At 50.2% G+C, this 144,179-nt stretch overlaps 1 protein-coding gene and 1 pseudogene across 1 annotated transcript; one reads left to right on the top strand and one right to left on the bottom strand.

Annotated features, from left to right (window-relative positions):
* Nucleotides 1-4,894: 4,894 nt before the first annotated feature.
* On the bottom strand, nucleotides 4,895-82,479 carry SNTG2 (syntrophin gamma 2). Its single transcript, XM_088837793.1, has 18 exons — nucleotides 82,415-82,479; nucleotides 81,667-81,799; nucleotides 80,901-81,038; nucleotides 73,269-73,325; nucleotides 73,128-73,185; nucleotides 63,099-63,142; nucleotides 62,945-62,986; nucleotides 59,413-59,500; nucleotides 57,282-57,373; nucleotides 43,666-43,793; nucleotides 33,489-33,618; nucleotides 31,271-31,309; nucleotides 23,130-23,246; nucleotides 15,810-15,881; nucleotides 11,736-11,921; nucleotides 9,014-9,106; nucleotides 8,320-8,430; nucleotides 4,895-5,319 (listed from the first exon to the last, which is right to left on the bottom strand). The coding sequence occupies exons 1-18, from the start codon at nucleotides 82,477-82,479 to the stop codon at nucleotides 5,188-5,190; spliced, it is 1,725 nt and encodes a 574-aa protein (XP_088693919.1). The 3' UTR covers nucleotides 4,895-5,187.
* Nucleotides 82,480-96,872: 14,393 nt separating this feature from the next.
* LOC148777516 (cytochrome c oxidase assembly factor 1 homolog pseudogene) lies at nucleotides 96,873-97,378 on the top strand (annotated as a pseudogene).
* Nucleotides 97,379-144,179: the final 46,801 nt, after the last annotated feature.

Genomic DNA, 144,179 nt, shown 5'->3' on the forward strand with positions numbered 1-144,179 from the left:
TAAAATTTCTGGGAGTAATTACTAGGAATAAAATAAATCTATTTCCTATAACACATCTTGGTTAAAAAAAAAAAGAATACAGGGAATTTAGCCTTTAGAAAAGAGGTAAATAAAATTCCTAAATGCATATAGGGTTTCCTACAACTTTCTTTTTCTTGCTTATAAACCGATTTCAGAATTGCAGAGCTGTTAAGACAAAGCAGAAGATTCCTCATCAAATATTTCTCTTTTCCTAACCTCTGGCTTTCTGTTGATATTTTCAGGCCACAGGCTTTGTGAAACCAGGTAGAGCCCAGAGTGCGCTGGGGGCCAACTGTAGACCCTCCTAGCCGCACCTGCCGGCAGCGCTTCTGCCCTGAGATCACAGGAAACCTAGCATCGTCCGCCCAGAGTCTCTCCTCCAGCTAGCTCCAGATGAGCCCTAAGCCCAAACCACCACCTCCCTCAGACCACTTTGCAGGTCTCAGTGACAGATTTCTCCCAGAAAAAAGCAAGATACAAAGTCTCGAGGCCTGACCTTCTCTGCTCAGCCTGGAGCCAGGCCTGCAGGGCAGGCGACCCCTGGACACGGCCGGCCGCCCGCCTATAAAGCAGCTCTGGGTTCTGCCTCCCGCCCACGTCACTGAGCTGGACGGGCTCCGACCCCGGGGGGCGGCTGGACATTTACCTCTGTGTTGGCAGAGTGCCGCCTGCTGGCGGCTCAGGGAGCAGGCGCGACCTCACCTGGGCCCACTGATGTTGAGCCTCTGGCCACGGAATAAGAAAGAAAGGGAGAGACAGCGTAAGTGTTGGGAAAGAAGGAGCCAAGTCAAAGACGCCCCTGGTAGCCCTGGCACTCCTCCCTCTCCGCGAGGGCTCAGGGAGACACGGGCCAGGAGCCTCTCCTGGACCCCACTGGTGACAGCTGTCAGAGCCTGGGGTGAGGGTGATCCCGGAGGAGACCTGGGACCCTGAGTCCTCAGTGGACGCTGCATGGATGCTCAGAGGGGTCAGCGTGACACAGCCTCGGAGGCTGGCCCTGACGTGGCTGTGTCCTCGCCGTGGCCAGCCGCGTGAGGGGGCAGTGGGTCCTTGAGCTCTCATGACGCTTGCAGAGCCCGGAGTCTGTGCGGTGCCCGCTGGCGGGTGAAGTGTTCCCCTCACTGAGCCCTCGAGGGTTTCTGGCTCACCGGCGGCCCTAAGAGCGCCGAGCTGAGCAAACGCGTCAGGCAGTGATGGAGCCCGTGTCTCCAGCCTTCATGCCTGCCTGGGGCTCTGAGGGTTTGACGGAAGCTCAGCCCAACAGCCCTGCCCTGAGGGGGCGAGGGCCAGACCGAGGTCACCGTCCTCCAGAAAAGAGAGGGAAGAAGGGGCAGCTTTATTCTTTCGAGCACTGAAGTCACTTTAAGGGATGCTGGAGATGTCGGTGGACGTTGAGAGGGTCTTGGGCTTTTCTGGTTTATTAAACATTCCGATGACCTCTTTTACACTGTGTATCAACAGCGCTGATCCTTGAGTTATAAACAAAAACCTACACAGCTTTCCTGACATGCCCCAGTCACTGCTGACAGTCTACAAAAGGGGGCCATTTGGGAGCTCCACGTGGACTTGTGGTGAAGAAACGTGTGTCCACGGCCCCAGGCCCTCCACCGCCAGTTCACACGCGGCCCTTGGACGCGGTCTGTGCCGGGGACCTGCTCTGTCCCCTGCCACGTGTGGGCGCCTCCTGTCCACGGTGACGTGGCTGCCCGCAGGCGTGGTCCTGCCTGGGTCACGGGGGGTCTCGCCCTGACGCCACCCCCAGGCCACGTGGACAGGGCCAGCCCGGACACATCAGTGGTCTCGTCTGGGGTGAGACTGGTGGTCCACGCCTGGGCTCTGGCTGGGAAAGCCCTTGGGCCAACTCCGCCAGTGGGACCCCAGGTGTGGACTCGGCCGGAGGTTGCGTGGCTGGCGGGGCTCACCCTGATACCCACTCTGTGGTGTGGGCTCAAGGGCCCTCTTCCTCCTGCTGTGTTTAGTCTTCCAGCCAACCCTCACCCCCACTCCTGCCCCCGAGGAATCTGGAATTCACCCTGAAAGATGGGCGCTTGGAGCCCTGTTTCTGCAGAGATGGGTCCCCAGTGGAGCCTGGCGGCCAGGTTAGAGGTGGGTGTGGCAGCTGCGTCCTTCCACTGCAGATCCAAGGCCGGGCTGGGGTGGGTGTTCCTGGGGGCCAGCGGAAGGGGTCGTTGGGAGGGTGGAGCAGGGCGGGGGTCAGCTGTGTCCAAGGCCGGGCTGGGGTGGGTGCTCCTGGGGGTCAGTGGCGCGGAGCCTGGGGAGGGTGGGGCGGGGCGGGGGGCAGCTGTGATGTCAGCTTCTCTGGGGAGAGCAGAGTGCATCGTCCACAGAGGTGCCGCTGGTGGGCCTGGGCCCAGCTCCTGGGATCACACAGCCTCTGAGTGCCCACAAGGGTGCCTGGACCAATGCCCTCGACCTTTCAGACGCAGAGGAGGACGCTCTGTCCAGGCCAAGGAGAAAGGCCCAGAAGGGCTCTGTAAGGGTGGCGTTTGCATCACTGCTATTGCTCACAATTTCTGCCACAAGGACATGAGATGAGAAAGTAACTCTCAGTTTAAAATTCTGTTAAAGATAAAAGGAATTTTAAAAAGTTCTCCCTTAGGCTTAGTCATTAGTGACTGACTTGCTGGGACATGAAAAGAGTTGACGTGGAGGGCATATCTGGTTCTCGCCAATGAAAACCCTGAATAAACTCAAACCTGCAATGAAGCATCCTTAGCTTCTCTGCAAGGTGAAGTAAATTTACATTCTCACTCAGGGTGCTGGAGGAGACAGCAAATTGCAACTGTGCAATTCCTCTCAGTCACTGCAAAGTCAAATCACAAGCATTTCTAGATTTTAGGTACAAGCACATGTGTTTTCTATAAGCCAGGAGTTCCCCCCGCCACCCCACCGATCTTTAATAACTTTGCAAAAGGAGTTTTCTGAATGTAGAAGCTTGACAACAGGATGAAGGTTGAATGCTGTAGAAAGGACAGAAATTAGAATCCAGGAGTCCAGGCTAAAAGGGCTCTGTAGCGAAAAGCCCTGCATTCCAGGTTTGTGTTTCCTTGTGGCAAAAATGGGGCCACTTCCCTGGGAAGCATTAATAGTGTCCTGCTTGAGAGAATGTGCAGAAACCCCAGGCTGAGCAAACGTGGACGCATGTTTCCAGGGCCAGGTGCCTGGAGGAAGGGTGGGATGCTGCTCACGTGTAGCTGCGTGCGCCCCCTGGAATGCCCTGACGAGGCCCCGCCTTCCTTCCTATTTTCACATGGGGAAGCCGAGGCTCAGAGATGCCGATGCTCCTGCCAACAGCCGGGCGCCCCACTGGTGCTGGTCTGAACGAGACTGTCACAGGCGGCCGTCTTCTCCCCGGACCCGCCCCGTCCAGTCGGCCGCTGCTCACCCTGAGCCACAGCGGGTGTCCCCATCATCGATGGACCCAGACCCCCTCACATGCTTATCCTCCTGGGCCCCCCCATCCGGCTTCCCAGGCATCCTCATCCTGCATCCCTGTGGTCCTTCCAGCCCCAGGGACACCTCAACGCATGGCCTGGCCTGACCACACGGCATAACGTGGCTGCTCCCACCTCTGTGAGATGTGTTTATGTCAGCACTGTTCTCCGAGTATCACCATCTCATCTGTGAGTGCTGGCCCCTTTTCCGTCTCACGGTGGAGTAACAAGACCACGGTTCCTCGCATCCCTGAGTCAGAGGTGGACTAAGATGCCGTCCCTACTTACCTCTGACTGTTTAACCCATTGTAATGCACATGGATTATTTCATAATGAATAGTGAGTTAAAATGTGCATTCCGTTTAATTCAATTTGATGACAAATACCTGATACTTTGTGTGCTAAAATGTTTGTACATAAAATAAGCTCACAATTTTTGATGTCTTTCGTGATGTAGTTTTGATGATAAAAGTGAATTTTATCAGCCCAGGTGGACAAGAAATTAGTCTTCCCTTTAAAATACGCTGGGCTGGTTTTATCCCAGGGTTTAGCATGTTAGGAGCTTTACACAGTTTCCATTGTGTGTTTCCACCAATCCTCTCTTTCTGACTGACTTCCCTGGGCTTCCAGTGGGTGGCGGTGTCCCCTCTGCCCCGCAGTGGGTCTTCAGGGCAGCCAAACGGCCCGGTGTCCACTTGTCCAAGGTGGCCACAGTGGCGGAAAGGCCTCCTGAGATGGGCGCCCTGTGTGCACGGCCCTGTGTCCAGCAGGGGCTCACTACAGAGAGAAAAAGGCTTTTCCGAGTGAAATCAAGTTGGCTGTCAGCGACCACTGCATCTTTGTATCCTTTTCTTTTTGAAATATTAGTGTGTATATGGGTCTTCCAGGTGGCTCAGCAGTAAAGAATCTGCCTGCAGTGCAAGAAACTGGGCGGGATCCCTGGTCAGGAAGATCCCCTGGAGAAGGAAAGGACAACCCACTCCAGTGCTCTAGCCTGAAGAACCCCAGGGACAGGGGAGCCTGGCGGGCTGCAGTCCACGGGGCTGCAAATAGACTTGACTGAGCACACACACACGTTAGTCCAACCCCAAAGTCCCAATTTACCCTCCCTGCCAGCCTGTCCCCTTTGTGACTGTGAGTGTTTTCCTCGTCTCTGAGTCACTTTCTGTCTGTAACTGAGTTCATCTGATTTAATTTTAAGCCCCACATATAAGCGATGTCATCCGATGTCTGTCTTTCTCTGACTTTGCGCTTAGCATGACCACCCATAGTTGATGTAGGGCACAGGGAACTACATTTGATGTCCTGGGGTAAATTAATGCAATTCGAAGGAAAACTTTCCATTCTCGGGGAAAATAAATGTGGTGAGCTCTTGGCATTTCCTCTCGTATGCGTTCTGAAAATAAAGTGTGGGTTTCAGCCGTGTGGCGTGCAGCGTGAGCTGCTGGTGCCTCCACGCGGTCTGAGGAGCTCAGGTGATGGAGTATATCAACGGGAAGTTGAATTTTCTCAACCATGGCTCTGCCTGAGCGGAGGCTGCATACCCCGTCAGAGTGATCAAGGCTGACTCGTCTTTGGAAACTAGTGACATATTTTATTGGTATCACAACTATAGGATCATTATAAAATCACACAAAGTGGCAATATTGCGCAGGAAATAGTCATTTCTTAAGAAAATAATTTAATTTTCAGCACTCAACAGAAGCTCCACTCAGCTGCTATACATGTATCTTCTGGCGATGCTCTGACTGTCCATGAATGCGGGGTCCACCGAGGCCACCTTGGCAGCCATGAAGGAGTGGATGCAGTGCAGGACCGCCGTCAGATCCTGAAACTCCAGCTCCTGCCAGAAAAGCGCAACGTGCTTACACACTGAGTATCAGAACTGCACAGTACAGAACACTTACAGGCTCTGCGTTCTTAGGACCACTAGCAGCTGCTGCTGCTGCTGCTGCTGCTAAGTCACTTCAGTCGTGTCCGACTCTGTGCGACCCCACAGACGGCAGCCCACCAGGCTCCCCCGTCCCTGGGATTCTCCAGGCAAGAACACTGGAGTGGGTTGCCATTTCCTTCTCCAATGTGTGAAAGTGAAAAGTGAAAGTGAACTCGCTTAGTCGCGTCCGACTCTTCGAGGCCCCATGGACTGCAGCCTACCAGGCTCCTCCGTCCATGGGATTTTCTAGGCAACAGTACTGGAGTGGCTTGCCATTGCCTTCTCCGACTAGCAGCTGACTCAAGCACAGATACTCAAGAAGCAAGAAAGGCTGCTATCAGCACGAAAGTGCGGGCTTTCTGGGGGTTTTGTGCACAGACATCCTGACTGACGGGTTGAATTCCTGATCTCCGGTAACTAACGTGGGCTGGCACTCAGGTCCTCGGTGCAGAACCCTGAGTCCATCTGTGCTGGGTCCTCCGCCCTCCACAAAGCCTGGTGCTCACGGCGGTCCCTGCCTGGATGTCCCACAGCCGGGCTCACCGTGTCACAATTTAGGAGACGGAGTCTGGCTTCACCTGCACGTGTGTGAACACATGTGCACAAATGCGCCCCCTACAGGCGTGCACATACCTGCGTGTGTGTGCGTGTGTGTCTGCTGCTTCTGCGGTCAGGGAGCTCCCAGCAGGCAGCTGGCAGCCGGGCGCACGAGTGTCTGGTTCAGCCCTGCTCTAACCCCGCCGCCCAGGTAGTCTCCTCAGGAATTCATTTATCCTAAGGACCTAGATTTTTATTAAACTCCTTTAACATTTCATTGTGGCTGAAATACTGAGTTTAAATATGATCGCAGCTTGGTCTAATTACCAACTTTGAATGTTTTAACACCTTGATCTTTTCCTTAATTAGGTAAAACGCTCAGGAAGCCAAGCGGGTCTGCACGGAGCTGTCAGACTACAAAGAACGAGGTTCCTGAACTTGAGGAAACAGTCCTTCTCTCACGAGCCTCACTCTCGGGAATGCCGCGTCTCTCACAAGGGTGACACTTTCAATCAGCGTTTGAGTGTGAGCGTCGCCTGCGCGGCCTCCATAAGTCTCCTCTGGAAATCACACTTCTTCACGGCGCCATCCGCATTCCCCTCTCACAGCGCACGCGGCAGATGTTCGTCAGAGACTGTGAGACACTGGAGGGGCTTCTGACGACCAGCGGCCGTCCCGGGCTGTCAGCCTTCCCTGAGTGTAAGCGAATGGCCCGACGCCCGAGGGGGATTCTACAGTCTACCATCATTTAAGAGAAGAGTTTCCACTCAGCTGTAGCAATTCACATTTTTTTGTTGTTCAGTCACTCAGTTGTGTCCAATTCTTTGTGACCCCGTGGACTGAAGCACATCAGGCCTCTCTGTCCATCACCAACTCCCAGAGCTTGCTCAAACTCATGTCCATTGAGTCGGTGATGCCATCCAGCCATCTCATCCTCTGGCGTCCCCTTCTCCTCCTGCCTTCACTCTTTCCCAGCATCAGGGTCTTTTCCAATGAGTCAGTTCAATCAGGTGGCCAAAGTAGTGGAGCTTCAGCTTCAGCATCAGGCTTCCCAATGAATATTCAGGACTGATTTCCTTTAAGATTGACTGGTTTGATCTCCTTGCAGTCTAAGGGACTGTCAAGAGTCTTCTCCAGCACCACAGTTCAAAAGTGTGAATTTTTCAGCGCTTAACCTTCTTTATGGTTCAAATCTCATATCTGTACATGACTACTGGAAAAACCATAGCTTTGACTAGACAGACCATTGTTGACAAAGTGATGTCTTTGCTTTTTAATGTGCTGTCTAGGTTGGTCACAGCTTTTCTTCCAAGGAGCAAGCGTCTTTTAATTTCATAGCTATAGTCACTGTCCACAGTGAATACAAATTGTATCTCAAAGGAAGCCTTAACCACTGTTCTTCCCAAAGAATTCAATGTGGAGATTGAGCAAATCCTCTGAAAATGCCCCAAACAAATACAACTAAAAGTGACACTCACCAGGAATAACCGTGCACGGAACAGTTTCCTAGGTCTTGTTCTCGGGGAACTCAGATCAGGGCACAACCACTTTCTGGTTCTCGTAATATGACGGCTCACATGTCTGGGGTGGAGACAGGCCCGCCAGGGGTCAGGTGCGGGTCTTGCACTCAGGGGCTTCGTGCCCCAGGCGGAGCTGTGCTGCGAGCCGCAGCGTCACCGGGGGCTATGGTGTAAGCACTCCCAAACCGCTGACAACGGGCTGGCAGAGCTCAGAAAACTCCCCGAGTGGCTCCGTGTGGGGAGGTGTGGCAACGTGGGCCAGGTCCGCGCGGCTGGGCGGAGGCAGCAGGGCTTCCCTGCACACCTGCAGCAGGCCTGCGTCCAGCGCCAGAGGCGGTGGGGGAAGCAGGGCGTCCAGCGCCCGGTCAGCGCCAGGCCTCTTCCACCCAGCAGTTGACAGAGCACCCTCAGGGTGGCCAGGGCTGGGTCCCCAGGCCGGGTGATGCTGGGCTCTGACCTGGATGTGGGTGGGTGCACCTCACCTCTCTCCACGTAACTTGTAAGTTATGTCCAGATCCTTTGAATTTACAAAGCAGTGTGTCCTTAATATCACAGACAAGTCATCACAGAATGCAGTCTGTGCAACTCTTCCCTTAAATATTGACTTCTCCTGTATCCATTGATTTCCTGCTAATATTTACTAAGAAACTTGTGCTTTTCAGTGGAATCAAGTAATGGGTTTCAGTGACTACAGTTTTAGGATATTAAGGCCTCTAGCAGGAGACACACCCTGGGTTCCCATGACACCCTGGCTGACCCCGAGGAGGGCTCGCACTTGCGTTCTGGTGATTCCACAGGCCAGGGAAATGGCATGCCCAGCCCTGGACTCCCTGCGCCGTGGACAAGTCCCTACCTTCATCTCGATCTGCTTGGTGTCCAGACCCTGAAAGAGCAGCTTCACCCGAGCTTTCCCGTCATCGGAAGACCCCTTCAGCTGGGAGAACTTAAACCTCCAGAGCACGCGCTGCAAAGGAAGGCGGTCCTGAGCGCTTCAGACACAGGAGCTCGCCCACTCAGTGAGCCCCAGTCGGCGCTGTTAAATGGCCCGCTTAAGTCAGTGCAGAGGCCTGCTCAGTCACCTGTGTCACTGGGCAAACTGCTCTGGAACTTCACTTGGTGCTGGGTCAGATTTGACTATGAATAGGAAAAGCTCAGTGGTGGTAACTTTCTAGGAACCACCCACAGAATTATTATCCACACAGAATCATAAGTGACTGCTAGAACGTATAGACAAGGCAGTGCAAACCCCCCACTTATCATTTAAAGGGTCCACAATGGTCCTTAAAAAGAAGTCCCTGTTATTTGCTGGGTGGACGTTAAGATCACACCGAATTGCTCCTGTACACTGGTGTGGTGTCAGCCCTGCCCGGCTCTGGACCTGTAAGGTGCTGGGACCATGAGCTCTCAGAGAGCGGATCACCACGGAGGAGCCTTGCAGAGGACACAGCCATAAGGGCTGGTGGTGCGCACCCGGGACAGGCGTCACAGCCCTGAAATGGAACACACGCTCCGCCCACCGGCAGCTCCCCTGGCTGCTCCGCACGTACCTTGGTCTTGCTGTGGAAACAGGTGAATCCGAGAGCAAAGTCCACCGTGAAGCACAGAGTGTCTCCTTGCCCGCTGCACAGATACGTTTTGGACTAGAAAAAAGGATTAATTGTGAGAAAACATCTTTTTAAAATGGTGCTTAACATTAATTGGGTGGTTACAATATCCTCTGCAGAAGGAAATGGCAGCCCACTCCAGTATCCTTGCCTGGAAAATCTCAGGGACAGAGGAGCCTGGTGGGAGGCAGTCTGTGGGGTCGCCAAGAGTCAGGCACGACTGAGTGATGGACACTTACACTTACTTACAACATTCTCCCCCATCAGAACCTGCTTGTAGAAAACTGAAGCGCACGGAGGTCCCTGAGACACGGCTCTCACACTGCACCTCCCGCGCTGGTCTGCCGGCAGGTACAGAAGCTGCACCATCAGCAGAGGTGCTGGTCTCAGCAAAGCAGAGCCCGAGGGAGTCCTCCGGAGACACCCTAACCGCAGATCATAGCTCCCCATGATGCCACCCGTCCCCGACACATGAATGAGCGTGCACGCTTTGCTCCTGCAAGCTACCTCGGGACAGGCCAGCCTACAAGAGCGTCCGGAGACATGAGACCCGGCTGCTCTCGGGAGGCGTTCCGAGGGGTCTGACCCAGAACAAGAGCAAAGGACAGAAGCAGCAGACACTGCACCGAGCTCTGCACCTGGGGCTGCGGGAGGGAGGCTGCTGTGAGGGCGGGGCAGCCCGGACGGGTTCGGGGTTTGCCAGGATCAGGCCATCGGTGCACACAGCTCCTAGCAGTGCCGGCTGACTGTGACCACCAGAGGCGTGGTCGGTGCTCCAAGAGCTGCTATTCTGTCCGATTCTCAGCTAAGCGCACGGATCCTGGCACAGCAGTGGTGACACCAGGCGCCCCAGACCCACAAGGAGCTAAGGGTGAGCCCTCCAGCCCCCGGGGGAGGCACGCCTTCCAGTTCTGTTTCAGGAGACAGTTCCCCCCGTTGTGACATTTCCGGGCTACATTTCCTGTGTCCTTACATAACACCTCTGGGGAATCAGGTCAACACCGAGGGATACTTGAGCCAACTTGCTGAGGAGGACGCTCCCTATGAAAGGATGAGGTAAGGTTCCCCAGGCAAGCTTCTGCCCCTGTAGCGAAACGGCTCCTGGAAGACAATGTTACCGGGGGGCCCAGGGCGGGACCCCCTGTGTGAGGGCACCGTGCTGGCCGGGGACATGCTGGCCGGGGACATGCTGACCTGCTCCCTCTGAGGCGGGGCTGATAACTGGGAGGAAGCCAGGGTTGGACCCACCTGCTGACCCTGGGGCATCTCCAGGGAGGCTGGGGGCAGCTGGTGGTTGCCCTGGGGGTGTGGGTGGTGCAGCACCCGTGTGGAAGCGGATTCTGGTGCGGGGACACAGTGGCTGACAAGGGCCATTGTGGGGTCCTCCCCGGAGTCTGTGAGCATGGGCTCAGCTCCCCCACCAGCCCTGGGACCCCAGGCTGAGCAGTCGATCACGAGAGGACTCGGGCCAGCCACCAGAAGGCCAGCCCAAGCACGGCCCCCCAAAGGACCCAGCGTCACCAGCTGGACCAGCCCTGGGCCCCTCACACTCCACGGTTAGCTGCATCAGGATGCAGCCTCACCGCCAGCATCGAGCGAACTCCACACGGGCGGGGCCTGGCAGCGGCGGGGCCAGGGACCAGCCATCCCCAGTGCGCCCACCGCAGGCAGCCCTGTCTGCACGGAGGCACCCATCCTCGCACGTGGGGCCCCGCTGGAGCACACGGCTCCGGTGTCCAGGGGGCTTTGTGCCGCTGGAGCCGCGGGACATCTCCAAGACTGGGAGAAGTAACCAGCCCACCCAAGACACAGACACAGGGAAGCAATGAGGGAGCAAAGCAATGTTTGCCCAGTGACGGAGCAAGACGGTCCCGAGAAGAACTAAGCAAAGTGGAGACACGAAATTCACCGAACAGAGTTCAAGGTGACGACCGGAGCGATGCTGAGAGAACATGGGGAGGAGAACGAACCCAGGGAGAGGGTTAACAGAGTCAGGAAGCATAAAGAAGAGCAAAGAGAACTGAAAGGTTAAAAATGCAGCAGGAGGGGTCAACAGCAGCCTGGATGATACACAGGAGCGGAGCAGGACACTGGAAGACAGAGTAGTGGAAACCATCCCGCTGAATAGAAAAGAAGAATCCTAAAATGAGGACAGTTTAAGAGAGCTCTGGGACAACCTAAGGTGATTATTTTTCACATGATAAGGTCTTAGGAGGCGACTGCTCCATCCACACACACCTCAGTCTGTGTGATTTACCTCCTGAACCGAGGAGGGAGAAACAGCCCAAACACTCGAGCTGGGTCACGCTCCTTGTTGGGTCAGTGAGTCTGAGGAAGGGCCATCAAGTGCTTGAAGAAATGCCAAGCGTCCAGTGCCTTCTAAGTAAGCATGGGTGATGAGCAGGCTCCAGGGACCGAGCCGCGCCCTCAGTGAGGGGCTTCCCTTAGCTGGCATCCAGGCCCTGTTCTCATGCTGAACACTGGAGTGAACGAGATGAAAACGCCCTACCTCACTTCCCTCCATGACCTCCCACGGCGGCTCCCGACACGCTGGACCCGGGGACCTGGGCAGGGTCCGCCCGGCTTCTGCAGACGTGTGATTCCCAGAACGACCACCACACACTGGCTCTGATTCAGGTCGCTCAGAGACAAGCAGGCCTCTTACCCCTGTCCTCTGCACGGCCCAGAAGGTGGCTCTCTGGAAGGACAGCTCCCAGGTGGCCAGCTCGCTGCCCAGCTCCACGCTGAACACGTGGCTCCCACCGTGGCCCACGAGGATGCTGAAGCAGAAGGGTCTGTGGTCTCCGCTGTCAAGGCTGGCTTGCACCCAGCAGTCGTCTGGGAGCCAGAGCTGAAACGGATGGGGGTGATGCCAGTTAGAGGGGGATGGCCCCCAGGACCAGCCTGGGCCGCGCTCCACAGGGGAGCGCCCATGGCAGAAGGCCCCCCGACACCGCTGCGGCGGAGACAAGCCTGTAAGGTGATTTCGTGCACCAGCCGCGTCCTACTCCCCACGCGCTGCAGGCGCCTTTCACCCACATGATCAGCGACCACAGTTTCTGTCGCCACGACTAGCTTGCAGGACAAAGATAAAAGTCACGAAGCGCTGAAGTTTATCCCCAAACCAGCAAACGCTGAATTCAATGAGGCCCCCCAGCTGCGCCCCCAGGCCATGACCTCAGACGGGGCTGCACAGAAAACTACGTGCAGGAGATAGTATATCAGGTCGTGAGCCAAGAAGAGCAAACCGTCGCTCACAGACCTGACTTCCCAGAAACTCTGTCCACAGCTACCGACCTTGAGTGTCAGGACCGACCACCAAGGACAGAAGGAAGGACTCTCAGCAAGTCTTTGTGGGGAAACTGCAGCTGTGCTCTTGCTACACTGGGTGTGGTGTAGGGGCTTGTGCATTTCAGTAGAATAAAAACAGGCTTTGGGGCCAGACAGACAACACTTGGCACCCTCCCGGCCAATTGCCAGCTGTTGACCTTGAGATTTTACTCCTCCCTGAGCCTCCCTCTTGAGCCGCAAGTCCTGGGCTGATTAAGGGATAGCAAGAATGAGGCTGTGGCCCCTGCACCCTCACCACGCGGCTCACGTTCCGTTTACGCCGAGCGCACCGGCCGTCAGGCAGGGTTGAGGGGCACAGACTGAACCTGCGCGTCCAACATGCAGCAAATGGGCTCCTCAGAGCATCAGCGGCGACGCAAGCCAGCACCGCGCTTCCAGCCACCCACCCCGGGGCGCCGCTGCCAGACCCTGAGGAGAGAGGCCAGCACCGCGCTTCCAGCCACCCACCCCGGGGCGCCACTGCCAGACCCTGAGGAGAGAGGCCAGCACCGCGCTTCCAGCCACCCACCCCGGGGCGCCGCTGCCAGACCCTGAGGAGAGAGGCCAGCATCATGCTTCCAGCCACCCACCCCGGGGCGCCGCTGCCAGACCCTGAGGAGAGAGGCCAGCACCGCGCTTCCAGCCACCCACCCCGGGGCGCCGCTGCCAGACCCTGAGGAGAGAGGCCACCGAACGGTCACTCTTTGGAGAACAAAATGCAAAGACTATTTTAAAAATCACCCGACTGGAGAAGGAAAAGGCAACCCACTCCAGTATCCTTGCCTGGGAAATCCCATGGACAGAGGAGCCTGGTGGACTACAGTCCATGGGGTGGCAGAGTCAGACACAGCTTAGTGACTAAACAACAGCAACAACAACTCAGACACACAGGACTCGCAAGGCCCCGGCACCAGGCCTGTAACTTTCGTCTTCCGTCTCCATGGCGCTTTCATTTGTGCCGTGGGAGCTTTATCGTTGGAGCTGGATGCTGCATTTGTGCAAAACCCTTGTTTGGATTGTGTAAATGTGAAAAATACGAAAACAATTGTCAAAAGAAAAATTAATCTGCAATCCCAAGCTGAAGATAATCTGGAAAATTAGTACATTCATCATGCAAAGTGAAATATGTCTGACCGCCTTAAAAAAAATTACCTGGATTTTTCCTGCTTCTATTTATTTTAAAATATATAGCAGCCATATAAGAAATTTAAAAGACAGATAATTCCATTATGACTACCTTTTGTCATCTAATTTGTTTTTATGGCCCCTTCAGGCAATGTCTCCAGACTCAAAATCACTGGTAGCTCAGATGGTAAAGCATCTGCCTGCAATGCGGAAGACCCAGGTTCGATCCCTGGGTTGGGAAGACCCCCTGGCAGAGGAAATGGTATCACACTCCAGTGTTTTTGCCTGTAAATCCCATGGACAGAGGAGCCTGGCCGGCTACAGTCCATGGGGTCGCAAAATAGACACATTGAGCAGGCACACACACACACACACCACATACACAACCACACACACACACACACACCATTCACACCACACACCACACAGACCAGACACACCACACACACATACAAACACACCACACCACACACACACACACACCAGACACACCCAAACCCCAGACACACCAGACACACACACACCACACCAGACACACACACCACACACACCAGACACCCACACCACACACACACCACACACACCCAAACCACATACACACCAGACACACCAGACACACACACACCACACCACACCACACACACCACATACACCAGACACCCACACCACACACACACCACATACACCACACCAGACACACACACCAGACACACCAGACACCCACACCACACACATACACACCACAGACACACACCATACACACCCAAACCACATACACACCAGACACACCAGACACACACACACCACACCACACCACACACACCAGACACACCAGACACCCACACCACACACATACACACCACACACATCACACACGGTTGATTTACAATGCTGTATTAGTTTCCGGTGTACTTTTGTACACACGGGTGTGTGCTCAGTTGCCAAGTCGAGTCCGACTCCATGTGACCTCACGGACGGCGGCGCTCCGGGCTCCCCTGTCCGTCACGGTTCCGGAGTTTGCTCAAGTCCGCGTCTCTGAGCTGTGGGACCGTCTCACCCTTCGCCTCCTCTTCCTCCGTTAGCTGCATTCCCTCCCAGAATCAGGCTCTTTCCCAGTGAGTCAGCCCTTTGCATCAGGTGGCCAAGGTATTGGAGCTTCAGCTTCAGCACCAGTCCTTCCAATGAATATTCAGGGTTGATTTATACATGTATCTATTATTTTTCAGATCATTTTTCCATCTAGGCTGTTACAGAATATGAAGCAGAGTTCCCTGCCCTACACAATGCGTCCCTGTTGGTTATCAGAATGCAAACAGCCCACACTCTCTGCCCCAGAAACCCCACCGCTGTACATTTTTCTTGGTTATATACTTGCACATGTGTAAAATGATTTATTACAGTGTTTGTAATTTCAGAATAGGGAACAAATTAAATATTCCTTGATAAGGGCTTGGGGAAATAAAGTATGATATATTCATGGAATTAAATACTAGTCAGTGGTATTAAGTGAAGTTGCTCAGTCCTGTCTGACCCTTTGCGACCCCATGGACTGTAGCCTGCCACGCTCTTCCATTCACGGGATTTTCCAGGCAAGAGTATGGAGTGGGTTGCCATTTCCTTCTCCAGAGGAGCTTCCCGACACAGGGATCAAACCCGGGTCTCCCACACTGTAGGCAGATGCTTTCTGAATTTAACACTTTTGCTGTAATCATCCTCTTGGCTAACTGCATGTTCAGTTCCTTCATAGCATATGTACTGATTAAACATTTTCTCAATCTTTCTGAAAAAAATACGCTGGATAAAATAGAAGAGGCTCTATAGTTTATTAATGAAGCTCACATATAAAATATGATGGTTTTTGAAGACATTCCAATACCAAATGTGTCTCAGATGTATGCTGTGCTAAGTCGCTTCAGTCATGTCCAGTGCTTTGCGACCCCACGGACGGTAGCCCACCAGACTCCTCTGTCCACAGGATTCTCCAGGTAAGAAGACTGGAGTGGGTTGCCATTTCCTTCTCCACCTTTAAGTGTATGGAAAGCCATACAAACAAGTTGTAAATATAAAAAGGCCAGAATGAAATAATGCAGAGTCTACATAAAACAGACTTGAAAGCACCTCTCTGACTTTCTCTTGTGGGATTTTGATGAACGGCGGTGGGACGAACCTGCGCGCTCATGTCATCTGACTGCTCCGGCAGCGGTAAACCTCTCTCCCTTTTCAACCACAAAGGGACAGCTGTTAACACGGGCACGTCTGGTGTGCAAAGAATGCTTAAACTTACCCTGTGAACTTTAAAGAGAACCTCACAGAGGTGGTAGGTTTTCTCTGCTCGGACCCAATCCAATGTGCTCACCTGAAAGAAGCACAGACAGACACGTGAATCTTCAGCGTTTTCACCCAAAGTAAGGGGGGCAGTGCGCGGTGACGGAGGTGTCCATTACCCCACTGTGGGACTCGCTGGACGAGGTACGCGGACATCAGACGGTCACACTGTACACTCCACACGTACCACACTTTTCTCAACTGTACCTCAATAAAACTGGAAAAAGGGTCTTAAAGTATACATGTAACTAGATAAATGATGCTTTCAGTATGAGAATTTACAACAGAAAGTGAGTCAATGTGTCTTTTCCTTAATTAAACCCTAAACAGGAGCAGGACTGTTGGAAAACCGGACTACACACCGTGGTGGACTCTGACGAGCAACTGTGTGTTCCTGCCCTTGGAGTCTTGGCGTGAGGTTCAATGTTTACAGACATGATTGATTCAAGAACCTGGTGATGGAGGAACTTACCTTTACACGCAGTTGGGCATCACTTTAGGAATTCTTTTTAGATGCTCTCACCTTAAGTAAAGGACCAACTCTGGGTTACATTTAGAGACTCTAGGGCATGCTGGGTTTCCCAGGTGAGCACCTCCTCACTCTGCCACGGGCCTGAGCTGTCTGCTAAGGTCCTGCTCGCTGTGGGTCTGCAGTGGCCACCTGTGGTTGGAGGTGTCTCTTCTATCCAATTTTTCTTGCTGACAGGCAGCCTCCTGTCCCCCGCACCCGGGAAAGACCCCTCTCCACGCCCGGCTCCCGTGATCCTGGCAGGTGCAGGCTCAGCCCCAGTGGCAGTGCCCTCGGATGTCAATCTGGGCACCTCACCCTCTGGGCCACGGTGACTGTTCCAAGGAGAACGCGCTCCTACCAGGGAGGTACCTGAGGCTGAGAAGAGGCTCAGGCTTCCGGGTGGAACCGTTTCTTCCCTGGACTTGAAGAGAAGTGCCTCCGCCCTGGAAGCCGTGTGGGGACCCCGTGGCGACGGTCACTGATGTACCCGCGATGGTCATCAGCTGGGACACTGCCCACTGAGGCAGGACGATGAGAAGGGGGTGGGGCCTGACGCTATTAGCTCACTTTCCTGCAAACCTCACAAAGTCTATTCATCGATCCTCAAAAGCGGGCCTCTTCCTTGCCCTCTGTCTTGACCATGTTCTACTTTATCTGAACACATCTCACCTGAAATGGAATTGAAACTGTAGACGCTCAGATGTAATATCCTGAAACATTTAAGTATTACTGTGGAACACTTATGTACCCATAGAAGTGACACAGAATAATATTCTATACTAGGTACATAGTTGTCTAATACACCTCCAGCTTACACATCTTAATTTATTTCTTTCCAGGTTTTTCAAGTGATATATTTCCCTAATTGACAACCTTAAAGCTACTTCCTATATTTCTTGCATATTCACAGGCAGCTATGTGATGTGTACGTTAATGCTGTTAGATGCTGGAAAACTGGTTTCGTAAGTGCTATTTAACACATTCTAATGGATGTGAGAGTTGGACTGTGAAGAAAGCTGATCACTGAAGAATTGATGCTTTTGAACTGTGGTGCTGGAGAAGACTCTTGAGAGTCCCTTGGACTGCAAGGAGATCCAACCAGTCCATCCTAAAGGAGATCAATCCTGGGTGTTCATTGGAAGGATTGATGCTGACGCTGAAACTCCAATACTTTGGCCACCTCATGTGACGAGTTGACTCACTGGAAAAGAGTCTGATGCTGGGAGGGATTGGGGGCGGGAGGAGAAGGGGACGACAGAGAATGAGATGGCTGGATGGAATCACCGACTCGATGGACATGAGTTTGAGTGAACTCCGGGAGTTGGTGATGGACAGGGAGGCCTGGCGTGCTGTGATTCATGGGGTCGCAAAGAGTCGGACACGACTGAGCGACTGAACTGAACTGAACTGAATGGTGTTTGGAAACATGAGCAGTTAAAACATTATCAGATTCCAATTTGCAAACAGAAGTAAATACCCACTTTAAGGAAGGACAGTCAAGTACACACGAAGGTCAGGAGAATCCAGCTTCTCCAGCATTGATCAGTCCTCGGTCATGACCTGGGCTCACCACCGCCCCAGCTGGCTGCGTCCTGTCGTGGGTACCTGGGCCCAGGGAACCCACGGCCGCCCCCGCCCCAGGCTGCCCCTTCCTTCGAGCCTTTCTCCCCCATTCTCCCCAGCTCCTTCAGTGTCTCCCTTCTCTCGTCTTGGAGGAGCTCAGAAACTGGCCTTGACAACAGGACTTTCTCTTTCATTGTTCCTAGATTATTTGCCACAGAATCTCTGGGCCTTTTAAAACATCACTGCAACATTCTGACACAGTGGTAGACACCAGGCCCCACGCGGGTGGCCAGGCGTTCTTGGCAGCCCAACGCCCCGCGGACAGTGGGGGAGAGGGGTGACCAGACGGCGGCCCGAGAGCACACACCAGGTGCCTGTGGGGCTCTGCTCTCCCAGAGGAATTTATTTGCTGCCCTTCCAACCCCCCACCCTGCCCCGCAACAGAGCGGTTCCTGTCATCCCAGCCCGGAGCAGCCTGGTGACCCCGAGCCCCTCCCGAGGCTGCAGACTGCTTCCAGCCACTCGGGTCACGTCACTGCTCACTGCCTGCAAACAGGTGGAGGTACGCCTGCTGCGTGTTAAGCAGCTCTTGGCCCTGAGCTGCAGTGCCTCCTCCAGGCAGCAGCTCTGCAATCTCGAATGCACTGTGCTGCACAAGCTGCATTTCAGCCTGGGCACAAACGCAGAGCCCACCAGCAGGGCCAGGACGCGGGTAAGACGCTGCGAGTCATCAACAGTCTTCTCACCGGCACGACCTCACTCCTCACGTCAGCACACAGGACAAATAAATATAGCATGACGAGCTTCACATACGGTTGCTTTAGATTTGGGCAAAGCAGAAATCACTCTTGGCAATTTGCCTCTAGCTCCAGGATACAAACACCCAAGGTCAGACAGAACATGTAAATATGTAAGTTTACAGACGTGTAAATATGTAAAATTAATACACGTAAATATGTAAATTTACACACGTGTAAATATGTAAATTTAATACATGTAAATTTAAACACATGTAAATATGTAAATTTACACGCATGTAAATATGTAAACTTAATACATGTAAATATGTAAGTTTACACATGTGTAAATATGTAAATTTACACGTGTGTAGATATGTAAATTCAATACATGTAAATATGTAAATTTACACACATGTAAATATGTAAATTACACACATGTAAATATGTAAATTTACACACGTGTAAATAATATGTAAATTCACACACGTGTAAATAATATGTAAATTTACACGCATGTAAACATTCACTGGCCAAACCCTGTGCACTGCTCTCACAGTGAGAAGCTGCCGAGCACTAAGTGTGAAATTTCACCTGTTAAATGCAAATGCTTTGGAGTTTTGGACACATTTTAAGCACATAAATTAAGCCTCTTGGTGTTCAGCTTGATCCTATGAAGCATTCAGCTAGCATCTACAACTTTCTCATACAACTGAGGAACCGCTGAGCAGAGGGTGGGTGAGGGGTCTGCGTCCCCTCAGGCAGGAAGTGGAAAGATTCCGCATACAGCCCAAAGCTTCCAATCCTCAACTTACAACTTTTCCTTCCCCTAAGGCCCTTTCCTCTGACATTTTGCGGAGTGAATCTTTCTAGTCTTATTACATCTTTCAGCCCCATTTTAAAACATGCTTTTGTTATTTCGGATAGCCTATGAAAAGTATTTAAACATCTCACTGTGAACCAGCACAATGCCGTTACGTAGGAGCAACGTTTAACTTTTGTTTTCTATTCATAAAGTTACTGTTTCTGGTTCTGCAGGTAAGCGGCTGAGGGCGAGCAGTCCTGTGTGACCATCAGCACAGGCCTGGGAGGACGGAAGCGTCACCAGTCTTCTTGGAGCCAGAGAGATGGACCAGCCTGGGCCCAGCGCCGGCCCCAAAACACACGTGCGCTGAGCGCAAGGGGTGGAGAAAAGACTCCACTGATCAAAAGAAAGCAGAGGGGATATCGCTTTCCTACAGAGCACGCGTTACAATAAGGGAGGGATCAGGAACAAAGAAGGTTATTGCATCAGGATTAGTGGTCAGTTCTCAAAGCAGAGGTCACCGTCCTTAACATGGGAGCACCGAACAACAGAGCCTCCGAGCACGTGCGGTGGATGTTCATGTCCGTCACGGGGGTGGAGGGCACACCAGGAAGCAGCCAGGGGCCCTGCCCGCCACGCGTCTCATCCCTGACACTGCAGGAGGTGGTGCGGCTTCGCTGGACGGTGGGCAGGGTCAGCGCAGATCGGGACATGTGGCTCCAAGGGCCAGCCCCCAACTGGATTCACCAAGCCTTACTTTACTGGTGAGCGCCGGGACAGCTGACCTCGGTCCAGAGGCAGCCAGGGCTTGGAGAGAGGACCAGAGTGGCCGCACTGCCCTTTCCACCTTGGGGGTCAGCTGAGTATCTGCACCTCCAAATCCAGAGTCAGGAAGTGGGGGGCGTGTCTGTGAAAAGATGCGGTGTATCCGCTGCTCCCAAACTACCTGTGATGCAGAAGTTTTAAAAATAAAAAAATACTAGAGGGCAAATCGAGCTTTACTTTCAGACATCTAGACAATAATGCATGTTTTCGGTGATAAGCAAGTTTTTCTTTAATAAGCTTTTTCTTGGGGAATAATTTTAGAGGATGAGATGATAAGGTTACAACACTGACTCAACGGACAGGAGTCTGAGCAAACTCTGGGAGGGGCTGAAAGACAGGTGAGCCTGGAGGGCTGCGGTCCCTGGGGCCACAGAGAGTTGGACTTGCTCCAAAAGCCACCTAAGAAAACGGAGGAGCAGACGTAAAAGCTGCTCCCATTTCCTGGGAGGCCGGGGTGGGGTAACCCCACCCCTGGGGTACAGAGAGACGACTCAGCCCCTCGGTCGGGCCCTGCTCAGAGCAGAGTGCTGAGCGGACCTCAAGTTCTGAACACAGTCTTCAGGCGGCAGCAGCAGCTCCAGGCAAACACACCCCAGCAGCTGAGGTCAGCGAGTGATTCGTATGATGTTTGTGCCACGGATCGGTGCCAAGAAAATTTGCCATGGGATTTCAAAATAAACAAGCAAAGCCTGGTGTTAACAGAAACGACACTATCCATCTGGAGATCCTGGAGGACCCTGTGACCCCCGTGTTAGAATTTCTGTCCGTGAAACTGAAGCTGCCACGGGAAGTGGATGAAATCATCTTTCCCCAGAGCAAGCACGGAAATTCGATTAACATTTAGAGCACTTCTCACAACTTAGAATGTTGTGTGTGGGGAAAACTCATACCCTGAGGGTCTTAATTAGCAAAAAAGGAAAAATCATGAGGACTTTCTGGTGTGTGATCTGGGGCATCTAGTCGCTTCTCCCCCCGTTCTGCGGCAGGGGTCCCTCCCTCAGGCAAACTGGGTGCAGGAGGGCTGACCCTGCCGTCCCCTCCCCTCAACTGTCCTGGGCCAGCGGGGGCCCCTCAGCCCAGAGCCCCCGAGTACTGATTCCAGACCTTCCAGCCGTACCCCAGCTTCCTTCTGCGACATCACGGGGCCCTGACCAAGACCATCGGGGTTATCTGTGGTTACCTTATGTTTACTTTCCTAGCAACAATAAAGAACATCACTGCATTTGAGAAAAATTCAGTGATTATGCAAATATGTAGACAACTATCCAGCACTGGTAATTCACAGCCTTGGTTTCTTGAGTCCTGGGGACAGAAAAAAGCTCTGTGGGCAGACAGACCTGGAGGCATCCGTGGTTTAGTACCCCGTGTTCTGCCACTGATAATCAGTTTCAACACACGGACCCCAGTTCTGCACAACGTCAGCACTCAGGAACCTGGAGGGAATCCTCCTCCCTGGACACAACTTCTCTACCAGAAACTGCTGTTCAGTTGCTAAGTCGTGTCCGACGCTTTGCGGCCCCATGGACAGCAGCCCACCAGGCTCACCTGTCTTTCACCATCTAAGAGTTTCCTCAGACTCATGTCCATTGAGTCGGTGACGCTATCTAATCATCTCATCCTCTAAAATTATTCCCCAGTAAAAAGCTTATTAAAGAAAACCTTATCATTGAAAACATGCACTGTTGCCTAGATGTCTGAGAGTAAAGCTTGATTTGCCTTCTATCACTTTTTATTTTTAAACCTTTACTGAGGTGTGGCTGACAGATGTACGTATACAACTGATGAGTCTGAGGAGGAGGGGACGCAGGAGGCCAGCCCCCCGTTCATCATAAACACATCCACCACCCACAGCCGGGGACGACAGCGCTGTGCGGACGGGAGGTGTGAGAATGGTACGGCCACTGCGGAGACGGCATGGGGGCTCCTCAGAGAAACAGAAGCAGAACTACCACTAGACCCGGCGATCCCACTCCTGGATATTTATCCAAAGGAAACAAACTCTGAGTCTCGAGAGCCCTGAGCCCCGTGTAACCCACCATTCACAGCAGCCAGGCCACAGACACGACTCCAGCGTGGATGGAGGGCGGATCCAGAAAACGGGCCGTGGGCAGACAACAGAGAGCATCGGCCCTACAGGGAGGGACACCCTTTGGCTTATTTTTAGTGGCAGAGAAGCAGCAATGCTGTAGGTGACTTGCATCTCAACTTTTCGATCCTGAGTGATTAGGTTTGCTGTTTGCTTGCAGCTCTGATGTGTGGACTCACAGGTGAATCGGCTTTAACATAAACCTGGAGGCAGGGGACACACAGACTGCGTCAGTTTTGAAAAGCGGTGCTGGCGAGGACTGGAAAACAAACTGCAAACTGTAGCACTCAGGACTGAATTTCTGTTGGGGGCCCTATTAAATCAGGCTGTTTATTTTTATAAAACGTGGAGGACATGAGTGAAATGTCTTTCTGTGTTTCGTTATTTGACCTTGAAGTTAGAAATGTCTGACAAGAAGGGTTTTCTCCTGTTTTGTGGCTCCTTCGACCACATAAACGGTGGCCTGAGACCCCCACGCCTCTGCACCCCCACCTCCAAGCCGGCTGCTGTCTTCAGCAGGAAAACACTCTCACATCTCCGTGGCTGCTTGAAAAGAAGGAAACCGTGGCCGGCTGATAAATGAGTTCAGAGTGAGCAGGGCCGGGGTCCACAGCAGAGTCCTTTCCACCAGCGGACGTGGGGCTGGAGGCAGGCCCGCCGCACACCCTCCTGACCACTTCCAAATGCTGGGCCTGACGCTTCTCCAGCGACGGCCTCTTCAGCGTCCCTCCCAGCCCCAAGGGCCCGCTTACCGGAGGAGAGACGAAGATGTAGAGGGATGAGCCCTTCAGCGCCAGGAACCTGGGTCTGAAGGTCTGAGACGAGCTGGCACCTCCCAGTCTCTCGCTGACCCAGCCCATGTGGATGACCTGTGGAGCAAAACCTTCAGAATGAACCGCCAGGCCTTGTTCAGACCACAGGGCCACCGGGTGGAGAGAGCAGACAACACGCCGCCCACCCCCACAGTCCGACGCGGCCACGACCATCCTCCAATCAGGGCACACAACACAAATGTGAGACAGCCAGGTCCAGACTGCTGCCTTGGGCCAGGCTCTGAACGTGAGCTTCTGAGTTGCCTTAGTTTGGGCCAGTGTTGGATGTCTCAGCTATGTCAGAGTTCTGCCTTCCACATATATTTAAAATCATGTGATTTAATCACATTCTATTAGAGATTAGTATTTCTAATCTGTCTCTAAGTTTGCAAAAACAACTAGCATATTTTTCCTTTCTGTAGTAAACATTTCATTAAGACACGTGGGAGAAATGACTGTTTCTTTATAGCTCGACTTTCAACAGTGAACATAACACAACAATATTAGAGTCTAGTGACACACGATGCCAACTGTCACAAGTCAGAATATGATGAAAAAGGTTAATGGAGACAGTCACGCAACTTAAGAATTGAGTGCATGGGTTTAGCAATAAGCTAAGGCAAGACCCGGGGCGTCTTCCCGGGGCGTCTTATCCCACGTCCCTCTACGTCTGCCTTGGACCTCACGCCCTCTGAGGACGAGGCCCACCTTTGTCTGTACCTGCGCCACACCCACGACTGGCAAGGAGGGCTTGTTCCTTAAAATTTCTTGAAAGAAAGCGTGAGTGACTCTTCACTGTCGCTGTGTGTGCGTGCTAAGTCGCCTCAGCCGTGTCCGGCCCTTTGTGACCCCACAGACCACAGCACGCCAGGCTTCCTGTCCTTCACCGTCTGCTGAAGCTTGCTCAAACTCATGTCCATTGAGTCAGTGATGCCATCTAACCAGCATATCCTCTGTCACCCCCTTCTCCAATTATTGCAAATCTTTAAGTCACTAGCAAGCTCAAAAACCTGCTATCTCAAAAACCAGGAATCTGACCCAGATTCTTTTCAAACTACTAATTTAGTAAAGGCTGGTAAGACCAAAAAATAAACACCATTCAGAAGGAAAACGAAGTCACAGAAATAAAACAGCCCTTGGCGGGTCTCTAGCAACATGGAGTTAGGGTCCCTAAGACTCCAGACACACATTTCCTCTGCTGAGGACCCCTAGCAGACCAAGCTTCAGCTCGGATCTCAAAGGGGCAGGGGAGACAAAGTAATTCGTGTACATATGTAAGGGACCTACATATACATAAGGGACCTACACATACATAAGGGACCTACACATATATAAGGGACCTACATCAGTTCAGTTCAGTTCAGTCGCTCAGTCGTGTCTGACTCTCCGCGACCCCATGAATCACAGCACGCCAGGCCTCCCTGTCCATCACCAACTCCCGGAGTACACTCAACCTCATGTCCACAGAGTCGGTGATGCCATCCAGCCATCTCATTCTCCGTCGTCCCCTTCTCCTCCCGCCCCCAACCTTTCCCAGCATCAGAGTCTTTTCCAGTGAGTCAACTCGTCGCATGAGGTGGCCAAAGTATTGCAGTTTCAGCTTTAGCATCAGTCCCTCCAATGAACATCCAGGATTGATCTCCTCTAGAATGGACTGGTTGGATCTCCTTGCAGTATAAGGGACTCTCAAGAGTCTTCTCCAACACCACAGTTCAAAAGCATCGATTCTTCGGCGATCAGCTTTCTTCACAGTCCAACTCTCACATCCATACATGACCACGGGAAAAACCATTGCCTTGACTAGTCGGACCTTGGTTGGCAAAGTAATGTCTCTGCTTTTTAATATACTATCAAGGTTGGTCATAACTTTCCTTCCAAGGAGCAAGCGTCTTTTAATTTCATGGCTGCAATCAGCATCTGCAGTGATTTTGGAGCCCAAAAAAATAAAGTCTGACACTGTTTCCACTGTTTTTCCATCTATTTCCCATGAAGTGATGGGACCAGATGCCATGTAATTCTTTTGCCTGTAGGGAGGAAAAACTCTGTTGGTTTTTCCTTTACTTTTCAATCATATATTCAAATGCTGCCAAGTCTCCAACAATCATCTTTCTCTTCATGAAATACTCAGAGGTGGCGATGTAGGTCCCACAAGAGGTGGATGATACGCTGGAGCCTGATATGGGGGAACTAGCTTACGACAGAGCTGAATACCCAGACATGAAAATACATCAATAGGCAGACAGATAAGACAGCTGTGGATGGGTGGATGGATGGATGACTAGATCCATAGATAGGCGACAGACGGCCAAGCATGGATAGGTAGCTGGATAGATGAGGCGTGGATACAGTCCCTTTTCAGATGGACCACGGGTGAGCAGGAAGCGGAATGTGTAACTTTCAGGCTGACTTGGACAAGCTGGGACTGTTTCCAGCAGAGCAGCAGCAAGCGCTCTTCTCGTGAGGACAGCGTGTTGGGGACGGAGCCCCCCTCTGATTCCCCAAGAGCCGCCCTGTCTCTCTGGAGACATGGGCACCAGCTGTGGGAGCCCCTCCGCTCCAGGCCGGCGGGTGTGACCCCCAGGCTGCGGCAGCCTTTCAGGTTGCTGCTTTTCCTCCCTTGTTTGGTTGATACAGTGCGGGGCGCGTGTCCAACAGGAGTTACACATCGAGGAGCAAACTAGGAGCTCGTCTTCCAGCAAAGACGGTGACGCACACTGTTAATAACCTGACACACCTGTGAACTGGATGTGGAGTTAATGCAGCTCCATGTATAATTTAACTCCGCCTGGATTAATTAGCGAAGAAATAAGTCATCACTGAGCTATTACTGGGAACATTGGCCGCTCTATGACTCTTCCTTAGGTAATGCAGTGAATAAATAATTTTAAGAAAAGCGAATTTTATCTTTTGTATTGTGAACTTTCTAATGACTTATTACATATTCCAAGAAATAAAAATATAATTTTATGAACACCTACCTGATGGTATTAAATTAAGGGTATATAACCATTAAAATAAAGGAGCATATTTTTATCTTTTCTGATTTCATTTTTATAGAAAATTCTTTTTCTTTGTTTTTTCACTTGACTGAGTCAAAATAGTTAAACACCCATCAGGTAATAACTATACAACTAGTCTCTTCCTTTTCACAGAAGCTCGAATACCTTGAGTTATTTAGGCTTCTTTTGGTTTTGCTGATTAAGGTATCCACTGTAAGTGAGGTTTTTCAGAAGAAATTTACTTTGTAAGATAGATTCTTGATATTTGGGCAGGGTGATCATGTGTGCTGGATTTCCTGGGACCATTCTACATTTGCTCCTGTCATCTTACTATTACTTTTAGGTCGGATGACAATTAGTCATTTTATTTGCCAGACATAAAAGTCTAAAATTCTATATTCTATGTCTTTCTTACGATCCTTCCAGGTCTGTTTTCTTGTGTTTTCATGTGTCAATTTCAGTCGTTGTCAAATGTCTTTATTTTTTCATGCTTATTCAAATATTATCTTTACTACCTTCCAAAATCAATGATTAATTGCTAAAAATGAGAAAAAAAAATCTTTCCTTTTTAAAATAGGGTCCAACATCATAAATCTAAACTCCTATCATGCACACAAAATGTTCAGCTTTTGGAGAAATGTGAAACAGTCCTCTACTGAAAACTTGGCATATCAGGGCGGGGTTCAGCTCTCTTTAGCCCTGCACAGTGAGGCTCATCTCTAACGTTTCTTTCTAGATAATCGAATCCAGCCCTTGAGTAAATTCAAAGTTATACAGAAATATTAAGACTTAAAAAAAACACGTTAGATTACCCATTCAGTCAGTTCAGTCGCTCAGTCGTGTCCAACTCTCTGCGACCCCATGAATCACAGCACGCCAGGCCTCCCTGTCCATCACCAACTCCCGGAGTTCACTCAAACTCATGTCCACAGAGTTGGTGATGCCATCCAGCCATCTCATTCTCGGTCATCCCCTTCTCCTCCCGCCCCCAACCCTTCCCAGCATCAGAGTCTTTTCCAGTGAGTCAACTAGTCACATGAGGTGGCCAAAGTATTGCAGTTTCAGCTTTAGCATCAGTCCTTCCAATGAAAACCCAGGATCGATCTCCCTTAGAAAGGACTGGTTGGATCTCCTTGCAGTACAAGGGACTCTCAAGAGTCTTCTCCAACACCACAGTTCAAAAGCATCAATTCTTCGGCGATCAGCTTTCTTCACAGTCCAACTCTCACATCCATACATGACCACGGGAAAAACCATAGCCTTGACTAGACGGACCTTTGTTGGCAAAGTAATGTCTCTGCTTTCTAATATATTATCAAGGTTGATCATAACTTTCCTTCCAAGGAGTAAGCCTCTTTTAATTTCATGGCTGCAATCAGCATCTGCAGTGATTTTGGAGCCCAAAAAAACAAAGTCTGACACTGTTTCCACTGTTTTTCCATCTATTTCCCATGAAGTGATGGGACCAGATGCCATGATCTTTGTTTTCTGAATGTTGAGCTTCAAGCCAACTTTTTCACTCTCCTCTTTTACTTTCATCAAGAGGCTTTTGAGTTCCTCTTCACTTTCTGCCATAAGGGTAGTGTCATCTGCATATCTGAGATTATTGATATTTCTCCCAGCAATCTTGATTCCAGCCTGTGCTTCTTCCAGCCCAGCGTTCCTCATGATGTACTGTGCATATAAGTTAAATAAGCAAGGTGACAATATACAGCCTTGATGCACTCCTTTTCCTATTTGGAACCAGTCTGTTGTTACCCATTACCACTGTCTTATTTCATAGATTAAGAAACTGGGGCTCAGATATTCATTTGTTCCAACTACATCACCAGAGAAGGGATTCAGTTCAGTTCAGTTCAGTCGCTCAGTCGTGTCCGACTCTCCGCGACCCCATGAATCACAGCACGCCAGGCCTCCCTGTCCATCACCAACTCTCGGAGTACACTCAACCTCATGTCCACAGAGTCGGTGATGCTATCCAGCCATCTCATTCTCTGTCGTCCCCTTCTCCTCCCGCCCCCAACCTTTCCCAGCATCAGAGTCTTTTCCAGTGAGTCAACTCGTCGCATGAGGTGGCCAAAGTATTGCAGTTTCAGCTTTAGCATCAGTCCCTCCAATGAACATCCAGGATTGATCTCCTTCAGGATGGACTGGTTGGATCTCCTTGTGGTCCAAGGGACTCTCAAGAGTCTTCTCCAACACCACAGTTCAAAAGCATCAATTCTTCGGCGATCAGCTTTCTTCACAGTCCAACTCTCACATCCATACATGACCACGGGAAAAACCATTGCCTTGACTAGTGGGATCAGAATCCAGGTTTTATTCATATAAGACCACCAAAACTGACATCATACAAACGTGGCTTAATATGTGATAAAATTTCACTAAGATAAAACCATTGCAAAATTACTCCACTGCTCAGGAGGCCATTGAAACCTAACTCATTTCATGTCCCTTGTGCTGGGAGTTTTGCCCCTCAGATGGTTTTAACTTTCCGTGAACCAGTTCATGGCTCTCTCGCGTGATTCACTGAGAAAGAAGAGTTAATTTCTAAGTAAAACAAAACATGTTTTGATTTCTAGATGGGTGCTCTTTTCAACCTTCCAGGCAATCAAGCACAGCCACAAGAACGCAGTGTCCTCAAATACGTCAGGTTCCAGTCCTGCGGAAGCTGCGTGTTCTGAGCGTAATGGGCACTCATGTGCGTGTTTCCAGACCGCCGACCACACGTGACGTGTTTGGAAAGTCCTGGAGAGGATGGCGTCCCTGACAGGACACGGAGCAGCTGGAGGGAGGGGCTCCTGGAGGGCACGCTCTCCGCGGTCCTAAAACCACGTAGGCCCCACGGGGCTCCTGGACACAAAAGCCCTTCCATGTCCCCCATCTCTCACTTGTGGGGAATAGGCTTCATTCAGCCTCGGGGACCTTCCCTGAGTTCCAAAGGGCAGGTCGCAGCAGTTGCTAATCAGGGACGGGACAGGATGTGGAGACACGGGAGAGGCGGTGGAGAACCAGAAGGGCATCCTTGGGGGAGGGTCCTGCCATACCCTTAGAGGACACACAGAGTGGTATTGTGAGCTCTTCTGAAGAACGAAAGCCCCACCAGATGGAAGATGTTAACTACCTGATGAAGCCCTCTGCATTCCAGAGAGAAGGTGTCCATTCTAGGAACAACTGAAGCCCATCACAAGACCACCTGATGCCAGATGGTCTCTGGACCGAAGTGACGCGGGCCCTGCACGGGCTGGGACACTGATCAGCACTCCCACCTGGACGAGGAGACGCCCCATGGCCCACCCCCCACCCCCAGGGGGGCACACAGTTCTGAGAGCACAAGCCTGCTGTGGCCCCCTTTGCTGGGCAAAGCAATAGAGCTGTTCTTTCCTACTTCACCCAAAACCCTGTCTTCGAGATTTAACTCAGTCTTGGGATGCAGAGGCTGGTTTCAGCCTCAAGAAGACAGACTTTAAGTGTGAACTAGGGGGAGGTGCGTCCCGGGGGAAAAGTCCAAGAGAAACGTCTTGGAGCACAAAGTACAGCGGGAAGACCCCGTTCTACGTGTGACGACATGGAGAGAGCCCTACATTAACTCAGACGTTTATGGGACTGTCACTAGCTGAACAGCTAACCGCTCTCATTTAGCTGTGTAAACAAAGCTTTTGTTGTTGCTGTTTAGTCACTAAGTCAAGCCCAACTCTTTGTGACCCCATGGACTGTGTAGCTTGCCAGGCTCCTTTGTCCACGAAATTCTCCAGGCAAGAATCCTGGAGTGGGTTGCCATTTCCTCCTCCAGGGGATCTTCCTGACCCAGGGATTGAACCCACATCTCCTGCATTGGCAGGAGGGTTCCTTACCCCTGAGCCACCCGGGAAGCCCGTAAACAAAAATAGTTCTTCATAAATTTAGAAACAATATTACAAGAAATAAAAGAAGAATTTTTCTCTGTCTCTTTTCCAATTTAAAAATGTTGTCTACAGGGGTTTAGTTTAAGTTCAGTTCAGTTGCTCAGTTGTATCCGACTCTCCGTGACCCCATGAATCACAGCACTCCAGGCCTCTCTGTCCATCACCAACTGCCGGAGTTCACTCAAACTCATGTCCACAGAGTCGGTGATGCCATCCAGCCATCTCATTCTCTGCCGTCCCCGTCTCCTCCAGCCCCCAAAGACATGATCCTAATTCCCTATTTTTCAGTAAATATTTGATTGGCAGGTATTTACTCGCCTTCCATTCTGAATTCAAACTTTATCCCTCAGCACTATTTAAAGCAAACTGTACACATTCCTTTTGTTTTCTTGACTTGAGACTACAATGAATACTTCCTCAAACCTGTGAGAGCTATGGAAAGCTCATGCACTCTCCATTTTAAAAATTCCCACTTACAGCTTAAACTACGACTTTATCAAAAAGGAAATAGAAAAAGAATGTAGTGACTTCAAAGTTTATTCATCTGATATACAACTAAGTACTTACAGGCCTAGTAAGTGAGCTGTCCTTGAGTCAGAAAACCGGGTATATTATAAGCTGGACTTTGCTCTTGGAAGGAATGGGCTGAGGGTTCCTGAAGAGGTGGGGCTGCAGTGACCCTGGTCCAGATGCGAACAGCACCTCCTCCAGGAGAACAAAGGCCTGCACGCTGGGGCAGGGCGATGCTCTCCTCCCACCCCCGCTGCAGCAGCACTTGCCCTGTCAAAGGCCTCCCAGAACAAAACCTCCCAATGAAGAAGGTAGCCAAGAAAATTACACGATGCTGGCGATTCCGAGCCATACAGACTGGTCTCAGCCGTCAAACCCCTCGCAGCCTCCACAGTCACATCTGGGGCGTCACCTGATGACCCCTTCATAAAATGTAGGCGCCTCTAGATTACTCACTGGTAATCTGGCACCCTCAGGTAGGACGGTTCCTGCCACGCAATCTCCAGGAAAACAAGCAGCTTTGTGGAGTTAACCCTGAAGGTGAGGACCGCAACGTCATCACTCGTGTGCTAATGCTTCTGTCAAAATTTCCAAATCAGATTTCAAAAACAGAAAGAGGCAACTTTTGGAGACATTGCATGATCAACATGAAAACCACAAATCCTACCTGGTCACAAGGAGAACAGCATTTATTTGCCATTTTCATCTGTAGAGAGAGGGAAGCAAGGAGTCAGTATAATTTTATTAATGGCATAATTATTCAACTTAATTGGCAACTGAAATTAATTAGCTGCATGAAGTGTCCCCAGAAGTAAGTTTCTTTTATGCTTTTCCTTCCTGAAAACCAAACCAGAGCACAGAGGAATGTGTGGCAGCGAGTCTCATAATAGGACACCCAAGACCAGCACGCCGGCTCTCCTGTTTCTCAATTATTGGCACTTTATGTAAGAGAAGCTATGGGGCAGCAGAAGCTTACATTTCAACGTCTGAAAAACTGGGGAAATGACTTCTGCACACATCTCAGGTGACTACAGCTTCACATTTCACACTCCCTCCTTCCCCGATTCTCCCAGCAATCCTGCAAAATCCAACCAGCGAGGATAGGAAGGTCCAGGAGAGCCGAACGGTCAAGGCTGCCGCGGCAATGGGGCTCTGCATCTGCAGTTCTGGCTCTCAGTGTTCAGGTTTCCTTCCCTCTGCCCTGCCCAGCAGCCCAATGTGCAAGATTCATATGGAGCCCAGTGCTTCTGCAAATACCAAGCTGCCACCACCTTTGCCTTCTCTTTGCCTTTTATCCACCCAGATACCCTTGAAATCAAATGTCAAGTTGGAAAACTGAGGTCTTAGAGAGGGTCTGGTGGGCTTCCCAGGTGGCACTAGAGGTAAAGAATCCACCTGCTAATGCAGGAGACTTAAGAGATACAGGTTTGACCCCTGGGTCAGGAAGATGCCCTGGAAGAGGGAATGGCAACCCACTCCAGTATTCTTTCCTGGAGAATCCCATGGACAGAGGAGGCTGGTGGGCTACGGTCCATAGCACAGCACAGAGTCAGACGCGACTGAAGCAACTTGGCACACACATGGTACCTCCTGTGTAGCTGAGAGTCCCTGAGGTCCTTGGAATAGAAATCTCACGCATTTCTGCTTCACTGGTATTTCAAAGTGCTCAGGCAACCAGCGTTGGGCAGCTTCCAGGAACAAGTCAGGAGTGAGAGAAACAGGGCCGCAGCAGAGGCTGCAAGCCCTCCCCTCACGCCGCGGGCATCAGGACACCCAGGCCCCCCCTGCCCCCAGCTGGCCTGGACCAGAGCAGGCCCGGGGGTGCGAATGTGGGCAGTGGGGCAAGTCACCCAGTGGGGACTGAGGACCACGAGACTGGTGCACGGCCACCTTCGGCCAAGGGCTGGTCCTCCCGTGAGCGCCCGCAGCTGTGGCCATGACCTAACCGCCAGGGTATGGGGTGCTCTAAGGAACCTCGGACTTGATTCACGCGCTGCTCCCACCCCATGTGGTTTCAGTATACATCTATTTAGTTCAATATGGACCTTGATCATCATCGGGCCATTCAAGGAGACAGGAGCTGTTCCCTCCTGGGGACCTGCAGTGAGCCGCTGAGAATATCTGGTGGCCGTGCCTCTTTGCAAGCTTCCTCCATGTTTTGGAAAATTACATCTCTTATCGAGTTGGGTTCCCCAAATACATGTCAGATTACATCAGTGCATTTGGATAGAGAACATATAAAAGTGTATGTTCAGAGAGACTGCTGTGCAGGTACACGGAAAGGAAGAGAGAAGAGACCAGGCCGAGGTGAAGCGTCCGAGGCCTGACTCGCCTCTCCTCTCACCCCGGGAGACTTTCAGGTGACTTAATCATTCACTTTTTCTGAGATTCGATTTGTTGAAATTGTACAGTATTTGTTCTTCTCTTTCTGATTCACTTCTGTCTCGATCACAGGCTCTAGGTTGATCCACATCACTAGAACTGACTCAAATGTGTTCTTTTTACAGCTGAGAAATACTCCATTGCATGTACGCACCACAACTTCTTTATCCGCCCATTTCTCGACGGACATCTCGGTTGCTTCCATGTCCTAGCTACTGTGAACAGTGCTCTGTGCAACCTGGCGGGTGGGGTGAGAGGGGAGGGAAGTTCAAGAGGGAGGAGACACATGGATGCCTGTGGCTGATTCCTGTCAACGAACGGCAGAAACCATCACAATATTGTAAAGCAATTATCCGCCAAATAAAAGCTTTCTTTAAAAGTACGTGCTTCTGTTTAATGTTATGACCGACTGTTTCAGGGTTAATCTTAACTAACAAAGAGTCGTGACTATTTCCATGGACTGAAAAGCAAACACAGGGAGAGGGGACCGTCTCTACGCTCACATTTTGCAGCATCAGATCACCGATGTTGGCTGACACCGCCCTCAGCCAGTCGGCACGCTCCTGGGCTGTGTGAAACTGGAGGGGCCCCGAGCTCACCCCATCCAGGGCCTGCACCTGGATCGCGCTGGACCTGAAGGAGGAAGAGAAGAGAGGCTGGGAGGAGGCCCTGGGGCCTGGGGCCTCAGGTCTGGCAGGGGGCGGTGCTGTCACCAGCCCCCATCAGCCCTGCTCAGCAACGCCACGCTGCCACCACGGGAGGCACAGCTCAAGCTGTGGGCTTAAACTAACCTGTCTCAGTACCCTGGGCAGATATACTGAAATTAAGTTCAGACCCTACAATCCCCACTCCTCCTGCTGAGGGAGGCTCTCCAAACGTCACTGGGTCTGTTTGGCTTATGGTTCTGTTGGAGCCCAGTTTCTTCTTGAGGTTCTGCCCGGCTTTTCCATCCACCGGTAAAGCTGGGGCACTGAGGCTTCCCACCATTACTGCTGAACTGTTTCTCCTTCAGTACTGTCCGTTATAGCTTCATGTATCCTTGTGTTCTGTTTAGGTGCACATATAGTTTTATTAATTGTTATATCTTCCTGATGATTTAAACATTTATCTTTAAAAAATACCCCCTCCTCTTCATTTCTAATAACAGTCTTAGTTTAAAATTCTATTTCGTAAGGCACGGCTACAACCACTCCATCTTTCTGTGTTCACTGTTTACGATATCTTACTCATCTTTTCTTTATCTGTATCTAAATTGTGTCCTTGAAGATCTTGTTTTTTCTATTTAGTCTGAAAATTTTACCTTTTAATTGGGTTATTTGATCATTCAAATATAACTTTATTATTGGTATCATTAGACTTATGTCTGCCATTTAACTTTTCATTTTCCGTGTGTCTCATGTAAGTTTTGTTCCTCTTTTTCTGCTTTTTTTATATTAGAGAATATCTTCTAATTAACCATTTGCATTTCTTTAGTAATTTTGAATATATATGTGTATATACATACAGATGAGGAGCAAACTAAATACAGTGAAAGCAGAAGGAAGAAAACAGTGAAGATTGGCTGGAATTAATGAAGCAGAGAAGAGAAAAGCAGTGTGAACAAAATCTGGTTCTTTAAGAAGAATAGCAAAACTGATAAACTTTTAGCTATACGGACCAAGGGAAAAAGAAAGAAGACTCAAAATACTAGAATGCAAAGTGAAAGTGGAACTATTACCATCAGCATTACAGAAACAAAAAGGATTACAAAGAAATTATACGAACAACTATTTGTCACTAAATGAGGGAAATTAGATGAAAACGGACAAATCCTTGAGCGATTCAACTACATAAGCTGATTTAGGAAGAAATCTGAAAATATTACAAGTGTAGAGACTCAATTTTTAACCCCACACTAACCAAATAGAAAAGTTGAGGCCCAGATGGCTTTCCCACTGAGGTCTACAAAGCATTCCGAGAGGGATTAATAGCAGTTATTCACACTCTCCCCCAAACAGAACAGAACAGTTTCAACTTAGTTACCTTGATACCAAAACCACAGGTCATCAGAAGAAAACTACAGAGTAATATCTGTTTTGAATATAGATGAAAATCAAGTCTCCATGAAATACTAGTAAACTCAATCTAGGAACATCTATTAAGAATTATATACCATAATCAATGGGGTTTACCCCAGGAACTCAAGGTTGGTTTGACACTTGGAAATTAATGTCATACATCATAGCAACAGAATTTTTAAAAATCACACAATCATCTCAACAGGTGAAGAAAAAGCACTTGGCAAAATCCAAAACCCTCTCATGCTAGAAAACACTCAACACAGGGGTTGTTCCTAGTTTGAAAAAGGGCTCCAGCAAACACCTGGGCACCGGGTGTAGACAGTCGGCTCTCTGAGGAAAAGGGGTGAGTTTTGAATCCCAGCATGTCTATGCTTCAGCTCCATGAGACAAGCAGACACCTAAGCTCTGGGAGTCCCGTCCACATGACGGGCTTCAAAATGCCAACTGCACTAGAAACGGAAATTCTGGGAGGAACACGCAGGATGATGAATATGACTCCAGTAAACCCGCAGCTCCTACGCAAACACTGCAGCTTGATGAGGCTATCTGCCAAGGAAGGCGGTACAGTTAAAGCTACACGAGCAGAAACAGTGGAAGTGTTGGCGTCAATGCTGATGACAGACGCCAACACACCAACAAAGTATGACAAGAAAATGCACTTTCTGGCTTATTGTTATAAAAGTGACGCCAAAGAGAGTCTGTTGCACAAATCGTGTGTATGCCTGCTCGAATAATGGACGGAGAAGTCTCCTGATCAGCTCTGAGGTTTTCTCCTCTCCACGTTCCACTCGTGTGGCGCTCAGGCTCCCCTGCAAGTCCCACCCTCTCCGCCGTGCACAGCTGGAACCTGCCTCACGGTTCTACGGTCATAGCATCTGCTCAGGAGTCTCAGTGTTTTAACCACATGGTCAAGGTCATGGTCAGAACTAGAAATCGCAGAGTACCCACTGCTCAGGACTCAGCTGCTCTGTGAGCTCACACATCAGCTTTTAAAGATCAGCAGTAAAACCTACACCCAGAGAAGGCAGCGTGTTTGGTGCCTGAGTTCCCAGGGAGCAGCCAAGTCCAGACAAGGGGAGGATGGACTGTGCCCGTGTGCTTTTGGAAAAGTCTACCCCTTCCAGGATTTCCTCATCCTTGCAGAGAAAGTCTGATTTTCAAAGAGAAATCTAGGAAGACAGTTCCATACTGTAGGGATTGAAACAATTCAGTTTCTGGCTAAGAAAAGAAATCTATTCCAGTAAGTTTAAACGTTCATGCATCTTAACTTATCAGGAGATTGAGAAACTGGGAGTCTGATATCGCGTCAGCTCTGCGCTTGGAGGAGGAGCAGTCTGGGTCTAATCCTGCCCCTTCACACCCCCTCCCCGCTTCTCTACAGACACCGCCAGCACACTGGCTCTCACGGGGGCACCCCCAGTATCCTGCTGCTGCTCCCCAGTGCAGAAGCCAGCCCCCCGCCCCGAGGCCGCTCCCTCCGTCCCTGCTGAGAAGCTCTGCACCAACACCTCCGCTAGGCCGGCTCCAGGACCACATAGCACAGCCCGGTGATTCACGGCCCTGGACACCTGTCTGTGTCCCACAGCAACAACCCCCCTCCGACACCTCCTTCGGCTGTGCCGGGGAACTCCAGCAGCGCCCGACTTGACTGGCCATCAAAGCTGCAACACTGGAGAAAAAGAACTCAGAGTTACACATCACCTTTGCTGAACACACTTGTCGCGTGTTCTTTCGTTTAAAGAGTGAATACACTCGACATTCCAAAATGACCCGCAGAACCGCTGACCCACGAGGCGCGGCCCACGGCCACCTAGGCCCTCTGGCCCATTTGACCCGCAGAACCGCTGACCCACGAGGCGCGGCCCACGGCCACCTAGGCCCTCTGGCCCATTCCAAAATGACCCGCAGAACCGCTGACCCACGAGTCGCGGCCCATGGCCACCTAGGCCCTCTGGCCCCGGCCAGTCCCATCCCATTATAGCCAGACGGTGTCCAGGGGGAGCGGCCTACCGCAGTGTCTCTGCTCTGATGAACTTGAAGCCCTCAGGCCCAGGAAGCAGAGAGGTTGGTATCTGTTTACTCACATCAAGAGTTATGAATATTCACTAGCCAAAATGAGAGGAAAAAAAATGGATATATTCCTCAGAATTTGAAAAACATCTCCGAAATGTCATTCACACGTCACACTTCAGGCCTGCCTCTGTGGCGTGGGTGGTATTTTTTCACGGAAGCCAGAGGGAGATTTTCTACTTTTCCCACCATGCAGCGGCAGCTCCAAGGACGCACATGAAATATTAACAAAGACCCAATCTAAATGCAGGCGCCCTTCTCCCTGCACCAGTGTGTTTATTAAAAAGCCACTGTTACTGGAAAATTCCGGCACCACACCACCCAAGTTCACCAAATTCAGAAAAAAACAGATAGTTTCCCCTTCGTGCTGCCCCAAAGGCCAACTTATCTCCCCATCACCCTTGTCCTGAGCCCAGGCCTGAGTTCTCCGAGCCCCAGCCCGTCAGGGAGCAGGGGGCTGACCGATGGGGCAGCCGGTCCCAGCCAGATGGTGGGGCCCCTCCCAGGGTCCCGCTGAAGGAAAGGGAGGCAAACCACCTCAGGCAGGTCTCTCTCTGCTCTGACCTCAGGCCCTGCATTCCTGATGGACAGGAAACTTCCAGAGAGCATGGACTCCTGGGTTTGCTCATCCTTCCCACCTCCCCACCCCGCCCTCCAGATACCCAGCGCTGCACGGAGCAGGTGTGCAAGAGTGTGAGTTAATGCTGGAGAACACGCCTCTAGATGTGCAAGGCTCCCCCCTCCCCAGTCCCATGGCCCACGGACGCAGAACCACTGTCCCCCAAGCCAGGGTGCACCCTCTGAACACGGGCACCTGAAGGGCTTCCCGCAGGCACGGGGCAGTGGTGAGGTGGGCTGAGGGAGAGCCCGTGCCCGGCACACTTGGGCACGTAATCATAGGCAAAGAACTGCATCCAGCACACAGGGACGGCAGCAAGCAGGCCGGACAACCAGCTCTGTGCTTGCAAACGTGTGTGCAGAACCTGACTCATCATCTTCCGTACGCTCCTAAACTCTTCCTAAATTAATCACGCCTTTGAAAATTCCACTGTGCATAATGATTGAAATTACTTTGAACAAAATTCAAAATACTGTAAATCAAGAAGAGAGAAATAATTCAGCATCACACAACAGAACACGTTCTGACAGATTCATGGGTAGCTCAAATCGCTGGCACCGCTAAGTCCTGAAGCCTTCTTTTCACAACTGTTTTGAATAGAACCTCTAGTTTGAGTCTGTAGCTAGGGAAACTAGACACAAACACGCCTTTCTCCCCATCTCCTTTATCTTTCCATCAGGATTTCTGTGTCCAGGAGGCACTAATGAGCCTTTGAAGGCTTTCAGTTCTATGAGGCAAAACTTTCAAGCCCCTGGACACTCCCATTCTAACAGATGCCGCTGACCCAGTGTAATATCCTAGCAGGAGCCCTTGGGAAGCAGAGGCCACACCCGGCTCTGCCTCAGGGCCCTCCTTTGATTCATCCACCAGGGGAAGCTGAAGTACTGGCTGAAAACACGGCCTTCCCAAAACAGTGTAATCCGCGCGGGGGAGTGAGTGCCCTGAACGGGTCCTTCTTGAAAAACACACATTTTATCCACACTGCCCTCCCGTTTCCCCACTGTTGTTAATTAGCCTTTATCTCTAAATTCAGATCCAGGCTTCTAACTACTTAATCCATGTTGTTTTCATCTAACTGAAGAGCCTGTTAGACTCTGAAGCAGCTGAATAGACGTGTTTGTGAAACAGCCGAGTTTGTTGTCTGGCAGCAGATTTATAGGTCAGGATACCCTCTCACTTTTCAACCTGTAGTTTTATTTGCATAGTAAATTGATTTTTAAACATGTTTTCTTATTTATTCCACCAGAAGGTAACTCTTCAGCTCCGGCAGGCTCTCCTCCCCAGAGCCCCCTCTGCAGGATGGATGAAGCCGGCTGAGGACCCCCGCGGCCCGTCACAATCTTGTCCCGAGGCCGGCCTTGCCCAGGCCCTGCCCCTAGAGCCCCCTACCCGCACTCGCCCGGATCAGGCAAGCTCAGCCATGAGCACAGGGGCCCACTCTCCAAGCCCCAGTTCAGAGCAGGCCCTGGGTTCCTGACCCTGCTATGACCCCCAACAGGATGCCACCCTGCAGAAGGCCCTCCTTTTGTGGAGACGCCTACAGCCCCCAGGACGCTGTTTCCCCGGCTCTGCTCCACCAAGTGAGCTGTGCTTTCAGTATTTCCAAGTAAGCAGGAAGGAGCCTGGCACGAGCATTTAAACATGAAGCCATCCTCTGCTAAGCAAACCAGGCATCAGCGGGACCCTCCTGACTCCCAGCATCGCTGTTCAGTGTGCTCAGCTGCCCGATCCCAGTGCGGCTGCAGAGAAGCCCCCAGCCACGCTCCTTCCTCTGAAACAACGACCCTCCCGACACAGCCAAACGGGGTCTTACTGTCAGTGACAGGATGCCAGATCTCTGTTACTTCCACAAACACGGAAGATGGGGACAAACAGAACCAACACTGTTTAGTTCCCTCCCTTCTCCGTCCCTTAGAAAGAGAACAAAGAAAGGGACTCCCTGCACTTCTCAAGGCCAGTGGGAAGCCGGAGACCCAGGCAGGGCTCATCTGGGCAGAACCACAGGAGCAGCGCCTCGGGCACCAAATTCCCCAGAGAAGGCGGGGACGCAGATGCCGCGGGAATCAGACTGTCTCCCTGCTCCTGTATCAGGCACTCCTCACCCTACAAACCACTAACGAACCCACAGCTGTCAGCACACTTCTGAAGGAGTTTAAAAGCTCTGATAAACTGCGCGCTCTTTCATTTTTCTCCATAAAACGACCTTAGGAAGTGGAGGAGCACTCCCGCATCTCCCGCCCGCTGGGCTGTCAGGCCGGGGGCCCGAGTTGTGCAGGTCCCGAGGCCCCAGGAGCCCCACAGACGAAGCGGGATACGAGTTGCTTCCCTCCAAACGCTCTTTCCTCCACACCACCTGCCCCCCTGAGGGTAAAGCCACTGACCCACATCCAGAGGCCCAGGCCTCAGAGCATCTAAAGTCCCCTGCCCATGGCCGGACCAATTACGGACATCTCTAAAGCACACGTTTCCCTTGTTCTTGAGGATGCTCCCTCCCCTCAGCTTCTGAGATAGAGATACTAACTGGGCGCCTTGTTAGCCCAGGTCTGGGCACCTAAACTGGACTCGTCATGGGGACCACGTGAGAGCACACGCAACTGCAGACCTACGCTAAGAACATCTTCAACGGACAGATTCCTGAACCGAGGTTCCTGGGTCTGAACACACGGGACACTTGGGCGGGGCGCCCAGCCTCTGAGCGCAGGCAGCTGAGCCTGGGTGCTCTGTCGGACCCGGAGCGCTGTGCGGCTGGTGGGGCTCTGCAAACGTGCAGTAAGGCTCCTGCACGCGTGCCATCAGGCTGCAAACCTCAGAGCCGTGGCCGTGCACCCCGCCAGTGCCAGCGGGGGTGGAACTGCAGCTCGAACCCCGACTCCTGCTGCTGTGGGTCCTTCAGCTCTACCGCCCCCTCAGTCACCCTCTGCCCCACTCACCAGATTCAGCTCCCGTTTGCCAGCCACACACCACACTGCCGTACCTCTCCAGGCACCGAACCTGTGTGTGTGTGTTCTCTTCATTTGTGTGTGTGTGTTCTCTTCATTTGTGTGTGTGTTCGGTATTATTTGTGTGTGTGTGTTCTCTTCATTTGTGTGTGTGTGTTCGGTATTATTTGTGTGCGTGTGTTCTCTTCATTTGTGTGTGTGTTCGGTATTATTTGTGTGAAAAGTGTTGTAAACACATCACAGTACAGCACCATATGGCCGACTGGGTTAGCTGGGCACCTAGGCTGACTTGTTGGACTTACGCGAACACATTATACTTAAGAACTTGCTCTTGAGATAGAACTTGTTTGTACAGAGGGGACTTACTATATTTAAGATCTGAAATCAGCTGTCCTTAAATTAGGACAATTATCCAGCTGGCCCAATGTGGTCTCAAGTCCTTCCCATCAGGCCTGGAGGTCAGAGACAGGAAGTCAGGAACCCAGGACAAGAGGTCACCTGCCTGACAGGTGTGAAGATACGTGGCTGGAACGCACATGGAGATGGGACCCCGCCGCCAAACCCAAGGAACCGAATGCCGCCCTCAACCCGAGAGAACCTGGTTTCAGGTGAGAACCCAGCACCGCCCCACCCCAGGTCAGCCTGCAGCGACCCCAGCACACACGTCAGCTGGCCTGTGGAGACTGTGAGAAGATCACCGTGCGCTTCTGAAGCTAAATTTGCACTAACCGCAGCAACAGGAAACAGATAAGAGCCTGCTTAGAAGTCTCCTGCCTTCTTCACAGATGTCAGCCCACTAGGAAGCACGCTTTTCTACACAGAGTCAGAGGAATGCGTTAGTAAATGCCTGGTAGCCAGAAGCACGAGCTGCTGCCCAGCGACCTGCGAGGCCACGTCCCAGTGTCTGCAGACGTGTTCCGGGAGCGCCAGGGCAGCTCTCCTGTAGAGTGCCAGCGAACCTCCTACCTGAACGCGGTGCTGCTTCTACGCCTGGTTTCCTTTTGATCCAGACGTTCTCCCCCAGATTCTTACGGAAGCACCTTTTTCTGTGTGCATTCAATGATTTAACCTTCATTGACGGTGACATGATGTTTATGTAAAACCCTAGCTCCCACTGTGCCTGAGAACCTCCGACTCTAACCTCCTCCTGACAGCGCGAGCAGGTGCCAGAGGCCCTCTGGCCAGAGACACCCCTGCAGGCCCCGTGGGCAAAGTCACATCTGTTAAAACTGACTTTTACCATTTCAATACAAATTTCAAATGTTAGGTTTAAATATGTATCTGCTTTTTATAGAATCTCTAGGAAAAACTTTCAGAAAACCAAGCAACCTCAACCATTATTGGCCAAATAACTTTCAAAAGATGAGATGGTTGGATGATATCACCAACTCAATGGACATGAGTTTGGGTGGATTCCAGGAGTAGGTGATGGATGGGGAGGCCTGGCGTGCTGTGGTCCATGGAGTCGCAAAGAGTCGGACACAACTGAGCGACTGAACTGAACTGAATTTTCAGAAAAGGCGAACAGGCAGGAGGTGGTGACACAATTTGGTCCTACAGCTGGACAATAACAGGATCCCCAGGGCACTGACCTCTGACCTGCTTATCCCACTTGTTTTATCCACTCAAAGGATCTCCTCAAAATCCTTCCCAGGCTGTCGTTGAGAGCCTTTGATTTTAAAAAGCATTTGGTTTAGGTTTGCAACTTCTAAACTGCGCCTTGCAGGTCTCGCAGCAAGGGTCCCCAGGAGCCACAGAACTAACTCAGGCTGCTTCGGGCAGCAAGCCCGTCCTCTCCTCCCTTCCAGAGGGTCACAGGGCAGGGGGGACCAGCATCCGCTCAACCTCCAGACGTCACTTTAGTGCTGCTGTGTGTCTGACAAACAACCATAAAAGGCAGATTTCGTCGTTTTACTTTGTGTGCCTTCCTGCCCGTATTAAAGTCATAAAAGAGTCAGCAGAGCTGGTATTTGCTTTAGTCAAGGGCTTCCCTGGTGGCTCAGCTGGTAAAGAACCCGCCTTAATACAGGAGACATGGGTGCTATCCCTGGGTCGGGAAGATCCCCTGCAGGAGGGCATGGCAACCCACTCCAGTGTTCTTGCCTGGAGAATTCCATGGACAGAGGAGCCTGGTGGGCTACAGTCCACAGGGTCACAAAGAGTCGGACACAACTTAGTGATAAAACAACAACAACAAGCTTTCTTAAAACCACAGGGAAGCCTCTGGTTTGCTGTTGGCTGAGACAGCACACCTAAGGCAAGGAGGGGCGTGTGGCTGACTCAGGGGGTGGGACCTTCTGGGGGCCTTCCTCCTGCAGAAGACTTGCATTTACCTGAAAGCGGCCACGACAGGCACGTGCGTTTCATCACGGAAAGGGCTGTTTCCAAACCGCAAGCTCTCTTCCTGCGCTCACCCAGCCTCTACTCACCTTCTTAAGAAAGAAAGGAAACACACCAGCCGCTGGGTTCTCAGCCTCCCTGACGGCAGTCAGCCATAGGTGACACACTGCACTAACTCAGCTGGGAAAACGATAGCTTCTCCACAAAACAGTGACGGACACCCAGCCCTCAGCGACAAGACTGAAGTTACTTCACCAACCAGGCTCACAGACTAGCGAGCATCCGTTCAATGGAGGTCTGGTCTAGCCTTCTCCCTTTATTAATGAGGGAAATGAGGCCCAGAGGGCTGCTGAGAGGACTTTTCTGTAACTGGATCCACCTTGGATGAGAGCGCAGTCTTACACTCAGCCTAATTCTGCTCGCATCTGAAACTGGAAATATGATTTCTTCTGCTAATGACCACATCTCAGACGAGGGAACAGCAACAGTCACTGCTGGACAGACACACGCCTGACAAGTGGGCTCCTGCTCTGGCAGTGTTTGACTATCCTGACGATGATCACTATTTCTGCAAAGGCTGAATCCACCCGGCAACAAGGACATGCACCTCTGGGTTGATCGGCGCGTCCCTCTCCAGACCACGGTCACACACCTGGACGTGTCCGCTCCAGCTCTGCACCGCGAGACTCGGGCCATGGACAGAGGAAGTGACAGGGCGTCTAGCCAGCGCTTCTCGTATTTTGGTTCATTAGCTACGGGCGAGGAAGGCGAGGATGGAGCCTGTGCAGAACAGACGAGAGTCAAGGGTCACAGGGTCAGTCGAGAGCACTGAGAGAAGGGAGGGGCCCTGCCAGGCCTCAGCGTCACGGCTGCAAACGCAAATCTAACTCGTTTCGGCCGCGGCAAGCGCAGCGTCACGGCTGCAAACGCAAATCTAACTCGTTTCGGCCGCGGCAAGCGTGCGCACGCCCTCAGAGCTCTGGGAAGAAACGAGTGCTCTTCTAGTTCAAAGTAAACTATATTCTTCATCTATTTTTTAAGTAAAATACTGCACCAAAGAGAGAAAAGTCACAGGGAAGAGGCTGGGGGCAGAGGCTGGCATTGGGAGGAACCTGGGGCCCTGAGGAAGGCTGTGAGTCAGACAGGCTGTGAGCTGCCTCCCCCAGCCGGAAGGGCAAATCAGAGTGGGATTCATACATATTAATGTTGACAAGATGCTAACAGGTGACCAGTCACAAGCCCAGCTCATTAGCTAACGGCAAAGCCCTCAGCGTCTGTCCAAAGGGAGCGGGGGTGGGGGGTGGGGGGTGGGGCCTGGGGGTAAAGGGGAGTGAGAATTCATTCCTAGGTGGATACGAAGCTCAGGGTCCCTGAAGAGAGGAAGGGATCAGAGCTCTCAGGGAGGAGGAAAGGACAAACTTTCTTTTCCACATGCCTTAGCCTTAGTCACATAAAACATCCTTTTAAGCCCAGAGCTGATGATTACACAACAAAACAACTCACCGTAAACTCTGTACCAATGACTTTGTAACAACAACGCACCCTCTTTAAAGACACCTTTCTCCTTCTTAAGAACCGACTGATTCTGTCATCCTAACATGTAAATGGTGGTAGCGGGTCTGGTAAGATCTTTACAACCCTGAGACCATCTTTTCATTTATTGTAATAACCAACTGAAAAAGTATACCACTCCCTTGCTAAGTCTAGTGAGGGGGGCACTCTCCACCCACCTTCTGATGTCTGTGTTAGAAGCTTTCTCTGTCCCTTGTTACACTTTAATAAAACTCTGCTACACAAAAAGCTCTCAAGTGATCAAGCCTGGTCCCTGGTCCCGAAGCTAAATCTTCTTCAGAGATCATGAATCCAACATCGTTCACCATAAGCTGTCAGGAAGATGCTCAAAAAGCTGAATGAAGCCACGCAAACAACCATCTCCGAGACGTGACAGCCACACGTGCCATGAGCCACAGGGTCAGAGATGGTCTGTCCCAGGCCCTGAGGGCGGGGCCGGCAGCATCCTGCCCCCAGCAGGGGACAGCTGCAGCCCTGTCTGCCTCCCTCTCCAGAAGCATCCTTACAGCAGCTGTGGTTTCTGGTGACAAAGGCAGGAGTCCCGGCTCAGGGAGAGGCAGACAGAACACGGTGCGCATCCCCAGGGCACAAGCAAAGGCACTAACCAGGGCGGCAACCCCAGACCCAGCCCGGACCAGCAGGAAGGCCCTGCCCTGGGGGCAGCCAGACTTCGTGCTGTGCTGCCTGTCGTGAGGCCTGGGGAAGGGTCTCCCTGAGGAGCACAGGGCCCGCGGGCGGCAAGGGTGGGGCTGGCGCTGTGCCTTTACACAGACGGCCGACCTGCTCAGGATACAGGACACTGGAGCTCAGTGGAGCTGCTCCCCTGGGCTCTGCTTTGCTGCACAGGGGACTCGGCTCCACACTCAGCAACAATCTGATCGAGCAAAGAATTCGGTAAAGAACAGGCACAGGTACACGCGTATCTGAATCAGTTTGCTGTGTACCTGAAACTATCCCAGCGTCGCTAATCAATTCTCCTCCAACACAAAATACGAAATGAACGGTCCAACAAGGCCGGCAAGCTGCATACAGGGATGACTCCTCTCAGGCCAAACTCCCCAAGAGCGTTCAACCGTCTCGGGTCAAATAGCTGACACTCCAGGATAACACCCAGCAGGTCCTGTCCTGGGGCCTTATTTGGACAAAGTCTTTCCAGGTTTGATTGGACTAAAGGTACTGTGATGGGGGGGCTTCCCAGGTGACTCGGTGGGTGGAGAACCTCCTGCATTGCTGGTGACGCAGGAGACCTGGGTTCAACCCTGGGTCGGGAAGATCCCCTGGAGATCTTGGAGTGCATGGCAACCCACTCCAGTATTCGTGCCTGGAGAATCCCATGGACAGAGGAGCCTGGCAGGCTACAGTCCATGGGGTTGCAAAGTCAGACACGTCTGAAGCGACTGAGCAGACACGCGTGGACACGCTGTGATATGAGTTTACCCTGGACTGTCCAGGCGCCCTAACACGATGGCATCAATCCATGCCCAAGGGAGACAGGTGGAACCTGGACAGGGGAGCTGGGGTCTTGTGAAGACCGAGGTGTCCCCAGGAGCCATGCGGCCGCTGGCCAGGATGTAGGACCACTGGGGCCGGGAGGGGCAGGAAGGCCCTCCTCTGTGGCCTCTGGAGACTCAGCCTGGATCCCCAGCAATTAGAGGCTGCACGTGGGTGTCCTCCGAACGTTCTTCATTTACATTTATTAAGTCCTCAGCCAGTAGCTCAAAAGCAAAGTCACTGGAAGAGCAGAGGTGCGAGGCAGACTTCACGACCACCACTGATGGTCTCTTTCTGCTCTCCGTGCTGAAGTCTGGTGACACACCTGCTTTTGGGGTCACCTGAGCATGGCACGGCAAAGCATCAGGTTTGTCCCTTTGCTACGGATCTCATGCTGGCTCTCCCGGGACACCCCCCTGCCTGCATGCACTGCTGCTGCTGGGTAAGAAACAGTTGTGATTTGTCATACACTGTGGCATGTCTTCAGCAACAGTTTCCACTGAATTTTATCACGGCTATCTGCATTCACACACGATGTTTATGGTGTAAGAGTTCATTAAGACTCATGTTTTTGTGCATTTTCTTTGGGGGCGGTTTGCTCTTCTCACTGATTCAAACTTGTGACACAAACATGCATCAATATTCAGTTATTAGAATAACCTTGCAAAACCACCACTTAAAAATGTGATAATGGGGACTTTCCTGGAAATCCAGTGGTTAAGACTTCGCTTCCAACACAGCGGGTGTGGGTTCAATCCCTGGTCGGGGAGGTAGGATCCCATAAGCCTCATGGCCAAAAAACCCAAACACAAAACAGAAGCAATGTTGTAACAAATTCAACAAAGGCTTTAAAAATGGTCCATACTAAAAAAAAATTAAAATGTCATAATGGATTCCAATATAGAGTAAGCAACATTCAAATGAGCATAAGAAAATGGTTATTTAAATCTACTTTTTAAAATGTAGGATAAAAAGCAATTTCCCACTAAGAAAAGCAACATTTTCCTTTATAAAATCAGATTGCATTTCATAACTCATTGAGCACATTTGGCATCAGACTATACATAGGAGGCTTTTTGTTTCCTCTGCCTTGGAACGCTTCTCACATGGAGGCCACTGCCAAGCCCAGAGTTTCATGTCAGGTTTGACTGGTGTTTCCTTTAGAAAAATACTTTGTATATTCCCAAGAACCATGAAGCTGAAGGAAGACACCAGGTCTCTGCAGATCAGTGGGTTTTCAGTGATGCTCAACAGCCTCCTAGAGGGCAGGTCTGGTGGGAAGAAGGGGAGCCCGTCTGGGGTCAGCTCCGAGCTCACTCTAGCGGTGGGTCCAGGGATGCCCGGGAGAGGGGGAGTCCATCTGGGGTCAGCTCCGAGCTCACTCCAGAGGGCGGGTCAAGGGGATGAGGGGAAGATGGGGAGACTGTCTGGGGTCACCTCTGAGCTCCATCCCTGGACTCGCATCAGCTGCAGGACACAGGCTGCCTGGCCCCTGCAGCTCCGAGCCTGGGTCTAAGGGAAAATGGTGGCAATGCCAGCGATGCAGGAGCCTGGAGTTCCCCCTCCTGATGGACACTAGAGAAGTGAGCCCAGACAGACCTCCAGGAGCTGTGGTCATGAATCAGGTCGCTCCAGTGCTGGGCAGGCTAAAACTCTGTGAGCCTGTCACCAGAGAACAGCTCACAGCCTGCGGGAACTAGAGCATAGTGAGTCTAATTTCTGCCCCAGATGGGACATCAGCTTAAGGGTGGAGAAGTGAGGAGGCTGCTCCCCCAGCTGGGCGGAGCGCCCTGGGCTGCACCTGTCAGCTCCCCTGACCCCTGACACAGCCCAGCAAACTCAGGTGCCAGGCCACCATCTCCTGCCACATACCACCCAAGACGCCGATTTCAGAGAAGGTGGAGACAAAACACGCTTTCTTCTAGTTTATGATGCTGTCACAGGTGCAGGGGATAAGGAACCAAGGGCCATCCTGGTTTTGAAACATTTGAACGTGACCCACCGACCCGTGAAGCTGTGACTCTGAGACACCTTGGTGTCTCTGAGCTGGAGAGTTTGAGTGAAGATGGTGCAGTGGAGCTCTGACACTGGCTTCCTAGGACAGCATCTCACCTGTCTTTCAGGATCCTGAGCATGATGGGAGGCTCCCTGTGGAACTCACTGCCAGAGAAGACCAAGCTCCACAGAGGAGGAAATAAGCAGGAATTCCACGGGGTGAGTGTCAGTCAAGGGTGCTGCCTTAAAGCCACCATCTCACCATCCCTGAATCATGAGTACAAGCTGGGAACGAGCGTGGGCAAGCCTCCCTGTTCCCCAGCGCTCCACCTGTGCACCCCCCGCCCCACACCTGTCTCATTTCTTGGGGCTGGTATGTGTCTTCAAGTCACCTTTTCAAGAAAAATGTTCAGTTTCAAAACTTGACGTTCAAATAGGTGACTTAAAGCCGATTTTTTAGGTATTCCTATCTTCTTCTTTGAATGGCTGAGGTCCTTCCACTTTACTCTTTTATTTCAACTGAACTATACTGAGGTGTAAATTACACGTAATGACATGGACTGATTTAATGTGGTCCACTGGAGAAGGGAATGGCAAACCACTTCAGTATACTTGCCTTGAGAACCCCATGAACATTATCAAAAGGCAAAATGATAGGATAGTGAATGAGGAATTCCCCAGGTCGGTAGGTGCCCAGTATGCTACTGGAGATCAGTGGAGAAATAACTCTAGAAGGAATAAAGGGATGGAGCAAAAGCAAAACCAATACCCAGTTGTGGATGTGACTGGTGATAGAAGCAAGGTCCGATGCTGTAAAGAGCAATATTGCATAGGAACCTGGAATGTTAGGTCCATGAATCAAGGCAAATTGAAAAGTGGTGAAACAGGAGATGGCAAGAGTGAACGTCAACATTCTAGGAATCAGTGAACTAAAATGGACTGGAATGGGTGAATTTAACTCAGATGACCATTATATTTACTACTGTGGGCAGGAATCCCTTAGAAGAAATGGAGTAGCCATCATGGTCAACAAAAGAGTCCGAAATGCAGTACTTGGATGCAATCTCAAAAACGACAGAATGATCTCTGTTTGTTTCCAAGGCAAACCATTCAGTATTACAGTAATGCAGGCCTATTCCCCAACCAGTAACGCTGAAGAAGCCGAAGTTGAACGGTTTTATGAAGACCTACAAGACCTTTTAGAACTAACACCCAAAAAAGATGTCCTTTTCATTATAGGGGACTGGAATGCAAAAGTAGGAAGTCAAGAAACACCTGGAGTAACAGGCAAATTTGGCCTTGGAGCACGAAATGAAGCAGGGCAAAGGCTAATAGAGTTTTGCCAAGAGAACGCACTGGTCATAGCAAACACCCTCTTCCAACAACACAAAAGAAGATTCTACACATGGACATCACCAGATGGTCAACACCGAAATCAGATTGATTATATTCCTTGCAGCCAAAGATGGAGAAGCTGTATAGAGTTAGCAAAAACAAGACCAGGAGCTGACTGTGGCTCAGATCATGAACTCCTTATTGCCAAATTCAGACTGAAATTGAAGAAAGTAGGGAAAACCAGTAGACCATTCAGATATGACCTCAATCAAATCCCTTATGATTATACAGTGGAAGTGAGAAATAGATTTAAGGGTCTAGATCTGATAGACAGAGTGCCTGGTGAACTCTGGACGGAGATTCATGACATTGCACAGGAGACAGGGACCAAGACCATCCCCATGGAAAAGAAATGCAAAAAAGCGAAATGGCTGTCTGAGGAGGCCTTACAAATAGCTGTGAAAGAAGAGAAGCAAAAAGCAAAGGAGAAAAGGAAAGCTATAAGCATCTGAATGAAGAGTTCCAAAGAATAGCAAGGAGAGATAAGAAGGCCTTCCTCAGTGATCAATGCAAAGAAATAGAGGAAAACAACAGAATAGGAAAAACAAGAGATCATTTCAAGAAAATTAGAGATATCAAGGGAACATTTCATGCAAAGATGGGCTTGATAAAGGACAGAAATGGTATGGACCTAACCGAAGCAGAAGATATTAAGAAGAGGTGGCAAGAATACACAGAAGAACTGTACAAAAAAGATCTTCACGATGAAGATAATCACGATGGCATGATCACTCACCTGGAGCCAGACATCTTGGAATGTGAAGTCAAGTGGGCCTTAGAGAGCATCAGTACGAACAAAGCTAGTGGAGGTGATGGAATTCCAATTGAGCTATTTCAAATCTTGAAAGATGATGCTGTGAAAGCACTGCACTCAATATGCCAGCAAATTTGGAAAACTCAGCAGTGGCCACAGGACTAGAAAAGGTCAGTCTTCATTCCAATCCCAAAGAAAGGCAATGCCAAAGAATGCTCAAACTACCACACAATTGCACTCATCTCACACGCTAGTAAAGTCATGCTCAAAATTCTCCAAGCCAGGCTTCAGCAGTATGTGAACCGTGAACTTCCAGATGTTCAAGCAGGTTTTAGAAAAGGCAGAGGCACCAGAGATCAAATTGCCAACATCCACTGGATCATGGAGAAAGCAAGAGAGTTCCAGAAAAACATCTATTTCTGCTTCATTGACTATGCCAAAGCCTTTGACTGTGTCAATCACAATAAACTGTGGAACATTCTGAAAGAGATGGGAATACCAGACCACCTGACCTGCCTCTTGAGAAACCTGTATGCAGGTCAGGAAGCAACAGTTAGAACTGGACATGGAACAACAGACTGGTTCCAAATAGGAAAAGGAGTACGTCAAGGCTGTATATTGTCACCCTGCTTATTTAACTTATATGCAGAGTACATCATGAGAAACGCTGGGCTGGAAGAAGCACAAGCTGGAATCAAGATTGCTGGGAGAAATATCAATAACCTCAGATATGCAGATGACACTACCCTTATGGCAGAAAGTGAAGAGGAACTCAAAAGCCTCTTGATGAAAGTGAAAGAGGAGAGTGAAAAGGTTGGCTTGAAGCTCAACATTCAGAAAACAAAGATCATGGCATCTGGTCCCATCACTTCATGGGAAATAGATGGGGAAACAGTGGAAACAGTGTCAGACTTTATTTTTTTGGGCTCCAAAATCACTGCAGATGCTGATTACAGCCATGAAATTAAAAGACGCTTACTCCTTGGAAGGAAAGTTATGACCAACCTAGATAGTATATTAAAAAGCAGAGACATTACTTTGCCAACAAAGGTTCATCTAGTGAAGGCTATGGTTTTTCCCGTGGTCATGTATGGATGTGAGAGTTGGACTGTGAAGAAAGCTGATCGCCGAAGAATTGATGCTTTTGAACTGTGGTGTTGGAGAAACCTCTTGAGAGTCCCTTGTACTGCAAGGAGATCCAACCAGTCCATTCTAAGGGAGATCAATCCTGGGTGTTCATTGGAAGGACTGATGCTGAAGCTGAAACTCCAATACTTTGGCCACCTCATGCGATGAGTTGACTCACTGGAAAAGGCTCTGATGCTGGGAAGAATTGGGGGCGGGAGGAGAAGGGGACGACAGAGAATGAGATGGCTGGATGGCATCACCGACTCGATGGACATGAGTCTGAGTGAACTCCGGGAGTTGGTGATGGACAGGGAGGCCTGGCGTGCTGTGATTCATGGAGTCGCAAAGAGTTGGACACGATTGAGCAACTGAACTGATTTAAGTGCAGTGTGATGAGTTCTGACAAATGTATACACTTTGTGCAACCAAGGCCTAAATTATCATACAGAACGATCCCGCCCCAGCCACACAACCCTTCCCCCCGTGTCTGTTTATGGGTGTCTCTCCTGCAGCACAGGCTGTCTCGGGTCTGACTTCCATCACCACACGTTTCTCTAGTTCTTCTAGAACTTCTATGCGCAGAATCGTACAGGAGGTACCTGTGTGTAGCTTCATTCTCTGGGCAGGAAGTCAGTGACAGGACCTCCGTTTCTATTTCAGCAGAAGCTGGGAAAGATTAAGGACAGGAGGAGAAGGCAGCGACAGAGGACGAGAGGGTCGAAAGGCATCACCAACTCAACGGTCACGAGTCTGGCATCACCAGGAGACAGTGACGGACAGGGAGCCTGGCACGCTGCAGGCCACGGGGCCACAGTGACGGACAGGGAGCGTGGCACGCTGCAGGCCACGGGGCCACAGTGACGGACAGGGAGCCTGGCACGCTGCAGGCCACGGGGCCACAGTGACGGACAGGGAGCCTGGCACGCTGCAGGCCACGGGGCCACAGTGACGGACAGGGAGCCTGGCACGCTGCAGGCCACGGGGCCACAGTGACGGACAGGGAGCCTGGCACGCTGCAGGCCACGGGGCCACAGTGACGGACAGGGAGACTGGCACGCTGCAGGCCACGGGGCCACAGAGACGGACAGGGAGCCTGGCACGCTGCAGGCCACGGGGCCACAGTGACGGACAGGGAGCCTGGCACGCTGCAGGCCACGGGGCCACAGAGACTTGGATACGACTCAGCAACTGAATAACAGCAGGCTCTTCACTGTCTTCACTGAGCAGTGTTCTACTGCTTGTGGCGCCAGCATTTCTTCCTTCGTTCACCTGGTGACGGAGATCTGAGTCATTTCCAGTTTCATAACAAGATAAATAAAGGTGCCGTGCCGTCAGTTAAATCTGGGTGCCAAGTTTGCATTCCTGGGTAAACTTCATTTCTCACGATACATCACTCTTCTTTGGCTTACATATATATGAAGATCTCTGTTCTCTATAACGTCACAGACACCAGGATTGCAGGGCGTCCAAGCTCATGCTCCTCTCGGGTTTCGTTAAATCTCTAGAAGGCTGAGAAGACAAGACTTCCTCTCCTGTGCAGCGTGAGGTCAGTGATCAACATAAACAGCCGCTTCCTCTGGAATCCTGAACTCTCTTACCTCGTACATTCAAGTTTTTCCCGATGACTCTCAGAACTGCAATGCATTCACAACTGACTCCTGGTGCTGGAGGTGGGTTTGTTAGGAAGATGCTTTTTCAAGACAAATGCCACACGAAGAGACACCACGCGACTCACTGACAGCCTCCTACAGGCTTCTGGCTTTCCATCACTCAAGCAGAGAAACATCCATCTCGGAGGCAGGTGTGGCGTGGAGACACGCCCCTGGTGACATCAGAGGGACGGGTCCGCCTTCAAGCCCTGAGGTCCCCACCTGCTTCCTCAAGTCTTGGGGGCTGAGGGATCACACGTGAGGTGGGCAGGAAAGGAGCCGCCACCTTGGGAAGAGTTTCCCTAGTACCCCTCTCTTTCCCTCCCTTTCTAAAAGGCTCTGGAGCCAGTAAGAAAGGAGATGGCCCTCCACTGCACCCAGGGGCCACCCTGGACCGCTGTTCTGAGAGGGTCAGCCCCAGCCTTTCCTGAGGAGCCACCGGGACCGCCCAGAACCCAGAGTCCATGCCAGACGAGCGCCCAGTGGAAGCGGCAGGTTTCGTATTGTAACAGTCCCAGGGGCTATGAATCCATCTCCCTGGCCAGTCACCTGCGCTGCTGGGTAAAGTCTTCCACACATTAGGACACAGGGCATCTTACGGAAAATCTCTGGGGAGTGGCCATCACAGCAGACTGTCCCCCAGGGATGGGGCTGAGAGCCTGGGCTGCCTGCAGCGTCTGAACTGGATGTGAAGCTGGTGCCCACTGATGTGGGGGGGTGGGAGAAGAAATGGATGTTGGGAGCCAGAGCACAGCTTTGGGGGTGACAGGGCCCCTGAAGTGATGGGGTGCCCTGCTCACCCTGGCAGCTGGAGGAGCCACCTGAGGCCACACAGGGGAGTGGGAGAGGGCGGGTCCTGGAGATAGGAGGGACGCAGCCCTACTGCCAGCTGGGCCCTGGGCACTAGACGGTCCCCAGCTGAGCACCCAGGGGTCCAGAACAGACTGGCAGACTGACACCCGAAGTCTAAGGGTGGTGGTGCGCAGGCCCCAGCCCTGGGCATCAGAGTGCGGGTGCCTCTAGGGCCAGCAAGCGGGGGCTCTGCAAGGAGACCTGGGAGCTCTTAGGGAGAAAGAGCCACAATCTCCCGCTGTCCCCAGGAGGCCTCGAGGCTGGTGCAGCCGGGCCGCGGCCCCGATACAGCGGCTGTGGCCTCCACAGGCTCGGTGGACATCGGTCCTGAGCAGCTCTGTGTTTGCTCCTGACGGTGGGTAATGTCCCTTGCAGATGGGAAGCAAGTGCCTCGGGCCCTGGGGGCTTAAGAGGCATCCATTTCCTCCCAATTCTGCTTTAAATAGGCCCAGAACTAATATATTTCTGCAACAGAGTTTCAGCTTTCACTGCATTTCCAGGGCTAATTTTCTTTGAAAAAGTCTCCTGTCCAGATGGACTGGCATTAATTAAACACGTCCGCATCTGACTCAGGGGCCCGACCCTTCCTGGACAGCTGGACCACCCTGCGTGACCTCCGGCAGAACGATGCATGTGGACATGGCAGCCTGGAAACCTCACGCGGCAGCAGGCTCTGTTTGTCTCTGTGAGCCAGCCTAGGGAAGGCCACCAGGTCATGGGGACCAGGGACAAGTGCATCTCAGCAAGGTGACTTGTGAAGACAGGAAGGTTCGCACAGATGTTCACAGTCTACAGAAGTGCCTTACCCTAATCAAACGTGTTTCTCACTAAAAACTGCTTTCCCTCCAAAGAGCATCTCTTAAAGGCATCAATTAGACATCAAATATTAATTATTGAGGGAGAAGGGTCAATGTCAAATATTTTTCTCCAGCTAGATTAAGATATGCATCTCAGCAATGAAACAGTGCTGTACTGTATGGTCTCTGCATGCCACAAAAATATGTAAATAACTTTCACTTTGAATTTGATACACTTTGAGTGGAAATGTCTACTCATTATTTTAATGAAATTAATTAATTTCATAAAGAGAGCTGAGTATCTAAATTAAGTTGCATATATTTTTAAGTGTTACAGTAATATAATAATTTAAAAGCAGACCAAAGTATCTGATAGCAGATTACTGTTATATTCTTCTAGTTGAAATCATTATTAGGATTACCATATAGCATTATCATAATAATGAGAAGAAGTCATTATTATGATGAAAAGATTAAAAACATCTCATGAAACATGGACAGTGGAGTAAAAACAGGCCTGATTCTTAGACTCTTCATCGGGAGCTTATCTGGAAGGCGAGTGAAGTCTCGACAGCTACCAGACTCTACTCAAGACAGAGGTCAATAAACTACCGAAGCACGTGATGAAAATAACAGAGGCGTGTGCAAATACTGTTCTTAGAAAAACACGGTATCTTTACGCAGGACTTGGGGCTTCAGAGGTGACACAACGCCCTGACGTCAAGCTGAGGCTCACTAACGTGAGTGGAGGTGCCTCGCTTCCTGGGCCAAGACTGTCGGGCGCAGACGTGGTTGGTGGGAAACACGACACAGAAGTCCTGTGAACGGAAAGTGACTCCTGAGCCGCACGAGAGAAACGCAGACGGTCTGCGAGAGTCCACGCTGAGCTGGCGCCTGCCGGCCCCACGCAGACGGTCTGCGAGAGTCCACGCTGAGCTGGCGCCTGCTGGCCCAACGCAAGTGACCACACTGCTCTCCACAGACTGCCCTCCTGTAACCTCCACACGCTTCTGGGATCACTCGTGCTTTCCCTCCTGAAACATGGCCTTTGGAAATTCTGCTCGTGAAAGCCTGTGAGTGACAGACTCTTAGATTCTCTTCCTGTTACAAGTCTTTATTTTTACTTGTTCTGGAAATACGTTTTTGAAAGGAATGCAAAGACAGACCGCTAGTGATGGCTCGTCTCCACGATCTTGAAAATATTATTTATTGGGCTGCTCTGCAGCTTCCCCTGTCACTGTTGAGAAATACGTTGTTGATGAAAGTGTCATTCTTCATAAGTGACCTGTGTCTTCGCTGGTGGATTTTAAGATCGACTTTCAGCCACAAAGTCAGAGAGGCGAGGACGGCTCCGCGCGCAGCTCGAACGCAGACGAAAGGAGTGTGCAGCACCTGAGGCCTGAGCTGGCAGCCTCTGCGGGGCCGCGGCGTGAGACTGGCGTGAGCTGGCAGCCTCTGCGGGGCTGCGGCGTGAGACTGGCCTGAGCTGGCAGCCTCTGCGGGGCCGCGGCGTGAGACTGGCGTGAGCTGGTAACCTCTGCGGGGCTGCGGCGTGAGACTGGCGTGAGCTGGTAACCTCTGCGGGGCCGCGGCGTGAGACTGGCGGCGCGCCGTGTTCTGACCGTGGTGCTCTAACGTCCACTGAGCCGTTACTTCACAGTTGTCTGCTTCTCAGCACGCGCCTTATGTTTTAATCAAACTGTTAAATATCTATCGTTCACTCAATCATTATCTCTGCCTGGGAGACCAGCCTCCCTTCCATCCAGAAGATTCAAGTCATTGTTTAACAACTTATGTGTTTGTTTAACATTTTAAAATGTATTTCAATTACCTTTTCTTTTTACAACTGCTTCTCATTTGCAACCACTATTTATAAGATTCTTATGTGTTTCCTTATAATTTCTGCAAAATTCTGTTTTGATTTTGGGCTTCAATACACTGTTCCCGTACACTTCTGAGTCATCCAGTTCTTTGCAATGACCCGAGTCTTTTGCGTTAACCTTCTGAACATGGTAACTTATGAAATCAGGTATTTGTCACCATAAATTCTTTGTTCTTTGATTCTGTTCATCTGCCACAGGTGTACAGGCACCCAGAGCCCCTCAGAGGCCAGGTCAGCACCCAAGCCCCAAGCACAGCTGGTGAGAGCACCAGTCATCTCTCCAGAGAAAGGAAAACAGTTTTGGACGATCAAGCCATGCAGGAGTAACGCCTCTGTGTCTCCTCTGTGAAGGGAACATGAGCGCTGACCACCCAACAGGGGCCGGGACGGAGCGCGTGACGGTGTGGACGGGCCCGGCGAGGTCAGGTTCAGACCTGGGTGGACAGCACTAGTGTGCCCGAGACACTGGTCATAAACACCCGGCTGGGATCTGGACGTGAACAAGGAAGGACCCAGAACCCTAAGCAGTGTGAGCTGTCCCCAGGCTGGAAGAGAACAGGGAGCCTGGGGTGAAGCCCTGAGCAGACTCCTGCTCACGGACGGGTGGGGAGAGGCAGCACCTGGGCGGACAGCGGTTAATAATTTGGTTCCACGTGAGAACACAGGAAAGCTGTCACACACACAGGGCAACACCGGGAACGGCTCGGGAACCACACAGTCTGGTTAAACAGGAGACAGGAGACGCAAGCTTACTGTGTTGCTGGAGGCTCTGTTCAGATGCAGACCACTGTCGAAGAGGGGCGAGGAGGCCCCGCTGCCCGGCTGGCTGGCTGGTCCCGGGGACCCTGTGAACGAACAGACTGTGCTGCAGACGGGGCTACCGGGGCTTACCTGCAGGTCCACCCGGCGGGTCCCTGACAAGCCCGGGGCCCTGGGGGAAGCGGACGGGAACAGGATGGACTTAGAACCCAAAGCTGTGGAAGGCATCCCCGGGTCTGGAAGAGAACAGACTGGCCCCTGGGCTGCGAGCCAGCGTGGCCCTCACCCCGCCGCACGGCCGCCCGTCTGGGGCCCGCGGCCGCACAGCCGCCCGTCTGGGGCCCGCGGCCGCACGGCCGCCCGTCTGGGGCCCGCGGGAAGCGCGGCAGGGGGCAGGCAGGGTCAGCCGTTCCCCAGGCCCAGGGAGACAGGGGCCTCTCCCGGCCCATCCCCAGCCCCCACGGCTTCACGAACGTGCACTCCCCACCACTAGAATAACGATGCTAACTTCCTAAGTTATTCTTGACTTTCTGATGATAACTTGGATATTACTTCTTTGACACGTTCTGATTATCTTTCACTGCAAGCTGCTTTAGTGAAAACTAGGAACACAAAGAAGGTGAGTTTGAGGAAAGCGCTATTTGTAAAAAGAGGAAGCAGCTCTGGACTCAGCAGGGCCTGGAGCGCGGACCTGGTGGATGGGGGTGGGGGAGCAGGGCAGTCAGCATCCGTCTCGAGCCCTCTGTCTGCTCTCAGCAAGTTCAGGGATGGAAAGGAGTCCCCATGTCCCCAAAGCCCGCGGGGGTCCCCACGCGTCCCCCACCACCTGGTCTCCGCCCTGCCTGCCCCTGTGGCTCTGGGTGGTTGGGGGCAGCAGGGGGCACAGTGCTGGCTCCGCCCCCGCCCCCGCCTGAGACCAGTGCTCACTGCACGTGGACACAGGCTTGGCCACAAGTCTCCGGCCACGTCAGCCCCAAACACGTGTCCGGACCCCTCGCCAGATGCCAGACTGGGTGCCAGTGGCCCCAGGAGCCACCACGCTCAGGCTTGCCACTGCGCCCCCGCCCGCAGTGGGTAATCTTGGGAGAGAGCCAGGGGCTCCACCTCTCCTGTTCCCAGTGCAACTGGAAGGGCCCCGTGGGTCATTGAGGGTCAGAGCTGCTGCCTGCCTGGATCATGGGTCCTTTGTTTTCCTTTAGCTTAAAGAGTTTCAAGGCCAACATCAGCCATCAAAAGCCAACTACTCGGGAAAAACCCCAGACCAGCTGGGAAGCCAAGTCTGACCAGCACATGGGTTTGTTTAATCAAAACCCAGACACTGCTTTAAAATCCAGATTTCCCACTTTCCTGGAAGGTGACAAAACCTGACTCTACGGGGTAAAGTCCCCGAGCGACAGGCACTGGCTGGAGCTGAGGGACTTCAGCAGGGGCCCCACACTGCCTCATCCCCACTCCTCAGACGGGGCTGGAGCAGCAGCATGTGCCTACAGGGGAGCAGGACGCGCACGGGCCCCTCCCGTGTCACCAGCGTCCGTGTCGCGGAGGACGGAGCTGACAGCCCGGCCACGATGCTGCAGTTACTCCTCCGACACACAAGCCCCTGGTGTGGTGGTTATGGATCATTACCACCAGTTCACAGATGAGCAAATTTAGTGGATATTGTGCAAGTTACTTCTGCAATCTTGGTTTTCTTCTTGAAAAGTCAGGAACCCATTTACAGGCTTGCCCTCAAAGCCCCTGGCACAGTTTGGGTGAAGCAGGTGCCCCATCACCCCGGTTTCCCTTCAAACACTAGACTGCACAGGCAGAGCTTTAAGGGGCTCGAGGGAACCTGATGAATTCATGAGTCTTCACACCGAAGTGTCCAGGCCATCGAAGAGCAGCTCCAAGAGGGAGGCTGTGTTCTTTCATGCCCCCCTTACCATTCCAGCCGAGGTTTTACGGCCAGAAGACAAGTATGGGCAGCCTGTCTGTCTATCCCTCTGGGATAATGGGATGCACACAGCATCCTGACCGTGGAATCCCTGCTTCTGAAGAGGCTGTGGGCGTGTTACATGGCAGGACGTCTCAGGAAAAATAACACATGAGGAGGAAGCTGTTGCCTCCCGTGAGCCCCCCCACTTACCTAACGGGAGCTTCAGAAATGACGGTGCTTCCCTGAGATACTCAACAGTGACGGTCACCTCATCGCCAGCATTTTTCAGAAGATGCACCTGTCAGTGTGACAAAGGACAGCCACCTTACCACTACAGAGGGACCACGGAAATAAAGCGTGCATCCCCACCAGGGCTTCCCGGGTGGCTCAGATGGAAAAGAATCCACCTGCAATGCAGGAGACGTGAATTCTATCCCCGGGTCAGGAAGGACCCCTGGAGGAGGAAATGGCAAGCCACTCCAGTGTTCTGCCTGGAAAGTCCCATGGACAGAGGAGCCGGGAGGGCTACAGTCCAGGGGCCGCAGAGTCGGACACGACTGAGCGACTGTCACTTCCGCTACACGCTTCGCCTGTCTCTCCAGGAACCAGTGTTCACGGTTACCTCTGAGACTCCGGAAGCTCTGCAGACCTCGCCTGGAGGGACGAACGGATGTGGCTCCGCGCCTCATCCACACACAGGCGCACACATCAGCCCGGGTCCAAGGCCAGGCTCCCCGCACACTCGACACCCGCCCCCCCGAAACCAAAGCCACGGCAGAAACCCACGCGAGGCTCCAATCGCCAAATCTCAGACACCGTCACACAGGCCCGCGCCGCCGCTGTGACGCTGCCAACTGCAAACGAGCTTCAGAGTTGAAACGACACCTTAGTTTGGAGAAACCAAGGGCATCACGTCCCCCTCTCTTACAAGGTCAGCCACCCCCAGGTTCGGGCCCTTCACGTGCAGTTACAGACAGCTCCCCACTTTAGCTCTGGAGACAGCTTTCAAAGCCCGACATGTTTTCCGTCAGTCAGGCCAACTCGATCCAGACACAGCAGACACAGTAGGTGTGCCCGCCTCGGCCCCTCGCGCACGTTCCGGATGCCTCCACGTGACTGTGGTGCCAGGGCAGGGCACCCGCCGGCCCTCACATGCACAGGCACCTGCTCCTGCCTGGAGAACCCAGGAGCGCCTTTCCTGCCACCCGGGGACGTCCCCCTGTGCCCCAGCCTGTGAACCGCGCTGAGCACCCGGGCCCGGGTCAGCTGAGCGAGGGGCGAGCAGGACGGCCCCGTGAGCGAGACGGACGCTCTGCTCGGAGGGCCCGGCGGCTGGGGGCTCGGCTGGGACCACCCTCCGTCCCGCCCGGGGACCCAGAGACAGGCGCGCACCGCCTCAGCCCCTCCCGGGTGACACGCGTCTCCTGGGCCAAGCGGCCCCGCCGGTTCTGATCAAGTGCGGGGGCACCGCGCTCGCCTCCCAGTGCAGAGACGGGGCCCCTGGGCAACGCCCTGCCCTGCAGCGCAGGGTGTGCGCGTCCGAGGCTGGGGGCCGCGCCCGGAGAGGGCACGGCCCCCACAGGAGCTGCCGCGATGCAGCTCACGGCGTTTTACGCTGAACCCCCGGCGTCACCTGGACAGCAAGAGCTGAGACCTGTAAAGCTGTCCAGGGCCAAGTCCACCCACCGCTTCTGTCATGTGGATCTGCCCATGTGTGCGCACGCACACGCACGCACATACGCACGCAGCACACGCACGCGCGCATACACGCACACTCATGGACGCACACACGCACGTGCATGCACACACGCAAGCACGCACACACAGGCACACTCACGTGTGCACATGCACGCACACGCATGCACGCACACGCACACCCGGAGAAGCAAGCAACCAGCCTCGGCTCCCGCAGGACACCTTCTACCAAACGCAGCTTTCTGCTGAGTGAGCAGTGTGACCACCCGCCGAGATGCTGGGAGCGGGGGTTCAGGGGGTTCAGGGGGTTCGGGGTGAGGGCTGGGCTGCGGCTTGGGACCTGGAAGATTCTGTTTCTACCATTTTCTAAACACAAGGGAAGGCTTTATTTCTAAGGATTCTTGAGTTCAACACCAGCAGAACTCCGGATCTGGTCTGAGACCTTAGCGATAAGAAAGCAGCTGTGCATGACTAAAACGTGTATAAAAGAGAACCCATTTCAACTTGAAAAGGAGGCCTCACGAAATGAGTCAGTGCCTTTTTATTGATTACGGTATTTTTTTAATCACTGGCTCTCATAGCACCTAAGACCCTGGACTGCCATACTGGACTAGAAGTTAACATTTGAGATTTTGAAACAAATTCTGACCATGTTGCACAGAAACGCAGTTCTGCACCATCTCGCATTCTGAGATCATTTAAGATCAAGCACGGACCCTATTCTGGCCTCAGTGGACTGGGGTGTGCGGTGGGGGCTCCGAGGCAGACACGTGGGGCTGGGGGTCCCGCAGGGGCACCTGTTGCCCCAGCGTCCCTGCCATCACTAACCTCTGCATGCAGGTCAGACTGAGCAATTTTCCAAACGTTTATTTTCCTTCCTCTCTGAATGGTGAGAGGTCTCAGAATTTGCTCAATAAAATTAAGCAAAGTTCCCTCTCTGCCAGGTCTGCTACAATTTTATGTGTCAATGTGGATGGGGACACAGGGTGCAATAAAAAGCGGGACATCAACACTTTTTTGTCACCCTAATGTAGTAAGGCTTTTCCAAGTAGGAGACAACCTGCAGGGTGAAGTTCATTCCGTGGATCTTTTTTGTTGAGCTGAACTGCCTTTTCTCCTTTTAGTATTAATTGAATCTAGAATTTACTCTGAAAAATGAGGGTGTGAAACTGTGTGATTTATGAGGTCTTCTACAAATTTAATATTTTTATGAACTTCATGAACCTGAAGAGTTGAGATCGTGTATGTCATTAGCCACGCTGATTCAAGTATGGCTTTTGTATCACATAAGACTGTGGACTTATAATTTGATAATTTGGTCCAAAAGGTATATTTGTATTAGTCAAATATTGGAATAGCTCTGTGTATTAAGTTTATACATCTTTTACTCAAAAACTTTTCTTTTGGATGAATGCTTTTCACCTCCCCAGGACTGGGATAAAGTTACCTAGCTATGCATTGTCTCTTTTTGAATTACTGTGTGTATTCACACCTTAAGAAAGCAAGCTTTTGCAGAAACTGATAAATAACACAATTGTTAGGTTTAGGAAGTAAATTATACGTCATCCATTTGAACCTAAACCTTAAACTGCATGTCCCATCCAGCCCACAGATCTCACCTCCGTGCCTGGAGAGGGTTACAGGAATCCTCTTAGTGATGAACTACTCCATGCTGCTCTGTGGAGCCTGACCCGACCGCGGTCACGGTTCACATCTGGAATGCTGCTGGGGTGGAGCCTGTGACCCCCACGTCCAGGGGCCAGCATCCCAGACATGCACCAGAGGTGAGCATCCTGACATGTCCTCCAAGGTGGATGAGCACGCCAAGCCAGAGAGGCCCTCACAGGCTCCACGTGGGCCACCCGGGAGGGCTCCCTACTCCCTGAATTTCAGCCCCCATCTTCAAAATAGGAGCCACCAAAGCTACCTTTTACAGCATCTGAGAGGCCCCTATGAACACACACATGAAATGCACATATAGACTCAAAATAGTTAGAATAAGAGAGTATCTAATAAAACAATATCCATAAAAAAATCACGCACTTACCACTTCTTTGTGGGTTGCACTTTCTACATTAATGCCATTAACCTGAAAAGATGACAAATCAAGAATTTTGAGGATAATAATTGATGAGTCTCAGTTCAGAACTAACAGGAACGAACATGCAACGGAGCTAAGGATGGAAGTTCAAGATACTGACCTGGAGCAGGGCATCCCCTACGAACAGCATCCCTGTCTGGTCGGCTGCAGGGTCGTAAAAGGGGCAACAGTGTTAGCAGAGACTCAGACACCGTGCTCCTTGTGGGGGCGGCTGACGCAGAGTCTGCAGCGGCTGGTACAGTAGTGCAGGTGTGTGTGCGTGCACGCGGGCATGGGAGCCTGGGTGGGGTAACGTGTGCATGTGTGCGCATGTGTGAGTGTGCGTGTGTGCGTGTAAGTGTGCACGCATGTGGATGTGCATGTGGGCGGCAGTCTGCGCGTGTGCACAGGCATGCACACTGAGTGTGTGTGTGCACTCGTGTGAATGTGCGTGCATGTGCGTGCATGCGGGAGTCTGTGGGTGAATGTGTGCGCGTGTGCACAGGCATGCACACTGAGTGTGTGTGTGCACTCGTGTGAATGTGCGTGCATGTGCGTGCATGCGGGAGTCTGTGGGTGAATGTGTGCGCGTGTGCACAGGCATGCACACTGAGTGTGTGTGTGCACTCGTGTGAATGTGCGTGCATGTGCGTGCATGCGGGAGTCTGTGGGTGAATGTGTGCGCGTGTGCACAGGCATGCACACTGAGTGTGTGTGTGCACTCGTGTGAATGTGCGTGCATGTGCGTGCATGCGGGAGTCTGTGGGTGAACGTGTGCGCGTGTGCACAGGCATGCACACTGAGTGTGTGTGTGCACTCGTGTGAATGTGCGTGCATGTGCGTGCATGCGGGAGTCTGTGGGTGAACGTGTGCGCGTGTGCACAGGCATGCACACTGAGTGTGTGTGTGCACTCGTGTGAGTGTGCGTGCATGTGCGTGCATGCGGGAGTCTGTGGGTGAACGTGTGCGCGTGTGCACAGGCATGCACACTGAGTGTGTGTGTGCACTCGTGTGAATGTGCGTGCATGTGCGTGCATGCGGGAGTCTGTGGGTGAACGTGTGCGCGTGTGCACAGGCATGCACACTGAGTGTGTGTGTGCACTCGTGTGAATATGCGTGCATGTGCGTGCATGCGGGAGTTTGTGGGTGAACGTGTGCGCGTGTGCACAGGCATGCACACTGAGTGTGTGTGTGCACTCGTGTGAATGTGCGTGCATGTGGGAGTCTGTGGGTGAGCGTGTGCATGTGTGCACAGGTGGGCATCTGTGTGTGCACATGTGCATGTCCGTGCACACGTGTGGTGTGAGAGCGTGCGCACGTGTGCGGGTGTGCGGAAATGCAGTGTCACAGCACCAGCCCCTCCAGTGCAGCTACACATTCAGCTGATTTTAAGCACATTAAGAGAGTTCCTTTCCAAACGCAGAGCCTTGTTTAACGAGAAGCACAAATGAAGGATTTCATTACACATGTGGAAAGTCTGATCCCCATTTTCCATTGTCGACACAGACAATAAAATAGGAATTCTAGAAGTCCCTTAGGATTTCCCCCTCTTTCCTGGGAACACATTTACACAGACTGTTTTAATTAAAGGGAATGTGCCCAGAATATTAAAGGAAAAAGGAAAGAAAACCTTTGCATTGTACAGTCTGAGTATAATCTCTACAGCACATTTCCACTTAATTTTTCTATTATCATAGGGAAAGAAAGAAACCTCCTTTTAACAAGACTGAACAAATTTGCACCAAATGTAAAGCATTTTCAGTGTAAATCCTGACAGCTGTCTTTTCTTTACTGCAAGTGCCTGACTTCGGCTCTGCTCGCCCAGGGACCCCCTCTGAGGGGCCCAGCTTGTAGCAACACTCTGTCGTCCACACACGAGACAGAGCCGGGAGCCCCCTACCCCCACCCCTCGCCGGCTTGGATGTTTGAGAGATCTGGGTTGATTTCAGTAACTGATCATTTGGGCCACTTGTTTTTGCTCTTCCTGGGCCTTAAGTTCCCATTCTTATGTTTAAATTCACCAACAAAGAAGGATCCCTGGAAATCCAAGCCTCCTCCCACCTCAGTGAAAACAGGACCCCAGGTCCCCTCTCTCTCTGCTGGCGATCCTGGTCTCGCCATGTGACCAGGTCTGCTGTGTAATTTCCAGGTCCTGTCAGTAGAGAACCTCTGTGTTCTCAAAGCCCCCCCATGGTTACTGCCGAAGGCGTCTGCAACCACAGTAAGAAACAGCAGGACTGGTGCAGGCACAGCACAGGTGAGTGACGGCCTGAGACCCACACTGAGCGCATTTTCACAGGTTTCTTTTGCCTTCATCTAGATTTGTTTTATGTCTTTGGTTAAATACTGAAAACCAAGTAATAAGCTATTCTTTTAACAGTGGCATTCTTTAAACTCCAGAAAAATATTTAATGTCAATTGTTAATGTTAGTTCTAGTCATTAACTATATTAAATTTTGTTGAAAATAAAACAGTCTTTACACCACTAAACGCAATGGTATTTTAGGTAACTGATGAAGTTACCGTTTACAGAGACTTTGCCCAGAAAACCTCCACTGCCCATTAGGTGAGACCTACTGATAGAGCCTGCTCTGTCTGTCTCCATCATTTAAGAAAGCCAGTTTAAAAGACTTCCTAATTAAATCTTTGAAGTGCTGTCCCTTTGATGGACACTTTTAGTCCTAAAAAACAAACTGGTGGTGGTGATTTAGTTGCTAAGCTGTATCTGACTCTTGCGACCCCATGGACTGTAGCCCACCAGGCTCCTCTGTCCATGGGATGTTCCAGGCAAGAACACTGGAGTGGGTTGCCATGCCCTCCTCCAGGGGATCTTCCCGACCCAGGGATCAAACCCACATATTCTGCATTGCAGGTGGATTCTTTGCTGACTGAGCCACCAAGGCAAGTGGTAGGATGGATGATAAACCAGTATCATGGGAGTTTGACTTTAATTTAAAATGTTAATTAATGTTCCTAAATAAAATAAACGTTTTGGTCAGATTAAGACAGGTCAGTGGATTTCAGTTGAATATGGCTCCAATTTATTTCTGTGGTAACCTTTTCATTACATCAGGATGTAAAATGGAAATAGAGCATAATATATTTTAATCCACCTAAATATTCAAACATGCAAACCAGCTACAAGGAGATATCTATATTTCTGTTATACTTGCCTTTTCAAGTCAAATTAATTGCTATCACTAGTGTTATGTGAGGTTATGTAAATTTAATCATTCTTTGCGATACAATTGTGTTATAACAGAAATAATTTGTTTTTTCTGCAAATTAATTAATAAGATTCGGACATATTAAATATTCATTCACATAAACTTCTGGGGAATATTAGAAAATGATAATACTTCCTAAAACTCTAGTAGTAACTGCACCAGGAACCTGAGGGAGCTCCAGTGTTTCTCACACCTGCTCCATCGCCCTTCACAAGCGCTGAGTCCTTTAGGCCCAGGACCAGTAATGCGTGGGCACGGCCAGCGCCCAGCAGGGGTCACGGGCACTGCGGTCACAGGACCCGGGTTGACCCGACCCCGGCTGAGCCCCTGCCCTGCCCTCAACTCCCGAGGAGCCCTGCTTCCCGACACACGTTCACCCTCCAGCACAGCACGGTGCTGGGCTTTTTATGCTGAGAGATGGTACAGAATCCTCAGATTAAAAAGCAAGAGGCTGGGGGAGCGCTGACTCACCCCCGTGTTTACAGGGATGTGCTGTGTGCCTTGTGCGGACGCAGGCCGGCCTGAAATTACCCAAACAATCCCGGCTCCGCAGACAAGCAGACACCTGGTGTCCCCCCAGGAGGAGGCAGCCTTCTGCCACACAAGCATCACTTCAGATCAGAGGGGCGAGCTATCAGACAGCGCTCTGCGTGCCCCCACACACGCTGCAAACACGTGTGCGCTCCATTCGCTCCTTTGCTGCAAGAGCTCTTTGGTCCTCACTACAAAGCCCAGAATTTGGCGCTGGCTACTCCAGCCGTGGTCCCATGACCCAGAGTCGGAGAAGGAGAAACTGCCCTTCACAGACCCGAGTGACCAGAGCATCCTTCCGCCGTGTGGTTGCACCTCACCGTTGGCGGGGTCTGCTGTTTATGAACCACGGCGTCCTGTTCTGGAATTTACCACCGAGCCTGATGTGTCAGTCACCTGTTGCTCTCAGTGAAGAGTGACCTAAGCCGACGCTTTAGCCATTTTAGACCACCTGAAGCTTACACACTGTGAGCAGACAAGAGTGCTAGCATGTGCGTCTAAGGCGATTCAGATGAGGTTTCCTCTGGCAATTTAGGGTTAACTCATCCAGGAAGCCTGCCCTTCAGTGCGGAGGTCACCTGCACCCTGAGTGTGTGGTGCTGCAAGATGAGCGTGTGCGGAGAGGAGACCCTGACCCAGAGGTGCCAAGACGGGGTGTGGGGGAGGGCTGGGGAAGCCCCCGTCCAGCCGCCTGTCACACGCTCCTGGCTAAGCCCCCGTCCAGCTGCCTGTCACACGCTCCTGGCTAAGCCCCCGTCCAGCCGCCTGTCACACGCTCCTGGCTAAAACGGGAGAAAACTCCACCAACTTGGAAAATAAAGATGACACAGTCTGAAGAGCTGTGCTGAGGTTCCGTCCTTGGAGGACACGCAGGATGCGTGGAGCCCCGCGGCCAGCAGGCTCGGTAGGGATGCCAGTTGGGATCCACGCAGCAGAGGGTTTTAAGTAAACAGTCTGCACAACGTGCCCCCAGCCCAGCCGCTGTGGCTTCAGGCGGGAGCGCTGTGGTGGCTGACCCGGGGGGGACACGGAAGCCCCTGCCCTGCCTGGGACTGTCTTTTTGCAGCAGATGGCTGCCGTGGAGAGGGGGACTCAGCAGTAGACTTGGAGGACCAGAGCTCTGGGCTCCTTGACAGCTGACTCCCATGGGGAGAAGCCCCCGGGGACAGGGTGGGGAGGGTGGTGGGCGGCTGGGCAGAAGGGCCAGGTCCTGGCATCACAGCAGCTCCCCCACAGGCTCTGCACCCCCCACCTGACCACCTGCCCACATCCTGCCAGGCAACCTGCAGGCTGCCGTCCAGCGCCTGCTCTCGGGGCTTCTCTGGGGTCCCGCCCGTGAAACAGCCAGTCCAGGGAGCACTGGCTCTGTCGTGGGTCCTGAACAGGGACCCGCCCAGGCCCTGGGGGGTCGTCACCAAGGCGATGTGCTCCCCTCCCAAGGAGCCCACAAAGGGGGTTGAACCACCATCAGAGCAGCTGTGGACCAAAGGGCTGGAAGGTTGATAAAGTGAAGTCGCTGAGTCATGTCCGACTCTCTGCGACCCCATGGACTGTAGCCCACCAGGCTCCTCCATCCATGGGATTTTCCAGGCAAGAATACTGGAGTAGGCTGCCATTTCCCTCTCCAGGGTATCTTCACGACGCAGGGTTTGAACCCGGGTCTCCCTCATTGCAGGTAGATGTTTCACCATCTGAGCCACCAGGAAAACCCTGGAAGGTCAATGATATGCTTTTAAAAGCAAATATTCTCTTCACTTTACGAGAAAGTTTGACCACAGACACCAGTGGGATGGGCCGTGAACAGTGGCATTCCCTGAAGAAGTCGCCCGCTTCCTGAAGCCTGGAGCGCGTACGTTCGTGGACTCCTCGGGGGGCAGGGGGAACGTGGCCTCAGAAGGAGCGCCGAGGCAGGAGCTGCCATGTGGATGGAGGAGACAGAACCAGAGGGGAGGCAGGGACCAAGGGGAAGAGAAAGTTTCACACTGAATCAGCCAAATCCATTAACTAACGAAATCCCACAGGTGCGTCAAGAAGCGCCTCACCAGTCTTGTCTGACGGCAGCATTTCATGGAAGTGAGACACCAAACCAGGTGAATGCGCTGGAGAAAATCAGCACACAGGGCCTCGGAGAACCTCACACCCCAGAAGCCTCTGCAGTGCCGCCGAGCTTCATTCGACAGACCTCCAGGCTGTGGCTCCAGAAGGCAAAGAGCGGCAACAAAGTGTCTAAGCACCTGTGACAACCGCATACCCAGGGCCGATGTCTGGCCAACGTGGGAAGCCCCCATCCTCACTGAGGGGACCCTGTGACACGGCCCCACCCTGACCCCGCGGCCAGGACAGTGAAGCCACAACTGGGCATGTGACCTCCCTGCGCCTTTCCCCCCAGCTCCAAGGCTAGTGCCCCAACGTTGCCCAGGCTCTGGAACATTCTCCGGATAGCAACCTGAGTGGTTTTTTAATGTAAAGCAGACCTTTTGACCCTGCTTTGGACCACCCCCAAATGACCCCTCTTGGCCCCCTCACCCCCTTACTCGTAAACAAGAGCCAAGTCCCTCTCCGGGACAAGTCGCTGACGACCTGCCCCAGCCTCCCACGCCGCCTCTCCTCCCCAGCTGCCTCCCCCACCGGCTCTCCCTGTTTCTGAGCAAACAGGCCCATCGACCCTTCATCTTGCATCCTTCCTGAGTCTGGGATGCCGCCCGGCAGGGCCTGCTCACACCTTACTCTGCTTGATTCAAGTATTTGCTTAAGCGTCACCCACGGAGAGATTTCCGCTGACCACCTTGTAACAGCAGAGATGCTCCGTCCACTGCTCGGCATGCCCCAGTGTCATTTAATTAGGGTTAGGGTCAGGGTTAGGGTTAGGGGTCAGGGCAGTGGTCAGTGTCTGAACATGTGTTATGATCTGCTCACTGACGGCCAGTTTTCTCCCACTGGACACAAGTGTACACGGGCAGTGTCTGCCCGGAATGCCCAGAAGAGTCTGATCCATACAAGGTGGTCATTGAGAGCAGGTGGGGCGGTCTGTGGATGGATAACTGAATAAACAGTTTTGCATTCTGCTCTGACATCTGAAACTCCAATGCTTTGGCCACCTGATGAGAAGAACTGACTCATTTGAAAAGACTGAAAGATTGAAGGTGGGAGGAGACAGGGACGACAGAGGATGAGATGGCTGGATGGCATCACCGACTCAGTGGACGTGAGTTTGGGTGAACTCCGGGAGCTGGTGATGGACAGGGAGGCCTGGCGTGCTGCGGTTCATGGGGTCACAGAGAGTCGGACATGACTGAGTGACAGAAGTGAACTGAACTGAACAGTTTCCAGCCGCCCAATCCCTAGATGCAACGCCAGATGGACGTCAGGATGCTGACCCCTCTGGTCCCCATGTGAGAGCGGGAGAGAAGCCCTCCAGCTCCAGGTCCCCTCTGGGGTGACCGTGAACCTGCCTCCTCAGGGAGGGGACCAAGCCAGGAGCAGCTCTGGGGGAGGGTCCCAGCCCCGCCCCTGAGGGTCTCACCCCCAGGAGAAACCCTAACTCGGTGGCTGCTGGTGGGGTGCAGGTTACCAGGTTATCAGCGTCACGTGCACCTGCCCTCACGCATGTGGACAACTTCCCAGGGCCTGGGCTCCTGCCCTCTAAGGACCCTCCTGACACCAACACATGCGGCAGCTCGGCCAAGGGTCCCCCGGCCTGCACGATGCACGTGTCCTGAGCCACACCCTGAACATGTGAACCTGGTGAGACCATCCCGGGTCCAAGATCTCAGCTCCCTGAGCATTTAATTCGGGAGTGCAGGGTGTACAACACCCACAGTGAAGAGACGAGGGCGTGGGTGAGGCGGTCACAGCAGATGAAGGGGCGCCCTGGGGTGGGGTGGGGCTGCTCACCAGCCTGGCCAGGGCAGGATGTGGGGATGGAGAGGAGGCCCAGGCAGGCCGGATGCGGGGCCCAGAGGTGCGGGAGGCGAGGAGGACCTGGTTGGAAGACTCGCTGGGTCTGAGATGCTCGCGATACTTCCTGGAACTGGAGAGCGGAGTCTCCTTTCCGGGAGAGTCATGTCTGCACATATGGGCCCTGCCTAGGGGACCAGACCCAGGGTGCCTGCAGACACGGAGGAGGTGATCCTGTCACCCTGCAGGCCGCCTAGGCCTGTTCACACCTCCTCAGAGAAAGGAGATGCTCTTCCTGAGCTGAGCAATCTTTTTCTTATTCCTGAGAGGGTAACAGGCAGGAAGGCCAGGGGTTTCCAAATGGAGCAAATAGGCCACATGTGGCAGACATGTTTATCTCTCTCTTAAATGGCAGGAGGAAACAAACTACAAGTGTTAGATTTTTTTCCCCTTCTCTATACAAAATTAAAAGGAGGTTTCTCTTAAAATTCTTTGCTGCCATGATGATACCTGGCTCCACCTAAACTGAACTTGTCTCAATCCTTGAGCTAACCAATGCATTTTTCTTACAGAAATGTTTGTTGTAAGCTATGTAAATGAACTGTGTATTTACCCTAGACTCTTGTGTTTCTTCAAGTCGTAGGGCTCTGAGTTTTGAGACATTTCCTTTTTCTAATTAGCAGCCTGCTAGTAGCTGTATAACATCCAGCTAAAGACTAGCAGGGGGGTACTCTTTCTGCCCCCTTCTGATGTCTATGTCAGACACTTTCTCTATCTCTTTTATACTTCAATAAAACTTTATTACACAAAAGCTCTGAGCGATCAAGCCTTGTCACCAGCCCCGGACTGAATTCCTCTCCTCCAAGAATCCCAGTGTCTTTCATGGCTCAGCAACAACCTTTCATTCCCCTGTTCTTATCCTTTTCCGAAACATATTCATACCCACAAATTTAAAAATTTACTTACGAGAAAGAACTAAGAATGTTCACAAGCAGATTTGAGCAATCCTTCTCTCAATCATTAATCAGCCAGCCAGACGGTTATGGTCACATGGAAATGATTATACACTCCGAGTTCAGCAACGACTTGATTCATTCTCCCCGCAGACCCTTGCTGTAAACACAGGGGCCACTGAACCCCTGCAAGCTCTTCAAATCGCATAATTGAAGCACTTGTCTTATACAACAAAAGGATGTCAGTCCAACAGAAGTATATGCTTCTTTGAAGTACTTTGAAAACCTTGAAAAAGAACGGCCATTTGGCTCAGAGACCTGGGTCCTCATGGTTATAATTAAAGCCATATTTCCTGATAAGACTGGAATCCTTTTGTGTTGCTAAGAAGAGCAGCATAGGAGGAGTAGGCTCTTGTTTTTCCCTCCTAACAACGGCTAGGGGCTCTCCAGGAACACTGTCCCCTGCGGAAGGCAGGCAGTTTCCTGGCCTCAGGACCCTTAATGCCCACAAAGTGTGATCCACCTGCTGCAGACTCTAAGGGCGGGCTTCATGACTCTGCTGGAAAGAGGGGAAACCACAGTCAAGCTGCATCCTGAGTGTCCCTTTGGCACAAAAGAGTCTTCATGCAGAACACACATGTTGTTAAAACCTCTTTTCCACACAACTGAAGTCAAAGCCACAATGGGGGCTTCACCTCACCGTGAACAGTCCCTGCAGAAAAATATGACCGTGAGACCTCTGGCAGCATGAGGCCCGAGGTCACCAGGTTATGTGGGCAGGCCCCATGCCAGATGTGGGCCAAGTCTGAGCGTCCTGGGGGAAAGCGTGACTTGTTCCCCCAGGAGTCCAGGCATCTCATCCAGGACCTCAACACCCTGGCCCTAGACCTCATCCCCTTCAACACTCAGGCGGGCCCTCGACAACGTGGGCTCTACATTCAGTGTCAGATGTCCATCTGCCTGGGTCAGGTGGGATCATCTCCTGGACCTGCAGGAAGGACCTGATAGAACAGGGCAGATGGGCGACCCCGGGGAGCGGAGGAGCTCGTAAGAGCTGGATTCGAAAGTGCCACCAAAAAGAGTTTATCAGAAAAATATGCACTTTGATGGAAAGCCACCTGCCCAGTAGTCACTCGCCCTACACCCTCTGACCTCCTGGGAGAGGCAGCTCTTCCAAAGGCCATCATCACCATTTCAGCACCATGGCCAGTGGCCTCCCTGCCTGGCCCCGCGGCTATGATGCGATTTTACACTGGAACCTCGTCACACTGACCCTCCATCCACTGCCTCCCCCCGCCCAGAGGTCTGTCTTTCCTGAGAAATCACTGCCATGTCCATGTCTCCTGGGGTCAATGTGATGCCACACTGAGGGCCAGTATCTCTCTTAAGGGCTGGCGGGATAGGGGATGAGAACACAGACAGCTGTGAAATAAGACGGCAGGCGGATGGCCAGGCGACACACAGCGGCTGTCTTCCCACTGAAAACAGTGCACTATACTCCAAACTGCGGCCATGCACACATGGGCATGCGGCTGCTTTTACCTGCGAGGTCTCTGAATATCTTCGATATGACCACGGGGACGCCGTGTTCCACGCCGCCCTGGAAGACAGGTGCAGGGGTGCAGTGAAGACGGAGCGGGAACCTTTGCGGGGAGTGTTGGGGGAACAGCGACGCATTCATACCTTTATGCTCAGGCCCAGGCCGCCCACAGGCTGTCTGCGAAGCGTAACAGTTCTGTGCTTTAAAGAATTTAGAACACAAACCCGGGTTAGGTTAAAACGGACAATCAGAAAGCGAATGCAAAATGTATACATTAACTTCTTTTTAAAACTTCAGACACACGGGGGACATATGTATACCTATGGATGATTCATGCTAATGTTTGGCAGAAAGCAACATAATTCTGTAAAGCAATTATCCTTCAGTTTAAAAATTTTTAAAAACTTCAGTGGCCGTTTATATTTCCAAAGGGGAGCTGCCTAATGACTACAGCGACGGCACCATTTCAAACCTGCACTCGGCAGTGCTACAGGGAAACAGACAGCCTGGTAAGAAACAGTCGCACCGTGCTGGTTTAAGATCCACCCCGAGGTCCTGCAAAGTTGGTCATCTCACCCCCGATCTGGCTCTGAGGGATGGAGGCCCCATTTCCAGGCAGCAGATGGCGGGGCTACAGAGCACATGCTCAGCCCCCTCTTTCTAAAGTCTGTCATCTCCACTGACCCCCAGAGAGGCTGCCTGTGCACCGTGCTGCTCTGCACAGCTCACCATTTTTAGATCAGCCCTCAAGCAATCGATGCTAACTTGTGAACGATCGATCATTTCACGTCCTGACCCGGTTTAAAGCCGCCAGTGCTGACGAGAAGCTGAGACTAACCCTGCCGTGGCTGACGAGTCGGTCACACCACTTCTCACGTGTTCAAACATGTAAGGTGTGTGTTTGGTCTAAACTGACTATTTGTCAGTGAACAGGGTTGGCCTAGGATTGATGCAGTGGTGCAGGAAGTGTGTTCACCTCCAAATGTAACAACGGGAATAATAAAAAGGATGCACATTGCTTTGATAATTGCTGTAAAAATTGGAGAGAGTCGCAGCAAATACATTGGCATATGGCCAATATGGAGGATAATTACAAAGGGTTCTGCTCGCTACTTTTCAACTTTATATATGTTGAAAAATTACATAATTAAAGGAAAAAGTTGTAAAATGTTTAGTAGACTATGCAAAATACTTTGCTATGATGATTTTAGTTACTTAAAGTTTCACGGAAAGGCAAAGTTTTATCTCTCATTTCCTTATCAAGTGGCTTGTGTGCACTCACACAAACACATATAAGCCATTATTTATTCTATCCTTAAACTAAATCACAGTGTAAACTTTTATAATGCATTTGGCCCATCTGTTCACTCTCTGTGGGCTTCCCAGATGGCTCAGTGGCAAAGAATCTGCCTGCAATGCAGGAGATGAGGATTCAATCCCTGAGTCGGGAAGATCCCCTGGAGGAGGAAATGGCAGCCCACTCCAGGATTCTGGCCTGGGGAAGCCTGTGGACAGCGGAGGCTGGCGGGCTACAGCCCACGGGGTTGCAAAGAGTCAGACACGACTGAGCACACACACACATTCACTGTTTCAAGGTTTTCATGTTTTCAAAGCCGAACTGTCCTTGTTGAAGAGAAGTAGACTATGGATTGAGTCCACACACATTTAATGAGCGATTGCACAGTGCTGAGGGCCAGGACCAGGGAGAATTCCACAAGAGTCAGAGTCACGAGGGCCTGGCAGCTGGGAAATTCCTAGGAACTCGCTGACAACCCATCATCCACTTGGGAAAACGCTGCCTGCCCTCCTCAGAAGGTGTGAGACTGGCCTCCCTGGTTAGACCCTCAGCTCCCGCTTCCACCCAGAGACGGCGCCCAGGTCCCTCCTCAGGACCGACCCCTGCTCTCCAGGGCCCATTCTGTGCCTTTTGGACCCATTTACACACAGGCCCCCACCACCACCACCAGTCCTCGCCTATGGAAACATCTCTTCTGGAAATGACCCACCCAAGGACAAGGGCGGTGGCCCTTCTAAGACACGCAGACTTCAAACAGGACTGACTCCTCAACAGCACGTGTACAGGGCTAGTTAGCAATTGCCACAAGCAGGGTTTCTCCCGACTCAAAGTAAGCCAGTCAGTCACAAGCCTTGAGGTTGGCTCGGGGCCAGCGTACGAAGTGCCCAGAACACACAGAGAAAGGCTCTGGGCCCGACTGTAATTTCTCTGATCACTCTGTATCTGTGATATGAGCTAGACAAGGCCTGTGAAGAAGGCCAAGCACACACAGGACGTGATTCCAGAAGAGAGACAGGAGCAGACGCCCCCAGGATCCAACTGAGGTCCCTCATCCTGGACCGGAGGAGCAGGGGCCAGACAGGGAGAGCAGGTGTCCCCCCAGGGCCACGTCCTCCACCAACACAGGGCTCCCTGGCGTCGGCTCCCGGCTCCCGAATCCCATCTGCTCTCTGCGTCTCCACCACGTCAACCGCCAGCTCCCTCGCTGCCCCGGGGCCCCTCACTGCTCACCTGTGTTCTCCAGCTCTTCGTTTCCATTCCTGAGATTTCTGCAGATCTACTTCGCAGCTCCAACGTTTCGTTTCTAAATGTTATGTGACTTGTGCACTGAGATTCTGATTTCATTTATTTTCTTTATTCTCTTTCGCTGGTTTCACAAAGGCTGGATCACTTTATACAATCCCTCCTTCCTTTGTCAGACTGTTAGAACTTTCTGCTTAGTCTTCAGACACAGTGAACACATGCCTTTTACGTGACGCACTTGACTCTGCAGCTCGATGTCTCTGCAGACCCATCTCTGCACCTCTGATAGTGGTGGCTTTCTTCCCCGGGTTTATCCCCACAGTCCCTGCGAACCCAGACTGGGAATCCTCTCAGGCCCCGGTGGAAAGTGTGCGTGTTCCTCCAGAAGGCCTGCACCTTCCGTCTGCGTGCACCACGGCCCCTGAACCTGACACCACCTAACTGCATTTTCAGTGGGAGGATTTTCAGGCCACACGGGAAGCGTAACCACAGCGCAAGAGCCAAGTGAGGGGCGGTCGGGATTAGTGTCCTCGGGGGCGTTTGCCTGGCTTTGCCCCTCTTCCTTCAGAAGCCAGTGCCGGCCAGGCGAGAACTCTCTCCGCGGGGGCACTGTCTTCCAGCTCACACTCTCCACGTGTGACTGGGGGCCTCCTCCCTCCGGGGACGGTCTACGCTCGGTCCTCTCTCCTGGCTCAGCCCCGGTCCTCCTCCTGAGGTCCGCTTTCCCGCGCTGCCCAGCTCAGGCTGGACACCAAACACTAGTCCAGGGACTGGCCCAGGCTGGGCCCACACTGCGCGCTGTCGTCAGCATCGCCAGCGTCTGCTGCCGCCTGTCCTCTCCTCTAGCTGCTCTGGGCGCAGCCGTGAGAAGTTACCGGCAGCACCCAGGCCCTCAGGCAGCAGAGGAGCAGCTACGGGTTGCCTCAACCCTGCAATTAACCCTGTGAGCGCAGACCAACAACTTCCGCTGTTTCTTCATTTCCCGAACTGAGGGTATGGAATTCTCTAAAGTACACCTCAGCCATAAATGTGCTACGACTTAAAGTGCCAGAAACAACACAGAGATCTTTTAAATTCTTTCTTCCTGTCACTACCTTTTACTCCATCGCTGCATTCATTCAAGCCACAAATGTAACCTCACAGTTTAGAAAAATATGTCAAATGTACAGACACCATTATAAAAATGAAGCAATCTAAACAGAAAGTCTGAAACATGAGAACAAGCCAGCGTCTTCATATGGCAAAGCACATTCTCTCTTTAGGAGATAATTAGAAAACCCAGAGATTTTAACTATTCAGAGTGCCGTGTTGATCAGAAGAGACAGGAATATAAATGAAATACAAAGACTCTGATGTTGAATCAGCAGATTTGAGAATCTATGGGTTTTATAAAAGGGTAAACTCAGCTTTCTCTCCCTCCTTCCTGATAAGAACATCCACCCGGAACTGATTCAATGCTTATTTTTTCAGCAGTTTCATGAACACTAATATAAGTCTCCTCCTTAATCCTGTCTTCTCAAACAGACACTCAAGAGTATAAGTGCAACCCAAGGTGTGAAGCTCAGTGCAAACTGGGTCAGCTTTCGAGGGAACCAGATCCCCTCCAGTGTCACCTTGTGAGCAAGTGCTTGGTCACAGAGCCTGTCGGTTGTGAAACGAGCGTGAACCTGCCACTGACAACAGAGCTCGAAATGTAAGGATCAGTCAGCAGCGTTATTTCTGTTAAGAGAGCCGACCTTGCAATTCAAAGCACCAGTGTGAGCCATCCTCACAGGAGTGGGGCGTCTGCCCTTAGGCTCCAGCAGGCTTTGCGGCCCCAGTGACAAGCTGGCTTCTGCTTGACATTACATGGGTGGTGGTGCTGTTTGGTTGCTCAGTCATGTCCGACTCTTTAAAGCCCCATGGACTGCAGGATGCCAAGCTTCCCTGTCCTTCACCATCTTCCAGAGCTTGCTCAAACTCACATCCATTGAGTCAATGATGCCATCTAGTCATCTCATCCTCTGTCACCCCCTTCTCCTGCCCTCAGTCTTTCCCAGCATCAGGGTCTTTTCCTGTGAGTTGGTTCTGCCCATCAAGTGACCAAAGTACTGGAGCCCCAGCATCAGTCATGGATGGTGAGACGCAGTAAACGTGTGCTGAATCCAGTGATGCACCTTTCATCTCCTGGGACCCATGCAGGGACTCAAGGTTCAGTGAGATGTGAAACTGACACTCATTTCTTCTGCTGGTCAGCCGGGAAATAATTATTACACCCCCCTCTCCCGCAACTCAGAGCAATTTTAGATGATGGAAAATAATTGCTCTCCATCAGGTTTCTGTTGGAGGTTAATATGAACATAAGAGAATCACTGTGTTCTGATACCCCCAGAGGCGCTTGCTATATGATCTGCAGAAATAGCCGTGACTGCTGTTGGAAGTCGTCTTTTTCATTCTCCAAACACATGATAAATTCTCAGGTCAAGGTTAGTTTTATTTTTATAATCAACTGAAGAACACGGGTTTCAACTGTTTCTCCAATCAATGGGATTGAATCCAGTGGGATTCTGAGTCTGGTGTAGAGAAAGCATTCTGATCTTAGGAGCTGAACATGTTCTTCTTGGTCCAAAAATGTCCTCTGAGTCCCCCTCACAGTTACCCAACCCAGATACACACGTCTATTCAAGAATATTTCACTCCTTTCCTACAAATGAGGCTTCCTCTGGAAGCAGCAGAGATCAATAAAGATGGAGCCAGGAGGCTGAGAATATAACCTCGGGAACCACCCTCTGATATATAGCAGGCAATTTCAACATCAAGCTTCAGGCACCAATAAATCACTTGAAACTGTAAACATAAATTTATGAACATACACCCATTTTTCTTCTGAAGGATCCAATAATTTTCATCAAGAAGGTAACCTTGGGCAGAGAATCTGACACTGAATTCTAAAAAGTATAATTTATATTTCTTGGAAAATAGACAGGAATCTGTATGCAGGTCAAGAAGCAATAGTTAGAACCAGACGTGAAACAACAGACGGGTTCCAAATTGGGAAAGGAGTACGTCAAGGCTGTATATTGTAACCCTGCTATTTAACCTATGTGCAGAGTACATCACAATCTGGAATTAAGATTGCCTGGAGAAATATCAATACCTTCAGACACGCAGATGACACCACCCTTATGGCAGAAAGTGAAGAGGAACTAAAGAGCCTCTTGACAAAAGTGAAAGAGGAGAGTGAAAAAGCTGGTTTAAAACTCAACATTCAGAAAACTAAGATCATGGCATCTGGTCCCATCACTTCATGGCAAATAGATGGGTAAACAGTGGAAACAGAAAAGCTATGACCAACCTAGATAGCATATTAAAAAGCAGAGACATTACTTTGCCAACCAAGGTCCGTCTAGTCAAGGCTATGGTTTTTCCCGTGGTCATGTATGGATGTGAGAGTTGGACTATAAAGAAAGCTGAGCGCTGAAGAATTGATGCTTTTGAACTGTGGTGTTGGAGAAGACTCTTGAGAGTCTCTTGGACTGCAAGTAGATCCAACCAGTCCATCCTAAAGGAAATCAATCCTGAATGTTCATTAGAAGGACTGATGCTGAAACTGAAACTCCAATACTCTGGCCACCTGATGCAAAGAGCTGACTCATTTGAAAAGACCCTGATGCTGGGAAAGATTGGGGGCAGGAGAAGGGGACGACAGAGAATGAGATGGTTGGATGGCATCACCGACTCAATGGACATGAGTCTGAGTGAACTCCAGGATTTCGTGATGGACAGGGAGGCCTGGCGTGCTACAGGTCATGGGGTTGCCAAGAGTTGGACACGACTGAGTGACTAAACTGAACTGGACAATATAGTGTAGAAACATTACCTGTTTTTACTATAACTTATCTCAAACTTTCTATTGATTACAAATTCACCAGGTGACACTTTTAAGTGGTTACAGAATCACCCTGGCTGCTTCCTCCTGACCCCTTTCCACCCACCACCCATGATCCTGAGAGCACGTGGAAGGTAATTAGCAAAGGGATGGACCTTGTGCAGGTGAGCAGGAGGCTGCCCCACCTGTTGGAGAGGGAAACTCTTGGCTCTGAGGGACTCTTCTGAAGGAGGCGGGTCTGCAGGATCCATGGGGCGGGGTGGGGGGTGTCCTCCAGAGGACGGGATGCAGAACCTGGGCCTGAGGGTCCAGGAGGAGCGTCCTGTCTCCCGCCCTCATTGTGAGGCTCCGCCACCCTGGATGTGCAGGGGACGCCCTCGACCAAGGCCCGCAGCCAGAACGGGGGCAGGACTCGGGGGTGGCGCGGCCTTGGGCTCCAAGACAGAAGGAGGAGGATGCCATCCAGGGGGCGACGTACGTGTAAGGACACGGGGGCAAGGTTGTGGTGCCGTCGGTGACGTCAGGGCGCCCTCGCTGATGACGGCACGCTGACCACAGGACTGCGGACAGACCAGGTGGAAGCGTCCTGCCCACGTCGTCTCTGCAGTAAAGGTTACAAGGACTCAGAAACCCCACAAAGAAGGGGTCTCCAGTGCCCCCAGAAGAGCCAGCCCACCTGGGGACAGCAGAGCCTTGGGGTACTTCCAGAATTCTTCCAGAATGTATCCATAGCCACTTAAGCCCACTGGGAGGAAAACTGGAAACTTCAAATATATCGTGTTATATATTTAATACATCATCTGCAGTAGTATCAAGTAAAATTTGGAGATAAAACTTGCAAAACCATTGTTTCCTACTCTTTACTCAATATTCTAAAACAAACAATACATATTTCTTACCTTTAAGCACATTCCACTTATAATTGAAGCCGAGAAGGACCAAGCTTTATGTGAACACTCTATTTGCGTCCATGGAGGTGGCAGGTGGATGCTGCAAAGCACCTGCTGTGCCTTTTGCTGCCTGTGGTTCCGGGGAGAAACCCCGGAGTTCTTACTCCTTCAGGAAGGCGATGACCTTGCTCATCACAGCTCTCTAGTTTCCCATGAGAATATGTTCAGTCTCATGGTGTGCTGTCTGGGGATGTTTTTAACATAAAGCTCCTCAAGGAAAATATATTAATAAAGAAATTAAGAAAGCCATCGAGACAGCAAACAGTACGAACTTGAAAAGATACTTTGCTTTGCAGTAACGCGGGCATCAGGCCACATCCTGCAGGACCCCCTGGGAGCTTCGTCTGGGAGCCCCTCTCGCGTATCGGCGTGACACGGTCTAGACAAGCCCTGGGCCTGCAGACGCGGAGGCACTTACCTTTGCACTGGGGCCGCTGCCACTAACACAGACGACATCCTGTCTCTGAATTGTCAGCACCTCTTTCATCAGCTTCAGGCGGACGTCATAGGCGTGGCCAGACACTTCGTCGTGCAACAAGGCGATCCCAGTTTTGGTCTGAAACAGAGCAGAGGTGGGAGGTGTGAGGACAGACAGCTGGGGCAAAACGTGCCTGAGTCTGAAACACGCTGTGTGCTCATCACACACCCGCACATTGGACAAGGGTTTGATTCAGTTTAGTCCAGTCGCTCAGTCGTGTCTGACTCCCTGTGACCCCATGGACTGCAGCACGCCAGGCCTCCCTGTCCATCACCAGCTCCCGGAGTCCACCCAAACCCATGTCCATTCAATCAGTGATGCCATCCAATCATGTCATCCTCTGTCGTCTCCTCCTGCCCTCAATCTTTCCCAGCATCAGGGTCTTTTCAAATGAGTCAGCTCTTCGCATCAGGTGGCCAAAGGATTGGAGTTTCAGCTTCAACATCAGTCCTTCCAATGAGTATTCAGGACTGATCTCCTTTAGGATGGACCGGTTGGATCTCCTTGCAGTCCAAGGGACTCTCAAGAGTCTTCTCCAATGCCACAGTTCAACAAAATCGTGGGATTTTTTAAAATATTTCTTCCTGATCACTTTTTATAGGGTTTGTATAAAACACGTTTTTAGCAAGAGAAGAATGGATGAGTCAGAAAGTCACCCCGGATAAACTAGCCAACTAGAGAAGGTGGCTCCTCCACATGGGGTCACGGACGCGCCCCAGGCTGAGCGGGGCCTGGTCAGTGGGCGGCACGGGTCGTGGGAGACCACTAGAACAGCCACCCTGTCCCCCCGGTGCCTGCACAGAGCTCTGGCCAGCACGGCCTCAGACACAGTCCCACACCTGGGGGAGGGGCGAGGGCAGGTAGGATGCTCGGTGAGGCCGCTGGGGTCTGGTCCACCACCCAGGACCAGATGCCGGTCCCAGAACCCGCAGAGCCCCAGCCAGGCTCTGAGGGCAAGCGCCAGCCAGGCCCCACAGAGCCCTGGCCAGGCCCTGGGGGCAAGCGCCAGCCAGGCCCCACAGAGCCCCGGCCAGGCCCTGGGGGCAAGCACTGGCAGGGGCGAGGCTGGAGCAGAAACAACGGATCACATGGACCCTGAGGTGGGGGCTGGTGGACACTGACCCGTGGTCAACACAGAGCTTTCCTGCTGAAGGAGCTGAATACTAAGAACAAAGAAACAGTAGCGTGGTGTGATTTCCCTCTTATAGTAACAGTGGGATGCGATTCCTGCTAAAAACCTTCACTGTAGATAAAACAGGATATTTAATACGTGTCTAGGGTCAAAACAACACTACGTGTCACTAACATTACTGTATATACAACAGATAACCAACGGAGACCTACTGTTTGGGGAACTATAGCCTAATATCCTGCAGCAGTCTAGACGGGGACACTGAATCACTTTGCTGAGCAACTAGAACCCATATGGCCCTGTGAGTCAACTATTCTCCAACTTGGGGCCGCCCAGGTGGCTCAGCGGTAAAGACTCTGCCTGCGGTGTGCGAGACATGGGCTCCATCCCCGGGTCAGGAAGGCGCCCTGGAGAAGGAAATTTCAACCCACCCTAGTATTCCTGCCTGGAGAATCCCATGGGCAGAGGAACCTGGCGGGCTACAGCCCATGGGGTTGCAAATGAGTCGGATGCAACTGAGTGACTAAATAAAAATGTTTAAAAATACTCCAATATAAAATGTTTTCAAAGGGTCAGATGCACTGATTGTGATTCCTTGAGAAGGACCGTGTCCTCACATTCTCCACAGTGGAAAGTGAGCAGCAAAAGATAACACCAAACCTCCTTCTCAACAAAACTGATGAATAAACGTCTACATCACCACAGATCAAAGCTGTAAAAATCAGACTCTCTGATATAAATCACAGCAAGATCCTCTATGACCCACCTCCCAGAGTAATGGAAATAAAAGCAAAAATAAACAAATGGAACCTAATTAAACTTAAAAACTTTTGCACAACGAAGGAAACTATAAGCAAGGTGGAAAGACAGCCTTCAGAACAGAAGAAGATAATAGCAAACGAAGCAAATGACAAAAGAATTAATCTCAAAAATATACAAGCAGCTTATGTACACCAGAAAAATAAACAACCCAATCAAAAAATTGGCCAAATAACTAAACAGACATTTCTTCAAAGAAGACATACAGATGGCTAACAAACACAAGAAAAGATGCTCAACATCACACATTATCAGAGAAATGCAAATCAAAACCACAATGAGGTACCATCTCATGCCAGTCAGAATGGCTGTCATCAAAAAGTCTACAAGCAATAAATGCTGGAGAGGGTGTGGAGAAAAGGGAACCCTGTTGCCCTGTTGGTGGGAATGCAAACTAGTACAGCCACAATGGAGAACAGTGTGGAGATTCCTTAAAAAACTGGAAATTGAACTGCCATATGACCCAGCAATTGCACTCCTGGGCATACACACCGAGGAAACCAGAATTGAAAGAGACACATGTACTCCAGTGTTCATCGCAGCACTGCTTATAATAGCCAGGACATGGAAGCAACCTAGATGTCCATCTGCAGACGAATGGATAAGAAAGCTTTGGTACATATACACAATGGAGTATTATTCAGCCATTAAAAAGAATGCATTTGAACCAGTTCTAATGAAGTGGATGAAACTGGAGCCTATTATACAGAGTGAAGTAAGCCAGAAAGAAAAACACCAATACAGTATACTAACGCATATATATGGAATTTATAAAGATGCAAATGATAACCCTGTATACGAGACAGCAAAAGAAACACGGATATATAGAACAGTCTTTGGGACTCTGTGGGAGAGGCGAGGGTGGGATGATCTGAGAGAATAGCATTGAATCACGTGAATTATCATATGTGAAATGAATCACCAGTCCAGGTTTGATGCATGAAACGGGGCCCTCAAAGCCAGTGCACTTGGACGGCCCTGAGGGATGGGATGGGGAGGGGGTGGGAGGGTGGTCAGGATGAGGACACACGTACGCCCGTGGCTGGTTCCTGTCAATGGATGGCAGAAACCGCCACGATATTGTAAAGGAATTAGCCTCCAATTTAAATAAATAAATGAATAAGAAACCATAGAAATTTTTTTTTTTAAATCACAGTGAAAATAAGAATGTACTTTGAATGGATAATGAAGTTACAGCTCTTTGAAATGCTGTTTCAAAGAATACTTACATCTTTCAATGCATTTTTATTTTTAAAAAGCTGTTGAAAATCGATCTAATCTCAGGGTAGCCAAGGGCTTGTTTTTGTGAATAAAGTTTTATTGGTTCAGCCACACCCACATGGTTACTCTTATTCATCACTATTTTATGCAAATATTACCACATTTGCTTTAAATTTTGAATCCGCTATTAAAGTTCTTTTACAAAGTAAACTTTAGGGCTATATAGCCTCATCAGTGAAGTCCACATATTTCAAGAAAAAAAATTCACAAAGTCTTTGAGAAAAACTAAAAAGGAACACCATTTAACTTGTATAAACCCAAGCCAAGCTGGACACAAAAACCCAGCGAAGAGGTTATGACAAAGTAACTTATCTATCACCTTCTTGAACATAAATGCAAACATCCTAAAGAAAATATTACCAAACCAGATGCAGAAAAATATAAAAATGAACACATGCCTTGAGCAATGAACAAGGGAGGGAAGGCAGCCTTTCACCCGAATGGAGTCACACCTACTCCACCTAACAGTCACCCACCAGGGCCCAGTGCGACCCCCCAAGCCTCAGGGCTCCTGGGGTCTGGAGGGGCCTGCTTGGCGCTTCTCTGTGGGTCTCCTGCGGCCGTGGTCAGTCGTGGCGCCGGCAGTCAGGTGGGAGTGGGCTCGGGTGGCAGGTCGGCCCCCAGCTGCTGCCAGCAGGGGCTCCCGGGCTCCCAGGGCACCTCCCCCTGCCGCTCACAGCAGACGTCCCCCGAGAGGCTGACCTGAGAGAGGAAGAGCCTGCCCCAAACTGGAGCCGCTTTTTCTGTAACTGAGCATCATCACTCCTGCCCAGCGCCATGGACACACAGCCCAGCCCGGGATGGAGGTGGGACAGGACGACCCAGGGCGGGTGGACAGGGCTCCTGGGAGCCCCCACAGCACAGCCTAGAGCACAGAGACTCTTGCAGGATCACGAACAAGCCTCAAAAGGCACCTGACAAAGGCCATTCACAACGAAGCCTTCTAATAAAAGGCACCTTCCCCAACCTTCCGGGAAACCTCTAAATGAGACTCAGAGCATCGGTGACTCTGTGTTGAATATGGAAAACTTCTTCCTTGAGGCTGAGAGAGATGCTCACTATTTTGTGAATCTATGACAGAGAGGCTGGTTACAACCTCTCCAGTAAATGTCATTCTAGAAGGTCAGATGCTAGAATTCTCAAGCCCCTGCTGTGGTTCAAATCTCTGTTTACCTTTGCCCACCTTGAGGTAGGAAAAAATACTCCTAAAGGCATAAACAATTTATAACATTAACAATATTCACAGATGATAATAATGTCCATAAATAAGACCAAAGAAACGTACAAACATCTGAGAAATTATGAATGTCTAGAAATATAGATGGATAAAAGTGAAATCTATCAGCATGACTCATGCATTTATACACTAGAACAAGAAAAAAAATGAGAATATTTCTCCCCCAAACTATTAGTTATTCAAGAATATGCAAAACAGCATGAATACTTAAAACGAGAAAATTTAATCCTTCATTGAAAAATACTACAGAAACACTAATTAAACAGAGAAATGTCTGTGGATGGGAAACTGTCCCCAAACTGGTCTACACAGTCACTGCATTCCACCCAGAACATGAATCAGTCTAGACCTTGACAGAAAGACCCCGATTAAAGGGAAAACAAGGCTGAGAGGAGTGGAGGAGGTGTGCCATCGGTTCTAACATGGATTTTTATTTGTAATTTAGCATCTGTGAAATCCAGGAGTGTATTACAAAGGATGTTCTCTCAATATTTCGTTGACAGCCTTACTCTTCGTCGTGGTACATAAAATAGCAGGGTGTGTTGCTATTCACTGCAGCTTACAATTGAAGGAATACGGCACTGTCAATTTATAGTAATTGAAATTGTGGGGAAAATGATACAGGGTTTGAAAAAGTGACCACACAACACAGGAGAACCCAGCAAGAGTCCCTCTGAACACGGAGGCTGGGTGCTGGCGGCGTCGCTGAGGGCGAGGAGCAAAAATAAACTCCGTCGGGACAACGATGAGCCCCAAGAGGAAATCGGACCCGGACTTTATTCCAGGCGTGTTAAAGGTGAATTGAGAATCTTAATAAATATAGTCTTGGCTTTGGAAGGCTTTCCTAACGAGGCACAGAACGCAAACCACGCGGGAGGAACATCACGCACTCTGGCTGAACGCTCTCTGTCCAAGCACCCGCTGAGGGCGACACACGGGGCCCCGGGCGGAGGGATGGGCGCCTGGGGAGGGGGCAGCTTTGCGGGGCCCGGGCAGCTCACCACACCTCCGGTGTCCCGATAACGCATGCCCCCCCACTTTCAGCAAACCCCTGAGTTCAAATGAACATCGGCATCAGCTGAAAATACATCCTCCTCGTTGACTGAAAACTAACAGAAAAAGAAAGATGAACAAGGAGCAAACTCAGAAACCATCGTGTTTGTCGGCAGCCGAGCTCTGTCCACCTCCGAGGCCAAGCTCTGTCCACAAGCACACTTGGAGGTTGAGCTCTGTCCACCTCGGAGGGTTGAGCTCTGTCCACCTCGGCGGCCGAGCTCTGTCCACCTCGGCGGCATCAGCAGCGGCAGAGTCAAGGGGCGGGATGCCTACGCTGTCATGAGTTCCACCTCGGAAATGACAGCTTCCATCACTTCTTGTGAACTTGATACTGCCATCAGGTGTGATGCCATATTCAAAGGAAAGATCCGAATTATTTTAATTTGGATCACAAAGAAGGGAACTTCATCTTTGAGGACACAAGGTTTTCCTGGCATCAACAGATTCATGGGATGAGTGGACCCACCCTGAGGCTGGCAACGGTGGAGAGAAACTCCACACAGAGCCCCAGGACTTCTCCAGGACTTCTTCTCTGGGGACCCAGGAGCCGCAGGGAGAGGCTGGGGCTGGCGGGGCTGGGGCTGGGCTGTGGAGGAGGAAGGGAGGAAGGCAGAGAAAGGCTGAGGCCAGGATCTCAGGAGAGGGTGCGGGTCCGCAAACGGACATCCTGGCCAAGCTTCGGGGACCACTGCCCAGGGGTCCCACATGTCACAGGCAGAGGGAGCAGGGTCCGGAAACTGCCTGGGAGACTCTCAGGGCAGGGAGCTTTGAGGGTGACCCAGCTGGAAACAGGAGGAGAAAGGATCAGCCTTCCTCGGGGCTGGAGGCGAAAGGCAGGGAGGGGGTGACCGTGGGTTCAGGGCGGCACAGGGCCCGTGGGCAGCTCTGGGCTGGAGCCAGGGCTGCGGTCCTCGGCTCCCCCTGACTGACACCATCCCCCATCCATCCAGTCCAGAACCCCCACCCAGGACAGCCCAACGGGGCTCAGCAGTGGGCAGGCAGCGTCCAGCCAGTTTTCCACACGAAGGTACGGGAGGTCTGAACACACACCCATCCTCCCACAGGGAGGAAGGTGCCTGGAGATACAGCCAGCTTCCCGTGGTGGAGACAGGCAGGGCTTGTATGTTTCCATGATCCGAGGAAAATGTCAGATAAAGCACTTTAATCGTCGGCTTTAAAATGTGAGTCAGACTTTAATCAGCGACACTGACCTTACAACTGCCACTCAGGTGTCAGATTCACCCCACCATCCATCCCCATGACTTTACAGCCATCAAAGGCAACAAGCAAGATCTGTCAATAATGACCTACCTAAGATGCATTTTTTTGAAGGGAAAAAAGGTAGGACTCTTATGCTGTTGAATGATTTCTATTTCTGTAAAAATAGACTGCTATAATGAGCCCCAAAGATCAAAAGACTCAACAAAATGGAATAACATTTGAATAACTCAGATTTGACACACAAAAAGCATTTCAATGTTATTTAAAATAGACATCTACTTCCTTAAACTACATTTTAAAATGAAATCCAATTGTGAGAAAAGTCTTAAGAAAAAAAGACGTGTACATGCATTTAAAAGTCATAAAAGACATTAAAACAGTCAAAACAAAATTAATGAATTACATTTATTATTACCAGATCCAGCTGTCAGGCGTTCAGACACTGTTGCTGAAGTTATTGAGACAAGTCTTTATCTACTATAAGTGGGGATTTACCTGACTCCAAAGTGGGAGTGAAGACTCTCATTAGCACGAAAAGATACTGTTGCTTCCAGCAAGGGGTCTGCACCAGGTTCCACGAGCTCTGCAGAAACTTACAGGTTTGCAAAGAGCAATAGACGGTCAGGCGAACAGTCTGACTAAGGATTTCAGTCTGGAAAAAGGTAGAAACAAAACGCGGGCTCCTTTGGAAAGAGCAGTCAGTGCAAACGGAATGAGCCCCGCAAGCCTAAATGTTCCCAGTGTGCCCGGGATTTCAGTGGAGAGGCCTTTACATTAGACTCTGACAATAAATCAGGCACACACTCCTCTGTAGATACCGCGAGCTGTCGTTGCTGAGTGCAGCAGGGTTCAGCTGCACTTGGGCTGCAAGTGTCAAAACAATAATACGGTTGAGACACTTAATAACTAAGTCCCTCAGAAGACAGTCTCCCATAAAATCGCTCACACCCATCTTTACTGCACTAAATTTCTTGGCATTTTAACTCAATATTACAAAAGAAAACGGCACAGATGCCTAGTTTGGATGCTACTAAGCTTTCATGCGTCCACTCCAGTGTTCTTGCCTGGAGAATCCCAGGGTCGGGGGAGCCTGGTGGGCTGCCGTCTATGGGGTCGCACAGAGTCGGACACGACTGAAGCGACTTAGCAGCAGCAGCAAACGTGAGCACGGGACTACCCGATGGGAGCTGCTGACCTGAGGGAGGACGGGGCTGCTCTGAGCTCTGAGGTCCAGGGCAGGCCCACCCCTGACGTCCTCCCCGGAAGAGGCTTGGAGAAGTCGCCATCTACTTCCTTTGAAGAATCAGCGGTGCCACAAGCGCATGTTTTGTCGGTTTCTTTTTTTTTTCCCAATCTGGTAGTGGAAACTTACAGATTCACTCTGTCAGAATGTAGTTACAATGAGAAGAAGCAATCTTGCTTAAATTCCTAACAGAAATGAGTAACGCACAAATATCCTTACAGTAAGATGGGCACAGGCCCTTTGTAAAGATTTTGACCCCTGGATCGATCCTGAGGGCCTGGGTACTTCTGTAGAGACGGTAACATGGCTCCAAAGACAAGGCAGAAACTGTCGGAAACCGAGCACAGACCGTGCCCTCCGACCCGTCGGTCCTTGGACACCAGGGAGGACGCGCCCGAGGCCGCAGGGCCCCGCTCAGACCGTGAGCGTCAGCAGCGGCTCCAAGACTCTTGCAACGACTGACCTGACTGAAGCTGTAAAATGCTGAAGGGGGTGGAGGTGGCAGAGAGAAGGGGCGGCCTCGGCGGGTCGAGGCGTCTGCTCGGAACAGCAGGGACTCGCCAGCGCCCCCCTGTGCACTTCTGGGAAGACACCAGCTACAGCGACATTTTCAAAGTTACACTGTCTCCTCTTCCTTCGGCAGTCCCGCTTCGTGCTTCTGAGAGGATCCATCCGTTCTGTTTTCAATTCTAGTTATTTAAATTATATTTTAAAAAACCGAGCTCACACTTCTCCCTCCACCCCACCCTGCCTCTCGCGCCAGCCTGCTCTCTGTGAGCGTGGCTTCGGTTTTATTTTTTATTTTTTAGATCACAGGTGTAAGTGAGGTCTCAGGGTAAATACTTTCTCTGGTGACTCATCTTGCTGCGCGAGGTGCTAACGAAGGCAGGCCTTCCTGGTGAGGGCTTCTGTCAGCACAGACGATGCCAGTTCTTCTCTCTCCACACGAGGCAGCTACTCGCCCCCCCAAGAGCTGGACAGAGTCCCAGCCGCAGAGGCCACCATCGGGTGCTTCCCTGGGAGAGCCTGCCAACCCCTGCCCTCAAAAGCCGCCCCTAGTGCAGACCACACACTGCCCTTCCCACATCCGCAGCTACGCTGCACCACCTCCCGGCTCATGCACCAGCTCCCGAGAGCACTCGTTGGCGCCAGTCAAGAAGCAGAGGTCGTGGAGCAGAGACGTGGCCACACCTGGAGCTGGACAGGCACAGCGAGGAGGGGTCTTCGGGAACCACCGAGTCCACGGGTCCCACAGTATCTTCATCACCCAAGCTTCTGGACACCGTGGGTCACCGTGCTATCCGGCAAGAGGGATGGTCACAGGGTCGGGCCGGTCAGCCTGAGAGCATGTACCATGGACCGACCCTTCATGTGGCCATCAGATCGGGAACATGGCCCATGCTGTGAACATTCTCATGATAACTTTCTACCTACCTAAGGCATAAATTCATATTTTACACTTGAACAGAACATTGTGTTTAACAAAAAATTAAAGCCTTTTAATCTCCATGTTCCAAAACAAAGGCTCAGCACATCTATTTGCACATTCTGACTGCAGAGAATTGCTTTAAAAATAGACTTACCATCATCCAGACGCACACCCCACATGCCCAGGCAAGTCACTGGATTTTAAGCACCTCTCCTTGTTTAAATGGAGAAGAACGTTCCAGGAGCAAGACCAGTCCATCCGCCACACTGGAGAGTGGCCACAGGTAGGACACCCTCTGGCCAAGAGACCATCCAGGCTCCAAACTCCACGTTGCCTTTCTGAGTCCAAGCAGACATACGAGGTGGACCAGCCAAACGCCCACCTGAGCAACAGGCCAGGCACTCGAGGTCAGGAAAACGACTCAGGCCATCACTGGAGGCGGCACAGATGTACAGAGACACGTGTGAGCCCAGTGCTGCGGTTGAAGCTCAGGCCCTGGAGGCAGCGACCCCGCTGGACGCCCCTGCTGCCCCGCCGGACCCCCTTGCTGCCCCGCCGGACGCCCCTGCTGCCCCGCTGGACCCCCTTGCTGCCCCGCCGGACGCCCCTGCTGCCCCGCCGGACCCCCTTGCTGCCCCGCTGGGTGCCCCTGCTGCCCCGCTGGACCCCCTTGCTGCCCCACCGGACGCCCCTGCTGCCCCACCAGATGCCCCCGCTGCCCCGCCGGACGCCCCTGCTGCCCCGCCGGACCCCCTTGCTGCCCCGCCGGACCCCCTTGCTGCCCCGCTGGGCCTCATGGCTCCCTGTCATACTGGGGGCTCCTCCTCCTGCGCCAGCTTTCTCTATTCCTGGAGAAAACCTTGACTCCTCACTCGCCCTGGGGGATCTGCGGGTGTGCTTCCACCCTCCGGATGAGACATGGCTTGTCGACCCCAGACTCCAGCGGGCGGGCTGGACCCAAGGGTGGGAAGCAGAGGCCAGGAGGGAGGAGGTGCCTGGTCCTTCCAGGACGGGGACATGGCTCCCCACCACATCTCATCCACGCTGATCTAAATTCACGCCCGAGCTGACCCGCCTGCCAGGCACAGGACGGGATGCATGCACCCCGACGCAGTCTCCTACCAAGACCAACGCAGGGCCACTGTCCACCCTACTTCCCACGGGGGGCCTGGCTGGACCCTTGACCCTGGAAGGAGGATGCGCCTGATTAAATTGGGTCCTTGCATAGGTATGTCCCTCCCAGACGCTCAGAGGTCTTCCTCGTTGACCACGACCCAGAACCCAGGGGGAGAGCCTGACCCACCTGCTCTGACTCAGAAGCTTTTAACTGACCTCCTCCACCAAACTGGCTGTTTGCTCTGTGAACAAAACCTCAGTCTGTTCATTTGTAAAATCAGAACCAAAGAAGGAAATCTAACGTGTGTTACTTAAAAGAAAGGCATTACATTGTCCCAGCTAATGTCATTACAGCTCCTGATTTGAGGTGCTGGTGACGTGAGCTAATCTAGTGTCAAGAAAATCAGCTTCTCTCTCAGAGACACTGTTCTAGTTTGGAAACTTTGCAGTAGTTAGAAGTACATACTTGACACTAAATTCTATACAGTTTCTTTATCTGGGAAAATTTACATGAGAAAATGTTATATTAGGTTGAATTAGAGAACTTCCTGTTAGACGTTTTTTCCCCTTAACTTTCAATAAATGGTTCACATACTCCATCACGCCCACGTGGTACCACACACACCTCATTAGTTTATGTTTAAAAATAAAATTCAATACCCAGAGCACTGAATGTAACAGTCCTGGGCTTTTCTGTCACGTAATAACACATTTCTTACCAGAGAAATCACTCTTTCTTACAAAAATGATGGACATAAATTGGATTAAGATATGAAATGAAGATAGCTTTTATTCTTTAAATAAATGCAACTCAAAGCACAAATGTAGAATCAATGCTAAAATCATTCCATTGTGCTGGGGAAATTCTTATGCTAACATCATGCCTATATAGATGGGTGTTGGGTAACCCTGCATTCTAGAAATGATTGTCCAAACCATTCCCAACACCTTGACAACTAGTTTCATGTGATGCAAATAAAATTCCGATGAGGCAGTATACAAGAACAAACCATGTGGTCAAAATTCAAAGGAATTTACCAATTGCGTCAGCAAACCATCATAATTTCGAATGGCAAAAACAGTCTTCACTTTGTTTATTATCAGTTGGTACTAAAAACATTGGTTGAGTAGCATTTCAGTAAGAGCATTATTTCAAACACTGTTTTAATAAAGACAAATTGCTACCTAATGCCAATTCAAGTTTCAATGGTAAGCTTTAGAACCACTTCACTGTTATAATGCTATGATAATAAATTAAATCACCACTGAATGAACTGCCCAGAGATAATACTGCAATGGAATTTCTTCATTCCTTAACTGAACACTAAACACATTTACCAGCTCCAAAATGCGTGCGCTGATATGGTAGCACGGAGCAGTTTTCACCCCTGAGAATGCATTGAGCGGAGAACACAGGCGGACAGCAAAGCCCTGGGGAGGCTCTTTCAGGAGGGCGGTCCCATCACCTGTGGGCCCTGCTCCGTTGCAGCCTGACTTCCCTGCCGTCCACGGGATTAGCCACCAGAAGCCTAGGTGACACTTTTCTCTAACGACTTTACCATCAGCGCCATGTTTGGTCAGCATTTAATTAGGAAAAGAGTCTGATGCTGGGAGGGATTGGGGGCGGGAGGAGACGGGGATGACAGAGAATGAGATGGCTGGATGGCATCACCGACTCGATGGACATGAGTTTGAGTGAACTCCGGGAGTTGGTGATGGACAGGGAGGCCTGGCGTGCTGTGATTCATGGGGTCGCAAAGAGTCGGACACGACTGAGCGACTAAACTGAACTGAACTGAATCATAGCACTTCTACTTCAGATAAGGGAAAAGACTCTGCACAATTAAGTTAGAGAACTAATCTCAGATTCCCAATGGAAAACTGTAGCTTTTAAAATTTGATGGACATCTTCAGAAACCTTAGGGGCCGACAAGGAGAGCAGGTAAGATTACCCACAGCTCACACCGGAGGCATAACCAGGAGGCAGGTAAAGATGGAAATACACCTGGTCAACCAGAAGCGCAGGCCCCGTGCTCTCAGCTGGGAAACCGTGTATCAAAGCTCTGACTCATAAACACATAAACCTGTTACAACAGCCTCCACTGGTGAAGCCCTGAAGGAAATAAATTGTTCAGTTAAGTGCAAAACGTACTACCCCAGGGAGAGAAACTCAAATCCCCCAGTGAAGTGTGCTTTTACTATTCGACCCTGTGACACAAAAGATTCTAACTTACAGACACCCTCACCTACAGAAAACAACATATGCAGAAATGCTACCTGCAGCACTTCTGTATTCCCAAAAGCCTGGAAAGAATACAGTGCCATTAGCAGGGGACTGGCTGAATGTACACATTGAACCTTCATGCAGTGACTGCTCTGCAACCAACGGGGGACAGCCCCACAGCAGCAAGGAGCCAGGCTCAAGGCAAGCTGAGGTATCGGGTCACGTATACAGTGTCTGATAACTTCCATCTAAAGGATGATGTTGTAAGGAGAGGAATATATAAGAAAATGAAGAAAGTACATATTAATTTTTCAAAAGTAAATATCATAAACATAAACTAACCCAGAAAATAACCAAAATGATTACCAACATGTGCAGAAAATATCCAGATTGAGTGAATAGGGACTGAACTGAGAATTCTCTGAGTTTTCTTTTCTATAGTTTTAATTTTTCACAATGTAATTTTTCACAAATTCAAAAATTTAATTAAATTGAGAGAAAAACATTAAAACCCAAACAACATAAACTAGTTTAATTGTTAAAGCTGACTGCATAATAAAGTACGGAGTGATAACAAGTATTTCAAAAATTCTGGACAGTATACTGATCTGTAAGTTCATAACTGAGTATATTCCAAAGCTCAGCGATGCGCAGTAGACAAACCCTCAGGACGAGCGCATGAGCGGCTTTCTCGGCGCCCAGCCTCTCTGCGTTTTGGCTGCCTGCATGTCGGAGCCCCTCCTCACGCCGCACGTCACGTGTGGACTGGCCTGCCCCTTTCTGGCGTGGCGTGCTGCCCACTCCTGTGTTCCGAGTCACAAGCCAACACCCTTCACCCACCAATGGGAACTGCTTGTCCTGACAGTTCATCCCCTTCTCTCTCAAACACAAAAGACACCAGCAGAAGCCGCGGCCTTTCAAGCAGGACCGTCCACTGCGCCATCAGACACGATGGCAGCCGGCAGAGAGCAGCTTGACAGGACGTCTCCCCACCTCACAGAGCCTCTGACTGTCTCTAAAACAGGAAGAGCGAAGAGAGGGCGCGCGGAGGGCCCTCACCCTCCATCGCGGATCTGAGATTAGGCAGATGTTGCTGCTGTTGTTGAGTTGCTCAGTCGTGTCCAACACTTGGCGACACCACGGACAGCAGCACGCCAGGCTCCCTGTCCATCACCGTCCCCAGAGTTGCTGAAAGCCATGTCCACTGTGTCAGTGACGCCATCCAACCACCTCCTCCTCTGGCGTCCCCTTCTCCTCCTGTCCTCAGTCTTTCCCAGCATCAGGGTCTTTTCAGTTCTTCCCATCGGGTGGCCAAAGTATTGGAGCTTCAGCTTCAACATCAGTCCTTCCAATGACTACTCAGGACTGATCTCCTTTAGGATGGACTGGTTGGATCTCCTTGCAGGCCAAGGGACTCTCAAGAGTCTTCTCTAGCACTACAGTTCAAAAGCATCAATTCTTCGGCGATCAGCTTTCTTCACAGTCCAACTCTCACATCCACACATGACCACTGGAAAAACCACAGCCTTGACTTGACTGTGGACCTTGACAAATGGTGATGAACCCATGTGGGGGGTGTGTGTGTGTGTGTGTGTGCGTGCACACAACATCAGGGCAGCCACATCTCCTGAGCTCCCAGGCGTGACTAAGGTACACACGTCCGCAGGTGTGGTGGCCACAGAGCAGGCTGCCCACGGAGCAGAACTTTCTCTGCAAAAACAGAAGTTCCCAGGTGCTCTTTTCTAACAGTATCTTTTCCTTCCTAAGGGTGGTTCTTTGAAAGACAATTATGTGTGTGCAATTCGTGTTGTAATGCTATTCTGTCTTGCCACACTGACATTAAATGCTGTGAAACAGCGCTTTCTGTCACATGCACTGTTACATCACTGAGTCTGTCAAAAAGACAGAACTGAAAATTACATTGCGTGGGAAACTTCAAAAAGTCAAATTTAACAATGATTTAAATATATGTAATTCATAAGATTGTGTTTATTTTTATGTAAGAGTAAAACATAATTACTATCCAAATCTTCCCCAAATTAGACATCCTTTCTTATCACTGTATAAGTGGTTAAACTATTAGTCTTTTGTAAAGCCCTTAAAATACTCAAGAATGGCTATAAATACTCAACACTAATCTACCAACGTGAAATAAAATAAAAAAGATAAGATCACCAGAATTCCATTAAAGCCTGTGAAGGTTATAGACATACTAAATTCCAAATAACAAATAGAAATTTATTTACAGAAGCACATATCAGTATGTTATCTTGAACTGGATTTGATTCAGGGCACAATATGCAAATAGATATTTTCTAAAAGCTGCAAGGAAGCGTCTCGTTAAAATTAAGAATCTTCCTTGGAAATCACTGCAAGATAATCTTAATGTCCATTTTTATCAGCTGTTATCTGTCGTGATTTAATAAACAGTTCTGGAGGTCAATGGTGCAGTGATTGGGCCAGCCACACTCCAGACTCACCAATAAACAGTTCAAACCTGGTTATAAGCGTGTAAAACACAAAGTACCCCAACCTAAAAACAAACCCAATTGTGCTCACAAAAAATTTCATTCCTACCGCCAACTAGCATACCAGGAAATTTAATAACTGCGTCTATTTTTAATAAATCGCTGTTCACTACAACTAGCAAAACTTTTAAAAAACTTTTGTATGATCAATTTAATTCTAGCTAGGCTTTAATCTTTAGACAACTGACCTCATGTAATTAAGATATTTTGGAAAAGGAGTTACTTTTAAGTAGAAATTTCAAGCATATTGTGAAACAATTCACCCGAAACACTACATATGGTTGGTCCATGCAGAAGAACCGATCAGAAAGTTATTCATAAGTGCAACATAAGCTTTTTATCTTACAAACTTGGTTTACTGAGAACATTTTCTCTGTTTTACAGCAAGAACAGGATTATTCTCAGTTTGTCATAAAAACCTGAAGACTTCAGTAGTGAGAACTAAAATTTAAGCCCTAGGAACATCCACCTTTTTGCAACAGAGACTAAGGATGTACTTTCTGTCATGATAGTAATGTCGAGCACTACACAAATGGCAAGGACCGAACAGAAGCAAAAGAGATCAAGAGACTGGAAGGGGCCGTCACGCCCTCTGTGGCGTGGTGTTTCTATGCCTGACAGTGTACTGGAGCTTCTCTGCTGGACTCTGGAGTTCTACAGAAGCCCTCTTCTCGTCTCTAGGAAGCAAGATGCCAATGTCTCTGGGGAAACAGGTCTTTTTCGCCGGAGTGGCAGCCAGTGGGAGCTGCGCCATTCTGTACTACCTGGTCCAGAAAATGTTTTCCAGAGCTTCCTGCTACCAGCTGGCCCTGGAACCCTGAGGCCTGGAAGCTCTGGGCACGCCTCTCAATGCTCATGACCTCCGACCCACCGACAAGCACAACTTCGTGGACATCGCCAATGCAAAGCTGAAGATCCCTGTCTCTGGACCAAAGTCAGAGGGCCATCTCTATGTCAGCTCATCCAGAGATGCCCCCTCTAAGAGGCGGAACCTTCAGGAGGTCTTCTTAGAGCTCAAGGACGGTCAGCAGATTCCCCTGTTAAGGCCCAGCAGGGATAACATGAGGTGAAAAAGGAGTGAAAATGATCAGCTCCCTCTGCTCCTGGCCTCCCCGGTCACCATGTGCCCCGGGGCCGCAGGTGCAGCCATATGCTGATCTCTGTGTCATTCTAATTTAACCAAACCCTACTGAAGTTTTTAATCAGAAACCTACTATAATTTATAAGAATTTGAAAGTTCTCTGTACAGAATAAAAGGAATCAGTGTTAAAAAAAAAAAAAGAGAGAGAGATTAAGAGACTGCAATAATACACAGAAGAACTATCCAAAACGAGATCTTAATGACCTGGATAGTTAAGGTGTGGTCAGATATCCTGGAGGTGACGTCCCAGGGGCCTCAGGAAACAAAACTAAAGCAAAGCTGGAGGAGGAATGGAGCTCCAGCTGAGCTAGTTCAGATCCTAAAAGGTGACTCTGCTGAAGTGCTGCACTCTACATGCCAAAGTTAGAAAACTCAGCAGTGGCCACGGGACTGGAAAAGGGCAGTTTTCATTCCAATCCCAAAGAAAGGGAATGCCAAACAATATTCAAATTACTGTACTGTTGCGCTCACTTCACACACTAGCAAGGTAATGCTCAAAATCTTTCAAGTCAGGCTCCAATAGTAAATGAACCGAGAACGTCTAGATGTACAAGCTGGGTTTAGAAAAGGTAGAGGAACCAGAGATCAAATTGCTAACATCTGTTGGGTCATAGAAAAATCAAGGGAATTTAAAGAAAAAAGTCTACTTCTGCTTCATTGACTACTCTAAAGCCTTTGACTGTGTGAATCACAGCAAACTGGAGAATTCTTAGAGAAATGGGAATACCAGATCACTTTACATGCCTCCTGAGAAACCTGTATGTAGGACAAGAGGCAACAGTTAAAACCAGACACGGACAACAGACTGGTTCAAATTTGAAAAAGGAGTATGTCAAGGCTGTATGTTGTCACCCTGCTTATTTAACTTAAATGCAGAGTTCGGTTCAATTCAGTTGCTCAGTCGTGTCCAACTCTTTGCGGCCCCACGGACTGTAGCATGCCAGGCCTCCCTGTCCATCACCAAGTGCTGAGGCTAACCTAAACTCATGTCCATTGAGTCGGTGATGTCATCCAACCATGTCATCCTCTGTCGTCCCCTTCTCCTCCTGCCTTCAATTTTCCCCAGCATCAGGGTCTTTTCCAATGAGTCAGCTCCTTGCATCAGGTGGCCAAAGGATTGGAGTTTCAACTTCAACATCAGTCCTTCCCATGACCACTCAGGACTGATTTCCTTTAGGATGGACTGGTTGGATCCAAGGAACTTGCAGTCCAAGGAACTCTCAAGAGTCTTCTCCAATACCACAGTTCAAAAGCATTAATTCTTTGGTGCTCAGCTTTCTTTATGGTCCAACTCTCACATCCATACATGACCACTGGAAAAACCATAGCCTTGACTAGATGGACTTTTGTTGGCAAAGTCATGTCTCTGCTTCTTAATATGCTGTCTAAGTTGGTCATAACTTTCCTTCCAAGGAGTAAGCATCCTTTAATTTCATGGCTGCAGTCACCATCTGTGGTGATTTTGGAGCCCAAAAAATAAAGTCTGCCACTGTTTCCACTGTTTCCCCATCTATCTGCCACGAAGTGATGGGACTGGATGCCATGATCCAAGTTTTCTGAATGTTGAGTTTTAAGCCAACTAAACTCTCCTCTTTGACGTTCATGCAGAGTACATCATGTGAAAAGCCAGGCTGGATGAATCACAAGCTGGAATCAAGATTGCTGGAAGATATATCAACAATCTCAGATATGCAGATGATACCACCCTTATGGCAGAATGGGAAGAGGAACTAAAGAGCCTCGTGATGAGGGGAGAGAGGAAAGTGAAAAGGCTGGCTTAAAACTCAATATTCAAAAACCTAAAATGGTGCCATCCAGTCCCGTCACTTCATGGAAAATATTATAGAAGGGGAAGAAGTGGAAACAATGAGGCTTCTTTTTCTTGGGCCCCAAAATCACTGCAGATGTGACTGCAGCCGTGAAATTAAAAGATGGCTGCTCCTTGGAAGGAAAGCTATGACAAACCTAGAAGTATGAGTCACTTGGTTGTGTCTGACTCTCTGCGATCCCGTGGACTGTAGCATATTAAAAAGCAGAGAATCACTTTGCTGAAAAAGGTCTGTCTAGTCAAGCTATGGTTTTTACAGTGGTCATATACAGATAGATGTGAGTGTTGGGCCATAAAGAAAGCTTGAGTGCCAAAGAATTGATGGTTTTGAACTCCAGTGTTGGAGAAGACTCTTGAGAGTCCCCTGGAAGGCAAGGAGATCCAACCAGTCCATCCTAAAGGAGATCAACCCTGAACATTCACTGGAAAGCCTAATGCTGAAGCTCCAATACTTTGGTCACCTGATGTGAAGAGCCAGCTCATTGGAAAATACCCTGATGCTGACAAAGACTGAAGGCAAAAGGAGAAGAGGGTGGCAGAGGATAATAAGATGGTTAGATAGCTTCACTGACTCAATGGACGTGGTTTTGAGCAAACTCAGCGAGACAGGGAAGCCTGGCATGCTGCAGTTCACGGGGCTGCAAAGAGTCAGACATGGCTTAGTGACTGAACAGTAACAACAATTATTAAAAACTAAAGTATAATTTTTAAAATTAAAATTAAGATATGTTGCACCTTTCAGGTTCTTTTACATAGCTAGTCAGCACAGTCTCATTTCTAACAGCATCTGCTTTGCAATAACTCACTTCCTAGACAACACCATCGGGGTCACTGCAGTTATTAAAATGAAGTGTTGAGGTGCAGCAGGAATTTTGAAGTCTACATGACAGTACATTAACGAGTAAATAAAACAAGAAGCATGACCATGTAGTTACTTATTTGAGAAATAACAAGGCTATGCACAAAGAAAGGTGCTGTTTCAACGAAGTCACAGCAAGTGCACACAGTGAACAATAAAGTTTTCCAAACGGAGCTGAGAGGCGCCCTGCAGAGATGCGTACGAGCCCCTCACAGGGTCACAGGACGTCCCCGGATGGACCAAACAGAGCTGAGAGGCACCCTGCAGAGATGCGTACGAGCCCCTCACAGGTCACAGGACATCCCCGGATGGACCAGGCACAGACCCCTCACAAGCAGGAAACCCCTGGGGGAGTCACTGCCCTCACTCTTACCTGTCAAAGCACCCGAACCAAGACACAAGAAAGAAAGGCTGTCCAAACGTGGGGAGAAATGCTGAATCTCCTGACAGTCCATTACAGCCAGATGCCTGCCTGCCAACTTGTGCAGCTGAAGGAGCCACAATTAACAAGTCAGGAACAACCCATTGAAAAGCTGTACGTGAGCATGGACAGAAGAATCTCAGCAGAAAAAGCAATTAATTGCACTGGAAATTCTGGAGAAATCTGTAAGACAGACTTTATTAAAGAGTTGTCTTTATAAAAGAGTTCTATAGAGTTGCGTACACACTTCAGATTGAAAAATCTGTGCCTTTAACGGGAGATCACCAAGGTGGGAAAACAGAACAGAATACATCCAGACACACCAGGGTCATACTGCTGACATCCAAAGACCCAGGGGAAGTTTCAGAAGCGTCCAGAGAAACAGGAAGCCTCCCTCAGAGACGAGGATGAGATGCACACAGCGAGTGAGCCTAGAGGAAGCCCCAGGGAGGCGGGAGGATGCACTAGAAACATGGCTTTCCTAATTATAATCTCCCCAGCAGACAACTGTCCACAGCACAGGCAGCCATTGCTGCCTCTTTACCCAATCTGCCGACCTCTGTCTTCTAATGCAGGGGCTGAAGCCATTAAAATGGAAGGTAACAGAGTTACCCTTACGGTTTCAGTTCAGTTCAGTTCAGTTCAGTCGCTCAGTCGTGTCCGACTCTCCGCGACCCCATGAATCACAGCACGCCAGGCCTCCCTGTCCATCACCAACTCCCGGAGTACACTCAAACTCATGTCCACAGAGTCGGTGATGCCATCCAGCCATCTCATTCTCCGTCGTCCCCTTCTCCTCCCGCCCCCAACCTTTCCCAGCATCAGAGTCTTTTCCAGTGAGTCAACTCGTCTCATGAGGTGGCCAAAGTATTGCAGTTTCAGCTTTAGCATCAGTCCCTCCAATGAACATCCAGGATTGATCTCCTTTAGAATGGACTGGTTGGATCTCCTTGCAGTATAAGGGACTCTCAGGAGTCTTCTCCAACACCACAGTTCAAAAGCATCGATTCTTCGGCGATCAGCTTTCTTCACAGTCCAACTCTCACATCCATACATGACCACGGGAAAAACCATTGCCTTGACTAGACGGACCTTGGTCGGCAAAGTAATGTCTCTGCTTTTTAATATACTATCAAGGTTGGTCATAACTTTCCTTCCAAGGAGCAAGCGTCTTTTAATTTCATGGCTGCAATCAGCATCTGCAGTGATTTTGGAGCCCAAAAAAACAAAGTCTGACACTGTTTCCACTGTTTTTCCATCTATTTCCCATGAAGTGATGGGACCAGATGCCATGATCTTTGTTTTCTGAATGTTGAGCTTCAAGCCAACCTTTTCACTCTCCTCTTTCACTTTCATCAAGAGGCTTTTGAGTTCCTCTTCACTTTCTGCCATAAGGGTAGTGTCATCTGCATATCTGAGGTTATTGATATTTCTCCCAGCAATCTTGATTCCAGCTTGTGCTTCTTCCAGCCCAGCGTTCCTCATGATGTACTCTGCATATAAGTTAAATAAGCAAGGTGACAATATACAACCTTGACGCACTCCTTTTCCTATTTGGAACCAGTCTGTTAATAACTGCTTTTTAGCTTCATCTGTCTTTTTCCTCGTTTCCCTGCCTTTTAGAGTCAATAGTTTTATTATTTAATATTTTCTGTTCTTTTTTAACTTTATAATTCTTTTTTAAATGTGCATGTGTCAGATTGGGAATTTACACTACACTTCTCTAACTTACCACAATCTCCATGGTCTGCCTTCAGGTAATACATGACCACGCATATAACCATGCTGCTGCTGCTAAGTCACCTCAGTCGTGTCCGACTCTGTGTGACCCCACAGACGGAAGCCCACCACGCTCTCCCGTCCCTGGGATTCTCCAGGCAAGAACACTGGAGTGGGTTGCCATTTCCTTCTCCAATGTGTGAAAGTGAAAAGTGAAAGTAAAGTCCGACCCTCAGCGACCCCATGGACTGCAGTCTACCAGGCTTCTCCTTCCATGGGATTTTCTAGGCAACAGTACTGGAGTGGCTTGCCATTGCCTTCTCCAGCATATAACCATAAGAACCTTGTAATAGCATCCAGCCCTTTCCCCATCCTCCCTACTATTGTTTTCAAACTTTCAGCGCTCAAAAAATTTAAATGTAAGGCCAGAAACTATGAAGCTTTTAGAGGAAAACACAGGCAGTACACTTTTTGACATAAATCACAGAAAGATTCTCTCTGACCCACCTCCTACAGTAATGGAAATAAAAATAACAAATGGGACCTAATGAAACTTAAAAGCTTTTGCACTAAAAGGAAACGATAAACAAGACGAAAGACAACGCTCATACTGGGAGAAATGACTGCAAACGAAGCAGCTGGTCAAGGATTAATCTCCAAGACACATAAGCAGCTCGCACACCTCAGTATCACGAAAACAAACCACCCAGTGAAAGAATGGGCAGGAGGCCTGACAGACGTTTCTCCAAAGACACACAGACGGCCAACAAGCACATGGAAAGACGCCCGACATCACTGACTACTAGAGAAATGCAAATCAAAACCACAGTGAGCTATCACCTCACACCAGTCAGAACGAGCCTCATCAAAAAACCTACAGACAATAAATGTTGCAGAGGATGTGGAGAAAAGGGAGCCCTGCTGCTCCGTTTGTGGGAATGGGAACTGATACAGCCACCATGGAGAAGAGTACGATTCCTCAAAAACTAAGAATAACTCTACCACGTGACCCAGCAAGCCCACCACTGCGCATACACCCTGAGAAAACCCCAATTCTGAAAGACACGTGCACCCCAGTGTTCACAATAGCCCGGACATGGAAGCGACCCGCATGCCCATCAACAGATGTATGGATAAAGAACTTGTGACAAATACAATGGACTATTACTCAACCATATAAAGGAATGAATCTGAGCCAGCTGTAGTGAGGTGGATGAACCCAGAGCCCCTTATCAAAGTGAAGTTAGAAAAACAAATATCATATATTAACACATACATGGGGAATCTAGAAAACGGTACTGATGAACCTATTTGCAGGAACAGAATGGAGACACAGATGTAGGAGCTCAGATGGTAAAGAATCTGCCTGCAGCGCAGGAGACTCAGGTGCGATTCCTGGGTTGGGACGATCCCCTGGAGAAGGAAATGGCAACCCACTCCAGTATTCTTGCCTGGAGAATCTCATAGACACAGGAGCCTGGTGGGCTGGTCCATGGTGTTACAAGAGTCGGACACGACTTGGCTACTAAATCACCACCAGGTGCTGCAGGTTTTTTCAATTAATTGGAGGAAAATTGCTTTACAATGTTGTGTCAATGTTTGCTGTACAACAACGCGAATCAGTCACAATTACATACACCCTGCCTCTCAAACCTCCCTCCCCTCCCTATCGCAGGGCCAGGCTGGCCTCCCTTTGCTATGCAGCAGCTTCCTGCTCGCTAGCTGAGTCCAGGTCAACTCAAGTACAGGGCATCTTTAAGAACATGGAAATGAAAACAGAAACCTGATCCCATGTGAGATTTTCTCTTGTTCTGAAGGTGTAGTTACTTTTTGTTCCTCTCTCCAAAACAACCCTGTTAGAGCCTGAGAAAAGAGTGGCTGGGAGGTCCCAGAGATCATGAGACTCCCAGGAGATCTCCTGACAGATCATCTCAGGAGGTCCCTAATACAAGATCCCAGGAGATCCCTGCTATGAGATCCCAGGAGATCGATGCTATGAGATCCCAGGAGGTCCCTGGCTGTGCTCAGAGCCGAGGAGCAGCGATCAGACACCATTCCGCCCGCACCACGCACCCTCGCTCTTTGCCCCGTCCCTCAGTCTTGGGGGTGTAAGAGGAAAGTGGACATTTGGCAAATATGAAATTGTTTGATCTCGCTCAAAAAAGGTTATATGATTTTACAGCTATTTGCAGGACATACACACACACGCATTTTATATCCCTAATTTCAGCATATAATCCAACCACACACATTGGAAAAAACGGGAGCAAAGATAAGAGGCCTCTCCCCTTCTCTCCTTGCTTTGCTTCTCAAAATAAACAAATAAACAGCTTGGGTCTTTGAGCACGACCATTTCCTCTATTCTCTCTCCCATCCACGAAGCTGCAGTAACTCTTGTGAGAGTAAGCTAAGTAGTTATGAGGGTCCATCCTAAAGCAGCAACAGTCCTGTCGATTCCGGGAAGGACTCCCTGGGGGAAGGTCCCCAGTCCTGTAGAGGAGGGGTCGTTGGGGGCTTGTGGGGACAAGCCTTCCTGTGATGTCACCTCAGACAGCCAGGCTCTGGCTGGAGTCCTGAGGGACGAGTGGACCAGGAGTCAGTTTCTCTCTTAAAAGAAAGTTACTCTGTAGACATGCTCTGAAGCTAAAGCACAGATGTCCCCGGGTGCCAGATTTCATCCTTGTGGGGACATCTCTGCCTGGACCAGCACCACGCAAGCCGGAGAGGGTAACAGCTGTCACCAGCAGAGGCCCCAAAATTCAAGTGGAGAATCTGGTTTCTCCCACCTCCTAGAAAAGAAAACACCAGCTAAGGGAAACAGACATCCATCAGCGGACACAAACCATGCTGTTTTGGAAGAGGGAAATGTCTTAATCACACAAGCTACTGTAGCATGAAATCCTTTCCCGCCAGTTTCTAATTTGCCCAAAAGAAAAAGAAATGCAACTAGGCTTCTATCTAATGAAACTGGACACACATGTTTGGGTAGATTTTCTTTTTCAGAATCTGCTATTCACTGAGGAAAATGCAATTACTCTACAGGAGTTGGGGTTTTCTTCAGGAGGCAGTTTTTCCTCCTTGGAAACCAGATTGTGCTCAAGAAAGAAGTGATTTACACACATTGGTTCTCCAGCAACACTTGATGATTGGATTTTGTATCTTCACAAATTGAGGTGATTGTTCTTAGGGAAAAATGAACAAAGGTTTCCTGGGAACAAAAGCGACATATAATGTACTTGTGCCCAGAGCATCTTTCCCAGCAAATTGTGTAGTTCAGCACATCTGTTTTCTATTGCTAAGGAAGAAAAACCCTGTAAAAGAAACAAAAAAGTCTACGTCCATCCCAGTTAAACTGTGATGCTGAAACTCCCTCTCTCCTACTGAACAAACAAGCACCAGACCTGCAGACTTCAGACCTGGGCTCAGGACCAGAAAGGGGTCACGTGCCACTCCCGGCCGCACCGACCCCTGGGGGTCCTGCCCCCAGAGCGGGCACCGACCACGGCCTCCACCCCGGGCTTCCTCGCTCACACGCCCGGCGCCAGGTTCTGCCTTCCTGACCCTGCCCGTCACCAAGGGGCGCGCAGCCCAGGGGGGTCTGCAGGGCGCAGGGGCTGTGGGGGGCGTGGGGAACGGGGGGGTCACACCAGGCAGAAAGGAGGAGGCCCAGCAGAGAGGGGCACCGAGGTGCTGAAAGGCAGCGGGAAATGAGCTGGAAACAGCCCCCCGGACCCCATGCCACACCGGGTCGCCGCCTCTGAACCGCGCTGCTCGGGCAGACGCGCCAGGCACCAGGTAGAGAGAGCGGGCAGAGGGAGAGGGGACCCGGAACAGGGCCAGGCCAGTGGGGCGCGTGTCCGTCCCGAGAGCAGCCCGCCCAGGCCGCGCGGCCTCCCCGAGATGCCGCAGGTTCTCAAGGAGGTTGGCGTTTGTCCCCGTGACTTGCTCACACCCGCTGCCCAAGGGCAGATGGCCAGGTGGGTGCAGACGCCGCAGTGCTGAAGCTGAGGACGGGGCACTCGGGGCTGCAATGCCAGCTCTGAAGCCTCAGCTCTCACCTGGGCACAACATGGAAGACCAGGGAGAGCAGGGCCCCGACAGGTCATCAGGATAAGGAAACGGTCCTGCGTCCAGACCTGGGCTTGGGAAACAGCCAGCTGCCCTTCGGCACCACATCTGTCACCGCTGTCCAAGAGAAACAAAAGCATCTTCTCTTCGTGAAGCATGTAAAACAAGCTTTCATTACATGTCTCTATTTTTATTTACTAAAAAGTAGAGCATTCCAGATCGATCCATTTATTACACTTGTGTCAGAGAGCTCACGGGGCTAAACTTTCAGATAAACATTTGGTTGGAAATACAAGCTCTGCAGAAACCATTGTATTCTTGGTAAAACAGATGATAAACTATGATTTCACGTTATCTTAAATTTAAATATACAACGGTGGGTGAAAATGTGGATATTGTCATCCAGAAGTGTTGTTTCTCTGCGTAGAGTCCCACTGACTCGAGAACGCGACAGTTCCTGAAGGTAGAGCTTTGTCCCCAGATCTGGAGGAAACAGAGCCCTTCACGAATGATTCATCATCAGAGGCTTTCAGTTTACTCCTCGGCACTTTCTCATTTTGGGGGCTCCAAAATCACTGCAGATGCTGATTGCAGCCATGAAATTAAAAGACGCTTACTCCTTGAAAGGAAAGTTATGACCAACCTAGATAGTATATTAAAAAGCAGAGACATTACTTTGCCAACAAAGGTCCGTCTAGTCAAGGCTATGGTTTTTCCAGTGGTCATGCATGGATGTGAGAGTTGGACTATGAAGAAAGCTGATCGCCGAAGAATTGATGCTTTTGAACTGTGGTGTTGGAGAAGACTCTTGAGAGTCCCTTGGACTGCAAGGAGATCCAACCAGTCCATTCTAAAGGAGATCAGTCCTGGGTGTTCACTGGAAGGACTGATGCTGAAGCTGAAACTCCAATACTTTGGCCACCTCATGCGACGAGTTGACTCACTGGAAAAGACTCTGATGCTGGGAAAGGTTGGGGGCGGGAGGAGAAGGGGACGACAGAGAATGAGATGACTGGATGGCATCACCGACTCTGTGGACATGACTTTGAGTGAACTCCGGGAGTTGGTGATGGACAGGGAGGCCTGGTGTGCTGTGATTCAAGGGGTCGCAAAGAGTAGGACACAACTGAGCGACTGAACTGGACTGAACTGAGCTGAGGCACTTTCTCTCGTTTTGCTGTTTACTATGAGAATCCCCTCTTTCACCTGTTTACCTGCAGAGAGGACTAACCCTGAGCTGTGGTTGAAACTCAGTCCTTACACAGAACACCTGGTTAGACTGGAGCGTGTGTGATAAAGAATTAACTACAGACAAAAAGAAGGCTAATCTGATTGCATTGAGTTTGAGACAGGCTGTAACGAGATACGCGGTTCCCCACAAGGTAACGGATACTGCAACCAAAGCATCAAACCTTAAGGCCACCTAACGTCCGTGGAATTTCTTCCACTTGAGATTCAGAATGACAATATGTCTACATATTCCTTAACAAAAATGTAGTACAGTACTTTCATAAATTATTTCATTGCATATAATTGAAATTAAATGAGAGTCTCTGTAAATTTCAGCAACAACCTGGTTAAATAAAAAGTATCACCACTCTGTGGGCATTCAATGGGCTGGAAAGTTGCAAATATGACATTAAGAGTTCAAACATCTTTAAGTGGAAAATCGTTCTAGCAGCTGTTGAAAGAAGCCTACACATTTGCATAATAAGTGGCACTGATTGTCCCTACTACTACAGTCTCAAGAAAGGGAAATACCTTTTAAAAGGAGAACAGAAAAAGATCACCAGCAAGGAGCCCTTTTCCTAAAACCACGTTTTGAGGGAAAACCTTCTCAGCTCAAAGCGCCAGCAAAGTTTCAGATGCCACCCAGCTCCCCAGAGGCGACTCGGGAGGTGAAGAAGCCAGTTTAGTCCACCACCCAGGAGACGCGGGGTCAAGGGGTCAGCGAGACGGCGGGTGAGGCAGCTCCCAGCTGTCTCCAGACCCCCCGAGACCGCTGGCTCTGCCTCTGGCCCCGTCCGGGTCGGGGACAGATGCTGCCTCTGTGCCAGCAGGAGGGCAGACACGATGCCAACTGGGGACTGACCCCTGGCAGCCTGATCTCACCACCGCACAGCGCTGACCCCACAGGGCTCAGCCACGCTGTGACCCAGCCTGTCACCTCCATCCAGCCAGCCCATCACCGAGTTTCTGTGAGACCATGAATGGCACTTCAGGCCTTTCCTATGAGACCTGCAGAGAAGAGGAGCCCTCGCTGAGTCCTCAGGCTCGGCGCTGAGCAGCCACAGCCAGGCGCCCATGAACACACAGCCCTCAACAGTCTAACTCAGCATCACGTGCCAGGCGGACAAAGTATGTCCCCACTCACAACAGAATTAAACATGAGTATCCAGAAATCCTGAAATATTTGCAAAGTGAACTATGTACTTCCTTGTAAACCATGAGTCACTGCAAGGATCAAAGAGCAAATGAGAAAATATTTTGGCTGAGTGTACGTGTGCTGCGTCCACAAGAACCTTGTTGGCAGGCTCACCAGAAGCACGGACGTGGCTTTGCTCATGGCTAAGGAGTGTCACAGTGGGACTGTGGACGTGCAGCTGAGCCCCAGGAGACACAGGTGGGCCTGGAAGACGGCCAGGCTCCAACTTCCCGAGGGGTCCCGGCGTGCTCTCCTGCCAGCCAAAGAGGTGCAGCCCTCATCAGACACTCTGCACCTGGAGGACAGCACCGTACTGGGGCAGAACAGATGAACACTGGAGTGCAGGCTGTAAAGGGAGAAACGGCAGCTCCTTTATCTGCTGACAACACGACCACCAACAAAAAAACCCCAGAATCTACAGTCCTCCCAGTGCTTCGCTGGGACAGGATGTATCTTTTTCATGTAATCTCTTTATTTAAAGGCAAGTTTATATCCTTTGTACATTTTTTTCTCTTGTTTTTTTTTTTTTCACAATCTCGGAAGTCTTATTTTAATTAAAAATATAGCTTTTCAATTATCATTTATATTAGAAATAATTTTCTATCTTGTTTTGACTTTATTTTCTAATTTGTCTATTTTTTATGAGATTAACAAACATTCCTTTATAGTCTGTCTGCCTTTTTCCTATGACTTCTGTGTTATAAACGCCCTTCCCAACCTTATGACTCTCAGAGATAAAGTTTAAAGAAATATAGTTTGCAAAGAATGCCGACCATCAGATTTCTAAGAAACACAAAGAGAAATAATGAAATTCCCTCACATCCAGGCGAAATTCCCCACGAAGAGAAGAGGTGCGGTGCAGAAGGGCAGAATTCTGGGAGAAAACGCTGCAGGACTGCTCATTAGCGATGGAGACGCCGCCATCGCTTCTGTGAAGAACACACAGGGAAAGCGTTCCCGGACACAGATGCAAACAGCCACCTGACCAGCGACAAGCCCACTGATGGCAGAGTTCTGAGCGGCAACAACGGGCAGCAGAGGAACACACCGACAAAACACAAACCAGAATTCTGTACGTCCTTCAGAAGCACGGTGTGGGAAAAGGCGAGGTGTCAGTCCTAAAGAGACCTTTGCCACCCCTGAGGATGTTCTTCAGGAAGAAAGGGGATCCCAGAAGGAGCACCTATGATGACAAAGGAACAGCACAGAGAAAAGTGCAAGATGTGGAAGGAGCCTGTAGGAAAATCAGTACTAAAGTCTGACTTTTGAAGTTAAGAAGCAAGAGAGCACAGCCCGTCAACAGCAGGGCACGAGTGTGTCTGTGCCCACTGGGTCCCGTCTCTGGGAGCTCCCAGGCCCTGTTACAGGAACACACTCTTCTCTCGTCCACCTGGACCTGCTTTTCCGGCGTCCTCAGCTCTGACGGGCAGCTGCACTGGGTATAAAAAGCTGAACTGAGAGTGTTTCTTTTCCCTTCTGCATCCTGGAGAGCGCCACCCCACAGCCTTCTTCCCTCCACAGTTAGGGGAGAGATTTAGAAAACAAATCACACAAACCCACCCGCAAAACACGACCTACTGATGCATTTCTGACAAATGAAAACAACCAGCTTGAGAACTGGAAAGCCATGTGGGATTTAGAAATCTGGCATTTTCTCCCCATGGGATTACAAACCGTGAGTAAACCTAACAGCTACCAAGGATTCCTAAGGGACACAGTCAGCTTATCCACAGATGAGCAAGCTGGCAAGAGCAACCTGGAGGGCCTGTGCTGAATTCCATACACAAGCAGACTTCACCACTAAATCCATTCTCACAGAAACAGCTGCAAAGCCTCTCTGTTGATACAATGGACTATTGAGCATAGATTCAGCAATACTGATGAACATATCTAAAAAGTGTGAAAATCATCATTTTATAAAGAGAAACTTTAAAATGCAGGACAAAAATTGCAACTAATGGATGGTGTTAGCTAATAGGATACATAGCAAAAAAAGCCAGAAGTGTATGAAATGCTAGCCACACACATGCATCCAGGTCACACACTTTTCTTACACTGTTCAATGTTTTACACACTTTCCACACTGAGGCAGGAACATTATGTTACTATTCACACAAATGCCAAAATGTGAAATAAAGATATTTAAACCGAAGGAGGTGATAGAAAGAGCCAGGATCCCATAGGGAAGGATGGGGGAGGAGGTTGGATGCAGCCTTGTGATCTGCTTCCGAGGTCCAGCTGCACCCCTGCCACCTCAGTCCTCCCCTTCCCGCTCCAGCCCCAGGGCAGCGAGGGGCGTTCACAGCAAATGTGGTGACACCGCTCTGACCCCACAGGGACTCCACTGGCTGAACCACCATTCTCTTTCTCCCCAGGACTCCAGTCTCCACCCCAGGTCTCCGCCCTTTTCCTGCAGTGCAGGGTCCAAACTAACCTCCACCTCCTCCTGCCCACCTGTGACCACGGAGACTACAAGTCCAAAACACCTCAATTCCACCGTGACAACAACGAAAGGAACCTACAGGTCACAGTGGAATTTGATAAAGCAAAGGAAGGAAGTAGAATTAATGCACAAAGATATGGGCTGGCTCCACCTATATCAGAAAGAGAATGCGTAAGACTCATCAATTTTAGCCAACGTTTTATGTCTTGTCCTGATGGGAAACCTTTTCAATTTTACCTCCTCTCTTTAACCGCCAGCTTTTCCCTCTTCATTGTATTAAGTTTTCTGCTACTTAATTTAACATAGTCAACAAAAGAATCGGAAATGCAGCACTTGGATGCAATCTCAAAAACCACAGAATGATCTCTGTTCATTTTCAAGGCAAACTATTCAATGTCACGGTAATCCAAGTCTATGCCCCGACCAGTAATGCTGAAGACGGTGAAGTTCGACCTTCTAGGACTAACACCCAAAAAAGATGTCCTCTTCATATAAGAGATTGGAATGCAAAAGTAGGAAGTCAAGAAATACCTGGGGTAACAGGCAAACTTGGCCTTGGAGTACAGAATGAGGCAGGGCAAAAGCTAACAGAGTTTTGCCAAGAGAACGCACTGGTCACAGCAAATACCCTCTTCCAAAAACACAAGAGAAGACTCTACACATGGACATGACCAGATGGTCAACACCGAAATCAGATTGATTATATTCTTTGCAGCCAAAGATGAAGAAGCTCTATACAGTCAGCAAAAACAAGACCAGGAGCTGACTGCGGCTCAGATCATGAACTCCTTATTGCCAAATTCAGACTTAAACTGAAGAAAGTAGGGAAAACCACTAGACCATTCAGGTATGACCTAAATCAAATCCCTTATGATTATACAGTGGAAGTGAGAAATAGATTTAAGGGACTAGGTCTGAAAGACAGAGTGCCTGACGAACTATGGATGGAGGTTCATGACATTGTACAGGAGACAGGGATCAAGACCATCCCCAAGGAAAAGAAATGCAAAAAAGCAAAATGGCTGTCTGAGGAGGCCTTACAAATAGCTGTGAAAAGAAGGGAAGTGAAAAGCAAAGGAAAAAAGGAAAGATATACCCATTTGAATGCAGAGTTCCAAAGGCTAGCAAGAAAAGGTAAGAAAGCTTTCCTCAGTCATCAATGCAAAGAAATAGAGGGAAAAAAAAGAATGGGAAAGACTAGAGATCTCTTCAAGAAAATTAGAGATTCCAAGGGAACATTTCATGCAAAGATGGGCTCGATAAAGGACAGAAATGGTAGGGACCTAAGCAGAAGATGTTAAGAAGAGGTGGCAAGAATACACAGAAGAACTATACAAAAAAGATCTTCACGACGAAGATAATCACGATAACGTGATCACTCACCTAGAGCCAGACATCCTGGAATGTGAAGTCAAGTGGGACTTAGGAAGCATCACTACCAACAAAGCTAGTGGAGGTGATGGAATTCCAGTTGAGCTATTTCAAACTCTAAAAGATGATGCTGTGAAAGTGCTGCACTCAATATGCCAGCAAATTTGGAAAACTCAGCAGTGGCCACAAAACTGGAAAGGGTCAGTTTTCATTCCAATCCCAAAGAAAGGCAATGCCAAAGAATGCTCAAACTACCGCACAGCTGCACTCATCTCACACGCTAGTAAAGTCATGTTTAAAATTCTCTAAGCCAGGCTTCAGCAATACATGAAGCATGAACTTCCAGATGTTCAAGTTGGTTTTAGAAAAGGCAGAGGAACCAGAGTTCAAATTGCCAACATCCGCTGGATCATGGAGAAAGCAAGAGCATTCCAGAAAAAGATCTACTTCTAATTTATTGACTATGCCAAAGCCTTTGACTGTGTGGATCACAATAAACTGTGGAAAATTCTGAAAGAGATGGGAATACCAGACCACCTGACCTGCCTCTTAAGAAACCTGTATGCACGTCAGGAAGCAACAGTTAGAACTGGTCATGGAACAACAGACTGGTTACAAATAAGAAAAGGAGTATGTCAAGGCTGTATATTGTCACCCTGCTTATTTAACTTATACGCAGAGTACATCATGAGGAACGCTGGGCTGGAAGAAGCACAAGGTGGAATCAAGATTGCCGGGAGAAATATCAATAACCTCAGATATGCAGATGACACCACCCTTATGGCAGAAAGTGAAGAGGAACTCAAAAGACTCTTGATGAAAGTGAAAGAGGAGAGTGAAAAAGTTGGCTTGAAGCTCAATATTCTGAAAACTAAGATCATGGCATCTGGTCCCATCACTTCATGGCAAATAGATGGGAAACAGTGGGAACAGTGGCTGACTTTATTTTTGGGGGGCTCCAAAATCATTGCAGATGGTGACTGCAGCCATGAAATTAAAAGACGCTTATACCTTGGAAGGAAAGTTATGACCAACCTAGATAGCATATTAAAAAGCGGTATTACTTTGCCAACAAAGGTCCGTCTAGTCAAGGCTATGGTTTTTCCAGTGGTATGGATGTGAGAGCTGGACTATAAAGAAAGCTGAGCACCGAAGAATTGATGCTTTTGAACTATGGTTTTGGAGAAGACTCTTGAGAGTCCCTTTGACTACAGGAGATCCAACCAGTCCATCCTAAAGGAGATCAGTCCTGGGTGTTTAGTGGTAGGACTGATGTTGAAGCTGAAACTCCAATACTTTGCCCACCTGATGTGAAGAGCTGACTCATTTGAAAAGAATGTGATGCTGGGAAAGATTGAGGGCAGGAGGAGAAGGGGATGACAGAGGATTAGATGGCTGGATGGCACTGCTGACTAATGGACGTGGGTTTGAGTAAACTCTGGGCGTTGGTGATGGACAGGGAGGCCTGGCAAGCTGCGGTTCATGGGGTTGCAAAGAGTTGGATATGACTGAGTGACTGAACTGAAAAACCAACTTTGGCAAGTGCCTTCAGAGTTTTTCTCTAAAGCAATTACAGGAAATTCAAAAAGCTTCCATCAGCCCAGGTTCAACAAAATGTCACTTCTTTGCAGAATCAAAAAATCTGCCATGTTTTACATCAAATCTTGCATTAGGTATTCACCTGTTACCACTACAATGAGATAGAAATTAAAAGTTAAATACCACAGATATTTTGTTTATATAATAGATATTCAACATATAATAATAAAGGAAACTGTCCAAAAAATTCTGTTCTAAAAATTTATTAAACCTTACAGTTTTTAACGGAAACTGGAAAATGTTTACGTTTGACATTTTCAACATACTAGAAAAGATAACTTAGAAATGCATTTCTGATGGAAGAGGGAAAAAATACTTTAAACTCTACTCTTCAAAAATTAACTCACTGTCGTTCCAGAGACAGGAAGGTTCTCCGCATCCTCCTCCTGGCCTTACAGGTGCGTCACGGAGAGGCCGGCACCTCCGACAGCGCGGAGTCACCAAGCAGGGTCCAGACCCCGGGCCTGGAGTCACGGGCTGCGGCGGGCAGCCGACGGGCAAGGAGCCAGCTGAGACCCACGCGGAAAGCCGGGGTCACACACCCGTCACTCTAAGAGCGTGCTTGCGTCTCTCCCTCACCTGCAATTACCTGAAACCTCTGGCCCGTCTCAGGCCATAACCTCGGAGGCTGGAGCGTGTCCACCTAGCCTGGCGGTCTCACCGAGCCCACGGACGGGCACCAACCACACCAGGCCAGCGCGTCCCCAGCGCCCCGTGGCCTCAGGGGTCTGCCCGGCGCAGCTGATGGTGAGGCAGAATTCCACACGTCTTGGAGCATACCAAAAGCTGCACATTGTGATGTGAAAGGTCAACTAACTAACGGAGTCACTCGGGAAGTGTGATGATCTGAAGAGCAACCACTGAGGATAATGTTCAGCAGGACAGAGGCGGGAAGAGAATATGCTACGTTTACCGTTAATAGCGATGCCGGTTTATGCACCTGATATTAAGATACAGCTATTATAAAAATATAAAGGCAAGGTTTTATTCAAACCCAAAATAGCTAATCATAATTACAAATTCTCAGAACAAGAGCCAGAAACTGAACTGGCTTCCTCTCCGTCACAGCATTCAGTTCAGTTCAGTTCAGTCGCTCAGTCGTGTCCGACTCTCCGCGACCCCATGAATCACAGCACGCCAGGCCTCCCTGTTCATCACCAACTCCCGGAGTTCACTCAAACTCATGTCCACAGAGTCGGTGATGCCATCCAGCCATCTCATTCTCTGTCGTCCCCTTCTCCTCCCGCTCCCAACCTTTCCCATCATCAGAGTCTTTTCCAGTGAATCAACTCGTCACATGAGGTGGCCAAAGTATCGGAGTTTCAGCTTCAGCATCAGTCCTTCCAATGAACACCCAGGATTGATCTCCTTTAGAATGGACTGGTTGGATCTCCTTGCAGTCCAAGGGACTCCCAAGAGTCTTCTCCAGCACCAGAGTTCAAAAGCATCGATTCTTCGGCGATCAGCTTTCTTCACAGCATTACGCACATAAACTGGGATGGACCCTTCGTTCGGCCACTGGGTGCCAGGGTCTGACTGACTCAACCAGTCCCCAGTCTCTTTCCGGAAGGAAGGGGACTCTCCCACTGACTCACAAGCAGCCGCTCTGGCAAAGCCGCCATCCCACCCTCTCCGGAGCCAATCGCTGGCGTCAGCTGGTCCCCGCGTACACCTGACACGGCTCATGAAACACACAGGCAGACGCCTGGGCAGATTGGCGCCGACGGCACAGGAGACGTGGGCTGACGGGCAGCAGGGACTAGCAGGGCTAGCGGAGGCGGGGACGGGCACCGGCCGGGGCTGAGGTTCAGAAGGGAGGCGCGGACCGAGCTGGCTGAGGTCAACGTCGGGCAGAGGACAGCACCCACGGAGGCCCAGGGCAGCCACCAGGACGCCAGGGCGGCCAGAGATGTGCGCTGGGGGCCTGCTGCCGCTTCTGCCGCATAAACAGAGAACCGAGCTTCAGGAGGAGGTTATGAGGTGGGTCCCAGGAGTGTTAACTGGCCAGCCGGGCGGGCTCCCAGGGGCCCCGCGATGGGTACCGGTGGCTTCAAGGGAGGTTCAACCAGAGGGGGAGGCTCCCTGGAAACCAGAAAGGACCCTCAGCAGAAGGTCCCCACGCCCCACTCGCAGAGCCAGAGCAGAGGACCAGCTCTGCTGGGCTCACAGCCCACCTCTCAGCCTTAGGCAGGGAAGCTGGGCTCCTGGTCAGAGAACACCTGAGGCCCACGGCACTTAGTTTCTGAAGGTCGAGTCACCAAAATGTGTGCGAATGCTGACAAACATACTGTTTATTTTCAATACCAAATGTGGTAACTTCAGACAGGAATAACTGACAGTTATGTCACACTTTCTAAATACAGACTGTTCCCCTAAACACTAGTTCAATGAACAAAAATGTCCCAGTGTAGAAGTTGGGTGGTTATGTTCTCACCGATCAGAATTCATAAAATAGCAAATTATACTCCTATTAAGAGCATTCACATTCATTCTAGAAATGGAATTTGATTCTTACAATGATTTGTCATTTAAACTACTTACATCAAAATATAGATAATTACAGCTACTTCTCTTTTACTCAACGCTTAAACGCAATTACCACTCACTGCACGGGGAGGGGAGTCTGCCTTCAGCTAAAGTCAGCATGAGAAACAAAGTGGTATGAATGCTAATAACAGCATGAGCCTTGATACTGCACCTTAGCATTTATGTAATTGCAATTATAATTCAGCGCCACGATACAAGGAATTTTGGTGCCTATTAAAAATAGGGTTGATGTTCAATGACAAGCAGATTTAGTCACTCACAGTGAGGACTGTAAGTAACACGCAGACTCAGCGCCAGGGGTGAGGTGCGAGAGACAGCCTGGAGACCCCCTCAGGAGAAGCAGGTCGGCGAGGGTGCCGGGCTCCCCGGCAGGTCCCCTGGGTACCCCCACTTAACTGGCCTTTTCTCACTGTTTCCAGCAACAACTGCTAACAGGTCCACTAAGCAACTAAGAGGAGCAGTTTTAAAATTTCCCACTTCTTTGCTTAATCAAAACACAGCTAGCTAGTAATGTTTACAGGGAGTAGAACGACGGCTTCTGCAGAAAACAGAAATGGTCTCCCCAACAATCTTGACTGAAAAACACAACATCATAGTCTGCACCACACTTTTCAACAGCATCGAAGGGAAAGGCAAGGGGTGGCGAAGGCAGGGCTCCAGGCTGCAGAGACTGGTGCTCAGCAGCATCGAGGGCACCTCGGCCTGGCCTGGGGGAAGGAGACCTCGAGTGTCCAGTGAGAACAAGCCCGGCCCTCACCAAGTCAGCGACCTGCGTGACAACAGTGGCCAGCGGGAATAAGAAAAGCACAAGCCAGTTTAAAGGCAAAGGCACTTGTCCATGAATCCTCTTGCATTTTTCCTCCAAAAGTATTTCTTTAACCTGCCTTGGTTCATCTCAAAAAATGCATGTAGATTCTAACTGGCGAGTTTCTTAGGATGCTGGAATCAGATCTCAAAGGACTCAGAACCTGTGGTGACCCACGGGCCAAAGAGCGGATAAAACCAAGGAGGGTCTTGGAATGCAGGAACGGAAAACCAGACCCTTACTGTCCTTCCCTCCGCCACGCTGTAACTATCAGAGGAACAGTATAGCCCGTCTCCCCTACCCCACAGGGACAGGGTTCTTGCCCTACCCTTCCCCCACCCATCATACAAGCCTCATCCGATCAGCAAGTGACCCGCAAGACCCCATCCCGCTCCTTGGACCCTCGGTATGAACATGGAGCAAGGACCCCTGTTCAGCGTCGGGTCCCCCAGCCGGCCCGCTGCTGTAACAGCGTCCCCCTCATAAACTTCACTTCCCTCTCATTCTGTCTCATGTCTGGAAATTCTTTTCCAACCCGCGCCCGGACCACGACAGAACCCAAACCGCAGGTTCTTCGGGTGGTGGTGGAGATGGCAGGGGACTCGTGGCCCCCAGTTCCCATCCTGCTGCGGCCACCCACTGCCCACGTCCATGAGCTCAAGTGTCTGCTCTGTGCGGACAATACAGGGCCCTGGGTGCAGAGATGCCCCCACGCGCCAGATGCCATGTGCTTCCCACGGTGACAGGCGAGCCTCCAGGACACGCACGGCCATCCTGATTCTGCAGCCAGGGTGCCCAGGCACAGACAGGGAACTGGCTGTGAGCCCACTGACCCAGCTCCCCTCCCTCCGCCCAGATGATAAAGCAGCTCAGTGTCTCCACCTGCCACCCTTCCCTGGAATTCAATCTGTGCAGCTCGGCCGTCAGCCTTGCCTCCAGCGCGTCTCCTGGGACATCATGGGACGAGGGGGTTACTGCTGAAACCTTAAAAGCCGTATTTATGCTTATGCAGTCATACAGACGTGCAGATATAAAAGGTCGCTGCTCCTCATACTTTGCTTGGTGAAATATGCTATTTTTTTACATCTGTAGTTTCAATAAATAAGCATACTTTTTAAACTTGGATCTCATTAAAATGTTCACATACCTCCTGGAAAAATCAGGTAATTCCCCATTTTTAAAGATGTCCATCTTGCTTATGATGTCACAGACACCATCAGAAGTTTCATCCCTATCTCAAAGATGAGTCAGCTAGGACGAGAAACACGCGACAAGTTTGAAACACAAGGACAGCCCTCCCCCAGGTCACCGGGTTACCCAGGGGAATGCCCCACTACCCGGGAGTCCCAGGTGATACACCTCTCTAACTGGATGAGGAAGGGGTGACATTACCAGACACACAGTTTACACGACCTGACAGGCTCTCAACTTCCAGTCAGCAAGCTCACCGTGAGATCCACACCTGACTGGCTCTCCCAGTCCCTGAACGGAAGCCTCCACTGGAGCAGTGGCATGCATTGAAAACAGAAATGTGCGTTCAGCACAAACCAACCACAGTGTCTGACTGTGAAAGCAGGCGCGCTGGTGGATCTCTCCCACAGGGGTTTATCCACACAGGGGAGTCGGGAGGCAGGTAAACCAGGGCTCAGCTCAGGGAACGGGGCACCAGGGAACAGTTCTAATACAAAAGAGACGCTCCAATCCTGAGCAAGAGACATTCAAGCGAGGCCAAGTTCTCATGATTCAAACCAGCAGCCAGAAAGAACATGGTGTTTTGCTGATTTAAAAAAAACAAAAAAAGATGTTTACAGCTAGAATTATAATGGGTTGAAAACAACTTTCTTAAATGTCATCATTTTCTAATTAGAAGCACTAAGTTCTCCTTCTTAACTGAAATGATAAGTAACTAGGGACATTCAGTGATGTCATGGATAGTTACTGATAGGAAATACAGCAAATCCACACAGCTGTCCAGACGCCAGGGATTCAAATGAAAACCAATGGCCATTAGAGGCCAACAGTGCAAAGACATTAAGTGCCAAGGCAGGCTCCATCCATGACTGTGTGCTCCGAACGTTCCTGTTGGAAAAGACACATGTAGGGAGAACACGTAACAGACTCATTTGATTAACAAATAAGTGAGCCCTGAGCCTGCTGTGGGCCAGAGCTCACAGCACCCAGCACGCCTGGGGACCTGTGACACCAGGAAGAGCATCCCTGGTCTTCCAGCTCTGTGTTCCTCTCCCAGCCCGCATCCTCGGGTGCCGCCGGAACCCTGGGCAGCAGGAGGCACAGGGCATCACGTCCTAGGGACTTGACTATGAAGGAAGCAGTCATCGCAGCATCACAGCTCGGCAAACAGGGTGCAACCCCTGTCTGAGCCCCAGAGTTAGTGCCTGAGGAGCCAGCACTTAGCACTCCAGAGACTTAATTTTAGGATCCGTCATTGACATACTTTTTAAAAGCTGAAATTGCTGCCAACAACTTGTCTAGGAGGTGAATTATGCAGCAGGACAAATCCACTTGGTTCCTGAACTGTAATCACCGTGGCTGTAGATGGGACCCTGGGAAAGCCCCTCAGCTCCTGACCGAAGGCATGTCTGTCACCCCAGGGGGGACAGAACCCCCAGCATCCCCTTAAGGACACAGTTTACTTCCAGCACCTCTCCCCAATTTAATTTCCATCTGCAACAGCTGCAAATCTCCTCTGTGACAGAGTACTTCAAACAATCAACAGGGAACTTTACCCGAAACTTCACCGCAAGATGTTGCTGTAACAGCCCAGAGTGGGATACCTGGCTGGAGGAGGCAACTATTTCTACACATATTTAAAGAAAACCACACAGTCATTAATACTGCCCTAGTTTAGAAACACGCTGACACACAAGGATTCATAAACGCCTTCAAGTCACAATCGCTTGAGAAACACAGCTCAGTCACCCTAAGAAGGCAGCTGAGTCCACGCGGGTGTCCCCTGCCTCTCCTGGGCTTGGGGCGTCTGCGGGGAGAGACCCTACTGGAGGCGGTCCCGCTGGGGTTAGCCCCCCATCCCGCGGGGTGTGGGGCTTCTCCTGGGCCCCTGTCCTCAGACGGCTCCCGGACACTGCGAGGCTGGGTGAGACTCCAAGGCTCTTCCAGAACTTTTCGTTTCTCTTTGCGGCACACTGCGGCTTCCCCGCAACAGCGTGGAGATTGAAAAGTAAGAGCTGGGGGACCGTTTGAAGCAGGGCTGAGAAGAGAAGCCACGCGCACACGCACCCCGAGCCGGTATCATGAATCCAGCACCCAGGGCTGGGCTGCCCCTAGAGTGGCACCGGACACAGGCCCCTCAAGAGGCGCCCGCTCGTGGGTTCAGGGGTCTCCGCGCCCCTGAACCCCCAAGCCCAGAAGCCGCTCGCAGGAACAGGAGGGACGAACCCAGAGCCCCCAGTCCCGGAAAACCTGCTTCACTGGGGCCACGAGCCGCCGCGCCTTCCAGCCCTCAACTCGGGAAAAGGCAGACCCCACGAGTTTCCGTCGGGTGCCGGGGTGGGAGGGCGGAGGGTCACCGGCCGGGGACTTGGGGACGGGGACGCAGGAGGCCGGAGGCGCCAGGTGGGAAGGGGGCGCAGGGCAGAGAGGGCCGCCGGCCGGGACCCGGGAGGGAGGCGCAGCGGGGCAGAGCGCGGGGAGGAAGGGGCCGCGGAGCCAGGCGGGCCGCGCGGAGGGAGGGGCGCGCTCACCGGCAGGCGGCCCGGGCGCGCAGCCGGGGCCGGGGGTCCCTCGGCGCTCATCGCCGCCGGCTCGGCGGGCCCGCGCTCCGGGGCCCCGCGCCAGCCGCCCAGGGCCCGCGGCGCCGCGTCCGGGAGCCTGTCGGCGCGGGCGGCGCTCAGCTGGGCTCGGGCTCGCCGGGCAGCGCGTGCGGGGGCCGAGCTCCGCCCCGGGCCCGCCCCGGAGGAGGGGCGCGGCGGCCGAGGCGCGGGGAGCGCGCGCCCGGGGGAGGGCGTGGCGGTGTCCGGTGGCTGCGGACCCCCGCCCCGGGGTCGAGCGCTCCTCCCGGCCTGCGCCCCCTCCCCACCCCTGCTCCCCGGAGGATCTGACGGGGGGCGTCCCTTCCTCCCCCCAGGACTTCCCCGCCCTCGGGTGGTCGCAGCCCGAAGCCTTCCGCGTCCCTGGCGTCCCTCCCCTGTGGTCTTCCCAGCATCCGGAGCCTACGTCGGGCCCCGGGGACTGTCCAGAACAGGAAAGAGCGCGGGAGCCTCACCCAGCGCCGCGCCCCGAACCACACAATCGACTCGGGCCCTCCCGGAGGCAGCGCGGACCTGGGACCCCGGGCGCCCCGGGCACTGGGCTGGGGGACCCCCGCCGCGCCCTGCCGGGCAGTGGGGACTCAGGCAGGCACCGGCTGGTCGGCGGTCCCCTTGCTTGTCAGGGCAGTACTGGCTTGCGCAGACTCAAGTCATCCTCATTCAAACGCAAATGACAGTTTGGGGTAATCTCAGGCGACCAGCCTTTTAAAAGCAGCAAGCAGGTATCCGACACGCTTTCCAATCCCTGTCTGCCGGGCCCGACACTTAGCTCGGCACGGGTGCGCGCAGGCTTTCACCTGGGGAAGCCGCCCACGGTACTTGGAGGCGGGAGAGCGGAAAGTCCAGACGGGAACCTGACTCTGAAAGCCCCAGGCAGGGTGGACAAGTGGGGATCGGGCTATCAGAGACACCGCTCAGTCTGACCGCCACCTCTTCCAGCTTTCCTGGAAAGTAATCGTTGTTCAGTCGCTAAGTCGTGTCCAGCTCCTTGTGACCGCACCGGACTGCAGCAAGCCAGCCTCCTCTGTCCTCCACTATCTTCTGGAAGTGACTCAAATTCATGTCAGTCCAGTAGGTGACGTTACCTAATAGTCTCGTCCTCTGCAGGCCCCTTATCCTTTTGCCAGAGGACGGATAACATTGCTCAAACTTAAGGTGTACCAAGTGTTTATTTGCTACACTTAGAATGCAAGGTGATTACCATCCTAGGCTAGCTAAGGTCACATAACTACGGTTTCTTTTTAGTAGTAAGAACGTTCATAATCTGCTCTCTTAGTAACTTTCAAGTATATATTAGTCTTTTAACGATAGTCTCCATGCTGTACATTAGGTCCCCAGAATTTATTCATCGTGTAACTGAACAGTTTGTACCCTCTGATCATCATCTTTGCAACCCTCCAACTCCCAAGTCCCTTGTTACCTACCGAGCCCAGAGTCCAGTCTCGCTCTGCGCCCCGCAGGACAAGCCAATGAGTTGGAGATGAGGTGTGGAGGAAAGGATGGCTGATGAAAATCTCAAAATAACTCTCTTACTGGGGTCTGGAGGCCGGGTTCTTCTTTAGATCAGAGTGGGGAGGTGAAGAAAAAGTAAAAAGGCCTTTAATCTTGCAAATCTCCTGGAGTGCCAAGCCTCAGGGAGGAGATGAGTTAATTCCTTCCTTCCTGCCGTCCACAGGTGGACCCGGCTCTGATCAAAGGCACTTTAGCAGTCAGGCAGAGGGACAGGGTTCTCTGAGTCAGGCGATTATGTATGATTATAATAACAAAAGCAACGGAAAGCAAGTCAAAGAAACAGTTCCAACTCAGAGTCAGAACTGGCTTTTCCTTGCAGCACCTTGGTACCCACCGATCTACTCTGTTTCTCGGAGTTTGGGTTTTTTAGGTTCAGTATTTAAGTGAGACCATATAGTAGGTGTGGAGAAGGAAGTGGCAGCCCACTCCAGTATTCTTGCCTGGAGAATCCCTATGGACAGAGGAGCCTGCCGGGCTGCAGTCCAAGGGGCCACAAAGAGTCAGACACGACTGAAGCAACTTAGAACACATACAGTATGTCTTCCGCTGACTGTTTCACTTAAGAGAATGCCCTCGAAGTTCATCCATGTGGTTGCAAATGGCAAGATCCATTCTTTTAGTGGCTGAATAATAGTCATTGTCTGTACATATAATATACATGAACATGTGTGTACACAACATATATGTATACATCACATACCTGGTACATGCCTCAGTACATACATGTGTGTACACAAGATATATGTATACATCACATACCTGATACATGCCTCAGTACGTGCATGTGTGTATACACGACATATATGTATACGTCACATATCTGATACATGCCTCAGTACGTGCATACACAAAGGCACACACACTCCACAGCTTCTTTATCCATTCATCAAAGCTGGACACAAGTTGCTTCCGTGTCTTGGCTATTGAGGATAGTGTTGCAACAGACAGGGGAGTGCAGATACCTTCAACATCCTGTTTTTATTTCCTTCAGTTATATGCCCAGGAGGGTTGCTGGGAATAGTAATAATTCTGTTTATTTCTTGAGGTACACCCATGCCGCTTGCTCCATCTGCCTGTAGCAGGAAACTAAGGTGTGCCTTTAAAACTGTATTTGCTACACAAGAAGCGTGTTTGCATGTGCCGTAATTTCTTGGTGTTGTCTAAACTAGAAATTCACTAAACAGTAAAAGAAAAATCTATTAATCATTTAAGAAAAACTGTATCACTTATGATCATTACCATGTTTCTGTTTCTTTGAACCTGATATTAATGTGAGTTATATCTAAAACTCATAAGAACTACAGAGTAGGGCAGGTATCATGCTTTTCCAGTCTTCGGATAATAAATGTTACTGCTCAATTCATATCATTTTGGAATTGGTTGATATTTGTGTGCTAAGAAGTTGAACCAATCCATCCTAAAGGAAATCAATCCTAAATGTTCATTGGAAGGACTGATGTTGAAGCTGAAACGCCAACACTTTGGCCACCTGATGCAAAGAACTGACTCACTGGAAAAGAGTCTGATGCTGGGAAAGATTGAAGGCGGTAGGAGACGGGGACGACAGAGGATGAGACGGCTGGATGGCATCACCGCCTCGATGGACATGAGTTTGAGTGAACTGCGGCAGTTGGTGATGGACAGGGAGGCCTGGCGAGCTGTGGTTCATGGGGTCGCAAAGAGTCGGACACGACTGAGCGACTGGACTGAACTGAACTGAAGAAGCTGAAGTGAGTACTGTTTCTGAGACTCTTTTGGAAAGATGACTTTTCACATTAAATAGGATGGTGTGATACAATCAACACAAATCTGCTACCAAAGAGCAGGGAGGGAGGGAGGCAGGAAGAGAAAGAGAGAAGGAGACAGAAGAGGAAGGAAGGAGAGAGCGGACAGAAAGCAAGCAGGGAGACAGGCGAGGAGGCCCCACGCAGAGGAGGGGGTGGCCCTGCGGGGCCCGCCTGGAGGGACAGCTGCCGGGGCCCCGAGAAGCCGCCGTGCTCAGAGGATTCAGAAACTGACCAGGCCTGTGTCGCTGCCGGACAGTGGAGGGCTTCTAAATCAAGAATGGGTTTCAGGTGGGTGATCAGTGAGGGCCTGTAACTGCATGTAAATACTTGTATCTTTTACCACTTTTAATGCTCAGTATTTTTCTCAGTCATTCACGCGTTGAACAAGAATTGATTCTTGAATGATGTCTTGATGCCTTAGGAGATACTGGGGATGTGATTCATGCAAGACCACCAGGTCCTCAGGGAGCTCAGCATCTAGTGGATGGCTGGCATAGGAAGGTCACCGTCTCTCTCACTTGATGGATTACAGACATTTTATCGCCCACGTAATAAAAATGTCCTTCCCAAAGCGGGTTATGAGCATACGTGTCAAATATTTTGGAGAATGAATGAGTGAACTGTAAACTGGTTATGTCACCATATCCTTACCCGAGTAAGAATATTTGGAGAAGATATTTAAATATACAGTAGGTGCAAGAATATCCAAATATGTACCAAAATTTTTAGAATAGTCTCCAAATAGAAATAAACTATGAATACATTGAATTTTGACTCATAACCAAGTACCAAACCTTGTTTTCAGTTACATAAGTATATGGAGACTCTGAGAAGAGAATTAGTTTCTGAACGCAAAGATACTTTGATTTTCACAGACTTAAGATGAATAGAAATTTGAGCAACATGGTATTATTCTCCTCAACTTGTGCTGTGGTAAAAATAATTATGAGGCTAATTTCTCATTTAATACTTTCTTTTTTCTTAAAAAGTACATTAGAAATGTACAAAGCATATAAATTTTTAAAAGTTTGAATTTCTGATGTATTTACTTCTTGCAGAAAATTGCTTGCATGCTACAGATTTTCTGTTACAAGAAAGTACTTTAGTAAAACATCCAGCTACAACCAAGTATATGAGATTCTTCTGTTTCCTAATTTGATAAGGTGAGCATTCATTTATCTCCTTCATTATTTATTCAAAGATGTTCACGGGGCTCGTGTCAGGTGTGAGGCTTGTGCTACACGGGAGAACCACGGCGGGAACAGGACCACATGCTCTGGTGCGCAGAACACGGTGCAGGAAGCCTCAGCAGAAGCCAGGGGTTTGGTGTCACTTGGCAGTGAGCATGGGATGCCGGGAATGCAGTCTGCTCCCCCCTCCACCCCTGCTGCGCCCCTCCCCAGTGGCCACTAAAAAGACCTTCACAACCCAGATAACCACAATGGTGTGATCACTGGACTAGAGCCAGACATCCTGGAATGTGAAGTCAAGTGGGCCTCAGAAAGCATCACTACGAACAAAGCTAGTGGAGGTGATGGAATCCCAGCTGAACTACTTCAAACCCTAAAAGATGATGCTGTGAAAGTGTTGCACTCAATATGCCACCAAATTTGGAAAACTCAGCAGTGGCCATGGGACTGGAAAAGGTCAGTTTTCATTCCAATCCCAAAGAAAGGCAACGCCAAAGAATGCTCAAACTACTGCACAATTGCACTCATCTCACACACCAGGAAAGCCATGACAAAGGGAGGTGACAAGGAAGAGGGAGGCAGGCGGCTTGCCCAGGTCCCCTGTCCCCTGTCCCCGGGGCCGAGAGGGAGTCACGCCCAGTGGTCCTGGCTGAAACCCCTCAGTATCAACCCCAGAAGACATATTTTCAACAGGACGTTTCAAGGTTTAGAAGACGCAATTCCCTCTCTTTTTCAAAATGACCATGAGAGTAGATTTATTTTTATTTCAGAAGTCCTCTGGATGAAAATAAAATAGTATTTCAAAAAATTTAGTGTCATAAAATGTGTCATATATACCAGCTATTTTGCTCTCTGATTTAAATTTTTAGCATCTTTTTCATTTTTTCTTGAAATATAGCCAACATACAATGTTGTGTGAGTTTCAGATGTACGGTAAAGAGACTTGACATTTATTCACACTATGAATTGATCAGCACGATAGGTCCACTCACCGCACGTCACCTGACAGAGTCACTACACTGCTGACTGCATTCCCCGTGCTGTGTATTGCATCCCCATGACCTATTTCACGACTGGAACTCTGTCCCTCATAATCCTCTCCACCCTCTTCACTCATCCCCCGGTCCCTCCCTGGTCCCTTCTGGCAAGTCCACAGAAAAGTGAAAACACAGCATGTCTGTCTTTCTCCGTCTGACTTATTTCCCTTGGCGAAACACCCTGTGCGTCCATCAGCGTTGCTGCAAATGGCGAGCTTTCATTCTTCTTTATGGCCGAGTAAAGTCCTCCACGGACATTCTGGCAGATACATACTTATTCTCTACCGGTTCCTCTGTCGATGGGCATTCAGGTCGCTGCTGTTAGCAAGGCTGTAACGAACACTGCAGTGTGGATACCTCTCAGCAGTCTTAGACTCTTAGAGGAGTCTTCCTTGTCTTCCATGTAAACACCCGCAAGTGGAACTGCCGGGTGCCCTTTAATGTTTGACGGCTGTCCCACTGTTTCCCACGCGACGGACCATTTACCTCCGCACCCCCAGTGCGCGAAGGTTTCCTTTTCTCCAACCTGGAGAGACCGACTAATCTTCCTTCACTGACATGCACGCCACTATTTTTTATTATTTTATTTCTACAATTGCAGTTTGTCCTAATCTGCATGCAGTTCTGTTCAGTGGGGCTTCTAAAGGGATAAAAAAGGGGCATGCGCTCAGCCTGTTGTGGTCCAGCACTGTTTCTACCGCTTAGGAGTTTAGGCTGACGGGACTGAGCTGGGAACAGCAGCCCCTCTGAAGCAGTCATCAGGGCTTTGCTGAGGGGCTTGCTTTACACTGCAGTAATTCCCCTTCTCTGATCGCCATGCCCACCCCCATCTTACATGCACATTTATTTGTACATGTATTTCCTTGGACATATAGAGTGGTGTGTGTGTGTGTGTGCTATAGAAATTCTAGCATTTACTGACTTCCTATGTTAGCATTCTAGCATTTACTGACTTACAATGCTTTAAGAACTATTTTAATATGACATGTAGACAATGCATTATCTCGAGTACTCCATAAAATTCCACTGTTTTACTTATCTATTTGCCAGAAAAATAAAGACTGCGTCTATAGTTTGTCTACGATGCTTCGCTGCCATAGCAACATTGTGATGAAGTCCTCTTTCACCTTTTCTGCTTGTGGATGCCTGAAGAGCATCTTTGTAAATTACGCAGAATTTACTGATTAGACAATAAGTCTTGTACAAAATTTATTCTTGTTGTTCATCCTTCCCGGTTTTTTTCCACATTAAGAGCATCCAAACTCAGCCTTCGGATCTGTCTCCTAAACAGTCATTTTGCTTGCCCAGCGATCTTTGTGCCTGCTACATGCACGTTCAAAGGACTTCAGCGTTTCACACGAGGGACCTCTGATTACAAGACGAGTCGGTGCAACAAATGAAGAACAACGGGAAGCTCTCTGCAAATTTATTTCCAAAAAAGGAGGACATAAATTTTGAATGTGGGGAAGTATTTACCGTTTTTGTGAACAGGCTTCAGAATATGGAAGCTTAACTCCTTTTCTTAAGTGGCCAATGATTTGAACTGAGAAAATGGAGCCCAAACGTTGCACTGCTCTTTGAAAACGTCGAAGTGCGTTGCATCAGGGTTTGATGCAACGTGTGACCGCAGGGTGGGGGAAGACAGAGTTGTCGCTGCCTGGGCCTGAGTCAGCACTGACGGTGACCGATACTAGGGGCCACCAAGGTTTTCCTGCGCTTTCTGTGCAGCGGGCCGGAACCTAAGTGCACAAGCCCTCAGCATCTCCCTGAGCTCAATGCCAGTCTCATCCCATTTTACAGATGAGGAGGTGGAGGTCTGTGTGTCCCAGAGCTGGTGAGCGGAGCGGGACCTGGGGCTGGAGCACAGTGAGTGACCTCAGCCGGAGCCCCGTGCCCTGGCCCTGCGCCCGACTAAGGAAGTGAGGCACTCTTTCCTTGAACGTCGATTTCAAAGCCGGAGTCCTAACTCCTACTCTGGAGAGTTTTTACAGTGACCGATTTGTAACAAGCCCAGTATTATCTGAATAGAAGGAAGTGAGGCACTCTTTCCTTGAACGTCGATTTCAAAGCCGGAGTCCTAACCCTACTCTGGAGAGTTTTTACAGTGACTGATTTGTAACAAGCCCAGTATTATCTGAATAGAAACGGGACTATAAACTCACTACAGTCATCACACATTTCTTCAACCGCTGTGATGATTAATCACATCACAGACTTTAGAGTGCCCATCAGAGACGGTGGAGTCCTGACCCCACCCAGAGGAGGGTCTCACTGTCTCCACGCGAGCACACACGCCCTCCCTTCGAAAGCGCTGGGACAGAGCAGACTCCCCTACGGTGCTGCCCAAGGCCGCTGCTTCCAGGGGCTCTGGGTTACATTGTGCATCGTAATGCTTCTGCCGATTTGTGCTCCAGTGAACAACAACGTGAAGACTCAGTAGAAGAAAGTGGCATTTGCTCTAGCAAAACTTAGCCTCTGGGTGGCTCAGAGGTTAAAGCATCTGCCTCCAATGCGGGAGACCCGGGTTCGATCCCTGGGTCGGGAAGATCCCCTGGAGAAGGAAACGGTAACCCACTCCAGTATTCTTGCCTGGAGAATCCCATGGACGGAGAAGCCTGGTAGGCTACAGTCCACGGGGTCGCAAAGAGTCGGACACGACTGAGCGACTGAACGGAACGGAACGGATACAACCAGACACAGAAAAATATCCACCGGGTGTGAGATTTACAAACGGATTTTGCTGACAGGAATGCTCAGACTGTGTATTAGGGCTCCTACTACTTTAATGAACGTGATCCTTACTCCCTGTGCGCAAAACGCCTACTGCATTATGGCTGGAGCTCACAAGGGCAGCTTGTTCTGAAAGACTTGACAAGCTTACGTACAGAACAGCACCCCACAGACACAAAGGTTTGTTAATTTGGAGATCTTTCAGTTCAGTTCAGTTCATTCCTTCAGTTGTGTCCAGCTCTTTGCGACCCCGTGGACTGCAGCACACCAGGCTTCCCTGTCCATCACCAAATCCCTGAGCATGCTCAAACTCATGTCCATTGAGTCAGTGATCCCATCCAACCATCTCATCCTTTGTCATCCCCTTCTCCTCCTGCCCTCAATCTTTCCCAGCATCAGGGTCTTTTCCAATGAGTCAGTTTTTCCCATCAGGTGGCCAAAGTATTGGAACTTCAGCTTCAGCATCAGTCCCTCCAATGAATATTCAGGACTGATCTCCTTTAGGATGGACTGGTTGGATCTCCTTGCAGTCCAAGGGACTCTCAAGAGTCTTCTCCAGCACCACAGTTCAAAAGCATCCATTATTCCGCGCTCAGCTTTCTTTATGGTCCAACTCTCACATCCATACATGACCACGGGAAAAACCATAGCTTTGACTAGACAGACCTTTGCTGGCAAAGTGATGTCTCTGCATTTTAATATGCTGTCTAGATTTGTCCTGGCTTTTCTTCCAAGGAGCAAGGATCTTTTAAATTCATGGCTGTAGTCACCATCTGCAGTGATTTTGGAGCCCAAGAAAATAAAGTCTGACACTGTTTCCACTGTTTCCCCATCTATTTGCCATGAAGTGATGGGACCAGATGCCATGATCTTTGTTTTTTGAATGGTGAGTTTTAAGCCAACTTTTTAACTCTCCTCTTTTACTTTCATCAAGAGGCTCTAGTTCTTCACTTTCTGCCATAAGGGTGGTGTCATCTGCTTATCTGAGGTTATTGATATTTCTCCCAGCAATCTTGATTCCAGCTTATGCTTCATCCAGCCCAGCATTTTGCATGATGTACTCTGTATATAAGTTAAATAAGCAGGGTGACCATATACAGCCTTGACGTACTCCTTTTCCAATTTGGAACCAGTCTGTTTTTTCATGTCCAGTTCTAACTGTTGCTTCTTGACCTGCACACAGATTTCTCAGGAGGCTGGTATGGTGGTCTGCTATTCCCATCTCTCAAAGAATTTTCCACAGTTTGTTTTGATCTACACAGTCAAAGGCTTTGGCATAGTCAATAAAGTAGAAGTAGATGTTCTTCTGGAACTCTCTTGCTTTTTGATGATCCAGCAGATGTTGGCAATTTGATCTCTGGTTCCTCTGCCTTTTCTAAATCCAGCTTGAACATCTGGAAATTCTCTGTTCACTTTACTGCTTGTTCTTTAATTTCCTGTTAATATTTTTGAACTGATTTTAAGTATTACCTTTTGAAAGTCATTTTACCCAATTTCCTTAGTTAACATGGTGGAAAAAATAGAAAGGACTGAACTGCAGTTTTCTTGAGCTAGGAATCACCATCAGATTGATTTTTAAATGCTGGGTTCCTGTGAAGCGCAGTTATTTCTTAGCATGCTGTTTACATTTTGCACTTGAATGTGTTAAGGTGGGTGGGGAGGAGGGCTGTTTCATTGCCGTGGATGGTTTTTTGTTGTCATTGGCTTAATTCACTTGGTAATTTTTTTATAATTACCAAAGTCCAGCTGAAATGACATAGATACACAGATATGTGGTTGTAGGTTGTGACACATCACTCTGTCCTACGGGCACAAATCAACGGAGGAGATCTTTTATTAGAAAAAATGCAGAGCTATGTCAGATCCTTTCACTCTGTAAATTGAGAATAGACATTCAGGGTAAAATCAGGCTGGTTTCAAGAAATCCTCCCCCCAGATCCTGATGTTCTAAACATTTGCCTTGTTCTGTAGCCACTTGTAAACACCTTTAGGCCCCTGTTCTAAATGGTTATTTTCACTTTCTACGTGGCCTCAAGTCTTCAAGCCATTGTAACAAACACTACAATCTCAGCAGCCTAAGAGACACTTCAGGTCTCACAGTTCTGGAGGCTACAAGTCTGAAATCAAGGGTTGGCCTGGCGCCCTGAGACTAGAGACCTGAGAATTAACCTTCAAAGGTCTTACTGATCCTGAAATGTGACGTGACACTTTGGACAGAAGCAGGCCAGGTTTCAGGACCCAAATCACTTCAGCATTCTTGCCTTGAGAGCCCCATGAACAGTATGAAAAGGCAAAAAGATAGGACACTGAAAGATGAACTCCCCAGATCGGTAGGTGCCCAATATGCTACTGGAGAAGAGTGGAGAAATAAGTCCAGAAAGAATGAAGAGACGGAGCCAAAGCAAAAACAACACCCAGTTGTGGATGTGACTGGTGATAGAAGTAAAGTCTGCTGCTGTAAAGAACAACATTGCATAGGAATCTGAAATGTCACGTTCATGAATCAAGGCAAATTGGAAGTGGTCAAACAGGGGATGGCAAGACTGAGCATGGGTTTGGGTGGACTCTGGGAGCTGGTGATGGACAGGGAGGCCTGTGTGGTTCATGGAGTCACAAGGAATCGGACACGGCTGAGCGACTGAACTGAACTGAACTGATACATACATCTGTTCTACACAAAGCCTGAAGGAAAGCGCCCGCCCCCTGTCCCGGGTGGTGCTCCAAAAACGCTCTGCGCATGGTGGGTGCTCAGAGACGTCTGCTGAAGGGATGGGTGAACAAGGAAAACTCCAAAATTCAGGTGAGGCGACTGTATTCATGCAGCTGCGGGTAAATCACAAAGTCACTCACTTCTGGAAGCTGTCTCTAGAGGCACGACTGCATTTTGAAACAGATTGTTTAAGCCTCAGTGTACATTCATCCTTCTCAGAACTGAGACTTATTTGCTGCAACATCCATTGACTATGCCAAAGCCTTTGACTGTGTGGATCACAATAAACTGTGGAACATTCTGAAAGAGATGGGAATACCAGACCACCTGACCTGCCTCTTGAGAAACCTGTATGCAGGTCAGGAAGCAACAGTTAGAACTGGTCATGGAACAACAGACTGGTTCCAAATAGAAAAAGGAGTACATCAAGGCTGTATATTATCACCTTGCTTATTTAACTTATATGCAGAGTACCTCATGAGGAACGCTGGGCTGGAAGAAGCACAAGCTGGAATCAAGATTGCTGGGAGAAATATCAATAACCTCAGATATGCAGATGACACTACCCTTATGGCAGAAAGTGAAGAGGAACTCAAAGCCTCTTGATGAAAGTGAAAGAGGAGAGTGAAAAGGTTGGCTTGAAGCTCAACATTCAGAAAACAAAGATCATGGCATCTGGTCCCATCACTTCATGGGAAATAGATGGAAAAACAGTGGAAACAGTGTCAGACTTTATTTTTTTGGGCTCCAAAATCACTGCAGATGCTGATTGCAGCCATGAAATTAAAAGACGCTTACTCCTTGGAAGGAAAGTTATGACCAACCTAGATAGTATAATAAAAAGCAGAGACATTACTTTGCCAACAAAGGTCCGTCTAGTCAAGGCTATGGTTTTTCCCGTGGTCATGTATGGATGTGAGAGTTGGACTGTGAAGAAAGCTAATCGCCGAAGAATTGATGCTTTTGAACTGTGGTGTTGGAGAAGACTCTTGAGAGTCCCTTGGACTGCAAGGAGATCCAACCAGTCCATTCTAGAGGAGATCAATCCTGGGTGTTCATTGGAAGGACTGATGCTAAAGCTGAAACTGCAATACTTTGGCCACCTCATGCGATGAGTTGACTCACTGGAAAAGACTCTGATGCTAGGAAAGGTTGGGGGCGGGAGGAGAAGGGGACGACAGAGAATGAGATGGCTGGATGGCATCACCGACTCTGTGGACATGAGTTTGAGTGAACTCTGGGAGTTGGTGATGGACAGGGAGGCCTGGCGTGCTGTGATTCATGGGGTTGCGGAGAGTCGGACACGACTGAGCGACTGAACTGAACTGAACTGAACTTAAGTAAATTGTGAACTGAAAATATAGCTCTCAAGGAGCTTATGTACAAACTATCAAATGTAGGCACCAGTTGGGGGACAGGAGGCAGGATCTTTGCAACGTCTCCTCTGGTGTGGCTTCTGCACTGCTCATGACAGAGCTAAAATGCAAAGTTTCATTTATCATGAAGGGCTTGTTTTTCATTTGTTTATTTTCATAGTGTTTTTTTCCCCAAGAACACAGCCACTGTGACCCTGGGAAAATGTGGCTTTGCACGTTGCAAGGATCCTCATCAGGTGGTGATGCCATTTCCGGGGCCTTCTCCATCCAAGTCCCCTGGGCATCTCACTACCAGATGAATTTTCAAAATTACCAGCATGACATATGTTCATACACACCCTACAGGCACACCGCACACACTGACACACACTTACACTCATACATGGGCTTCCCTGGTGGTAACAGTGGTAAAGAACCCTCCCGCCAACACAGGAGACGCAGGTTCGATCCCCTCCACAGTGGCTCATGTCCTGAGGCTTCACTCCCCCTAGAAGCTTCCAGAGCCTCCAGAGTGGGGTCAGCCGTTCCTCCAGAGCCCAGAGCAGCTCTGCTTGTCCCTGGGCTTCTGGCCCTCCACAGCTGTGCCTCCCACCCCTCTGGGCTGAAAGCACCATCGAAAGAACCATGTCTTTGGTGTTTAGTGTTGCATGTGCAACTCGCAGCAGGGTGTTAGGCATGGAGGATGTGAGAGTGTGTGTGTGTGTGTGTGTGTGTGTGTGATGCGTACATGTGTGTATGTGAGTGTGTGGGGGTGTGTATGAGCATCAGCATTATTCAGTCACTCAGTTGAGTCCAATTCTGCAACCCCATGGACTGTAGCCTTCCAGGGTCCTCTTTTCATGAGATTCTCTAGACAAGAACACTGGAGTGGGTTGCCATTTCTTCTCCAGGGGATCTTCCTGACTCAGGGATCAAACCGGCGTCTCTCGCGTCTCCTACACTCGCAGGCGGGTTCTTTACTCCTGAGCCACCTGGGAGGCCCACTTTCTACCCAACTGTAATCTGTCTACCATCTACCTGCTGCCTATGTGGCTCTCGATCTATCCGCCCATCTCTATCAGATGCTCTGGGTCACCTCGAGAGGATTCACGGAGCCGTGCAGACGGTGAAGTCTCCAGTGAAAAGCACAGCTGGTCCTGCCTGTCCAGCTGAGCAGACCCCACCCTCTCTACTCATCACGTCCTGCGATTCTCTGCGTGTGGATGTCTTGCTTCCCCGTAAGAGTCCTGACTCTTTAGGGTCAACAGTCAGGCTTTACCCTCCTGACACCTCTGGCAGGTACACTGTGAGCATGTAGTGATTGATTAAATATTTCAAGTTCATTTGCAGGAGAAGTATCTATGGCCCCAGACAATCCCACTCCTACAGAGGTAGTTTTAAACATCAGAAGGTATTTTCCTTTATAGCTGGAAAAAAGCATGACTGTTTTATGTTCATTCTGCATAAGTAGCCTAAAAAGTCTCACCTGAAGGCCATGGAAGACCCTTGCCGGCTGCTGTCTGGATGGGGAAGGGACGAGCAGGCGGAGAAGTGGGGTCGTCCTGATGCTCTGGGTGGGGAGGGAGTCTGATGCCCAATCTCGCTGCTCAGACTTGGCGAAGGGCATCTGTGAGACCCTGCAGTCTCACCTGAGGAAAGTGCTGCCAGCTTCCCCACCTCTCTAATCTACAGAGATAGATGTCATGCCACGCTAATGGAAAAGAGGCTATTCATATTTATGAGAGCTTTTTCCCAGAGAGAAAGAGCTTTTAAAATGCTTTCAGGAGCCATATTGAATTCACTATATTTTTCTGAGAGTAGAAATCATGGCCAAAAAGACAGTCACAGGCTTTATTGCATATTTCTCACGAAATGCGACTGCTTTCACTGAACAAAAGAGGTTCACCCATCTGTTTTGAAACACACATTGTGCACGGCTAGAAATGAATGGAGAAGTAAGTCATACTGATTTTTCATGAAGAATTGACAGAATACAGTAATCTTCTGAGAAGTTTCAGGGAAAATTGATTCTACAATTGTCAGAAATCTATGCGGTTCAGCTTTGCACGGCTGTTAGAGTGTGACAAACAGACATTGAGCCCGGACACCAGACGTTTCAGGGTTTTAAGCCTCAGACTCGAGATCCTGCCTGTATTTTACAATTGGACGACACAGCCTTGTGACTGGGGGGATTCTAACCTTTTATGTATGTACTAACAAAACAGTTATTAAAATATCCACTTGCATTTTCATTGTCAACTAGTAAAAGACATACTTATGCCAAATCATTATATTTCTTCCAAAATTAATTGGTGCAAGTCAGGTTAAAAAGAGAGCCACTTGGTGGTGCCAGCCTAGAAGAATAATTGCTTGTTTCTGTGTGTATTCCCCTGCACAAGGATGCCGTGGAATCCTGTTACCGGACGGTTTTGAACAATATTTAACAACAAAATGTTGAGTGCTTTTTTGGGAAGGGAGAGTGATGTTAGTCCCTCCCCTCGGTCGAATAACGCTGTGGAAAGACTTACAGCCCGTGAAGAGGCCAGCACAGCATCCCCCAGTGGGGCTTCCTGGACTGAGGTTGGGTTGCTGATAACCTGCGAATGTGCTGATGGAACAGCCTGCATGTTTCTAGTAACTGCAGTCCTGAGCCTCATGGTGAGTGGATGCCCGCCTGTCCCAGCAGGTGACCTCATGCCTGCCTGCCCAGGAGGGCTGGAACCTGCTGCACCCCACCCCCACCCAAATGAAGACCAGGGGCTGAAGTTCCAAGGATAACTGGCTGGTTAATGGTAAAACGTTACCTACCCTAATGGACAAGTCCACTAATCCCAGTGTCTTGGAATGGCACAGCTCTGCTTCACGCCCGAGTCTGTGCTGCAGGGCTGTGCAGAGGGAGGTGCCGGGAGCAGCGGGAGGTGCCGGGGGCAGCGGGAGGTGCTGGGAACAGCACCGAGTCTGTGAGCTTGGTGAGGAAGGGTCGGGTTTGGGGTCTAGCTGGCATCACCCCCTCCAGCGGGCAGCAGCGCCCTCTTCTCCTTCTCCCCACAAAGAGAAACCCTTTCCATCCTCTCTGAGGGAGACGAGCGACCTCCCACTCAGCCGCTGACCCTGCTCCAGGCCCAAGACCTCTGCACAAGGTCGAGGCCCCAGGCTCCCTGTCCCGTGAGCTCAAGAGAAGAAGTTTCCGAGTCTGGCGGAGGGTCTCTTTGTTGCTCACCTCGTGAGCCCACTTGGGTAAGCCGATTTTCTCGGTCCCTTCCTTTACGACCTGGAAGAGTTTGTGGTTCTGTAGAAGCAGATCCAGACGTGCAGCAAATGTAACGCCCTTTTGCCTTGAATTAGATGCAACTTACGCAAACAGCAACCTGGGAGATACGTCTTCCTGTCTCGGTGACTTCTGATGTGAACCTGGGAATTATTTCACCTGCTTAAACATTTCTTAGAGGTTCATCATTTGAATGAAATGCTAATGTTTAACATGCTGATAAAACAGGGAAAGAAGCAGATATAATACAGTAGACATTGCCATAAATGTTTGGCATGACTGAGCGGGCTGAAAGAGAAGGGAGTCAGCCCGTGGGAACCGCAGCGGCGGGTGAACGGGACTCAGGCGGCTGAGGTGGCCGCGAGGTCCGCACCGAATCCCACCAAGCCTGCTCGCACAGCGCGGTGACTGTCTCAGCCCTGGTTTCCTGAGCTCCTGAAGGCTCCCATTTCTTTGTCTAACAGTATGTATGTAGGAAACCCTACGTCTCTAAGGGCTCAAGCTGCCCAAATTAATTATCAGAATAGGGTCTGCTCATTTAGATGTTGAAGGAAAGAAATATCATTCATTCACAGTCACATTTCTTTGCTTTGCCAACTTGGCCTATTCCTAGATAAAGAGAATTATAAAGATATGTATAAAGTTTAGCTGAGTAGAACTTATTGGGAATGGCTATAAATGTATCTCTCACTTCATAAAATTCCTCTTTAGAAAGACAAAAATAAGTACCCTTTTTCTAATGGAACAATGAATGGCTAACCAGTTAAAGTAAGTAAATGCCTACTGTGTGTCCACCGTGGTTGACCCTTTGCCTGGGAGCCCAGGAGTGAGGGCACGAGGACCTCGTCCTGAGCAGCATGGGGTGGACACAGCAGGAGCGAGGGACCTGAGACGATGCGGCTGGAAGGAGCCTGGGGGACCCGGGCCGTGGTTCAGGGGGGACCCGAGGAGCTGCGGTCACTACCTGAGGGATCGGGGGGACCCGAGGAGCTGCGGTCAGTACCTGAGGGATCATGCGGGACCTGAGGTCAGTACCTGAGGGTTCGGGGGGACCCGAGGAGCTGCGGTCAGTACCTGAGGGTTCAGGGGGGCCTGAGCTCCTGGGGTCAGTACCTGAGGGTTCAGAGCAGGATCTGAGCTCCTGGGGTCAGTACCCGAGGGATCGGGGGGATCTGAGGACCTGGGGTCCAGTACCTGAGGGTTCGGGGGGATCTGAGGAGCTGGGGTCAATACCTGAGGGTTCAGGGGGCTTGAGGAGCTGGGGTCCAGTACCTGAGGGTTCGGGGGGATCTGAGGACCTGGGGTCAGTACCTGAGGGTTCAGGGGGGATCTGAGGAGCTGGGGTCAATACCTGAGGGTTCAGGGGGCTTGAGGAGCTGGGGTCCAGGACCTGAGGGTTCGGGGGGATCTGAGGACCTGGGGTCAGTACCTGAGGGTTCAGGGGGGATCTGAGGGCCTGCGGTCAGTACCTGAGGGTTCAGAGCAGGATCTGAGCTCCTGGGGTCAGTACCTGAGGGTTCAGAGCAGGATCTGAGGGCCTGGGGTCAGTACTTGAGGGTTCGGGGGTCCTGAGCCCCTGGGGTCCAGGCGCAGGCTGGGGTGGCTGTGCTTCTGGGGGAGGAGAGGCGTCCTGCAGAGGCAGGGGGTGAATGAACGGAGCTCAAGCAGAAACTGAAGACAGAGGCACAAAACAGTCCTTCCCGCGACAACGGTGTCCTCAGCAGACACGGACGGCCCCTCGGCCGAGGAGGCAAGCCAGAGAAGGCAGCAGAGAGTCGGGAAAGGCTCTTATAGGAAGCAGAAAATGAGAACCGGAAGATGAGAGTTTCTGAAGATGCTAAAAGTCACCATGAAGCGGAAGGAAACTGAGCACAGGGCCAGACATTAGGCTAAATTTCCTCACCAGGCATTCGTTGTAAGAAAAATCCACTTTTATTCACTTATACAGAAGTGGGGGAAGACAGGAATAATCAAATTAATGAAAAATTGTAGCATTGAAGAAAGACAAGAAAACAACCAAAAACATTGCATCAAAAATTAGATAAAGAGGGAGCAGAGTGAAAATGGTGAAACGGAAGATACAGAAGGATCCGCGAGCGTAACAGCGTCTAAGAAGAGTTGTCTCCTGCGTCCCTCCCAGGTCTCCAGTTGTTTGTGTCCAGAGTTGTTTGGCCCAGTTACTTCATTGTAGCTGGTAACAGAAGTCAATGTCTATAATTTTTTAAATTAGAAAAAAATGCAATGTTTTCGTTTCTTCTTATGAAATATAATTTTAGAAAAGTCTTGTTTAATTGATGAAATAAAAGGCGAACAGGGAAAGGGCGGGATGGGAATGATTTCTCAGCTGAACTTTAAACGGAGCGCACGCGGCCACCTTCCCTCAGGTGTGTGTGACCCTGGGCGTCCTTTCCTTTGTCTTTGCTCGTGTCTCTGCCATCAAAGTCTCATAACCACATGCTGTGCTCTGGGCGTCTCTCCAGATTCACGTGTTGGCATCTTAACTCCCAATGTGATGGTGCTGGAGCTGATGAGGGTGGGGTCTTCCTAATGGGATGAGTCCCTGGTGAAGCAGACCCCAGAGAGCTGCCCCCTGCCAGGTGAGGACCCATGAGCTGAGCAGGGCCCTTGCCCCACCCCCTGGACCCTGACCCAGGCGCCCCCAGAATGGAGGCGTCAGCGTTTCTTGCTCACAGGCCAGTCTCTGGTATTTTGCTGTGTCTGCCGCAACCGTGACAAAACTCACTATTTGCTTTCAGCCTTAAAATTCTGATGATTCTACTCGTAGGAAAGGAACTTCTTAAAACAGTACATAATTTATCACTGGGTCGTGATCTGGTGTCCTTTATCCTCATCAGACATACGTTTCTCACACTGATGAACAGAATTTCTTGCAGCCAGTGGTGACTCAGATCGCACAAGACTGGATTTTGGACGGTGGCAGAACCCCTCCGCTTTCATCGCTGGTTAAGATGCAGCACTGAAAACAAAGTCAGAGAACTAGAGTCGCATCTCCTTCTTTTATTAAATCATGAAACGCATTTAAGGGTCAAGAAGAAAATATCACGATTTTTACCCGTATTCAATATATGGATTAAATTCTAAGTGAAATATCTAGGTTGTCATTGTGAATAGAGATATATGAAAGTAAATGTCCTTTCATTCCGACTTTGAGTTTTCTCAAGAAAGAAGATTCTAAACTGCAAAATTATTTCTACTATGAATCATGGACATATTTATTTTATGATAAATAACAGATCTATATCTAAATATAGTTTCACCAGAAAAATAATGTAAAGCAAAAGCTTTGGCTCAGATTTCCACTTCAGATTTTAATAAGAAACATGCATTATTATCACTTTAAAATTTTTATATGAAGATTTTGAACAGGACAGTTGAGTTTCAAAAAAGGGTATTTTTAGGCAAATGAAAAAAGCTCAACAGCAAATCAAATATAAAACAGAAGTATTACAGTTATTATGTAGCTCAAGTGGAGCAGGAAATGGCAACCCACTCCGGTGTTCTTGCCTGGAGAATCCCCACGGTCAGAGGAGCCTGGTGGACTGAAGTCCATGGGGTCACAAAGAGGCAGACATGACTGAAGCAACTTAGGATGGACGGATGCAGCTAAAGTACATTTAAAAATATTGTGCCATACCAAGCCACGAATTTAAAGTTCTGCTTGAATCTGTTGGAAGCTGCTCTTCAGAGGATTCTGACTACACACCGCAGTACGTGTTTGGACGATGCCTCTGTGCACTGGGCGTGTTTCCACTGTTCTGCTACCATTTGGCAACTGAGCCCTCACTCTAAGAAACAGACCTGTCCTGACCCTGTTTCTCTTATGGGACACCCCAGGGGGTGGCTGACTGTTAGAGATTTTCCTCCTCTTTCTAATCTTACATAAAATGTTAAGTGTGGGCTGAGCTGGGCACAGAGGCTCCTGGATTGACCAAGACATTTACTGAACTAGTTAGAACCTAAAAATCATGCTGTGAAAGCAGAACACTGGCTGTTCTAAAAACCTCAGGGTGAAGATGGCTGTGGAAGTCAGAGCAAGCGCTGAGTGTCCCGCCAGACAGGCACGGGCTCTCGTGTGTGCTTTCCGAGAAGCTGTAGGGCGTCCCTGTTCATCCACAGAAACATTCTCTTTCAGCAGAGACAGTCCTGTAGGAAGTTGAACGCAACGCGTCAATGTAACATTCCCACCCATAATTAAAAGAGATACTGTGAGCTGATGTCTATAAAGAAATGACTTCACTCATAGGTGCCAAATTACACACCAAAGCTCTTCACATATTGAACTCCAAGGAAGCAGGTGAATTTGCGAGCAGAGACTTCAGAATTGTTTGTATCACCTAAATGTTTCCCATTTCCATTTGCTACTGAAAACTTATCCTGTCAGACATGATTACTGAGGAAACAGAAGCCAATTTCACTTTATTTTGTGGGCCGCTCTTTCCAGCCCGTGAGCGGAGACAGCCTCCAAAAGGCAACGCTTCTGAGGCCCCCACAAGCAGGGGGCTGCGTATCCAGCCCGAGTGTCTCATATAAGTCTTCTCAAACACTTCCTTCCCTTCAGACAGTGGAGCTGTTCTTTGAACTAAGCTAATTATCATATAAAGGACAAGCTTTCCTTTTAAAGGACTTGACACATTTCCGACTTCAGATCCTCTGTAAATGACCTTGGTTTCACGGTGCCTTCAGCTCAGGATGTGTGTGCCGTGATGTCCTTTGCTCTCGAGATAAAGGCGATGTTGGTTGTTTGGATGTAAGGGAAGCCCTCACGCCGTTCTAGTCTTAAAGACAAGCGAGGGTTTTTCATCTGAGTCACAAGGATGCCGTGTGGGAAGCAGACTCCACCTGTCTTACTGTGCATTGGTCTGCTGAACTCCTAATAGTGACCTGAAAGACGTTTCCTAGTTTTCAGTTTCACTTGAGCGTTTCCCAAGCCGGCTTTTACCGTCCTCCCCAGGTATGAGCACCGATTGTTTCCTTGGCGCCCCGGGGCCCTGGGTGCAGGGCCGGGCTCGCAGTGGGGGCCAGGGGGCAAGCACAGGGCCGTCTGGGCCCGAGTCCCTGGTCTGGTGTCCGTTGCCATGTTGGAGCCTTCTCTGCCACTGGCCGTCCTTCCTGGGGTGGGAGTCTGACCGCCCCACAGGACTCAGCTCCAGGCCTCAGCTTGTCCTCCAGTGACCCCTGTGCTTGGGGCTCTGACTCAGGAGAACCAGGGGGGCAGGGGGCTGTAAGGGGGGGTTTGTAAAGCTGTGTGTCAGGGGCGACAGAACTGGGTGGTGAAGCTTCACTGTTGACAGACGCACTTTATGGTAGGAAAGGCGGGAATATTTAACACGAACCTGGAGGATCCTGTGGAAGTAAAGTATTTTTAAAGATAATCCTGTTTGCTCCTGGTTGTGCGGGGTCTTGCTTGCTGTGTACGGGTGAGTCTCCAGTCGGGGCTGGGGACTGCTCATTGCAGGGGCGTCTCTTGCAGGGGAGTGCAGGGCACAGGCTCAATAGCTGTGGAGCACGGGTTCGGTTACTTCACAGTGCGTGGGATCTTCCCTGCCCAGGGATTGAACCTGTGTCTCCTGTGTGGGCAGGTGGATTCTTTACCACTGAGCCACCAGGGAAGCCCATTAAAGGCATTTATCTTCAAGGAAAGGCAAAGTGGCTCCAGCAACCCCCCCCTGAAGGGTGCCCGAGACCCAGGTCCCGCAGGTGTCTGTTGGGGCTGCACTGAGCAGGGGGCACTGGCACCTCCTGGGCACCGCTGCCTCCCCGAGGCCACCACGGCCCAGCCTCGGAGTCTGTGGGGTGAACACACCACCTGAGTTCACGGTGAGATCACTGCAGCCCAGCGGGTGTCACCAGCGATTCCTAACAGGGGCCACATGTGCCCTCACCCTGAGTGAACGGGTCTCAGCAGAACCCAGAGTTCCAGAGAGATGACCCCCTCTCCAGGGACAGCAGGAGCTAGGCTGCAAACAAGTGTCCTCATGGGAGGTCCCAGAGCTTCCTGGTCCCTTTATAAAAGGAAATCCAGAGAGTGCCTCCTTGGAGGCGACATCCATGCCATCTATGGGGTACCGATTCCATTTCCATGTATCCGACTGGAATCTCTGCAGACAGCGGGGCTCCCGGAGCCATGGACTGTGTTGTCTCATCCTCGGCCAGCCTGGGTCTCCTGTCCTGAGTGGCTGGCGTCCCAGGAGGGGAGGAGGAGGACTCCAGCCTGCAGCTGAGACCTCACATCTGTGCAGAAACGCAGCCTCACAAGCCGACTTCCAGACGGGAGCGTGACCCCATAAACACAGGGAACTTGAGCTCCTGTAGGGGCTTCATCGCCGGACGGCAGTCCTCACTGAACCGAAGCACAGTCAACCTTTGACCTTCAGGGCTGGGGTTAAGCTTGTCTGATAGTCGGTGATGAGCTAGTGATGAGAAGGGAGGCTGTTTGAGTAGGGAATTCCAGAGGTTTCATTTAAAATGCATTACAGCTGGTAGATTTTAGTGGAAGTTAACAAGTGTTCCTTGTGAGATTTTACTTTGCTGGATTATTTGCACTACGTACATGGAGAAAAACACAGGCATAACTTGTGAACAGAGATGCAAACTTTACTGTATGACTGCTCTCAGCTTCTCTCATCATAAAAGTAGAATTTTAAAGTTCCCCAAGTTTTTATTTATTTATTTTCTATTGCCTTTCTCCTTCACATTAAAAGGTTTCTAAATTCCTCGGGGCTTTCTTGACAGAGGATGAATGTATTTCATCTCTCAAAATAAAATGAAAACAGTAAAGAATAAGAAAGTACAGAGAAATGAAAGAAATGTGGCTATTTGCACCAAACAGGAATTATGCAAAAACACGTCTCGCATTTTTAAACTGCAAGTTCTGTCAATGTTGGGATGTAGCTGCAGTGACCAAGTCTGGTGGAGCCCAAGGTCGTCACTCTCCTGACTTCTCTTTAGAAACGTGTTCCCTGAGAAGTCCCAGCTGGAGTCCTCCGCTGACCCTGGACCTCCAACAAGGCCACCTGGGGGTCTGGACAGTGTGAAGCAGAGACTGGGATGCTGTTTGCAGAGAATCTCCAAACTGACCTCAGACAGTAGAATCTCTTGAGCACATAGAATGGGGCAGGAACTTTATCTGTATTATCTTGTTTTATCCCCACTTTTCTTCAGAAAAAAATGTGAACGTTGCAAAGTCACTGCATGTGTTTCTTACTCTCAGACTGGTCTGAAATCTGACACAGAGGTGTGAGTCCAGGGGAAGGAATGTTTCTGGAGACCCCAGGAGCTGAACGTGTGACATTGTCCCTGCGGGACCAAG

Source organism: Moschus berezovskii, chromosome 7, assembly GCF_049115385.1.
Source record: "Moschus berezovskii isolate FMDL1 chromosome 7, NW_MosBer_1.0, whole genome shotgun sequence".
NCBI classification, from domain to species: Eukaryota; Metazoa; Chordata; class Mammalia; order Artiodactyla; family Moschidae; genus Moschus; species Moschus berezovskii.

Coding starts and splice junctions, on each gene's coding strand:
- SNTG2 (XM_088837793.1), bottom strand. CDS start 82,479: ATGGAGCCCATGTCTCGCACACCGCAGGCAGAGTCTTTACCGCTGAGC. Junction 81,800..82,414: donor AGCCACCTGGGCGGCCCCAA/GTTGGAGAATAG, acceptor CCCCTCCCCCAG/GTGTGGGACTGTGTCTGAGG. Junction 73,186..73,268: donor GCCTGGGCCTGAGCATAAAG/GTATGAATGCGT, acceptor CCTGTCTTCCAG/GGCGGCGTGGAACACGGCGT.